The sequence below is a fragment of the Prunus mume genome, linkage group LG1, assembly GCF_029339155.1.
Source record: "Prunus mume cultivar Tortuosa linkage group LG1, ASM2933915v1, whole genome shotgun sequence".
Taxonomy (NCBI): Eukaryota; Viridiplantae; Streptophyta; class Magnoliopsida; order Rosales; family Rosaceae; genus Prunus; species Prunus mume.
Genome location: NC_142698.1, coordinates 31,064,853 through 31,194,814, shown reverse-complemented (window position 1 = coordinate 31,194,814; position 129,962 = coordinate 31,064,853). Strand labels below are relative to the sequence as shown.

General features: G+C 36.3%; 15 protein-coding genes, 1 non-coding gene and 2 pseudogenes across 23 annotated transcripts in view; 9 read left to right on the top strand and 9 right to left on the bottom strand.

Moving 5' to 3' along the window:
* The first annotated feature begins 5,254 nt into the window (after positions 1-5,254).
* LOC148921598 (uncharacterized) lies at positions 5,255-7,434 on the top strand (annotated as a pseudogene).
* A 30,466-nt stretch (positions 7,435-37,900) lies between these two features.
* On the top strand, positions 37,901-40,487 carry LOC103328521 (small ribosomal subunit protein uS11y). The gene is made up of 6 exons (XM_008230918.2): positions 37,901-38,060; positions 38,715-38,837; positions 38,934-38,979; positions 39,558-39,643; positions 39,790-39,919; positions 40,175-40,487. Exons 1-6 carry the CDS (start codon positions 38,058-38,060, stop codon positions 40,240-40,242), a joined length of 456 nt encoding a protein of 151 aa, XP_008229140.1. The 5' UTR covers positions 37,901-38,057; the 3' UTR covers positions 40,243-40,487.
* A 133-nt stretch (positions 40,488-40,620) lies between these two features.
* On the bottom strand, positions 40,621-41,322 carry LOC103328920 (putative germin-like protein 9-2). Its single transcript, XM_089044233.1, has one exon. It carries the CDS (start codon positions 41,320-41,322, stop codon positions 40,696-40,698), a length of 627 nt encoding a protein of 208 aa, XP_088900359.1. The 3' UTR covers positions 40,621-40,695.
* A 2,026-nt stretch (positions 41,323-43,348) lies between these two features.
* LOC103328532 (putative germin-like protein 9-2) lies at positions 43,349-43,975 on the bottom strand. Its single transcript, XM_008230928.2, has one exon. It carries the CDS (start codon positions 43,973-43,975, stop codon positions 43,349-43,351), a length of 627 nt encoding a protein of 208 aa, XP_008229150.2.
* A 2,111-nt stretch (positions 43,976-46,086) lies between these two features.
* On the bottom strand, positions 46,087-46,960 carry LOC103328540 (putative germin-like protein 9-2). Its single transcript, XM_008230939.2, has one exon. The coding sequence runs from the start codon at positions 46,917-46,919 to the stop codon at positions 46,290-46,292; it is 630 nt and encodes a 209-aa protein (XP_008229161.2). The 5' UTR covers positions 46,920-46,960; the 3' UTR covers positions 46,087-46,289.
* Positions 46,961-48,460: 1,500 nt separating this feature from the next.
* LOC103328550 (putative germin-like protein 9-2) lies at positions 48,461-49,281 on the bottom strand. Its single transcript, XM_008230950.2, has one exon. It carries the CDS (start codon positions 49,279-49,281, stop codon positions 48,652-48,654), a length of 630 nt encoding a protein of 209 aa, XP_008229172.2. The 3' UTR covers positions 48,461-48,651.
* Positions 49,282-50,790: 1,509 nt separating this feature from the next.
* On the bottom strand, positions 50,791-51,625 carry LOC103328559 (putative germin-like protein 9-2). Its single transcript, XM_008230957.2, has one exon. It carries the CDS (start codon positions 51,577-51,579, stop codon positions 50,950-50,952), a length of 630 nt encoding a protein of 209 aa, XP_008229179.1. The 5' UTR covers positions 51,580-51,625; the 3' UTR covers positions 50,791-50,949.
* Positions 51,626-53,178: 1,553 nt separating this feature from the next.
* On the bottom strand, positions 53,179-54,663 carry RHS18 (root hair specific 18). The gene is made up of 4 exons (XM_008231354.2): positions 54,436-54,663; positions 54,014-54,193; positions 53,709-53,868; positions 53,179-53,618 (listed from the first exon to the last, which is right to left on the bottom strand). The coding sequence occupies exons 1-4, from the start codon at positions 54,661-54,663 to the stop codon at positions 53,179-53,181; spliced, it is 1,008 nt and encodes a 335-aa protein (XP_008229576.2).
* Positions 54,664-56,438: 1,775 nt separating this feature from the next.
* LOC103328568 (uncharacterized) lies at positions 56,439-57,384 on the top strand. The gene has a single exon (XM_008230967.3). The coding sequence runs from the start codon at positions 56,637-56,639 to the stop codon at positions 57,186-57,188; it is 552 nt and encodes a 183-aa protein (XP_008229189.2). The 5' UTR covers positions 56,439-56,636; the 3' UTR covers positions 57,189-57,384.
* A 3,568-nt stretch (positions 57,385-60,952) lies between these two features.
* On the top strand, positions 60,953-61,842 carry LOC103328577 (uncharacterized; annotated as a pseudogene).
* Positions 61,843-63,626: 1,784 nt separating this feature from the next.
* On the top strand, positions 63,627-68,981 carry LOC103328587 (Rho GTPase activating protein with PAK-box/P21-Rho-binding domain-containing protein). The gene is made up of 5 exons (XM_008230990.3): positions 63,627-64,391; positions 65,008-65,128; positions 65,367-65,486; positions 67,496-67,726; positions 68,183-68,981. The coding sequence occupies exons 1-5, from the start codon at positions 63,958-63,960 to the stop codon at positions 68,717-68,719; spliced, it is 1,443 nt and encodes a 480-aa protein (XP_008229212.2). The 5' UTR covers positions 63,627-63,957; the 3' UTR covers positions 68,720-68,981.
* Positions 68,982-73,128: 4,147 nt separating this feature from the next.
* On the top strand, positions 73,129-74,668 carry LOC103328597 (FANTASTIC four-like protein (DUF3049)). Its single transcript, XM_008231002.3, has one exon. The coding sequence runs from the start codon at positions 73,301-73,303 to the stop codon at positions 74,420-74,422; it is 1,122 nt and encodes a 373-aa protein (XP_008229224.2). The 5' UTR covers positions 73,129-73,300; the 3' UTR covers positions 74,423-74,668.
* Positions 74,669-91,638: 16,970 nt separating this feature from the next.
* On the bottom strand, positions 91,639-95,401 carry NLP1 (nitrilase-like protein 1). Its single transcript, XM_016792623.2, has 9 exons — positions 95,188-95,401; positions 94,071-94,119; positions 93,684-93,775; positions 93,333-93,484; positions 93,211-93,257; positions 93,082-93,115; positions 92,684-92,850; positions 92,321-92,417; positions 91,639-92,216 (listed from the first exon to the last, which is right to left on the bottom strand). Exons 1-9 carry the CDS (start codon positions 95,274-95,276, stop codon positions 92,041-92,043), a joined length of 903 nt encoding a protein of 300 aa, XP_016648109.2. The 5' UTR covers positions 95,277-95,401; the 3' UTR covers positions 91,639-92,040.
* Positions 95,402-96,802: 1,401 nt separating this feature from the next.
* On the bottom strand, positions 96,803-100,684 carry LOC103328607 (copper ion binding protein). 2 transcript variants are annotated; one of them, XM_008231012.3, is made up of 4 exons: positions 100,545-100,684; positions 99,404-99,523; positions 97,757-97,795; positions 96,803-97,206 (listed from the first exon to the last, which is right to left on the bottom strand). In XM_008231012.3, exons 2-4 carry the CDS (start codon positions 99,503-99,505, stop codon positions 96,997-96,999), a joined length of 351 nt encoding a protein of 116 aa, XP_008229234.1. In that variant the 5' UTR covers positions 99,506-99,523; positions 100,545-100,684; the 3' UTR covers positions 96,803-96,996. The 2 variants fall into 2 exon arrangements, with proteins under 2 accessions (XP_008229234.1, XP_088898903.1); XM_089042777.1 differs by having other exon boundaries at positions 100,458-100,546.
* On the bottom strand, positions 98,389-98,475 carry LOC148921597 (small nucleolar RNA SNOR75). The gene has a single exon (XR_016123463.1). It is a non-coding gene; the product is annotated as a small nucleolar RNA SNOR75 (small nucleolar RNA).
* A 3,580-nt stretch (positions 100,685-104,264) lies between the features above and the next one.
* Positions 104,265-110,116, top strand: LOC103328623 (uncharacterized). Of its 2 annotated transcripts, none has more exons than XM_016795684.2 (6): positions 104,265-104,504; positions 107,344-107,462; positions 107,560-108,027; positions 108,189-108,338; positions 108,442-108,881; positions 109,282-110,116. In XM_016795684.2, the coding sequence occupies exons 2-6, from the start codon at positions 107,381-107,383 to the stop codon at positions 109,894-109,896; spliced, it is 1,755 nt and encodes a 584-aa protein (XP_016651170.2). In that variant the 5' UTR covers positions 104,265-104,504; positions 107,344-107,380; the 3' UTR covers positions 109,897-110,116. The 2 variants fall into 2 exon arrangements, with proteins under 2 accessions (XP_016651170.2, XP_008229250.2); XM_008231028.3 differs by having other exon boundaries at positions 104,266-104,504; positions 107,333-107,462.
* Positions 110,117-115,429: 5,313 nt separating this feature from the next.
* On the top strand, positions 115,430-120,547 carry LOC103328631 (uncharacterized). Of its 4 annotated transcripts, none has more exons than XM_008231035.3 (6): positions 115,430-115,636; positions 116,925-117,132; positions 118,073-118,549; positions 118,691-118,837; positions 119,250-119,686; positions 119,900-120,547. In XM_008231035.3, exons 2-6 carry the CDS (start codon positions 116,943-116,945, stop codon positions 120,512-120,514), a joined length of 1,866 nt encoding a protein of 621 aa, XP_008229257.2. In that variant the 5' UTR covers positions 115,430-115,636; positions 116,925-116,942; the 3' UTR covers positions 120,515-120,547. The 4 variants fall into 4 exon arrangements, with proteins under 4 accessions (XP_008229257.2, XP_088898661.1, XP_088898681.1 ...); XM_089042555.1 differs by having other exon boundaries at positions 115,432-115,636; positions 119,496-119,686; XM_089042535.1 differs by lacking the exon at positions 118,691-118,837 and having other exon boundaries at positions 115,431-115,636.
* Positions 120,548-125,984: 5,437 nt separating this feature from the next.
* The window catches only part of LOC103328663 (uncharacterized), a 7,295-nt gene continuing 3,317 nt past the window's right edge, over positions 125,985-129,962 (top strand). For 2 of the 3 annotated variants that reach the window (XM_008231078.3, XM_008231073.3), the window contains exon 1: positions 125,986-126,239. The gene's annotated coding sequence lies outside the window, so the exon portion shown is untranslated. Of the gene's footprint in view, positions 126,240-129,962 lie in introns of all 3 variants that reach the window. The other variant, XM_016795680.2, reaches the window with a different exon arrangement.

Genomic DNA, 129,962 nt, shown 5'->3' with positions numbered 1-129,962 from the left:
ATTTGAGGGATCTCTCAATGGAAACTCTCTGTATATATATATATATATATATATATATATATGCAGTCCCCTTCTATTGAGGAATTCCTCAAATAATTTTATTTGAGGGACGCCCTTTAGGATACTTTACAAATTTTTTTTTTCCAATGATCCAAACCATCTATTTTTTAGGTCTTCATTCATAGATCATCCTTACAAAAAATTAGACAAATCAGAAACCATTTCAACATCTAATTGTGTCATTCAAAATCAATGAATACGGTACTTCAAGAAAGTACTAAAATTTCAATTACTCAATTGAATGGTCAAATGATATCGGATTCAAGTGATATTTGCTCTAAAGGGAAAATTGGCGCCGACGCAACCACTATACTAGGTGGAGCAAAGACGCTATGATTTGCTCGGTTTCTACAGAATTTCCCCCCATGGAAGGGAGATCAACAGGATTACCAGTTGAGATGTTGCGTAACCATAAGCTGTTAAGATCTAAAGATGGAGTTACTGAAAGCCAAGATGTAGAGGTGCCGATGCGAGTTGAGGAAACTCCGCCCGTCGATGGCCAACATGAGTTACAGGGACAAAGTGATGAATTCAATTAATCAACAGGAGGGGAGACCTTAAAAGCCCAGAGATTTGGGGGTCGTGATAAATGGCGATGATGAAGATGACCTTGACCATATCCAGGGGTGATAAGGGTCCGAGTATCACCTACTAGTAAAAAATCACCCTTGCGCGATCACATTTTGCGTGACGAAAAATTATTTGTCACTCAAAGTCACTTTGCGCGACGAAACACAAAACTTCGTCGCTGCAAACCTTGCGCGACGAAAAATAATTCGTCTCGCAAAACAATAAACTTCGTCGCGCAAAGTCATTATAAAAATAAATAAAATAACAAAAATTCCTTTTTTAAAATCTTTTTGTTAGAAAATATATTTTTTAAATTGACTATCAAATTAGTTCATTGTATTCATATAGGGTCAAAAAGCGTAGCTGTAAAAAAATCATCAAAATCAGAGTTAAAATAACTGTTAAATCGTGATTTTTCATTTATAACCGTCGAAAAGTTTTGTCCCATTACTTGATCTCTGAATGTTTATTTTTTCCGATTTATAGCCTATATGATCTCGAAGTATAAACAAACAAGTTTGACGGTTGGATCGTTGAAACTAGTTTCGTAGAATGCGTATCCCATCAAAACAATATATTCAATAACAATTAAGAGTTTATTTATACTTTTGTTAAATATAACATAAGATTTTGTGGTATCCATTAGTGTAAATATTTTAAATTGATGATCGAATTAGTTCATTGTATTCATATAGGGTCAAGGAGTGTAGCTGTAAAAAATCATCAAAATCGGAGTCAAAATAACCGTTAAATCATGATTTTTCATTTATAACCGTCGAAAAGTTTTGTCCCGTTAATTGATCTCTGAATGTTTATTTTTTCCGATTTTTGGCGTATATGATCTCAAATTATAAACAAACAATTTTGACGGTTGGATCGTTGAAACTAGTTTCGTAGAATGCGTATGCCATCAAAACAATATATTCACTAACAATTAAGAGTTTATTTATACTTTTGTTAAATATAACGTAAGATTTTGTGGTATCCACTAGTGTGAATATTTTAAATTGATGATTGAATTAGTTCATTGTATTCATATAGGGTCAAGGAGTGTAGCTGTAAAAAATCCTCAAAATCGGAGTTAAAATAACCGTTAAATCGTGATTTTTCATTTATAACCGTCGTAAAGTTTTATCCCGTTACTTGATCTCTGAATGTGTATTTTTTTCAATTTTTGGCGTATATGATCTCAAAGTATAAACAAACAAGTTTGATGGTTGGATCGTTGAAACTAATTTCGTAGAATGCGTATGCCATCAAAACAATATATTCACTAACAATTAAGAGTTTATTTATACTTTTGTTAAATATAACATAAGATTTTGTGGTATCCACTAGTGTAAATATTTTAAATTGACGATCAAATTAGTTCATTGTATTCATATAGGGTCAAGGAGTGTACTGTAAAAAATCATCAAAATCGGAGTTAAAATAACCGCTAAATCGTGATTTTTCATTTATAACCGTTGAAATTTTTTGTCCCATTACTAGGTCTTTAAATGTTTATTTTTTGTAATTTTTGGGGTATACGATCTTGAAGTATATACAAACAAGTCTGACGGTTGGATCGTTGAATGGTGTGTGTATATATATATTTACTTATTAAGTAACTTTAAATTTATTTATTTTGTACGTATAACAATTAAGAAATTGAATAGTATATACATTTATTAAGTAGCTTTAACCTTATTTATATTTTAAATCGTAAAATAAAATAAAATAATTTTATTTTTTATTATTCATAGCAATTATTTTTATAAATATCGTGCTACGAACCAATTTTTCGTCTCTCAAAATTTGCGACCAACAATTCGCTTTAAACTCTAAAATTTGGGTGGATACCAAAAATGGGACCGGGATTTTAAAAAAAAGATTTAGACTTTGAGACCAATATTTTGTGTCGCTCAAAACTTCTTGCGAAATATATATCTTTTGTCACACAAAAATTTGGGGTATCAAAAATGGGACGCTGGAATTTTTTAGACTTTGCGCGACCAATATGTATTTTTCGTCACGAAAAATGTCAAAATTTGGGCAGGTACCAAAAATGGGATGCGAGGATTTTTTATTATTTTTACTTTGCGACCAATATTCCAATATTTTCATCACGCAAAAATTTCAAAATTTAGGCTGGTACCAAAATTGGGCGTGGGATTGTTTTTTTTTTTTTTTGCCTTTGCGCGACCAATATTCCAGTATTTGTCGCGCAAAACTTCGTCGACAAATATGTTTCATCGCGCAAAACATTGAGCGACCAACAATATTGTTCGTCGCGCAAAGTGATACGGTTTTTAAAATGAAAATAAATCCTCCACCATTTTCTCAATGTCTTTCTCTTACCTCTCATTTCTCTTTCCCTCTCCCAAAATCCCACCATTTCTCTCACACTGACTCCTCTCACTTAATCTCTCATCATCTCTCTCTTCACTATCTCTCACTCTCACTCACTCTCTCATCTCTCTTTTCACTATTTCTCACTCTCATATCTCTCTATCACTATCTTCTCTAATTCTCTCACACTCACTTCTCTCTCTCATTCTCACTCACTCTCAATCTTGCCAAAAGGTATATTCTCTCCAATTTTTAAATTTTTTCATTAATATATGTTTTTGGAGTTAGTTTTGAGTTTGTGTGGGGAGGGATTGGAGTTCGGGTTGGATTTGTGGTATAACAATTTTAGGGGAGATTATCCCTTTTTTTTTTTTTTTTTTTTTTTTTTGGGTAGGGAATCATCAAGACTTTGAAGGCTAAAGTTGAGGATTAGGAAGCTATCAAAACATATCCTCCGCCACTACCACCACAATACGCTTGTATTAGGATTTTATTATTGTACTTTGTTAATTTATGTGTACATTTTGAATATTATATATGTAATTTATTGGATAATTTGATCACTATTTTTCATATGTAATTTTATTTTGAATATGTCAATTTAAATTAAAGTAATTAAAGAAAATCAGACAATTAAATTAAATTTAAAAAGTAAAAATTTGAAATAAATTAATATAATTAAATTAATATCAATTTAAATTAAAGTAACGAAAAAAATCATACAATTAAATTAAATTTAAAAAGTAAAAATTTGAAATAATTAATGTAATTAAATTAATATTAAAAAAATAATAAAACAAAAAGTCAAAAACCAAAATATTTTGTCGCGCAAATATTTGCGCGACATTAGTATTCGTTGCGCAAAACTCTAAAAATTTGGGCGGGTACTAAAAAATGGGATGCGGAAATTTTTTTGTTTTATTTTATTTTAAATTTTTTCGTCGCGCAAAGTTTTGCACGACCAATATTTTTCGTCGCTCAAAGTCACTTTGCGCGACCAATATTTTCATCGCAACCAATGAAAAAACTTCGTCACGCAAAGTCTTTCTTCACGATCTTTGCGCGACGGATTCTGTGTGAAGTTTCATGTCGCGCTGAAATTTGTGCGACTACAATGTATTTTGCGCGAAATTCTCTTCGTCGCGCAAAGTGTAAAATGTAGTAGTGACCTTCTCTTGATCAAGCCCGTGAGATTCTATGAACCATGGAGGAATGAGCTGATTCTCAAACTTATGGCCGTGCTCACACGTATAATTTGTTATTGACTCGTCTAAAGCAAATTTGGAACTTAAAGGGTAATATGACGTTAATAGATATTGAGAATGGCTATTTCATAGTGCGTTTTGACCATGTGGATGATCTTCAATTTGCCTTGACTGGTGGTCCCTGGATAATCACGGGTCAATATATGGTAATCCAAAAATGGCGCCCTGGATTTTGTGCGGCTCTGAGAGAAAATTGAAAGGATGGCTCGTGGGTTGAGTATCGTGAATGCATGCGAGGACGGACCCACAAGTCAATGGGGTCAAATGACCCTATGGACTCAAGAAAGTAAGGTACAAGGTCCCTTTGAATTGGTATGTGACCCCATGAAAGGCTGAAGAAGGAGTTGCAGAGGTACTGAGGAAGAAGAAGATGAACAGAAATCTATTTTTTCAAAGAAGCTGGCCAAAGCGTCGTTTGGCCCGACTCTAATTTTTTAAAAGCGGTCCGGTCAAAATGGCTTCATTTTGGACCAGCGCCTTTTTAAAACCGGTTACCAAAACAGCGTCGTTTTGGTAGCGATTTTTTTATATAAAATTATACGCCAAAGGCGTCGTTTTGGGCCAGAAAGACAACACAATTTTTTAAAGACCGGCCAAAACAGCGTCGTTTTGGTCAGGTTTTTTTTTAAAAAGAGGTCAGATTGTATATGCACAGACCCTCCATCTCTCCCGAATTTTCAACTCCAAAACCCCTATTTTCTAAACCCTCAAACCTAAATCCCCAATCTCCACCTCCCACAAACCTTTAACCCTCTCCCCCACCAAGCCTTTAAGCCCTAACTCCTCCATTCTGCCGCTTCCAGAGCGCCGCCGCTTCAAAAGCTTGGCTCCGCTTCACCACCTCACAATTCAATGTAAATTCTAACTCTAAACCTAAATAACTTGAATTGAAATTGAATGTATGATTATATTATATTGTTTTGATATATTGGATGTTTTATTTATGAATTTGTTGTGGTTAATTGGTATAAATTTGATGTTCTCTTTAATTGATTTTAGTTATTATTTTGATTAATTTATGTAGAATTATGGAAAGATTTTTTAAGAGGAAGTCATCATTGGGTAGTTCGGATAGTGTGGGTAATTCAAGAACTTCAAGTTCAAGACAAAGTGAGTTAGATGGGGTTTGAGCTAATCTTCAGGCAGACCCGGGACTAAGAATTCGTATGATTGAGTATGATACTAATATTAGAGATGAGGTTCGAAGAGCATATCTACAAAAAGGACCATTGTCAACCTAGAGGTCATTCTTTCCAACAAAGTAATATCTCAGGAATTAATCGATGCTATCATTCCCCAATGGTTTGATGAATTTGATTGGTTGGAGTATAGTGTATCTAAAGATGCTGCATTTTGTCTTTATTGCTATCTCTTTAAATCCAATTTTGAGCAAGTGGGTAGTGAAGCCTTCACTGGAGCAGGGTTTAAGAATTGGAAGAAAGGGAGAGAAAGAATGAAGGTGCATGTTGGATTGGTTGGTAGTGTTCATAATAAAGCTAGAGAAGCTGCTACAAATTTGATGAATCAAAGTACACATATTGAAACGGCTGTGAGCAAACACTCCGAACAAGCTCGTGTGGCATATCGAAGATGTTTAATTGCTTCAATCAAGTGCACTAAGTTTCTATTGAGACAAGGTCTTTCTTTCCGTGGAAATGATGAAAGTGCCACTTCAAGCAATAGGGGAAATTACTTGGAGCTATTGCAATTCCTTGCAGACAATGATGAGAAGTTAAAGAAGTTGTGTTGGAAAATGCTACGGGGAATCTCAAGTTAGTAGCTCCAAAGATTCAAAAAGATATTATCAATGCATGTGCCGGGGAAACACTTGATGTTATCATGAGTGGTTTAAAAGATAGATTATTTTCTATTTTGGTGGATGAAGCACGTGATATTTCTGTGAAGGAGCAAATGGCTATAGGTGTTGCGTTATGTGGATGACAAAGGGCACATAATTGAAAGGTTTGTGGGGGTTCAACATGTTACCGATACCACTTCAAGTTCACTAAAGGATGCCATTGACATATTCTTTTCTTCCAATAGGTTTGAGCTTTTCTAAGTTACGAGGACAAGGTTATGATGGAGCTAGCAATATGAGAGGTGAGTTGAATGGCTCAAAACAAAGATTTTGAGAGAACAACCTTGTGCATACTATGTTCATTGCTTTGCTCATCAACTTCAACTAGCACTTGTTGCCGTAGCAAAGAAGAGTATTGATATTGCCTCTTTCTTCACAACCACTAATAGTGTGGTTAACCATGTTGGAGCATCTTGTAAGCGGCGTGATGCACTTAGAGCACAACTTCAAGAAGAGCTTGTGATAGCTTTTGAAAATGATTGTCTTATAACGGGGCGAGGTTTGCATCAAGAAACAAGTCTCAAACGTGCCGGTGACACACGATGGAGCTCACATTACGGTACCATTATTAGCATCATTTCTATGTTTTCATCTGTGATTTATGTGCTTCAAATGATTATTGATGATAATCCCAATGATAGTGCGGTGAAGCAAATAAGATTCAAAGGGAAATGCTTACTTTTCAGTTTGTGTTTCACCTATTCTTAATGAAAGCTATATTGGGACTCACAAATGATGTGTCACAAACATTGCAAAAGAAAGATCAAGAAATTGTGAATGCAATGGCTTTGGTGAAATCATGCAAGGAAAAGCTACATTGGATGAGGAATAATGGGTTTGATGCATTAGTTGAAGAGGTGTCTTCATTTTGTGACAAACATCATATTGATGTTCCTAACATGGATGAGGCCTTTGTACTTCCAGGGAGGTCAAGGCGTAATGCTCCAATAAAGACAAATCGTCATCATTATCGTGTGGAGCTCTTTATTTATGTCATTGATGAGCAACTTACGGAGTTAGATGATCGTTTTAATGAGGTAAATGCTGAGTTGCTTATTTGTTTGGCATGTTTGAGTCCGAATGATTCATTTGTAGCTTTTGATAAACAAAAGCTACTTCGTCTTGCTCAATTTTATCCTCAAGACTTTTCGGATGGGGATCTTTTGGCACTTGAAGATCAACTTGAACTTTATATTCATTATGTGCGTTCAAGTAGTGATTTCTTTGACTTGCAAGGGATTGGTGATCTTGCAAAAAAATGGTGGAGACAAGGATGCATCGAGCATTCAATTATGTGTATTTGCTTATTACATTGGCTCTAGTTTTACCGGTTGCTACTGCTTTAGTTGAGAGGGCATTTTCCGTCATGAATATTATCAAAGGTCCACTTCGGAACAAAATGGGAGATCAATGGTTGAGTGATAGCTTACTTGTTTATGTTGAGAAGGATGTTTTTGATTGTATTGAAAATGAAGCTATAATGCTTCGTTTTCAAAATATGAAACCTCGTCGTGGCCAATTGTAATTTTTAATGTTGTTTTTTACATGAATTATGAATGAATGTATTGTAGTTTCATTTTCAATGTTATATTAATCTTTATAAAAAAAATTGAACTTTTACACTATGACCCTACGACATAAAATTCCTGGGTCCGTCCCTGAATGCATGTGGAGTAGTTTGATAAGAGAGCTATCAAGAGAGATTTCCTCTTCTCAATCAAAACTGATTGAGTAACTGAAGATCAGTTTGATTGAGAATCAAAACTGATTGTGTGGAAGATCAGTTTTGATTCTTTGTAATTATTGCTGTTTATTATTTCTTGTAACAGTCAAACAAATCTCCTATATAGCTGTACATTGTAAACAGATTTAAATCAAGGGAAATCATTTTCTACATGGTATCAGCCTAAGTCTAGGATCCTTACTTGTCTCCGTCATCCCCTCTTTTCTTTCTTCCCTCTTCTTGCCCATGGCTACCTCCTCTTTCTCAACTACTCCCTCCCAAAATACTGCTCAATTCACCAAACTTATTGAAACCAATTACCTCACATGGCTTCGGCAAATCAAACCATACCTTCACGGTGCCAAACTTTGGGGATATGTTGATGGCACCATTCCTGAACCATCTTTCACCACTATGACTACTGCGCACACCTTGAACAGGCTAATCCATTCCTAATCCTGCACATGAAACGTGGTTTCACCGTCGACCAACAAATCGTTAGCATCCTCACCACCACTCTAATAGAAACATTGCACAGCTTACCATTGGTTTCGACACATCAAAGGCAATTTGGGAATGCCTTGAACGCCATTTTTCCTAGAAGTCTATAGCCAGTGCAACCAATCTCAAAATGCAACTTCTAGATCTCACCAAAGGCACTCAATCACATGTTGATGAATACCTCCGTCATGCCAAATCAATTGCTGATGCTTTGGTCTCCATTAACAAGCTGTTCTTGACGGGACTTGGTCATCGCCACTCTTCATGGTCTTGGCCCCGATTAGATCATGCTTCGCACTGCCCTCACTCAAAATCCTCCACTACCTGATTTCACCGAACTACGGGCTCGAATTCTCTCATTTGATGCCCAACAATCTCGTTCTGCTGCTTCCCCTAACGGCTACTGCTCTCTTCAATCACAGTCAAGCCTCCTCACCTGTCGTGACCACCGCTCATTTCCCACCGGTGGTCGTCCCAACAATGGTCGCCAGACGTGGTCGTCACTCCATGACAACCACTCCACCACAGGTTGCGTCTTTTTTCCTATGCAACAGCAACATATGCCTCCATTTGGGCCGTTTACTTCACCTGCTTGTGCTCTCGTCCCCCACCAAATGGTCTTCTTGGCCCCGCACCCCAATGGTGTCCCAATTGTCACTCAGGTCAACATGGTCTTTCTCAATGTCCACATAGATTTTCCGGCCCCAATACTGCTACTCCGTTTGCTGGAGTACATTATGCTGCTGATCCAAATTGGTACCCGGACACAGGTGCAACCCATCACATGACATCCATGCCCGTCAATAATCCTCAACCTTATGGTGGACCGCATAATGTATATATGGGTAATGGGGACTCAATGCCCGTTTCCCATACTGGTAATCTTCCCCTTTCATTAGGCTCTTCCAACTTCACTTTACAAAATGTCTTTCGTATTCCATCCATTCGTAAAAATCTCCTATCTGTGTTGCTCGTTTCACTAAAGAAAACCTTGTTTTCTTTGTTTTTGCACCTGACTTCTATCAAATCTATTGCTTACGTACTGGTAGCGTCTATTGTTTCAGGGCCCTTGTAAAGATGGTCTATATCCGCTCACTCATGTCGGTCTCCACTCCTCCACAAGCCCTTGCTTCTGTTCACTCTTCCATCTGGCATAATCGTTTGGGTCATCCGTCGTCAAATGTCCTAGCACGTCTAGGTCCTACAATCAATTCCAAATTGTCTTTCCGTTCTTTTTGTCGAGGTGCACTCAGCAAGTCTCACCAATTACCTTTTAATTCCAATAAAGAGACTGCTAGTACTCCTTTTCACATTATTTATAGTGATGTTTGGTCCTCATCTACTATTTCTATTAGTGGTTTTAAATATTATGTTCTATTCACTGATGAATTCTCACGCTACACTTGGATTTACCCCATGCGTCGCAAAAATGAAGTCCTAACTCATTTTCAAACTTTAGTTGCCATGATTCAAAATATCTTTCACCAAACCATTAAATTTCTTCAAAGTGACAATGGGACTGAATATGTCAATAATGCCTTTTCTCATTATTGTAAATCCTTGGGAATTCAACAGAGATTTTCTTGCCCCTATACACCACAACAAAATGGCCTTGCGGAACGCAAAGCATCGCCATCATTTCCACAATGACTCGGAGTCTCCTTCTCACTTTTGGTGCTCCACATAATCTTTGGGTCAAGCTGTTTTAACCTCTGTTTATCTTATTAATCTTCTTCCCACACCCATTCTTAATTGGGACAATCCACATACTCGTCTTTATGGTAGTCCGCCTTCCTATTCCTCTCTTCGCGTTTTTGGTTGTTCTTGTTTTCCTCATCTTGGGTCTTTTGTCTCTGATAAACTTTCGAGTCGCAGCATTGAGTGTGTCTTTCTCGATTCAGATTCTTCAACACAAAGGTTATCGTTGTCTAGATCCTACCACTGGTCGTGTTTATATCTCTAGGCATGTTGTCTTTAACGAAACAATTTTTCCTTACAAACACTATTGCAGGCACATTTAGTTCCTGCACTGCTCATTGAGTTCACACTTTTGTCCAGGCCCAGACTCCAATCTTCCACAGCCCACTCTCTTTGGCCCAAATACCGCTGAGAATGGCACCTCTACTTGTACTACCGTCCAATCTCCTCATGTATCTCAACTAGAGCCACGTGAAGTAGGTATTGAACTCCCAATTCCAGGCCGTCTGGCTCGTCTCATCTCAAGCTTCCACACCCCATTCTCACCTATCAGTTGCCGCCGCTCATTACACCCAGTTCTTCATGCTTGCATCCACCTCTCTCCAGCCATCTGCCCCTGCTGCAACTATTGCTCTACAACCGGTCTCTGTGGGTCTCTCATGTCACTGATTCTCCGTTGTCATCCCCAACTTCACCAGGTGATCCTCAACCCCTTCTGCATCACCACCCTCTCTACCCATGAGGACACGCTACTGACGGGTATTGTACAACCCAAAATTCGCATGTGATGGCATCTTCAAATATCCCATTGCTCGTTCTCCTCACTATCATTGAAACTGAAGAGCCTACATGCTACACTCAAGCCTCTAAACATGCGATATGGCGTGAAGCAATGGTTGATGAAATCAATGCTTTGCTGAAAAACAACACTTGGACATTGGTTCCCCCATCTTCATCTCAAAATCTTGTTGGCTGCAAATGGGTATTTCGAGTAAAGCACAATTCAGATGGCACTATTGAACGTCACAAAGCGCGACTTGTGGCTAAAGGGTTTCATCAACAACCAGGTATAGACTACACCGATACCTTTAGCCCTGTGATTAAACTGCAACTATTCGTGTTGTGCTGTCTCTTGCTGTATCTCGAGGTTGGTCACTTCGTCAATTGGACGTCAAAAACGCATTCCTCCATGGCTTTCTTAAAGAAGATGTGTATATGACTCAACCACCGGGATTCATTGACCCGTCACGGCCATCTTATGTTTGCAAGCTCAACAAGGCCATCTACGGCCTCAAGCAAGCTCCGCGTGCGTGGTTTCACCGTATGACATGCTTCTTACTATCAATTGGCTTTGTTCGGTGTTTGGCTGATTCATCTTTGTTCGTTCACCAATTCGGGGGTCATACAATTTATTTTCTTCTCTATGTTGATGATATTGTAATCACAGGTAGTGATGATAGAATTTTACAAAGTTTTATTGATGCTTTAGGACGGGGCTTTGACATCAAAGATCTTGGAAATCTACACTACTTTCTTGGTTTACAGGTTACATCTCAAAATAAAGGTGTTCATATTAGTCAACTCAAGTATGCTTATGATCTCCTTCAGAAGCATGATATGCTGCTTAGTAAACCAGTTAGTACTCCAATGTCAACAAAGGGCTATTCTCACTTCTCATGATGGTGACCTCCTTTCCAATCCCTCGGCCTTTCGAGAAATTGTTGGCTCCTTGCAGTATTTGACAATCACTCGTCCTGACATTGCCTTCGCTGTTAATTCTATCGCTCAGTTCATGAGTCAGCCACGCACACCTCATTTGATTGCTGCCAAGCGCATCCTACGCTACATCAAAGGCTCACTTGACCATGGCTTGTTCTTCGGTCCTCAACACCATCCTACTTCTCTTGCTGCCTATGCTGATGCTGATTGGGCTGGCTGTCCAGACTCTCGTCGTTCAACGTCAGGTTATCTTGTTTATCTTGGCACCAACCTGGTCTCTTGGTGCTCTAAAAAGCAACCTATCATTGCTCGTTCCAGTGCTGAATCTGAGTATCGCTCCCTTTCCCATGCTAGTGCAGAGTCTACTTGGTTAGCTTATTTGCTTTATGAACTTGGTGCTAGCATTCAGTTTCCCATTCTCTTGCATTGTGACAACCTCAGTGCTACCTACATGGCTTCTAATCCAATGTTCCAAGCTCGCACTAAACATATTGAACTTGATTATCACTTTGTTCGTGAGAAAGTCGCACTTGGGAGCCACCGTGTTTGCTTTATCCCTTCAATAGATCAGCCTGCCGATCTTCTCACCAAGCCTCTTCACAAGCATCGTCATGTTCTTCTTGCTCGCAAACTTGTTCGTGCAGGCCTGCCAAGTTTGAGGAAGGTGTTAGAGAGATTTCCTCTTCTCAATCAAAACTGATTGAGTAACTGAAGATCAGTTTGATTGAGAATCAAAACTGATTGTGTAACGGAAGATCAGTTTTGATTCTTTGTAATTATTGCTGTTTATTATTTCTTGTAACAGTCAAACAAATCTCCTATATAGCTGTACATTGTAAACAGATTTAAATCAAGGGAAATCATTTTCTACAGAGAGCTATCAAGAGAGTGCATGGGTAATTTAATTGGGACTCTGCTAAAAGTTGATTCACACACATATAAGACACGTGGAAAATTTGCCAGGATGTGTGTTGAATTAGATTTGACTAAGCCTTTGGAGGCATATGTTTAGATTGACAATACTTGGTATTTTATTCAATATGAAGGCTTACCAGAAATCTGTTATAAATCGGGAAGTATGGCCACAAAAAAGAACAATGCTCACTCAGAGATGTTTCAGAATGAGAATATGGGAGTGAAAGATAAGGTTCAACAAGAAGAGACAATTAATGGGGATGGTGTTGGCAATACTCCTATGGTCAGTGAGGATGGGTCTATCCATGGCCCATGGAATCAAGTACCTCCTAGGAGAGACTACATAAAGGAAAAGCAAAGCACTAGTAAGAGCTCTGAAATAGGAAGGCAGGGGTCCAGATTCAAATGTGGATTAAAATTTGCTTGACAAAGAAAAAGAGTCTTCTACTGACAGACACGTTGGTAAATCCATGCAGGCATCAGAGCCTTTTCGAATGGGCAACGGATCAGTTTCAGGGAAGAGTACACCAAGCAAAAATAAAAGGAGTGTTAAGCCAAAAAGTGGGCTGGGTAAGGGTAGGGAGGCCCAAAGAGACGTCACCATTACGAGCAATCTTGGGGAAAATTTTAAGGAGGTTAATAAAGAAGATTCCAGTATACCTACTGGCGGCAAACTTATGACTCAAGTAAGAATTTTGAAACGAACAGAAAAAAGGGGGAAGATCCTAGTGTTGTGGATCAAGGAGTGCATGTGCATCTACAGGACGAAGAAGTGATTTTTGGTGATGGTTATGATCATGCTCAGGAGCGTGGTCTTTTTTGTTTTAAGAACGAGCAACCTGATATAGATGAGGGGACGAAGGGTTTGAGGGCTGGTTTTTACATATGGATAATCCTCAAACCTCCTATGTTCTAGAAAGGTCTAATCTTTGGAGCTGAAGTCCAGTGAAGCTGGAGAAGACAATATGGATACTATCCTTCCTAACTCCATTGAGCAAGTGGGTATGTAGGATGATTGATGGGCTTGGCCTTGGTATTTTCCTCATTCTCCATATTTGTAATGATGTCCAAGTTTCTGATTTGGAATGTTAGGGGTGCTGGTGGTGACCAATTTTCTGGTACAATTAACAATTTGAAGAATTTACATCATTTTGATTTCCTTGCAGTTTTAGAGACCAGAATCAGTGGGGTCAGAGCAGCAAATGTAATTAAGAAACTTAATTTTGAAATGAAAGAAGTTGTGGAGGCTAATGGGTTCTCGGGAGGCATCTGACTCCTCTGGAATAAGTCTAAGAACAAGGTGCAGCCCATAGTTCTGATGAAGCAAGTTATTACTATATTGATATCTGATGTGGGTTCTCAGGATTGGTTGTCGACATTTGTGTATGGTAACACATGTCCCAGGAAAAGAGATTGTTTGTAGAGGCATTTAACGGATGTTGGTGCTGCTCATAATCTGCATGGACCATTATTGGCGATTTTAATGAGACTGTTTGCTCTGATGAAAGGAAAGGTGGGAGTGATAGATGGAAGCCAGGTGGACTTGCTAATTGGATTCAGGTTCATAAACTTGTGGACCTTGGATTTATTGGCAGCCCTTACACTTGGATTGATAAAACTATTTGGAGAAGGATTGATAGAGGAATTTGTAGTACTTCTTGGAGAATTGCTTTTCCTCAGGCTTTTATCAAGCATCTTCCCAGAATAAACTCTGACCATAACCCACTTGCTTTTGAGTCTTATAGTCTGCATAATCCTGATAGTCATCTCAAATCGTTTTGTTTTGAAGCTCTGTGGCTTAAACATGACGGGTTTGATAATTTTTTGAAGAATTCCTGGCCAATTAATAATAGGGGTATTATTAAAAAAATTCAAGATCTCATCCCTATGCTAAAAACTTGGAATCAAGAGATTTTTGGTGCTTTATTCCAGAAGAAAAAAAAGCTTTGGCTAGATTGGATGGGATTCAGAGAGCATTGTGCAGAATGTACAGTCCATATCTTTGGATTCTCAAAAAGAAGGTCACTAATGAATACAATAATATTCTTGCTTAGGAGGAACTTTTTTGGAAACAGAAATCTAGAAATCTGTGGTTACAGGAAGGAGATAAAAATACAAAAAAATTTCCATTTATCTACTATAGTCAGAAGAAGAAGAAATAAGTTGGAAGGGTTGGAGAATGAAGCTGGTCAGTGGATTTAATCCAATGAAGCTGGTCAGTGGATTTATTCCAAGGAGGACATGAAGGAAATGTTATTCGATATTTTGAAAACATATTCTCAGCCAAACGTTACAGGGCCCATTTGAATATTCAATATGGTTTCCCATATACCTAACAAAGAGTTCTTGAAAATCTTAATAGCCGTGTTTCTGTGTTGGAGATTCAAAACAGAAGGGAACTTATTGGGGTGTTGAGGTTCAACGAAGACTTGCGACATGGAAGATTGAATCCCTTTCTATGGCTAGCAGATAGTCATTGGTCCAGTCTGTTACTGCTACTATCCCGTTTTAAACTATGCAAATAGTGAAATTACCGATGACAGTTTGTCGAAAGTTGGATAGATTGAATAAAAAATTTATTTGGTGTACAACTAATAGAAGAAGGAAAGTGCATCTTGTCAACTGGAGTACTATTTGTTGTTCTAAGAATAGAGGTGGCCTAGGGTTGAAGAAGACAGAGCATGTTAATCAAGCTCTTCTTGCAAAAACTGGATGGATATTGGTGAAGAAAGATAACAGTTTATGGGCACAGGTGCTTAGTAGGAGGTACTTACAAAACCATGACCTGCTTATTGATGGCTTAGGTTGCTCCAGTACTTGGAGAGGAATAATTTTTGGTGCTCAAGCCCTAGAGCGAGGTCTTGTGTGGCGTGTGGGTAATGGGCAAAAGACCAGGTTTTGGCTTGACATTTGGTTAGGGATTGGTCCTCTATTTCTTCATGCTCAATGCTCTATTCCGAATGCCCTTTTGCAGGTAAAAGTTGACCACTTTCTGGATGTCAATGGACGGCGATTGGATTAATTAACTGGTTTATTGCCTCAAACAATTCTTAATAATATTATTGGCATTCATGTTGTGAAAGATGGGGATATTAAAGATAAATTTAGATGGGGTTTCACCGGGGATGGTAAATTCTCAATCAATTCTGCTTACCATAATATTACTGATAAATTTGGTCCAATGGATTGGAGATGGAGTTTTTTTTTTTTTTTTATTTATGGAAAATCAGTGCTCCCCCAAAAGTCCATTTTGCTTTGGAAGGTTTGCCATGGGAAACTTTTGACAAACAATCACAGAGTTCATATAGGCCTTTCTTTTGATGCATCATGTCCTAGATGCTCTTGCATTTGGGAAGATTTGAACCATTTATTCTGAAATTGCTCGGAGTCTGCGGAGTTGTGGAGGAAGCTTGACATGGGTACAAATGGTTAGTTAGTTAACTTGAATGATTTTTGGGATTGGTTGATGTTGAATCTGAAGTCTAAAACAGCAAACCTCATAGGGAATACCTATAGCCATCTTGTGGCGTTTTCCCTATGGAATATTTGGAAAAGGAGATGTAAGGGTGTCTTTGAACTTGACTCTCACCCTGATATGCCTCTAGAGATCCGTGTGCTTAGAGATTTGACAGAGTGGAAAGACACAAATAAGGTGATGGCTTCTAAGCCTAGTAAGCAACAGATCTTAGTGAGGTGGCAACCTCCTCCGGAGGGTAGATACAAATTAAACACTGATGGTTGTAGATATGAGGATGGTGCTATTGGAGTCGGCGGCATTGTCAGAGATTAATCAGGTGCTTGGCTTGGTGGCTTTTCTGCAAACATGGGTTTTGGGCAAGTTCTGCATGCTGAATTATGGGTTCTTTACCATGGAATTGTTTTGGCGTGCCACAAGGAATGGTACCCACTTGATATTGAATTAGATTCTCAAATTGATGTGCAAATGCTTTCTTCAGAGTTGGAGGAAGAGCATCCATATTACAGTTTGGTGACTAGCTGCCAGAAGATGCTTAGGTCCAAAGATTACAGTATTCCTCATAAATATAGAGAAGGAAATTACCTTGCGGATAAATTGGCAGCTCTGAGCTCAAAACTAGATTTGGGGTGTAGTTTTTAGGAGGGTGTGCCTGAAGGGTTTGGAAATTATCTATTGGAAGATTTGAGTGGGGTTGCTAGACCCAGAAGTTCGTTTATGTAGTTTTTTTTTCTTCTGAGCTTCAACTCCCTTAGAACCCAAAAAAAAAAAAAAAAACTGTTTTAAGATTCAGAAAAATCATTCATATTTGTTTATCTATGTGTAAAAAACATAAATTTAAATCACTATTTTCTCTTTATTACAGTTAAGAAGTTTTCAAATAAATTCAACATTTGCAAAGACAATCAGTGATATCCACACCAAAACTGCAATATATATACAACAAAACAGACAATTTTTTTTTCTTGAAACACTAATTGTAATTGCCCAAACGTTAGCAACAAATTATAAAAATATAAATGTACCAACAATATTTAAAGCAACTGAAATTGTATAGACAACATGAAAGCTTTAAACTGCATCTATGCAAAACAAATTGTAATTTTCAATTTGAAAATCCAAAACAAATGCAAAAACTTCAGTCAAAGAGTTAAAAGGTATTAAAGAAATGGCAGTATGGGAATAAAACAACTTTAACATACAAATGCTTTAGATTGTTATAGAAATTATAGTTTTCCTTTTCCGTAAAGCCAAATACAAAAACCTTTATATTATAAATGACATATAAACAAAGTGGAAAGCTTTTAAGGTACAATTAAATTGAAGAAAAATAAATTAGTAGGTAAGTAAAAGCAAAGTAAATTATAACTTAGAAGAGGTAAGCTTGATACGGTGAAGCACATCAAAGACATTGTCCTAGAGCCTTTGTAGCCTCCTTACGTGTCACAAGACTCCAAGACACGACCCCTACTACACAAGCTCAAAAGGTGGTATGTGATATTCTGATGGTATATCAAATGTGAAGGAGGAGTGGCCTTTTATAAGCATCAAAGAACATGTAACCTTCACCACATTAAACCAGAAAATTAAGGCATTCAATATAGAGATAATACCTGAAAATTAAATATGTATAACCCTGCAATAAATAAAATAAAACACCCAAAATAATTAAATAAATAAAAAACGGTTAAATTTTTAAAACCTTCTCTCTCTCTCTCTCCCTCCGTTCATACACCCCAACACCACCGATCAGGTTTTCCTTCGCTGTCGCCATGTCTAGCCACTAAATTTGACAGGACCGGCACCAAAACGTCAAGCTCGACTTCCTCTTCCTATGTGTGTTGCAGCTAAAGGATAGTTGGGATACTCACCTTACTTTGATAGAATTTGCTTACAACATTTAAATCAAACATTAAATTTTAATGTTTCACTAAAAGACAAAACAGTTTTGTTTTTAGTGTATTAGGGCAAAATTTGCAATTTCGAAACCAAAAATACTACATTTTAAATTTGGACCCAATATTTTTGTGTAATTACATGAAGACCCAAAATGGGTCTCCCTTTGTGGCTGAAAATTGCAAGGGGAGAGGAGGTTTTTGTGTGTGTGGTCCCACTTGTCATGACATTCCAAATTGTACCCATAAAACATCTTTATTCTCATTGGCCAATTTCAAAAGATGAAATGGCAATGGGAGACACAAGGTACAATCATATGGCTCTTGTCATAAAATATTTTTGACAGACATGTAACCATCATATCTCATACAATTCCATGAATCAAAAACAATATTATCTAGGGATTAACAAGAACTTTTCATGAAAAGCTCAAGAACATAAAGAACATTCTTATTCTTTCAAAACTTTTTTATAAAATCATATAAAATCCTAAAATCTTGGAAAAATCATATTTGTGTTTAGAATTTCAAGACCAATACAACTATGTATATTTGATAAGCAAGAAAAACACATGAGCAAAAACCCAAAGATACTGCCACCCCTTTTGTCCATTTTGAAAAATCTCTTTCATGCAACATCCAAAATTCCAAGTATCATGCATACATGTGAATCAATCATGAAATATATGACATGTTATAACATTTATAACCAAGAAACTAAGCCCATATTCTTTCTAAAACTCAAAAAGGTGCACATTTTCATAGACCTTGGCTCTGATACCACTTGAAGGGAATATTGTGGGAATGGTGTTGTGTAGAGATTTCTAAAAAACTCTACAACCAAACTTTGAGAGTATAAATCACCTAGCATTCCATATCTAATATGAAATCAAAGTAAGAGCATAAACATTAAATAAACTAGGGATTTATACAAGTCTCATTTGGTCCCAATCTTTATAAGTCTATGAAATTGTGCATCAAAGACTCTTTAAATCCTATTTGAGAGAAAGATAAGATGTTATACCCTTGGAGAGAATCATGAAACCAAGAATGGTGTTCAAGTAGAGGGAGTGGTCCCTTTATTGTTGGCTATCTCTTTGATTTTGATTCTCCACCTTGTAGCTCTCCAAATAGGTACAAAGATATGCCCTTTCCAAATAGGTACAAAGATATGCACCTCCCCAAAGCTCTTCAATAAGGATTGAATGGGATGAGAGAATGAGTAGACAACAAGTGAAGAGTGATACTAGCACCTTCACTTGATGTGATAGATTAAGGAGAGAGAGCTTGATGTTTTCTCTCTTCCAATTTCACCAAATTGAAAAACCCTAAGATGATAGGATTCCATAGCTACACACTTATAGGATCAAAAATGTCATAAGAGTGACAAAAATGCCCCCAAGCCCTAGTGCAGGCACACCCCCTTTTGTGTGTGTCATCTTTTGCTATCTTGGTCCAACACATTAATCCTATAATGTGTCACATATGTGCCTAAGTCCATATGGTCAAATTCCTTTTGAATTTCCAAGTCATATGGGATCTTTAATTAAAGTTTCATAACTTTAATTGAATAATTACATTAATCTAATCAATTTAATTATTCTAGTGACTTAACTAATTTAATCACTCACTTGTCTAACTAGTGTTGGTCCAAGTCATCCTTAGTTGACCGTGTCAAGTGTTGGGTCAATCGTTTGACCTTTGACATTTGACTTTGACCTTTGACTTTCACATTGACTTTGACCAAATTACAAAATCATTCATTCTCTTCATAATTTCCCAATCGATTCCTTTTTGGTGTGCGATCTTATAAGTTCTAATTAGTGAGGTAGTGGGTATGAATGATTCACTATGAATCAAGTGTGAATTGTATTCCTCCATAAAATTCTCCTAATTGGCGAAGACTAATTATAATTAGTCCTTAAAAGGCTTCCACAAGCCATGAGTGACACCTAGCATATGTCATGGCTACCCAAGCTAAAAAGAATTCATTTAGAGAACCCAGTTAGTTTGTGATTACAATGCAATTCGATCCTTCTCTAATTTAATACTCTATGTCATATTCTCGGGATATGGTAAACTTGTGTCAAAATTCCTAATATGACATCTCTTGATTATATGATTCAATTTGATGAAATTGCAAATATTCTTTCAATTTCCATCCAATACTTTGACCAAAGATTCACGAATCATATCTTTAGAGTATTCTCTCTTCTTAATTACTCAAATGGTCCTCAAACTTATGTCGGATTTATATTTTGGTCCCTCAATTAAATTATTCGTTCAAATTGTCCATCAACTCTATATTATTCGGTCCATTGGTCCTACCGTTACATTCTATCAATGTTGCTGTTAAATATGAGGGCAAATTGGTCATTTCGTATGTTAAAAATAAATAAATATTGAAAAATGAAATAAAAACTCTCTCTCTCTCTCTCTCTCTCTCTCTCTCTCTCCATTCCCCCATGCCTACCACCCTCAAGCTCATCCCTCAACCACCCTCCACCCAAACCCATCCCACAACCACCCTCCACCCCAAGCCCCATGAACAAGAACCCTAACTTCTCCCCACCCTCCACCCGAGCCAGCAAGCTGCAGGAAAAGAGAAGAAAAAATCTTCCACAGACCCCCTCCCAACGAACCCAGAACCCCAACTCAACAACCACCTAGACCCTCTCCCCCTCCCCCTTGATTTCCCTTCGTTGTTGAGAGACAACCACCTACCACCCTCCCTCCCTACCCAACAACCACCTTTCATCCACAATTTTGATCTTGTTGATGGTAATAGTTTACCAAATGAGTTGATGTTTTAGTTTCGATCTTGTTGATAGTAATAGTTTACCAAATGAGTTGAAAGAGGGGGAAATAATTAGATTTTTTTTTTTCTCAATTGGAAGTGGTGCATATTGTGGTTTAGGTAGTTCTGTAAGCCTTGCACCTCTATTGAGTAATGCTTGAGTCGCAGCATCAAGGTTTGACCCAAATTGGGTGGGTCTTCGTGGTTGGTATGGTTCTAGGGGTGGAAAGGGTGGTAGCTGATCGGGTATGGGGTAGGAGGGGGCTAGTTAGGTTTTTTTCAATGCTTTTTAATTGATGTTTTGGTAATTAATTGAGAGAGAGGGGATGAGAGAGAAAGAGGTGGAGAGTAGAGAGGAGAGGGGGAATGGGGAGAAGAAATCAAAGGGAGAGGGCACTGGGTTTGGCTCTCATGATTTTTTTTTCTCTTTTTCTTCAATTTTTTCTAATTTTGTATATATTTTAACCCCTATTTTTATTTGTTAATTATGAAAAGTCGTATTTACCTAAAATTTGGTTAAATCTAACAGAATATTAGACGGTATGACCAATGGACTTAATAATATAGAGTTGATGGACCATTTGAACGAATAATTTAGTTTAGGGACCAAAATATAAATCGGGTACAAATTTAAAGACCATCTGAGGAATTAACCCTAATTTATTTTTTTAACTCATTGGAGACCAGCTCGACAAAGAAACAAATCAAGCCAAGCAAAATCACTATTCTATTCTATTCAGCTTCACACATTAACACCTCTAACTAATATATTTTTGGAACTAAGGAAGTCATTGGCATAAGAAAAAGATTTTGCTATATGACTGCCATGTGCGCCATTATTACTTCTATATTTTAATTTCCTCCAACTTGCGCCACTATTACTTCTATATTTTAATTTCCTCCAATATCTCAATATATAAATATAGACATGTACACCCATTTTCATTTTGAAACTTGTAAACAATTTTATAACATGGATAAACAAACATTTTGCATAAACAGTTTCTATGTGACATTTTATAGCATCACAATTGCATGTTAAAAGGAATTCATCATGCATGATGCACTTAAACCTTAGAGTCACATATCCGGATTGGATAGCCAAGATATATCTTTGACCACTGATTTTGAAGTGTTTTCCACATACTAGGTTTTTGAGGAAATGCTAGCCAGCCGTATCCATTTCCTTATACTTCCCACTTTCACCTTTTGATTATCTCCTTCGACCCGTTAAAACAATAACTTGTATTTATGTGATGGCTTTATATATGTCCTTTAGGTGAGATGATCTCTTATCTCTTGATTGTTGGATCAGGCTAACCAATTTGATTTAACGGCTGATCAATTTGATCAACAATTAAAAGATAAGGTCTCACCTAAGAGTCATATATAAGATCCTCACTATAAAATTCTTGATTTATGTAAAGCCTAAGGCCACAAGGCCCATCCATCCAGAGCACACTTTGAACATTTAAGATAGATGCATAAAGATTTGGAGATATTTATGCGTACATGATACTCAGAAATACTTTTATTTAATAAAAGTTCAGTAGCTTTTTTTTTTGGCTGAATTTAGCCATGTGATTTTTAATTTTCAATTTACAACACGAATACACTACTACAAAAAGTGAAAAAGACGACGGTAGAAGAAAAAACCGTCGTTGTATTTAAAAAGACAATGGTAACAAAAAATCGTCGTGGATAAGTGACTTAAACAACTGAAAAACGGAGATACTATTGAATATTATTTTATAACGACGCACACAAATAAAAAAACGTCGTCTTATTAAAAATTATTTCTTCATAGTTAAAATCTAACAAAAAAACAACGACAGCAGGTATGACAAATGTCGTCTTTTAAAAATCAAGTGTCCTTTTTTTTGGTAAAGACATGGTTGTTTTGAAAGAACTGCCGTCTATCATATGTAAAGATGATGATTTTTTTTATTTTTAAAAAGTCGTCTATTATGAAGTAAAGATGACGGTTTTTTTTAAAAGGGTCGTCTACTATATGTAAAGATGATGGTTTGTTTAAAAAAAGTTCGTCTATTTTATGTAAAGATGATGATTTGTTTAAAAAATAGTCATCTATTATGAAGTAAAGATGACGGTTTTTTTTACAAATAGGTCGTCTATTATATGTAAAGATGACGATTTTTATACAAACCGTCGTCTATTATATGTAAAGATGACGCTTTTTATAAAACCGTCGTCTATTATATGTAAAGATGACGATTTTATACAACCGTCGTCTATTATATGTAAAAATTATGCTTGCTTTTTATAAAACCGTCTTCTATTATATGTAAACATGACGCTTTTTATAAAAACAGTCGTCTATTATATGTAAAGATGATGATTTTTATATAAACAGTCGTCTATTATATGTAAAGATGATGCTTTTTATAAAAACCGTTGTCTATTATATGTAAAGATGACGCTTTTTATACAAATTGTCGTTTATTATAAGTAAAGATAACGCTTTTTATAAAACCCGTCGTCTATTATATGTAAAGATGACGCTTTTATAAAAACCGTCGTCTATTATGAAGTAAAGATGACGATTTTTTTTTAAAAATGGTCGTCTATTATATATAAAGATGATACTTTTTATATAAAAAAAAGGGTCGTCTATTATATGTAAAAATGACGCTTTTTATATATAAAAAATGTCGTCTATTATATGTAAAGATGATGGTTTGTTAAAATAACCTTTAAATCATGATTTTTCATTTATAACCGTCGAAATTTTTTGTCCCGTTACTTGATCTCTGAATCTTTATTTTTTCCAATTTTTGGTGTATATGATCTCGAAGTATAAACAAACAAGTTTGACGGTTGGATCGTTGAAACTAGTTTCTTAGAATGCGTATGTCATCAAAATAATATATTTACTAACAATTAAAAGTTTATTTATACTTTCGTTAAATATAACATAAGATTTTGTGGTATTCACTAGTGTAAATATTTTAAATTGAAGATCAAATTCAGTCATTGTATTCATATAGGGTCAAGGAGTGTAGCGGTAAAAAATCATCAAAATCGGAGCCAAAATAACCGTTAAATCATGATTTTTCATTTATAACCGTCGACATTTTTTGTCCCGTTACTTGATCTCTGAATGTTTATTTTTTTCGATTTTTGGCGTATATGATTTTGAAGTATAAACAAACAAATTTGACGGTTGGATCATTGAAACTAGTTTCTTAGAATGCGTATGTCATCAAAACAATATATTCACTAACAATTAAGAGTTTATTTATCCTTTCGTTAAATATAACATAAAATTTTGTGGTATCCACTAGTGTAAATATTTTAAATTGAAAATCAAATTCAATCATTGTATTCATATAGGGTCAAGGAGTGTAGCGGTAAAAAATAATCAAAATCGGAGTTAAAATAACCGTTAAATCATGATTTTTCATTTATAACCGTCGAAATTTTTTGTCTTGTTACTTGATCTCTGAATGTTTATTTTTTCCGATTTTTGGCGTATATGATCTCAAAGTATAAACAAACAAGTTTGACGGTTGGATCATTGAAACTAGTTTCTTAGAATGCGTATGCCATCAAAACAATATATTCACTAACAATTAAGAGTTTATTTATCCTTTCGTTAAATATAACATAAAATTTTGTGGTATCCACTAGTGTAAATATTTTAAATTGAAGATCAAATTCAATCATTGTATTCATATAGGGTCAAGGAGTGTAGCGGTAAAAAATCATCAAAATCGGAGTTAAATAACCGTTAAATCATGATTTTTCATTTATAACCGTCAAATTTTTTTGTCCCATTACTTGATCTCTGAATGTTTATTTTTTCGTATTTTGGTGTATATGATCTCGAAGTATAAACAAACAAGTTTGACGGTTGGATCGTTGAAACTAGTTTCTTAAAATGCGTATGCCATCAAAAAATATATTCACTAACAATTAAGAGTTTATTTATACTTTCGTTAAATATAACATAAGATTTTGTGGTATCCACTAGTGTAAATATTTTAAATTGAAGATCAAATTCAGTCATTGTATTCATATAGGGTCAAGGAGTGTAGCGGTAAAAAATCATCAAAATCGGAGTTAAAATAACCGTTAAATCCTAATTTTTCATTTATAACCGTCGAAATTTTTTCTCTCGTTACTTGATCTCTGAATGTTTATTTTTTCCGATTTTTGGCGTATATGATCTCGAAGTATAAACAAACAAGTTTGATGGTTGGATCGTTGAAACTAGTTTCTTAAAATGCGTATGCCATCAAAATAATATATTCACTAACAATTAAGAGTTTATTTATACTTTCGTTAAATATAACATAAGATTTTGTGGTATCCACTAGTGTCGTCTATTACATGTACAGATGATGGTTTGTTTGAAAAAAGGGTCATCTATTATGAAGTAAGGATGACCTTTTTATAAAAAAAACGGTCGTCTATTATATCTAAAAATGACGCTTTTTATAAAACCGTCGTTTATTATATGTAAAGTGACCATTTTTATACAAATCGTCGTCTATTATATGTAAAGATGACGCTTTTTATAAAAACCGTCGTCTATTATATGTATAGATGATGGTTTTTTATAAAACAACCGTCGTCTATTATATATAAAGATGACGCTTTTTATAAAAACCGTCATCTATTATATGTAAATATGAGAAATTTTTTTATAAAAAGCGTCGTCTTTTAAAACACGCTAAAAAATGGCCGCTTAAGTGAATTCCGCTCGACAAATTTTCAAAATTTCACCCGTCTTTGAAAACCTTATCTCTCATTAATAAGCGTCGTCTTTGAAAACACGCTAAAAAAAGGCTACTTAAGTGAATTCGCGCTCGACAAATTTTCAGATTTTCCTCCGTCTCTGAAAACCTTATCTCTCCCTCCTTGAAACCTTCCTGCACTCTTTAAAACACCCTCATGAAACTCTCTACAAAATCATCAAAAAATCGATATCAATGAAGGAGTTGAGAGATTGAGGTCTTCGCAGATCCATAAGATGTAGAGGGATGTTCTGTATTTGGGAATCAAAGCTGGTTAAAAGGTTTGATTTGAAAGTCACCTAATCTCTTAATACCCTTCTATATCTTGCTAGTGAATTCTGGATTAGTCTCTTTGCGTTTCTGGTATGTTCTTTGTCTCCCTAATTTCAGATTTTGTCTCTCTTGATTTGTCTGGTTTGTTTACATATTTTTTTATATTTCTGGTTTCTTTTTAGATTTTCTGATTTGGTTATCAGGAGATGAGGAGGAAGCTTGCAGATTTATAACTTTTTCTTTTGCAGGTTTTCTATGTGAGTCGTATGTTTTTTTGTTGTTGAAAATTTGCAGGTTCTCGATGGTCTTTTTTATGCTCATTTTACAAGTTTTCAATGGAAATATGGACCAATGGTAAAATTTCTCTTCCACCTAATTTTTTATGTTTATAATCTTAGTTTTTTTTTCTCTCTTTTTCATTTTGATTTATTTACAGGGATGATAGAAGGAGACTTCAATTGTGCATCATTTGTATGTTTGGATGAGGAATGTTTGGATTAGGAGTACGCAGGTCTTGTTAGGAATTATGTTTGTTGTAGAATAAAGATTGGTTAACTATGTAATAACTATTGAATCTTCAAGTTTTATGAAAGAAACTATTTTTGAGTGTATATATTCATTAATAAAGCATTATGGTTGGTTTTCTAGTTAAAATCGTTGTATAGCATCATAGGAAATCAAAAAGAACTAAAATGTACCAGTTTGGAAACTTATTAGGCGATGGTTTTATAATAAATTATGGTCTTTACAGATAATTAACGACGATTTTTATAAAAAAGGGTCGTGTATTATAGGTAAAGATGACTCTTTTTATAAAAACCGTTGTTTCTTATATGTAAAAATGAGCGCTTTTTATAAAAAAATCGCCGTCTATTATATGTAAAGATGCGATTTTTATAAAAACCGTCGTCTATTATATGTAAAGATGACGCTTTTTAAAAAACCGTCGTCTATTATATGTAAAGATGACGATTTTTATACAAACCGTAAATCTATTATATATAAAGATTACGCTTTTTATAAAAACCGTAAATCTATTATGAAGTAAAGATGAGCGGTTTTTTAAAAGGGTCGTCTGTTATATGTAAAGATGACGGTTTTTTTTAAAAAGGGTCATCTATTGTTAAGTAAAGATGACCTTTTTAAAAAAGGTCGTCTATTGAATGTAAAGAAGACGGTTTTTATAAAACAACCGTCGTCTTTATAAACAATCCATGACGGTTTTCATAAAAAATCGTCATCTTTACATACAATACACGACGGTTTTATTAAAAACAATCGTCTTTTCTCTTATAATTAACGATCTTTACCTCTAAACAACGACGATTTTATTTAAAAACCGTCGTCGTTATAGATAAACAACGACGGTGAAAAGCCGTCGTAGTTGGCACCCAAATAGATGTTAGTCGATTTCACGACGGTTTGAAAACCGAATACACGACGGTGAATTCCCGTCGTCTTTTGCCTTTTTTGTAGTAGTGATATTATCGCAAAGATTATTTTTAGGGATTTGAATCTCATTATGTATGGCGCATAAAAGAAGTCTTTATATTCATCTGCATCGTGTATGGAACATAAAAGTAGTCTCTATATATGTTCTTTTTTTCTTTTCAATATTGATTAATTTCTGGTTTTATTGAACCAAAATCTTTATCCAATTCGTAGGCAAAGAAATATGTTCTATGTCTACTCAGGAAAAAGGAGGAACCCGAAAAGAAAAGAAAAGAACCGGAGGAGGAGGACAGCAGACAAGTAGTGTGCCTTGAGACACAAGAGAAAAGGCAATGCATGCTACCATGCATTGATAATGTGCCACCACCACAAAATTATGCATTCGTAGCTGAGCTGCCAGTGCCACAAAGCCTCCAGCCATGGATCGATAACAGTCCACCATTAGCAGCTCAAGTGCAAGAAGAAAATTTGGGACAAGAATTGCTCACACCTTGTGTCGATTTTGTACCGTCATTTGCAACCGAAGAACTGAGTATCTTAGAACGGGACCAAAGTTTGTGTGGAAGCTATTCCTCCTACAAAGCGTTGATGATGTACCAGAACCAGTAGCTTGTGGGTGCCACCATGCAAGGGGCTGAAAATGAGGTCATATATATATATATATATATAATATACTGCAATGTGTTGGAGGATTGGGTGGACTTCATGATGGTTTCAACCAATGTTTTGAAAGGCATGCCTAAGCGCGCTTGAGAGCGTGAGGCGAGGCGAGGCAATGGTAAACGCCTCAGCGTACCTCTTTAGCGATTGTTGTTAAAGGCATACGCAAAGTTACGGAGCGTCGCCAAATTCAAAAGCGTCTGCGCCAAATTGCAGAGGCGTCGCAGAGCGAGAAGAAGGCGATGAAACCTAACTATTTCTCTCAAAACGATCCCGTATGGTAGAGTCACGCAAAACGCCAGCGTTTCAACATCTATGTTTTTTAAGTTTAAGAACATAACATAAGCTCAGGTCCCACTTCCTCCATTCCTTCACAATAAAAAATTATTATATTAATTAGTCCCTCCTGTGCCTTTTATCTTCTGCTCTCACCCTATAGAAGGTTCACAAAAATCAGATTTCCCTCTGTTTCAATTTTGACTAGCTCTCAGCCATATCCACCCACATATTTCTAACAGAAGCCTCTCTTTCAATCTATTCAAACAAGATGTGAATCCTATTTTATAAATTTGAATTCATATCCAGTCTATAACAGTCTAAATCAATTTAGGGCTTAAAAAGAGGCTTGAGATGTTTCAATTTATAAATCAATGAACTCACAACATATATGGATGATATGTTTTACATATTATTAATATACTAATATATTTTTATTTGTGATATTGAATGTTCAAAAGACTTGCGCCTTATCACCTCAAGGCTTACGCCTTGCTTTGCAAGACATAAAACGCCTCACTTCAACGCCTCGCCTTTCAAAACATTGGTTTCAACTATATACTCCCTGGATCAATTCTGTTGAGGGAGAGCCAGCATCTGGGATCAACAAGATTCATGAAGAAGACAATTTGAGGCGATCTTGGATGATGCGAATAATCTCATCATTGCACCATTCTTGAAGAAATTGATTAAAGAATTTGACGTAGATCTAGATGAGTATGTGTTTGACTATTCTATATGCAGATTTTAATCTTCAAAGTAGCTTTAAAAATCAATTTGAAAAAACTCATTTTTGAAAGATGCAAAGTTCACTCACAGAGGAAAATAGAAACCTCTCAAAAGCCTCTCTCTCTCTAAGTGACGGCTGCCCAGACACTGTAGGGCTCTTTTACCCAAAATTCCTAGGTCAAAAATGGACACTTGGCAGCCAAAGAATTAAAGATAATTAGACAAAATTCTTTAGGACCCAACTAGAAACGCAAATGAGCTTGGCAGACAGTGGCAGATCCAGAAATTTTCATTCAGAGGTCAACGTATAAAAGGTTTAAAAAAAAATTTATACAAAATAGACCCATCAAAATGAAACGATAATATTTTAATTCATAGTTAATAGATAAAACCATACAAAATACTCATGTTCATTATAAAAAAGAATTGCATCTCTTCAACTCAAATCCTTATCTGTCTCTTCTTGATACAATAGTTTGTAAGACCACCAATTCAGCAAAGTCTCGATTTTTCTTTTTTAGTGCTTCTATATGTCGGTTTGCATGTTTGAGAAGCCTATGCAATTCGGCAACTTCATCCTTCAAGGATGCGACTTGAACAGTCAATGTGGCACACTCTTGATTCCTCGCTAGCAAACGAAATCCTACATTTGCTATTGAAGCAGCACAGTGAGCATTGAAAAAATTGATATCTTTCATTGCAGTCTTGTTAGGCCTCCTTGCCATTACCACGTTTGCATATGGTGTAAGCAAAAAGAAAAATGGAAAATAAAAAAATAAAAAATATATATATATATATACAAAAGGAAAAAAATTAACTGAAAATAAAGAGAAAAAGCAAGATTGGGAAAAGAAAAAAAATTGGAAACATAATAGTATATTTCATATGAATTATCTAATGTATTGGGGATTGTGGGGTTTATCGGGTAGTAGCTGGTTGCTGCCCCTTTTTTAAAAAATATGTTTTCAAAAGAATAAAAACTTAAACGAACGGTGTCGTTTCAAGGTGAAGCAACAGATGAAAAAAAATTAGAAGGAGCGCGCTGCATGCAGATCGCTTGCTGCGCGCTCCTTTCGTGCATTTCCTTGAACAGATGGAGGGCGTGAATTGCCCAGCCATCCAGCTCTTGCAGGGGTCAATTTTCTTTCCTCATGTGGCGGATTCAAGGGTTGTGGGGTCAATTGACCACCCTTGCTCCTCTATAGATCCGCCTCTGCTGGCAGACCTCATGATGCACAGAAGATGACTAGTCATAATCTAATGCATTCTGATGAATATAATGCAGAATATACCTTTGGCATCCCTTAATTATGTTGAGCCGTAGATGATCAAAGCCAAAGGAGAAAAACTAGATAACAATTTAAACTAATCTAATAACCTTGAGCTTGGGAAATACATTACATGCCTTATTACAAAATTGTCAATGAAAGCTAAAAGAAAACTAGCAAGAATACAACTCAACACCTTGTCTAAACTTGACTAAGAAGTTGGCTCGAAATAAAGGATATTTGTACAAAATTCCAAAGGAATTTTATATAACAATGAAGCTCAAATAAGTTATTATTTTTTAAATATTATAGTTTAGGGTTTTTAACTCAAATGGTCTGCAAACTTACACATGATTTGTATTTTGGTTTCTCAACTAAATTATTCATTCAAATGATTCACAACCTCTTTATTATTCGACGAATTTGTCCCACCGTTACACTTTATGTAAATTTTAGTCATGTGAACGGCATGTGAGGGATACAAGAAGGGTATATACTGTTTTTTCATAGTTCAAAAGGCTTTGACCCATCCCTTAGCCACATCCACGCCCATCTCATCCTCCCCCACTCAGATCCCAACCCCCTCGACTCAATAGACCCCAGACTTGAACCTAACACCCCCTTCACTTCGATTTAGTTTTTTTACTTAGATTTCCTCAAGTACATATCAGATACCAAACTACTCAATATTCATTTATTTTCCATCCTTCTCTTCAATCTCCTTATCAACAAGACATAAACATTTTGTAATCTGTATTTTTGGATTAAATAAACCTAGAGAACATCCCTCATTCTATATGTAATAATCGTGATTTTAATAAACATGATAATACTCATTTAAAAAGATTTGCATTTTATCTCTTACATACGCATGTAAGAGATAAAGATTATGTAAGAGATAAATGCTAATCTTTTTTTTTTGCCACAGATAAAGATTATCTCTTACATAGCATTTGATCCCCGCTTAATAAGTTGTATAAATCCTACTTCGCCTCCCATAAGAAAAGCAAACCCTACTTGTTCACCCTTCATTCACTCTCCAAGTTATTAGTTTCTAAAACCTGAAACTTATACTTTCACGTCCAGGCCCTTCCTTATATACTTTTTCTATCAACAAGATATCAAACCAACCCTAAGAAATAAGCAACTTCTTGATTCCAATATGGCTGAGGATGGTTATGCTTATGATCGTGTGCCTCCAGGCTACCACTTTTGCCCCTCGGAAGAAGAACTCCTTCTCTACTACCTTCGCCCTAAGGTAAACGGTGAGGAGGTACCCGGGGAAAACCACGTTGTTTTTGACTTCAATCTATACAGTGACCAACCTCGGAAGATATGGGATCACTTCCAAACAACAAGACAAAACGATTTGAAGATGAGCAACGACCTCTACTTCTTCACTGAGCTTCAGACAAAGACCACAAATGGCTCGCGTGTATCCCGAACTGTTGGGGGCGGCACGTGGAAAGGCGAAGATGGGGGCAAAAAAATATGCGCTCCGGGTACTGACCATGTTATAGGAATCAAAAAAAGATTTCGCTATGAGAATAAGGGGTCTGCAGAGCATGGCAGGTGGCTCATGCATGAATTCGAACTTGGTCAATCCCTGATTCACAACAGACAAGTAAGTATATGTTGTTTCTTTTATTCTATCTTTGTGTTCATGCCAAGAATTATGTTATATTTTCTTTGGATTTATTTCACTGCTTCGTTTTTCTTATGTTGTTCTTTGGAGAAAAACTTCATGTATTTACAATCATGAAGATTTGAACGTTCAGGGATTTAAATCTCATCGTTTATGGAATATAAAAGAAGTCATTATATTCATCTGGTTTGATATGTTTGCAGAACATCCAACATGTATCTATATTTGTTCTTTTTTTTCAGTATTGATTAATTTCTGGATTTGATATATTCTTGAACCAAAATCTTTATCCAATTCGCAGGCAAAGAAATATGTTCTATGTCTACTCAGGAAAAAGGAGGAACCCGAAAAGAAAAGAAAAGAACCGGAGGAGGACAGAAGACAAGTATTGTGCCTCCAGACACAAGAGAAAAGGCAACGCATGCTACCATGCATTGATAATGTGCCACCACCACATCCACAACCACAACCACTAGAAAATTATGCATTCGTTGCTGAACTGCCAGTGACACAAAGCCTCCCGCCATGGATCGATAAGAGTCCACCATTAGCAGCTCAAGTGCAAGACGAAATTTTGGGACAAGAATTGCTCACACCTTGTGTTGATTTTGTACCATCATTTGCAAGCGAAGAACTGAGTATCTTAGAATGGGACGAAAGTTTGTGGGAGCCATTCGTCCTACAAAGCGTTGATGATGTACCAGAACCAGTAGCTGTGGGTACCATGATGCAAGGGGCTGAAAACGAGGTCATATATACTGCTTCTACGTCATGCCTTACATACCGATTGACTGCACCGGCATACTGCGACCCAAGCTGATAATCCACAAAGCAATGTGTTTGGAGGATTGGGTGGACTTGATGATAGTTTCAACTGTACTCCCTGGATCAATTCTGTTGAGGGAGAGCCAGCATCTGGGATCAACACGACTGAAGAAGACAATTTGAGGCGATCCTGGCTGATGAATAATCTCATTGCACCAACTCCAAATAGAGACTCTTATGTTTTGATTCTGTTTTAAAGTTGTAACAAAATCTTTTGCAAGGGGCTTGGTCCCCCGTGCTGTTTCTTATATTTCTTTATGTTTCTTATTAATAAAATTATGATCAAGGGGACGGGCGGGGGGCTCCCAGAATGTGTTGGTCCCCTCTTTGAGGGTGGTGGATGTTTGTGCATCTGATGACCGATACTGAGTAGCTAATCTCGCCTAATCCCTTGTTCTATTAAAAATATATATATATTACAGGGGTTGTGTACAAATTACGGTCCTTTACTTTGCTGGTTGTTTCGCCAATTACATGCAAACTTGAAATTCTTTGTTGATGTGTTACATATACAATTGTTTCTAGACATAGTAATGAGAGCATTAAACGACCCAAATTGGTTTTGTTTTTGTTTCTTCTTTTCTTTCACCAAGAAAAAAGGAAACTTATTCATCAATAAAAAATGTTAACATGCCAATAAGGGTGTAAAACATCCCAACCACAAGAAACTTACAGGATTTATAAGCAAAATCAGCTACCACATATCCGCAGCTTAATTATACTTAAGGCACCATCTAGGCCAAATGATGAATATATAACATGCCCTCTTCTTTCTTCTGCTCCCCTTAGGCCAAAAATCCCTTTACCCCAACTGTCAAAAGTGGCAGAGGACGATTTTGCACCATCAATGTCAGATTCTGTTCTTGGCTCCGAACAAAGACTGGGAACTTCTGTTGTGTTTGCTTCCAAAAGTCTTGCTATGGTTTCATGGCCTTCAGGATTTGGATCATTTACAGTTGTTACTCGTCGCCTAGAAATTTAAGTGTGATCAATGTGTTGAAAAAATAAACACACTATAGACACCTACTAGGCGTTACATGGGATACCAGATTGGGAAAAGGAACGGAGGCATTTAAAAAGGGGAAAATGGGACACATGGGTGGCAAAGCCATTCCGAGACTTCGCAATGCATTGCGCCCTAGAAAGTGAGGCTATTGGAGCCTTGTCCTGCCATGGCATGACGTGGCTTGCCTTGCCTTGCCATATTCAAGGCAAGCAAGGCTATTTGAGGCTTGTCGAGTAAGGCTATGTGAGGCTTGGTGTACCATGGCATGGCATGCTTTGCCATATTCAAGGGAAGCGATGCTATGAGGCTTGACAAGTAAGGCTATGTGAGGCATGCCTTGCCACATTCACGGCAACCGAGGCTATTTCAACCTTATCCTGCCATGGTATGTCCTACCTTGGCTTGCCATGGCTAGGCATGCCTTGTCATATTCAAGGCAAGCCAATGAGGCTATTTGAGGCTTGCTAAGCAAGGCTATTTGAGGCTTGCTAAGCTAAGCTATTTGAGGCTTGCTAAGCAAAGCTATGTGCGACTTGTCATATTCAAGAAAAGGAACGGAGGCATAAAAAGGGGAAAATGGGACACATGGGTGGCAAAGCCATTCCGAGACTTCGCAATGCATTGCGCCCTAGAAAGTGAGGCTATTGGAGCCTTGTCTTGCCATGGCATGACATGGCTTGCCTTGCCTTGCCATATTCAAGGCAAGCAAGGCTATTTGAGGCTTGTCGAGTAAGGCTATGTGAGGCTTGGTGTACCATGGCATGGCATGCTTTGCCATATTCAAGGGAAGCGATGCTATGAGGCTTGACAAGTAAGGCTATGTGAGGCATGCCTTGCCACATTCACGGCAACCGAGGCTATTTCAACCTTATCCTGCCATGGTATGTCCTACCTTGGCTTGCCATGGCTAGGCATGCCTTGTCATATTCAAGGCAAGCCAGTGAGGCTATTTGAGGCTTGCCAAGCAAGGCTATTTGAGGCTTGCTAAGCGAAGCTATTTGAGGCTTGCTAAGCGAAGCTATGTGCTACTTGTCATATCCAAGGCAATCAAGCGAGGCCATTTGAGCTTTGTCGAGCGGGGCTATGTGCCCATGACTTGCCGAAGACATAGTTTAAATAATCGAGATGATTTGCACATTGTTTGTGTGAAACCCCCTCCCCTTGTAATTTAGATATCATAATTTAATTTTTTTTGGAAAAAAATTCACTTTTGGTTCCCGTGTTTTTAATTTGGTCATTTGTGAGAACAAATATTTCGGCAACTAATCATGAGGCACCACGTGAACAGTAAAAATATTCCTTAGGTTAATAATTATGCTCCATTTATTTGGCCAATTATTTAGACCAAAAATAGGGATATCTCCACAAATTAGAGATTTGATTCTCATCAAAATCCCTAATTGATAAAATCTCTCCATTTAAGGGAAAAAATTATTCCCTTCCATATAGGAATTATTCTTTGACAAACCCTAGAAAGCAAGAGCACTACAAATACATGTCTACACCACATACATGAGGTAATTATAAACTCACGGGAAATCCCCCTCTCTCTCTCTCTCTCTCTCTCTCTCTCTCTCTCTCTCTTTCTCCCTCACGGCTCTGGTCACCACACAAGGCTACAGCCACCTAGTTCTCTCGTACCCTAGAGAAAACTACGACCTTTCTGTTATCTCCGCATCTTTTTCAATACCATTTAACTAACTTAGGCATCGGAGGGTCTTTGACCAACACCTTCCAAGTGTGGTCTATTAACTCCAATCTTTTTCACAAGGATCAAGGAAGAAGTGAGAGAAGGAAACTCGAAGGGTGAGGAATCTCTTGCTAATATTCTTCCATGAGAAATTTTCTCAAACATTTTGGTACCTTCATTAAGAGTAATGAAATATACTCAAAGCATTGCTCTCGAATCAAAGGAATTTGTTTCCACTTATTCATCACTCATCCAAAGCCTTCCAAACAACCGTAGTTGAAAGCAACCTCACACGAAGCAAGATTGCTGCAACAACTCAATCTGTGATAAATTCTAGCTTCCACGACATTGTGGCTTTGAGGGAGCCACCACTTTCTGCTTCCGAGGCCAAGACCAAAATCCCAAAGCCAGTGCTGTTGTCAAGACCACGGCCGCTCTGCTACTCCTCATCTAGGCCCCATGGCCGAGAGCATTCTTCAGGCACACGTCACCGTGCAGCCTCACGGACTAACTGCTGGGTCTAGTAGCCATTACCCTTTCAGCTTCACGGCTGGATCCGAGGTCTACCATCGTGGCTCTACCGCGACACATGGTGGAACCTCCCATCATGGCATCGCCATCGACTAAGGCCTAATCTTGGAACAAGTACATCTATTCCTTCCTTTTCTGTTGTGCTTAACATTCTCTCATGCATACACCTCCAACGAAACTAGTCCGCGTGCAATTGGGCTTCACACAATTCTCTAATCTAGATCAAAGCAGTTAAGCAGACCTCAGCCTTAAGTTGACTAGCTGGCTCAAAGAGTAGACGACCAAAACAATTTGGTTGGATTGTTCCTCAGGCAGATCAATTTGGTTAAAGACCTTGGCCCTGGATCCTATGGTGAAGAGAGAATGATGGACGGACGCCTGGGCAGCAGGTTGAGATGTCCCAAGCAAGTCGAGTAGGAACCAGCAGGCAAGAAGGAGGACATGAGCATGTTGCCGAGCACGCTGGCATGTCATAAGCATCCGTAAGCTCCAGTCAAAGTAGTCGAGCTTTCATACTATATTAGGTCCAAGGACCAACGTACATGAAAGGTTGGGTCCATGAACCGATGTTCATGCCCGCTTGGGCCCGCAAGGTAGCATTCATGAGAGGTTAGGCCTTCAGAGAGGTCAACTTAAGATCCTTCTCCATAAGTACACAAAGAAAGACGCTCTTCTGCCCACTGCTGCGAGCTAGTACACGGTCATAAGCCACGAGGATTCCTTCGCAAGCTCAGTCCACTAGTACGCCACACAGGTAGAACAATTGAGGAGATTAACTCCCAAGAGTCAACGAGGGGTCAATCAGCAATGCCCATGTCAGAGGAGACATCGACGTGAACCACAATCATTGCGAGTGCATTGCGAGTAGAGGACGTCGAGTAGCTTGTGAATGACCGACTCCGAGATCTCAAGGTCAGAGAATACATGGAGGATACTCTGCATAATGAGATAGATCAAGTAAACTCCTCTCCATTCACCAATGAGATCAAGCACGCAGCTCCGCCAAAACGATTCTTAACATTGTCATTCACACCATTCAAACAGGATTCCGATCCCGAGAGCCATCTGAAGCATTTCAAAAGTGTCATGATTCTCTACAAGTCCGAGGATGCGTTGATGTGCAAGGTGTTTGCAATGACCTCGCTTGGAGCAGCCCAAGATTGGTTCCATACTATACCTTCCGGGTTGATCAAGAGCTTCCGAGAGCTAGTGCTTGTCTTCACTAAAGAGTACACCTCCTATAGGACAATCAAGAAAAACCCTAACCATCTATTCAACCTTCACAATAAGCACGATGAGTCTCTCTGAGACTAAAATGAGCCCGAGCTCGTGGTTGGGGGTTGCTAACGTTAGCGATGACGTTAGCAACGAAATATTTTAAAAAAATTGAAAAAAAAAACCTAAAATTTTAGAATTTTTTTTAATAAATACCTAGCCATATTCTTCACTTCCCACATCAAAACTCTATTCAAATTCCTCTCCTCAATCTCATGTGAATAATGCTTATCCTCGAGTTGTCATGGCAATAGGTGGAAACACAACAAGCCTTTTGCAAGGGCTATTATTATTCATGTGAACAGTGACCACCCTACCCTTTTTTATTTTGCTTTTCCATCCATTGCCATGACAAGTAAAGGCAAACACTATTCACATGAGATATAAGTAGAGGAATTTGTATGAAGTTTTAGTGTGAGAATTGAAGAACATGACTAAGTATTTATAAATAAAAGAATTCTGAATTTTTTCTTTTTATTTTTTATTTTTTAGGGTATTTAAATTGGTCGCTCAGTAAACTCAGGCAGTAGCCCAGGCTGATGGAGCCCACTCCTTGCCAGGGTTGGCCTTCACCGCTGGAGTTGGTTTTTGAGGGCTGGGGGCCTTCTGCCCATGCTAGCCTGCACCCAAGTGGAAGTGCTTTCAGGGGTTTACGTGCAATAAATGAAAATTGCAGGGTATTGTTGAAATTACATCGAACCAAAAGACTCCCAATGAAATTGACACCTCCCCTTCAACCCCCTTTCATCCTCATATAAAAACCGAGCTTTTAAGTTGAGCCTCCCTCCTTGCCTCCTTGCGAACCGAAATACTCAGTCTTTCACTCGCATAGTCTCTCAGTCTCTCGTCTGCTTGACGCCATGGTAAGCATATCGATTCTAATCCCACCCTTCTCTTTTTTCTTGTAAATTTTAACCGATTTTTCCCTGTATAAAAGCTTCAGACTTTAGTTTATGTGATGCTCGGTTTGATGCCGAGAAAATATACGAAACCAGTATTTGTTGCAATTTCCTCATGTGTCTATGGAAGATTATGGTTTTGTTTTCCTTGAAATGTCCATACCTATATGTATGTTCTATATTTAATTCATTAAATAAATAAAAATTGCAAAAAAAAAAAAAAAAAAAAAAAAAAAAAAAAAGGCTGCCTGTATTTCACACCTTATTTGCAGTGGAATCGTAATATTGGGATCAATCTGGAAATAAAGCACCGAATTTTTTTGGGATGAAAAATTTCCTTTTGCCTGGTTTTGTGTTATATGATAGTGGGACTTATATTCCATTGTTCATTTTGCATATATGTGTCTTTAATAGAGTGGCCATTGACCAGTTGTTTGAGACTAACATGTTTCTTTTTATTTAGTTCTATCCTATAGAAGAAAATAAATTGGTTCTCATGTCAGCCATATAGCTGAACATTCTTTGATTTATATTTTTGTGTTGACAGAAAATCTTAGTTAAATAGATCTAAGAATCCTAACCTTTCCTGTTTTATACTTTGGGTGTGGGTTCTCACAGTCGTCCAGGAGGAAGCAAAGGGAACCAAAGGAAGAAAATGTGACCCTTGGACCTGCTTTACGGGACGGAGAGCATGCATTTGGTGTGGCTCACATTTTTGCATCATTTAATGATACTTTCATTGTAAGTATCAGTATTCTTATCTGTGTTTAAAACTACAGATACATCCTCTATTGTCTTTGAGTTGGACTGAATAATTTCTCTCTTTAATGGCTGCAGCATGTGACTGATTTGTCTGGAAGAGAAACCCTCGTTCGCATTACTGGTATGTTTGATATTATCTCTGATTGCTGTAGTTAAATAAGATTCCATAGTTTCTAATCGTACTATTCTTTCTTTAGTATATCTGCTTGTCCTGTTCATAATACATTTTAGTTCTTTTGTATTTGTTGTCTTCTTTAAGTCTAGATACTCATTTGAGTATCAAACGTGGTGTGTTTGTAGAACCAGTAACATCCACTTCAAAATGCATATGGTTGTGACTGGGCCTTGTCTAATGGGGCATACTCAGCACCAGTTATACTGGTGAGACACTCTAAAGACACTTTGGTTTCCATAGTCTTGTCTGCCGAAATTAGTCATGAGAAATTCTGAAGCATAAGATTGGCTTGCAGTGTACTCTGTCTAAAAGTGGTTCTAGTTGGTATTTTATCCTAGTCCAAATGGTCTTGGACCATAGAGTATGGCTGTGGTTTTTGATCATTGTTCTTTTAAGTTTTAATTTATATAAATCTTCTCACTGTGTCTGGGGATCTACATTTTTCCTTTGATTAATTGGCGTTGGATGTGGACCTCAGTAGCTGTATCTGAAGTCCAGATTCTAATAAAAAAGCTAAAATGTAGGTGGTATGAAGGTAAAGGCTGATAGAGACGAGTCTTCACCGTATGCGGCCATGCTTGCAGCACAGGATGTGTCTCAGAGATGCAAGGTCTTCCTCATATCCCAGTAAATACGTTCATGATTAAAAACTGAAAACTATTGCCTGGCTAATTAGGTTGTGGTTGATTTGCAACCAAATGATGTATATCTCAATGTTTGTTCTGTATGATGAATTTTACTTTCAATGCTGAACAGGAACTAGGAATTACTGCTCTTCATATTAAGCTCCGTGCCACTGGCGGCAACAAAACCAAGACACCTGGTCCTGGTGCTCAGTCTGCACTACGGGCTCTTGCTCGTTCAGGAATGAGAATTGGCCGCATTGGTAAGCCATTTTCTTTTTGAAAAAAAAAAAAGTTTCAGATCACTATGCATGAAACAATATCAAAGGAATGCAATTTCTGAAATTGTCATCATTCCTATCCTCGTCACACTTCTACACTGGGTGACTAGGTGGAAATTTTTGTAGTCAAATACAGTAATTTATCAATAGAATCTACAATGAGATCATTTTTAAAGCCCTTTTTTTGTTTTTTTTTTTGCTGGTGGTCTTGAATCGTACACTCTTTCTGTTTCCCAGAGGATGTGACTCCAATCCCAACTGACAGCACCAGAAGGAAGGGTGGTAGAAGAGGTAGAAGATTGTAAGCTGGCTTGGAGATATTTCACTTCCGATCTTTCCGTCTTCAATTTTGGAAGGTTGATGTAGTTCTTATAGGTGTGTTGATGTAGTTCTTAGAGGTGTTAGCTTTGAAGAACTGGAACATTTTGTAGTATTTGGAATTGGCCTTGCTGACTATGCTTTACATTAAGATTTTTTTTTTTTTTTTTTGAGGGAATGATTTACATTAATTATGAAGGTATTCTTTCTAATTTGTTTTATAGTTTAGTTATGGTTGATGTCCAGTTTGATGTATTTATCCTAACAATTTTAAATAAATTGAGGATTTAAGTAGAAAAGAGTGTAATAATGGAGTTGACAATAAATAAAGACACATTGTAATACAGGTTGATCAAGAGCAACTATTCAAAGCAAATTAGTAAGAAAAACAAAAATGCAAGAACAAAATAAAAATGCTAGAACAAATGCATTCACCATTCTCATGACTTGGCAGAGAGACCAGCCTTGAGCTTTTGAATGGTGGCTACATCAGTCTTTAAAGAAATAGCCAAGACATTGTCGTCAATCCCGGTGGTAAACAGAGTGTTGGGGAGTGATACAGTTCCTGCATTTGCACTTCCAAATGCAGAAATTGCTAGCGCTGGGTTTTGTGCATCAGCATTGTACTGGAAGTGCACAAGTCCCTTGGGGAACACAAACAGATCACCTGATTGAAGAGTCTGTGTAAAGAGGTTGTTTTTTGTGTCAATGAAACCCACTTCAAGGGTACCCATCAACAAGGAAAAGGAGCTCAGGGAATGAGGATGAGTGTGTGGTGGGTTAGTAGTGCCAGATGGGAATTTGAGAACGGCATAGGAAACACTCTGTCCATCAAGAGCAGGGAACTCAGCCAAGGTTGCCTTCAATACCTTGAAGGCTGTGGGAGGGCCACCTCCAACAAGAACACGAAAGCCAGTGTATGTGAAGAAGTTTGCATCTACTGTTCCATTTGCAGGCAGTAGGAAATCAGAAATAATGTCCCGGTCTCCAGCCATTGCCATTTGAACAATGGCAAATGAAGCGAACAGTAGTGAGAAGAATTTGAGGCTGGAAGTTCTTGAGGCCATGGTTGGAAAAACTTGATTATCTGTGAAGTATGCTATGATATTGCACTATGGCTATAATGCTTGAGATGTTTGGGGTCCTTAAGGGCACTATTTATGGACAAGGTAAATGGATTTTTTCTATTCTTGCTGCAGGCCTATCTGAGTAAATGCAGATGAAGATTACAATGTTTCTTCTTGTAGTTGTTCTACAGTTGTTTGTTTGTCATTTCCTGGAAAATGTCATACCAAAAAAACATAAGAACATTTGCTCATATACATCGCCACAAAATACCAAAACCAAATTATAAGCTGGAATTTGATAACCACGGCTCGATCAAGTCATTTCTAAGAGATTTTACCTTAACATTAAAAACTGAAGAGCCATACAAACGTCTTGAAAGACAAACAAGTTAAGACCTTCGCCGAAACTTCTGAATTAAACATTTTATATTGCTAATTAGAAATATAGAATGAAGTAAAACAACACAACATAATCAGTCTTTGTAATATTTAAGTTCCATGACTATTATTAATTGCTGATTGGCAAGAATTCGTTAAGCTCCCTTGTGTCTCCCAACATGTTTCAAGTTCAGATCATCTCATCCTCCAGTTACGGCCTTTTGGACTGCTCTGTAGTTTCTGATGGTGTTTAAGTTAAGTACGACTGGAAAAGTATAAGTTCTAGAGATGTCCAGGCTAGATTTAGAGTTTGTACTTGCAGAAGGATGTTAGCATCCAACTCAAAATCAATTGACGCCCAAGATTTCGTGTCACGTGTGTCGCCTAACACGTGGACACTTCTTATTGGGTAATATGATATGAGAACATGTGGGGCCATTGCACCCGCCTCATGGATAGCTTGCTTTGCTACCAAAGTAGAATATGAGCATCAAACCCAAATCCAGTTGGCAAGATCATTTAAACCATTAATGCGCAAGACTTCCATCTCTGGTGTGGGATACTCTCAACAATAGAGACGTATGCAGCCTTCGGCTTGTTCATCCTGGGACCTTTATCAATTTGATTTTTCATGAGACTGAGGAGCTGTAGGCATCATTGCATTACCATGCACAGGTGTAGACCATAAAAAAAAGTAGCAGCATAATCACAAGTTGATCACCACATGAAGGTTATGAGAATGCAGCTTCCTAATGATGTCAAGCCAATTTTGAGTTTCGTCCAACCAAAAAAAGCCAATTTTGAGTCAACCAGAGCTGGGATTTGATGCATTGTCAATGTATGAACTATTTGAAAAGTCAAAAGTAAAATCAACTCAAGCCTTGCTAATTAACTTCACCATAGCGTCCTAGAAAGTTTCTTAGATTGCATTATCCAAGTTTTATGTGTCAAAATCCAAATGACTATTTATAATTCAGAGTCGACATTCCAAAAGAAAGTGAGGTTTTTCTTCTCAAAATAAACCACCATTAGTGGAAGTGTGATTACATGGTTGACAATAAATGAATTGTGACAAAACAATATAAATATAATGCACCTTCATGACATACCCTTTCAACACCGTAAGGGTAATTATTAAAACGGAGTTGAAAAACAAAATGAATGATAATAGAACAAAAGAATGAAGAACGAAGCATTAAGCTGATGAACTGGCTATCAACTCTATCCTCATGGCTTGGGAGCAAGACCAGCCTTGAGCTTTTGGATGGTGGTTACATCAGTCTTGAAGGATATGGCCAAGACATTGTCGTCAATACCGGTGGTGAACAAGGTGCTGGGAATGGATACAAGTCCAGCATTTGCACTTCCAAAGGCAGAAATTGCTAGAGCTGGCTTTTGTGAGAGTGGTGTTGTATACACATGCTTTATGTAAGAATTTGTCATAATAATCTGCTGCCTGCCCACATTTGTTCTGAAATTAACCACAACTAGAGAAAACTCTGATAATATATATAGTTGACAAGATGAATTGTGACAAACAATGTAAACAGGTTGTGGGATACCCTTTCAACACATTATGGATAATTATTAAAAACAAATAAGATAACAGAAATCTGAAGACATAAAACTACTGGTTATGATTTTTTCCTCATGGCTTGGGAGCAAGACCGGCCTTGAGCTTTTGAATGGTGGCTACATCAGTCTTGAAGGAGTTAGCCAAGACATTGTCGTCGATGCCGGTGGTAAACAGAGTGTTGGGGAGTGATACAGTGCCTGCATTTGCACTTCCAAAGGCAGAAACTGCTAGAGCTGGGTTTTGTGCATCAGCATTGTACTGGAAGTGCACAAGTCCCTTGGGAAACACAAACAAATCACCTGCTTGAAGAGTTTGTGTAAAAAGGTTGTTTTTTGTGTCAATGAAACCGACTTCAAGGGTACCATCAATGAGGAAAAGGAGCTCAGCGGAACGAGGATGAGTGTGTGGTGGGTTAGTAGTGCCGGATGGGAATTCGAGGACGGCATATGAAACACTCTGCCCATCAAGAGCAGGGAACTCAGCCAAGGTTGCCTTCAATACCTTGAAGGCAGTTGGAGGATCGCTTCCAACAAGAACACGAAAGCCGGTGTAAGTGAAGAAGTTTGCATCTACTGTTCCATTTGCAGGCAGTAGGAAGTCAGAAATAATGTCCGGGTCTCCGGCCATTGCCATTTGAACAATGGCAAAGGAAGAAATTAGTAGTGAGAAGAATTTGAGGGTGGAAGTTCTTGATGCCATGATTGGAAGAAATGTGTGATTCGATATCACTGTAGTGTTAGGTAGTTGGATGAGATTTTAGGGCTTCGCCAACTGCGCTATTTATGGGGTGCAGATTGTATGAAACTCAAGGGAAAAACATTGGTGTTGGAATATATTGTTGCTGCAGGCCTTTCTGATGTTAACTGGAGATGAAGATCGATTACAATGAAAACCTTGCTGTAGCTGCAGTTTTACAGTTGTTAATTTGTAGTTTTTCTCGGAAAAGATATATACCAAGAATATTACAACTTTTGCTTATGTTCTCCAACAGTTGGTATTAAAATGAAATATAATAAAGTATATTCTTTGACCCTTTTTGGATGTTCATCCATTCTGTCGAGCCATATAGGCTGGATTCACAACATTCATTGCTGATGATAATTAATTTTGGACACCGAAAGGATATTTTCTGTTCTTGGCGACAATAAAGGTACAATGTCAGCTCCAGCGTAACTTGAAATTTGTCTTATGGCCAGACTATAGAGCGGGAGCTTGTATAGATCAAAAATTAGCCGTTTCTTATTGTCATCTCGTTGTTCTTACAAAATGCAGAACAAAAATACATAATGGCACTCATATATTAGCAGCGGAACTACTGTTGAGTACGCCACACGGGTATCAAATTTTACAATGGGTCATGTGGATGTCACACACTGAGTAAAGATCTAGCACACTGCTAATTCATCCAACACCAATATCAAGCGTGTGATTTTATTACAAAAGACTTCGGTGATATCAGTAGTACTAACCAATCACCTTTTTTTGTGTGTCAATTTTCCCACCTGACATTTTTACATTCTTCACGACTTCATTGCTGGTGCTAGTCGTTTTATCCTTTTCTTATTGTCTCGTTGCCGAAAAAAGTTTGATACAAAAATGAATGCCAAACTCCAACTCCAACAGTAGTGTTAAATGTAAATTGCAGGGCAAGAAAAGCTGCATGACTTCCTTATTCTGCCTACTCCCAACTTAATTAACCATGGCCTGCCCCAATTCAGTAGAGAAGCCATTTCTCTCATGTTTTGTGAAGCTAACTTTGTTGCTGATGCTTGCCATTGACTGAATGGTTTGTCTTCATACTAACAGACTCTTGTTTGATGTCTGAACTGTCTCCAGATTATTTTTTGTAAAGAAACTACTAGTCAATGCTATAAAAAAAAATTATGGAGCAATTTAATTTCATTATTGACATTATACAATTAATGTTTATCTACACCTTCCCAAAATGAGGGCTGAAATTATAAAAAAACTCAACACTCAAAACACTTTATAAACACACTCAAAACCCATCATTACACACACTCAAAATCCATTGATAAACACACCCAAAAAATATACAATTGTTGATTTTGGGGTTGACTTTGAGGTGCGTTTCTATGTTTAAATAGTGTTTGAGTTTTTTTATAAATACATGTCTAAGGATTGGGTTTATTTATAAATTTGTAATTTTTTTTTTTGGGAGATTCACATACCCAATATAATTAAGCACCCAAATTATTAAAAAAATAAAAAACCCTATATGAAATGAACTTTAGAAACACACTCAAAGCCTATTTACAACATAACAAAGAGTCTTTTAACTTCTTATAAATTACAAAACTGCTATCAATTTCTTAAAACAAGCCCAACCCCAAAAACCCAAAATCCTCAACCAAAAAAAAAAAAAACCCAAAACACTCAATAGGGCATCAAAGTAATTTAATAATCAAAATTAAATTAAATAGGGTCAGCTGTCACTTTTTAGATTTTTTTTGGATTTGTTTATATAAATTAAATGGTGTAGGGTTTATCCATATCATTAATACTAAGAATGGGTATATGACTAAATATCTCTCCTTTTTTTTGTATAAGTAATAGTTTAAACTACAAGGGACACAAAAAACAACTAAGCTGCCATGGGATTCGAATTTGAGATCTCTGATCTGCAAGTCAAGACATTTTGCCACTAGGCTAGACCCATTGGCCTCCCATTTTTCCTTTTTACATCAAAATGTAGTGCCAAATTCCAGATGATTATATAAATAAAAATTGAGACGTCCCACAATAGAAAAGAAAGTGAGGCTCTTTTGTACCCCAACTAACTACCATGATACAACCAAAGGAGAGTCTTATTATATATAGCTTGACAACAAATGAATTGAGACAAACAATGAAAAATGTAATAAAGGTTGATGGCATACCTTCTTGACACATTAAGGGTAATTATTCAAACCATTTTTTTGTTTGACAAACAAAGGAAAAACCTGAAGAACAAACATATTAAATTACTTTTTAATGGATAGCAATTATATCCTCATGGCTTGGCAGCAAGACCAGCCTTGAGCTTTTGAATGGTGGCTACATCAGTCTTGAAGGAGATAGCCAAGACATTGTCGTCAATGCCAGTGGCGAACAAAGTGCTGGGGATTGATACTGTTCCTGCATTTGCACTTCCAAAGGCTGAAATTGCTAGAGCTGGGTTTTGTGAATCAGCATTGTACTGGAAGTGGGCAAGTCCCTTAGGAAACACAAACAGATCACCTGCTTGCAGAGACTGGGTAAAGAGGTTGTTTTTCGTGTCAACAAAACCAACTTCAAGTGTACCACCAACAAGGAAAAGGAGCTCAGCAGAGCGAGGATGAGTGTGCGGTGGGTTAGTAGTGCCGGATGGGAATTGAAGGACGGCATAAGAAACACTTTGCCCATTAAGAGAAGGGAACTCAGCCAAGGTTGCCTTCAATACCTTGAAAGCTGTGGGAGGAGGGCCTCCTCCAACAAGAACACGAAAGCCAGTGTATGTGAAGAAGTTTCCATCTACTGTTCCATTTGGAGGAGCAATGAAGTCAGTAATAATGTCCGGGTCTCCAGCGGTCGCCATCTGAACAATGGCAATCGAACAGATTAGTAGTGAGAAGAATTTGAGGATGGAAGTTCTTGAGGCCATGGTTGGGAAGAAATGTGATTCGGTATCGCTATGGTGTTAGGTAGTTGGATGGGATTTTAGGTCTTCACCAACTGCGCTATTTATGGGGTGCAGATTGTATGAAACCCAAGGGAAAAACATTGGTGTTGGAATAAATTGTTGCTGCAGGCCTTTCTGATGTTAACTGGAGATGAAGATTACAATGATAACCTTGCTGTAGCTGCAGTTTTACAGTTGTTCATTTGTAGTTTTTCTTGGAAAAGATATATACCAAGAATATTACAACTTTTGCTTATGGTCTCCAACAGTTGGTATTAAAATGAAATATAATAAAGTATATTCTTTGACCCTTTTTGGATGTTCATCTATTCTGTCAAGCAATATAGGCTGGATTCACAACATTCATTGCTGACTATAATTAATTTTCGACAGCATATATTCCTGCTCTTGGCAACAATAAAAGGTACAGGCCAAACTATAGAGCCGGAGCTTGTTTAGATTAAAATTAGCCTTTTCTTATTGTCTTCTCGTTGTTCTTACAAAATGCAGAACAAAAATAAATAATGGCCCTCATATATGGGCAGTGGAACCACTGCTTAGTGCGTCACACTAGTATCAAATTTTACAATGGGTCACGTGGATGTCGCATACTAAGTAAAGATCTAGCACACTGCTAATTCATCAACACCAATATCAAGTGTGTGATTTTATCATAAAAGACATCGATGATATCAGCATTACTAGTGGAACCAGTCATTTTTTCTTTTTTCTTTTTGTCTAGTTTCCCAACCGACATTTTTACATTCTTCATGACTTCATTGCTGGTGCTAGTCGTTTTATCCTTTTCTCATTGTCTCGTTGCCGAAAAATATTTGCTACAAAAATGAATGCCAAACTCCAACTCCAATAGTAGTGTTGAGTGTAAATTGCAGGGCAAGAAAAACTGCATGACTTCCTAATTTCTCCTTGTGTGCAATAAAGACTTAACTACTCTCCCAACTTTGTTAACCATGGCCTGCCCGAATTCAGTAGAGAAGCCATTTCTCTCATGTTTTGTGAAGCCAACTCTGTTGCTGATGCTTGCCATTGGCTGAATGGTTTGCCTTCATACTAATAGACTCTTGTTTGATGTCTGAAACTCTGTCTCCAGATTATTTTTTGTAATGAAACTACTAGTCAGTGCTATAAAAAAAATTATGTGAGCAATTTAATTTCATTATTTACGTTATACAATTAATGTTTATCTACACCCTCCCACCCTTACCCATATTTTTTTAGTACAAGAGTGATAGTCTAAACTACAGAGGAGAAAGGTTTCTCACACACACACACACACAACCAAGATGTCCATGGGGGTTCAAACTTGAGACATCTAGTCTACAAGTCTAGACATTTTGCCACTAGGCTAGACCCCGTTGCCCCCCTCCCCAATTTTTCCTTTTTACATCAGAATGTAGTGCCAAATTCCAGATGATTGTATAAATAAAAATTAGACGTCCCACAATAGAAAAGAAAGTGAGGCTTTTTGTACCCCAATTAACTACCATCATACAATCAAAGGAAAGTCTTATTATATATAGCTTGACAACAAATGAATTGAGACAAACAATGAAAAATGTAATAAAGGTTGATGGCATACGCTTCTTGACACATTAAGGGTAATTATTCAAACCATTTTTTTGTTTGACAAACAAAGGAAAAACCTGAAGAACAAACATATTAAATTACTGGTTAATGGATAGCAATTATATCCTCATGGCTTGGCAGCAAGACCAGCCTTGAGCTTTTGAATGGTGGCTACATCAGTCTTGAAGGAGATAGCCAAGACATTGTCGTCAATGCCGGTGGCGAACAAAGTGCTGGGGATTGACACTGTTCCTGCATTTGCACTTCCAAAGGCTGAAATTGCTAGAGCTGGGTTTTGTGAATCAGCATTGTACTGGAAGTGGGCAAGTCCCTTAGGAAACACAAACAGATCACCTGCTTGCAGAGTCTGGGTAAAGAGGTTGTTTTTCGTGTCAACAAAACCAACTTCAAGTGTACCACCAACAAGGAAAAGGAGCTCAGCAGAGCGAGGATGAGTGTGCGGTGGGTTAGTAGTGCCGGATGGGAATTGAAGGACGGCATAAGAAACACTTTGCCCATTAAGAGAAGGGAACTCAGCCAAGGTTGCCTTCAATACCTTGAAAGCTGTGGGAGGAGGGCCTCCTCCAACAAGAACACGAAAGCCAGTGTATGTGAAGAAGTTTCCATCTACTGTTCCATTTGGAGGAGCAATGAAGTCAGTAATAATGTCTGGGTCTCCAGCGGTCGCCATCTGAACAATGGCAATCGAACAGATTAGTAGCGAGAAAAATTTAAGGGATGAAGTCCTTGAGGCCATGGTTGAGGACTTGATTACTTTTTCAGAAATGTGATATGAAACTATTGCTAGATATTGGGTATAGGTTGATGAGGTACATGGGCTTCGACAAGGACAGGATTTATAGAGTGGGGTTCAAGTCAAATCTAAGCAAAAGGCAAATGGGAAATGAATATTTTCTTGCTGCAGGCCTATGATGTCAATTGGAGATGAAAACAATAATGCTTGCTTTCTTGTTGTAGTTCCAGTGTTACAGTTGTGTTTGTTATTTTTCTTTGTTACTTCTCCTGCGATATTAGATTCACTTTTATACATAAAGTACATTAAACTTAGACAATTACACAGAGTTTTTACATTGCTGAGTTACAGCCGTATATAGACTATCTGCATCCCTAAGTTCTAGTAATCAGAACATGGTACAGCTGCAAGGTGCATAAATATATAGTCCATGGAATCATAGACATATATATAGATTACCCCTCTCTCAGCAAACTCAAAATGTCTTGGAGAGGATTTGAATTACTTTTTTTTTTGGGGTAATGAGAGCATTTGGAGTTTGGATGGATAAGAAGAACAGAAATCGAGTTAAGTGATGTCTGAATTTAAAATAAATAAATAAATAAATTTGGATGATAATTTCATTGGAATCAACCCATATTTGAGAAAAATAAGCAAAACAATGAGAAATTGGACTGAAAGTTGTTTCTCACTTTTCAAACAAATTAAAGAACTGCCGCGAAAGAAACAGAATATTATATAGTTGAGCACTTAATTAAGTACTAAGATAATTATACATTTTCTTTCATGGACAGTTGAACATGAGAACTCTACTCAGACTTTACCCATTCCATGTCCTTGAATCAAGGCTCTGGAATGAGCCATTTCTTGTTCATGCAAATTATAGTTTGAGACATATGCACATATCAGGTGCTCTGAATTCCCACAAAATTTGAATAAATCTTATTCCAAAAAATAAATGCCTCTTTTTGAAAAATGGACTTATCTGTGCACGTCTCAATACTTGCATTAACGCAATATTGACTGCATACGATTATATGTCTGCTAACGAAGGTAAAAAAAGTGACACTATCCACTAGTTTTGGTTGCACAGTAGAAGTGGAGAGAAGTACAACTGACAATAGTCTTGATGAAATTTCTCTTTTATTTTTTATTATTATTTATTTTTTTATAGTCTAATATTTCTAGGGACAAAATTCTCCTTGTAAAAACTATTTAACAACATTTTTACAAGTTTCCGAAGATCTTTCACGGCAGTTTTTCACACTTCCATCGACGAAATATTTCATAGATACTTTGGTGACTAGCAGGGGATGTGGAGAATATGAGAGTGGCATTGTATACGTGCGCTTGTTGTATTTAAGAATTTCAGGTAATAATCTTTCCTCCTCCTTTTTTCTTTTATACCAGAGTGTAAAATTACAAAAAGTTACCAAATGATTTTCTATATGAAAATTGTGTTCAACAAGCGTAAAGGAAAGTGAGGCTTTCTTCTCAAATTAACAACAAATATTAGAGGGAAGTGTGCTCATATAGTTGACAAAAAATGCAATACAAAACTTTCAACACCTTATGGTTATGGATGTTTATTCAAAGCAAATAAAAATAAAAAAAAAAGCACAAAGACATTAAACTACTGCTTATTAATTCTGTGATGTTGTGACTCTATCTTTATGGTTTGGGAGCAAGGCCAGCCTTGAGCTTTTGAATAGTGGCTACATCTGTCTTGAAGGAGATAGCCAAGACATTGTCGTCAATGCCGGTGGCGAACAAGGTGCTCGGGATTGATACTGTTCCTGCATTTGCACTTCCGAAGGCTGAAATTGCTAGAGCTGGGTTTTGTGAATCAGCGTTGTACTGGAAGTGGGCAAGTCCCTTAGGAAACACAAACAGATCACCTGCTTGCAGAGTCTGGGTAAAGAGGTTGTTTTTCGTGTCAACAAAACCGACTTCAAGGGTACCATCAACAAGGAAAAGGAGCTCAGCAGAGCGAGGATGAGTGTGCGGTGGGTTAGTTGTGCCGGATGGGAATTGAAGGACGGCATAAGAAACACTCTGCCCATTAAGAGCAGGGAACTCTGCCAAGGTTGCCTTCAACACCGTGAAAGCTGTGGGAGGAGAGCCTCCTCCAACAAGAACACGAAAGCCAGTGTACGTGAAGAAGTTTCCATCTACTGTTCCATTTGGAGGAGCAATGAAGTCAGTAATAATGTCTGGGTCTCCAGCGGCCGCCATCTGAACAATGGCAATCGAACAGATTAGTAGTGAGAAGAATTTGAGGCTAGAAGTCCTTGAGGCCATGGTTGGAAAAACTTGATGAATAAGTAGAATTGTGCTAGGTATTGCGATAAAATTGGTAGGTTATGAGATGTTTATGCTTCTACAAGGACAATATTTATAGGGTGAGGGTTATGTGAAATCTAAAGAAAACTTAAGGCAAGTTCGGATATATTAATGTATTCCTGCAGGCCTCGCAGCTGATGTGAACTGGAGATGAAGATTATTACTATGTAATGTTTCCTTGTTTTAGTTGCCGTTCTATAGCTGTTTATTTGTTATATTTCTTGAAAACGAAACCAAGAAATGTTACAACTTTTGCTTATCTTCATCAACTGATCAACATTAAATATTAAGATTTAATATTAGAATAGAAGCATATGCTTGGACCTTGTTCTTTTTTGGATGTTCATCCACTTTGACTGAAAATATGGCCTTTATTCATTACATTTGATGTTGACTAGTTTCCAGCAAAAGATTATTATTAAATTTTTGTACTGATACAAGGCTAGCTAAAACTTATTGTGCATAAAAATGAAACAAAAGGGCTTTTGGCCTTTTCTTATTGGCTTATTGCCATTGTTGTGAGAATGTAAAGGTAAAAAGTCCCACATTGGAAAGTTAGAAAACCTTGCAAGGGCTTATAAGCAGTTGGGCTACTCCCCCCATTGCCAATTGGTTTTGGGGCGGAACCTCAACTTCCTTCATGGTATCACAACTAGGTTGCCCACATGTGAAAGCCCAACGGCCACACGTGCTCCACGTCACCTAAAATGTGTTGTCCACGTGGAGGCGCTATGAAGTCGGTAAGAATGTCAGGGTCCCGCCATTGCCATTTGAACAATGGCAAATGAAGAAAATAGTAGTGAGAAAAATTTGAGGCTGGAAATTCTTGAGGGCATGGTTAGAAAAACTTGATTAATTTGTTCAAATGTAATATGCTATTGCTAGCTGTGATATTGGGCGGCTGGATGAGGTTTGGGGGCTTATAAAGGACAATAATTATAGAGTTTGGACTGAGTCGTATCAAAAGAGAATGCAATCGGGTTCGAAGATACTATTGCTGCAGGGCCTGTCTGATGTCATCAATTGCAGATGAAGATTACAATGTCTTTCTTCTTGTAGTTGCATATGAAGTTCTACAGCTGTTAATTTGTTTGTTACTTCTCGTGAATAAAATACCAAGAAGGTTTTAACTTTTTCTCATCTTCATCGGCACTAGACATTAAAATGAATAGAATAGAAGTATATGATTAGACCTCCAACTTTGTTGGATCTTCGTCCATTCAGTTGAGCATATGGTCTGGTTTCACACCTCTCTCTGCTGTGTGCATTTTTTCAAGAAAGTAGGCCGGATACATCTTCGAGCGCATGTCCTAGTTCTTGACAACAATATGAAAGGTTAAGTTATGCCTGTTCCAGCTTAACATCAAATTGGTTTTAAGGAGACAATCTCTGTCTTCATACACAAGGCTAGCTAAAGCTATAAGTTGTCCACAAAATGTAACTGAAGGGATAAGTGACAATTGCAAAGCAAGTGAAAGCATAGAACCAAAACAAGAAGACAGAACAGATCAAAATAAAATACAACAAAACAACCAAACGGAAATATGATATATCTCCTCAATTAAAAGTTAAAAAACCAGGTTTATTAACTGCCCGGCATGATCTCCTAATCTCCCCTTGTGAACCAGTAAGGACTTCAACCGCTCCCAACTTAACCATGGCCTGCCCGAATTTAGTGGCGAAGCTGTTAGTACTGTTATTCGCTAAGGCGGTCACTGTGGCCTGAGTTATGGGGTCCAAAGCTAGCTCTTGGTCAATTTGAAGAATTCCTCTACGGGCTATTATCTCCTTGTAGAACGAGTTATCGACAATAAACGAACTTTGAGGGTTCTGGTCCAAATTAGTAGCATTGGTGCCAGCTGAGTTTTGAGGGCAGATACGTCTCAGGCTTTCTAGTAACACTACATTCATATCGGGGTCAGGTTTTCCAGTGTTCTGGAAATTGTAAAGACGATCTTGGAAGAGAAAACAATGTGCCACCCCAACAGTGTGACCACCTACATCATCAACCAGTAGGGCAGAAATTTAAGAACAAGAATATTAAGAGAAAAAAAACAGATGAATATATTTTTTTAGTACCAACTTACCAAGAAGATGAACCATATCAGTCATATTGAGTCCTTTTCTAGCAAATGCTGCAACTGAATCAGGCACTGATATTGAGGGAGCTGGGAGGTCAACATTTGCTGCAAGGGATATCAAGCCATCCCTTCTCCCTGTTTGAACATTGTATCGCCCTCCTCCGCTCTGAAAGTACATAATCAAATTTCACCACCATGAACTAATCAGTATAAGCTTAATTATAATAATGAAGCTGATGTAGTCATGTTAGATTCCATATAAAATCATCAAACTCAAAATTTACACACAGAAAAAGATAGGGTTTGCTTACCAAATAAACAGCTTCTCTGGTAGCAATGGCAATGATATCAGCGCAAGAGACAACTCCCCGGCATACACTTTCCACGGTAGTCTTTGCGGTGTCAATGATATCAAAACCCCGTACGCTTAGATTTGGAGGAGCAGTTTTCTCGCTGGTGCTTCCATCTAATAGAATGGATGCATCACATCCCTTTTCGAGAAATATGAAAGCATTAGCTCATGCAGTAGGAAATAAAAGAAAAAGATCATCCTGTTATTTGGACCACATTTACTAACCACATTATTTTCCAATACTAGAGAAGTGAATCCCACTCATATACGGATACCATACATATTATATACGTAATCAGTAAATGTGGTTCAAATAGAGTTTAAACCTTAGTTTTACTATAAAAAAATATAAAAAAATATAAAAAAAAAGGAAAGACTTACATTGACAAAGCAATCGTGAAACTGCATGCGGATGAGGGCAGCAGCGATTGTCCGGTCCCTGAAAAATTTTGTCTTGACTACGCCGGCTACAATACCTTCAACATCGACAAACCGGCCGCATTTTCCCTGGTAGAATCCTACCTCCAGTGCACCGGAGCACTGGCCCGCAAAGGTCAAAAATACGAGCCCAATTGCTACTGCCATTGCAGCTGTGCTAGAAATATTCATCTTGATCTTAACTTAATTTCAGAGACACTAATTGATGAACAATATATGCATGGAACAACAAAGCACATCTTTTCCATTTATAGGAAAGAAGGAAGCTCTCGATGGGAAACGTTGTTTGGTACTATTACAAGTGGTATGGTTTGCACATCTTCTTCTCCACTGACAAGCTGTTCTAAGTTGCCTCTCTAAACGTGCTGTCATGTAACAATATATATACATTGAACAATACGTATAGTGGACTCTGTAAAGTACATCTAAAAGAACAGCCAAAGAATTTTCTAATATCAGATTATGAGAATTAGAAAATGGGCAAGGTCAAGGGGTAGCGTTTTTCTAATGCTTAAAATCTTGGATCAGCTGATCCTTGATTTATTTAATTATTACAATGTGGACTTTCATGACGGGGATTTTCCTTTGTGTTTATGTATCTGTGAACTCTTTCTTCTTTGCATGAGCTGAATCATCTAAAATGTATGTGCTGATTTATTGTTTTCTTCATGATTTGCATCTTTATCTTAGTTTGGAGAGATTAATTTAGGGTAACAGAGGAGAAATTGTACTTCCATGGGTATAAATTTAAGATAATATGCATGCAATTACTTGCAAATTACACATATTAAGTAAATCATGTCAAAATTAAACTTAACAACGTTGTTGAATTAAAAGGTTAAAAATAAGCTAATGTTAGTCCTCAAAACCTCCAGATACCCAATGATTAAAACCCTCTCTCCCAAACTCTAGCTCTCTCTCTCCCAAAAAACCCTCCTAGATTCGTTTTCACTTTGAGGGGGAGGAAGCCACTGTTCTTTCTCCCCTCTCCCCTCTCCCCTCTTCTCTTCCTCCCTCTCTTCTCCCCTTATTCAGAGACAAAAGGTTTTCTCTATTTGTTTTTGTTTTGTTAAGATTTCCTCCAACCATCACAAGCAGCTGCATCTTGGCGTCGGATCTCCACATGCATTTCAGCTCGAATCTCCACCATCATCCTTTTTGCGGTTTCTTTATGTTTGGAATAAGTCACATAAACTCTTTGGGTTATCTATGTAGTTTTCACATCTCCTTTTGTGAGAGCTTTTCACCTCTCCTTTGTGAGCGCTTTTCACCTTTCCTTTGTAAAAAAATTTCATCTCTCCTTTGTGAGATCTTTTCATCTCTCTTTTGTGAGAGTTTTATTTTTATTGTTATGGCTTGGTTTTTCAAGTTTTACCTCTTTTTTATTATTTTGAGTTTGTAATTTTAGTTGGAATGTCTATGCTAAAGTTTCTTCTATCATGCGTGATCGTTAGTGGAGACGCACTAGATTGTCTTAATTTTGATGTTAGACCACTTCGTTATTATAATGGCTTTTTATGGTTAGTTTGTATTGGACCTTTGTGACTAGTGACTTTTTTGACTAAATTATGAATACAATTTTAGAATTTCTATATACTAGCCCCTTAACACATGCTCACGCATGTGCCAATTGGTTTTCTTTTTTCTCTTTAATTTTATTTTTAGATTTAAGAAAAGATAACATAGGTAGTTATGTATATCTTATTTTGTTTTTAATTTTAATTTTTTTAATATGAAAAAATTTGAATTTACCATATTATCCCCATTTAATTAATATTTTCAATTCTTAATATTTGAATTAACCAAAGATATTTTATGATATTTTGAATATTTCATTATTCTCCACTTTATATATATAGATATAAAAAATAAAAATAAAAAACACCCAATAATTATTTGTCGCAACATTATTGTGTAACATAAAATTTTGGAGTGGAATACAACCCAATGAAAAACGAAACATTACTCCATTGTCCTATATGCGATCTCCTACTGCCATCTGTCCACTTGTCTTGGCCTTTCAATTCAACAACATCCCACATTCCAAAATTAGACTCGAAAACGGCAGTCGCTTCAATTCAAACCCTCAATCTCAGCTGCCTCGGTCCGAGCTCCGAATAGAGTGGTAAATTTGCCGAAAGACCATGGGCAAAAGGGTCAAATGGAGCTGGACCTCAGCAATCATCGGAGCGGCGTCGGCTTTAGCGACGACAGCGCTGTTGTCGTCGAAGCCCAAGGACCCAACCTTCCACCTCATCTCCATCAATCTCACATCCTTCAAGCTCAACCTCCCAGTTCTCGACACCGACCTCATCTTCAACGTCCACGTCACCAACCCCAACATCACAGCCGTCCACTACTCCTCCACCTCCATGTCCATCTTCTACAACGGCTCGCTTCTCGGCTCGGCCGAAGTTCAAGCCGGCTCTCAGCCGCCCAAGTCATGCCAGCTGCTCCGCCTGCCTGCGCGGCTTGACGGGCTCCAGCTGGCCCACCACGCCGCCACCTTTGTTGCTGACGTGGCGAAGCGGGAGATGGTGCTCGACGCGGCTGTGGATATTGCTGGGGCGGCGAGGATTTTGTGGTGGGATCACAAGTTTAAGGTTCACGTGGATAGTCGCGTGACCGTTGATCCAGTTTTTCTTGACGTCATTGATCAGGAAAATAAGTTGGAGATGGAGATTTTTCTTGCTTGAGTTGAGAAATTAGCAGTGTTTTTAATTTTTTTTTTCAAGGTGTTTTGGCTTCTTGCTGGCTTTGTTGTGTGCTGTAGTTGGTTCCCAATTTGGAATCCAAACTATTATTTGTGTCACTTTAGTATTTCATTTAAATGTTAGCGTGTAATAAGTCCGGATTCGAAAGCAATACAAGTCCAAGAGCTTACTAAGGCCATCTATCCAGTCATAGTGTTAAATATAGTTTATGGCTAAAAATTTAGTCAATCTCAAAATATTAATTTTTTAAAAAATAATATCCATTAACATATTCAATATCCAAATCCTAATCAACATATTCAATATCCATCAACATATTCAATATCCAAATAAACCAAATCAATATTTATCCATCAACATATTCATCAAATCCAAATGTTAAAACTCATGCAGCTAAATTTTTGCAATCAAACACAATGCAAGGATATATTTTTGGATCATTCATATTTTATTATTTTAAAAAAAATTATGGTACATCACTCATACATTCAACAACTATATATTGTTTAATTTAATTAAACTATTATTTAGAGATAATATTTGCAGGTTCAAGAAATAATAAAAATTAAACGATGGCAAAGCTGACCACATTTATGATTTTATTTTTTTTAAAGGGAGTGTGTAGGTCAAGAAATAATAAAAAATAATCGACCAAAAAATTTGCAAGTTCATAGGAAATAATTTATGACTTAGTTGGTTGCATGCAACGATCATTGCCAAGAAGAAACATTCAAAAAGCCGTAGGTTCGTTGTGATACATGGCAGACTAGTGCTTCATTTATTATTTAAAACTCTATATATATCCAGCTTTTAAAAGGCAAATGGGAAGTAATTTAATATTTGGTGGGTGAAAAGCATATGGTGGGGTCCACAATGAATTTGGCCTAGACCAAAGCTTGGCTACATTTGGCTTGGTTAGCTAAAGGCTAAATTTGCCCTCCAAATTTAAAATTTTATTTAGCCCACGGTTGGAGATGAGTTTTGCATTAATTTAGGGCTATATTTGAGATATAGCCCATAGCTGGAGATGGCCTAAGGTCTTGAATTCAAAAGTTGAAAAAGAACATAGACCGAGAGAAGGTTGCTTGCTCATCCGCACTAATTTGGTTAAATCATAATATTGTAATTATCAACTATTTTTACTATAATTTCAAGGCCAAAAACTAATATTGAAGTATGAGAGTGAGATTAAAAAAACATAAACATAAGAAATAAAAATAAATTAACAAAAACTAAAATTCTATTTAGCACGTTCAACCCACCTCCAACCCTCCACACCCTTACCCCTACTCATTCGGTGCCTGAATCACAAAGGCCCACCCCTAACCACCAAGGAAAGAACTAGCCCAAGAGGTTTTGAAGAAAAAATAATAATAATTAAACATATATAGCATAATATTTTAAACTAAAAATAAATAAAAATATATACAATTGCATATCCTACCACACAGTGGTCGACCTATTAAGTACCTCTTTTAGCTGGAAAAACTATTGTAGGTGTCTTCAAATTGCCTTTTTGCTCAACTGGTGGTGATGCACTCCAAGTATACAAATTACATTATTTTCATTTTCAACATTTAAGTAAATGTCTTTGTCCTTTTACTTTAATTTATTTCTTGTGTTTACAACTAGTGTGATTTATATGATTTAATGTATACTTTTATTTCTATAAAAACTATAGAAACTGTTAGTACCAAAAAAAATAAATTTCATTAGATTTTAAGCTAATAACTTTAGCTAGCCCACCCATTGAAAAAATTTCTAGTTTCTCACTTGCCAACCACCACCCACATTTAGCAAACAAATCTCTCTCTTTCCCCACCCCGCCACATCTCATACCCATTGTTCCCCCATCCAGATGTTTTCAAGAAAGGCATATCTCATATTCCTTATTCAAGATCTACGATGTGCACCTTGTCTTTTCTCTCGAAGGCCTCCTAGATCGCCTAATTGGCGGTGAAATGGGAGAATTTAATGATGTTGTTGAAGACTTGGACGGCCCAATGGTGTGGCCCAATAAGGTAGAAGGACAAAATTGACCCCAATATTTGGTAATCTCTCTTGGACATTACGTCTTTCAGTTAACTCTGAAAAATGATTAGGGGTGTACAAAATTCAATCCAATTCAAACTAATCCAAATTCAATTGATTTCGATGATTTGGCGAATTTGCTTATGAGAATCCAATTTAATCCAATCTAGTTAGTTTTATGCTTATTTTGCTCTTATAGGTTTTACTTGAAAATATTATGAATATTTTGAATCATTTAATATAGCTATGTTTAATATATTATATAATCAAAATAATTTTCTCTAGTATTTCATTTATATTTTACATTTACGTCTATTAAAATGCTTAATATTTCATTATTGTTTTTTTTTTTCTCATTATCAAAACCGTGATCATCCAATTCAATCCAATATCAATTGAATTGGATTTAAACTTCTAATATAATTGGATTGAATTGAAAAAATCAAAATTCAATCTATATTGGATCGGATGCGCCCAATCGTGGTGGGAATTTCTCTCTCTAAACAGAATATATTTTTTTCTCCCAACCCTAGCCCCTTTCTTCAGCCGAAGAGGAGTGGTCATGACCCTCCTCCCTCTCTCCCCACTTCCCTCCCCATAGCCCCTCTCTCTTCTCTTTTTTGTTCTCTCCCTCCATCTTTTTCTGGTTTTTTTCTTTTATTTCCTCCTCTTCCTCTCTCTTTCTTTTCTTGGTTGCTCCTTCGTCCCCTTTCTTCTGCCTTTTCATTCATCTTCCACCTCTTGAAGAGCTGCTCTGTTTTTACAGAGCAATTTTGTTTTCTTGATTTTTTCCTTTTCTTTCTGTTTTCTTTCTCTCATTCTGCTACCTCCCATTCTCCCCTGTCTTGGTCTTTTGGTGGAGCTAGTCTTCTTTCGGTTTGAGCCTGTTTGGCTGTGTTTGTGGCTCTCTTTGAGAGTTGGGTGATTCTCCCTCTGTGGTGTCCGCTTATGCTTTATACTCTGTGCTGAGATTAAATGTCTCATGCCAATTTTGTGTCCTTCGTTCTCCACCAAACAACCCCTTCAACCAGATTTATTTCTTCCTCAACTTCTCATCCTTTTTTTTGCCTTATCCTCTTTCTAGATCTAGAATCTCCTTTGGGATACAACAACCATATCTATAAGCGCTTTGTCGCTCATTTCTCAGATTGTATTTAGAGCTTTTGCTACGGTTCTTGCTTTGATGCTTGCACTAATACTCTCCACTCTCTTGGTGTTAGTCTTTTGGTATATACCTTGGTGTTGTGATTGGTTGTTTTGTCTCAGGTGCAATGGAAGATTTAGGTATGATGGAGAAGGTGACTTTTGGAGGAAGGTTCGAGAGCTGATGTGTTTCTGATTTTTGGGGAATATATGTTTTTGGTGGAAGATCCATGGGTCTCTATGTGCAGCAATGCTGACCTATGTGGTGGTGGTGTATCCTCTCATTTGTGGCCATTGTGGTTCGGTCTTTGTACCTTTTGTGGAAAACGGTGACTTTGTATTGTATTTTGGTTGATTTTGTGATGGGGAAGACTATTATACTAGACTGTACTGGTTTTAGTTTAATCTTCTCTGTTTGTGGCCTTTCATTCCTTTAACGAGCTTTTTGGCCTTTGTATTCTCTGTTTGTTTTCTCTCTATTTATAGATTTTGAATGAACATGATTGATTCCGACAAAAAAAGAAGAAAAAAGATTGCATGCAAATTAACTAAATTGTATTTGTTTAAAATGGAGGTGCGCCCCTAGAAATGACTACCACATGGAAATTAAAGATAAAAAATCTAACATAAGTTAGAATCTGGACTTATTACTGCTACACGTCATCTTCTATCGCCACCTGTTCACTTTATGTTGCTGCTCTTCCAAAGCTGAACTCCAAAACGACATTAAGCCACACACTCAACTCAAATCCTCAGATCTTAAATTCAACTCCGCCGCCCCATTTTCTCAGAAAATTCGTCCAAACACCATGGCCATGGGCATAAAGCTCGACTGGAGCTGGAGCTCAGCTCTGATCGGCGCGGCGTCGGCTTTAGCAACAACGGCTCTAATCTCCTCCAAGCCCAAGGACCCAACCTTCGACGTCGTCTCAATCAAGCTCACCTCCTTCAAGCTCAACTTCCCGCTTCTCGACGCCGAGCTCATCCTCACCGTCCAAGTCACCAACCCCAACGTGGTGCCCATCCAGTATTCCTCCACCACCATGTCCATCTTCTACAAGGGCGCACTTCTCGGCTCGGCAGATGTCGAAGCCGGATCCCAGCCGGCCAAGTCCACCCAGCTGCTTCAGCTCCCGGCTCGGCTGGACGGGCTCCAGCTGGCCCACCACGCCGCTAGCTTTATCGCGGACGCGGCGAGGCGCGAGATGGTGCTCGACGCTGCCGGTGGATATCGCCGGTACCGCCAGGGTTTTGTGGTGGGATCATAAGTTTAAGGTCCACGTGGACAGTCACATCACCGTCGATCCAATTTTCCTAGATGTCATTGATCAGGAAAATAAGTCCAAGATGGACATTTCCCTTACTGGAGTTTAGAAGTTTTATTTTTATTTGTATGGTTTCATGCGAAGCTTAAATTGTTAAGTAAATTTTAATATTAATCTGAACATTTTCAATTTGGCTACGTCAAAAGCACGAAAGAGAAAGTACGACTGCTTACACCTGATTTTTTTCCCCTTCTGGCCCCACAAAGGACAATGACGTGGCTAAAGGTTCATTGAACCAAACTTTGGGCCTAGATACGAAAGTATCCAAGCCCAAAGCTAAAAACCGGGAGTTCAGACCTAGCAAGCCCATGAGCGTGGAACAACGGGATTGGTCGTTTGGCGTTGAAAATATAAGTTTTGTTTCATTACAGCTGAGTTTTTAGTGGTCAACGATACTGGGGTGGGACCTACGGATCCAAAAGATAAGAGAAGGGCTGGTCCAGAATACCTATACAAAGAATAATCTTGTCCGTTAAGTGAGTATAATAATCATTTTTCACTCAGACGTCACACGAAAGGAAAGAAGCACGCCAAAGCATGCTGGTCAATGGTGACACATGTAATTCTTCAATTAAACAGCCCCAAGTATAACTTGAATAATTATCTTACCTATATTTAGATCATCGGCCTGACATTATATTAATATTTTTTTATAATTGTTTTTTGAGAGAACCTCGACAGTACAAGGAAATTTTTATTGATCATCAAAATGAACTCAAGGGACTTAATGTCTTAACCTTATTACAAGCATCAAAGACTAGACAATCTTTAATAATATATGGTGATTCTTCAAACAAATCTATTCTAGAATCACAAAACAGTGTGTCTCTTGTTGGCTTTATGCCTAAAAAACACAAAACAACCCATTATGGTTTGTAACTTGAGTAAAAGGAGGAAGAAGTCTAAGTTGGAATCTATTTCAACATTGTGGAAGAAAAATACTACGAAACTATAATTAGGAAATTAATAATAACATTTCATTATCAATAAGGCTATTTTTACCTCATTTTATACTACAAGTCCATGCCACTTTATATGCAATTGAAGTGACTATCATTATTGTTTAATTGAATTATTTCATTTCATCATCATTTCAGTTTTATTAGGCAAGTTATGCTTTTCTCTTTAAACTCATCTTGGCAGTAGCCATAGTTTTTGACATAGTTTCTAAAAATATATCAAGAAAACCTTTTCTTCATACAATGTATTACGCAGTACCATTATTTTGTTGTTGATTTGAATGAAGTAATGGAAATGGACGAGTCAAATGGCATAGATTGTATGCTCCATTGCGGATTATAATAATGCGAATTCAATACGGATTTCTAACATACATGAGAAGATATATATATATATATATATATATATTCTTGGTCATTCGTTATGACTAATATATACTAACATACATAAGAAGATGTCAAACTTCTTAAACCACCCCCGTTGACTAATCTTCTGTAAATTTGGCGGATGACCCATGGTGATGGTAGAGGTAGAGACAAAAATTTAGTGAGGTTTGGTGTTCAACTTATCAAACCAGAAGAAAGAGACTGGACCATGTGAGAATTTGAAGAGCCAAAATTTGCTACCTTGAAATATCTCACTCCAACGTACTCACTAATAACTAGTTTAGTTTATTCATTTAATTTCTTTTATTGTTATTTTATCTACAAAACTTCTTATCAACACGTCCACGTCACCTCTCAAGGAGGGATTACTTAAGCCGTCCATCTCAAAACCCAAATACCTGCAGCCGGCCAATCCCACTACACCACTAGATAGAAGCAAAAAGGTGTGGTGAGAGTTAATTAAAACCTACCTGTAGAAATTAATACTCTAAAGTTAAATTAATTACATTAATTAATGCTCGGCCCAACCGTATTTATTTGTCTTCGCACCGAAATACAACTCTCTTCCTCTCTCTGTCTCTGTCTCTGTTGCTTCCTTTTCTTGTTCAACGCCACCCAAACCAGTCACAAAAAACCCAAATAAAAAAAAGGACATATTTATTTCAGTTAATGATTCTCACGTCCCACATTGCTCATTGCTCAAAGACCCTTTCTTCCCTTCCAATCCAAACTCTCTCTCTCTCTCTCTCTCTCTCTTTCTCTGTGTAAAAGCTTCAACAACACCAAAGGCTTTTTCTAGCATTTGTTTTTGATTTTCTTCTTTTCTTAAAGCAAAGAAGTAATCTTGAAAACGCTTTCTTTGCTTTTTTTAATCAATCAAGAAAAAGGTTGCTTTCATAGCCAGCCATGACTGAGGTCCTCCATTCCCCTTCCCATTTCTGCTCTTCCCCAAGAGCCGGCTCCTCTTCTTCTTCTTCTCCTCCTCCTCCTTCTTCTAATTCTTCTTCTGTTTCGTTATCGTGCGCACCCCCATCTTCTTTATCCTACGAGCCCCACCCTAGCGAAGAAGAAGATTGCGAGTCTGCGGTGACTGACTGTGAGGTGAAGGACCGTGACAAGCGGAGAAGGGAACAGCTTTCTCTCTTGGCATTGCTTGTAACCTTTTTCAGGAAATCTTTGATTCCTTGCAAGAGTGATAGGATGGAGCTTTGTGCTATGGAGATCGGCTGGCCAACCAATGTGCGCCACGTGGCGCATGTCACCTTTGATAGGTTCAATGGGTTCTTGGGTTTGCCTGTGGAGTTTGAACCTGAAGTCCCCAGGAGGGCTCCTAGTGCAAGGTAACTTTTTTTTTTGGGTCGGGGTGAATGTTCCGCTGTGATTTCGTGTGAAATGTGAACGTGGGTTTTGTATTGTTATGTTATGTTTGGTGTTTATTGGGTTTACCCAATTTATGTAATTGAAAAAGTTTTCGTTTTGATTGATGGGTTTTGGTTGCATTGAGTTGTGGAATTGCTGTGAATTTTCTGTCTACAATAACTGGTGTAATTATTTTCCCTGAATAGGTTTTTGCAATGCATTTCTTGAGTTCAATTAGTGCATGTGTTTCTGCGATTCAATATTTATGGTTGTGAGGTTACAGATGATTTCAAGTTTTTTTTCTGTCCTGATATATGTTCTATAAACTTCCTTGGTTTGGCCTATCAGTTTATGAGCCACGTCTTTGACAATTGCAAATTTCATCACATTCCTCATCATCACAGATGAATGAAATTAATTTGCACTTTTACAAACTTGTTTACAACATTAGATCAGATCCACTATTTGTTCCTCAAAAACTCAAAGCCTGGTAGTTTTTGTGATAACAGTTTTTGTTTCGTGGCAAAAAAAAATTTCGTGTGTCATTTAATTGCTATAATTTCTGCCTCTCTTGATTTTGATTTTTTTAATATGTAGTACAACAGTTTTTGGAGTATCCACGGAGTCCATGCAGTTGTCATACGACTCTAGAGGGAATAGTGTGCCAACAATTCTCTTGCTTATGCAAGGACGGTTATATGCTGAAGGAGGCCTTCAGGTATACTGCATTTCCCTTCTCTCTGTGCATTTTATGTTCACGTCATGAATACTGATTTCCAATGCTGACATAAATTATGGTACACATTCCTAATAGTTAAGAATTAACTTAAGTCTGTAATTCTGATTCATTGTATTGTCTGTGTGATATGGGGTGGTTCTGCTTCCACATTTTTGGTTATAAAGCTGTTGACTTATTGTCCCTGACATTTTCTCAAATTGTAAAACTATAAATGTAGGCAGAAGGGATTTTCAGAATTAATGCAGAAAATAGTCAAGAGGAGCATGTAAGGGACCAATTAAATAGGGGAGATGTACCAGAAGGCATCGATATACACTGTTTGGCAGGTTTGATCAAGGTAGGTCATTATAATTTATGATTGATACTTTTTGTCTTGACCTATATTTGGCATATGCTTGTCCACATGAAATATGTGAAGGTAACCTAATTTGAGTGATGAATGATGATAGTGATACAGGGGACTCTGCCTCTCTACTTCCTCACAAGTTTCTTGCTTGACTTGATTGTCGGAGGTTGTTGGCTGACACCATACTGCCCCCTTCTCTGATTTTACTTTTCCCTTGATTTCATGGCCTGTTTGTTTTATATTTTTTTTTTCCCGATATAATTTCATGGCATGCTGAAGGCACAAGTGTTGCATGAAAAGCATAAGACATTTCATCTGATTTTTGGCATCAACATCTATAAGGGTAAATGTGCACCCATTGGTTTGTGTCAGTGATCATTTTGAAATTTGCATATTTGACATTGCTTTGAATTTAGTTTCCAAAGTAATGGCCTGGTGATGATGGCCCTGAGAATGATTGTTAACTATTTTCAGACTTTTATCCTTGTTCACGAGGGAGTTAATTATGGGATTTCATTTAATGGGATTTTCAGACTGGCTCTATAAATTCCAAGTCAGGGACTTTGTGTGAGATTGTGCCAAGGAGAAGGTAAAGAGGAGGATTTGGTGAAGTCAGAATTAGGTTCATGACCTAGGAAAGGAAGAGAATTCTGTGTGTGCCGTGCAGCAAATCTGACTAAGAGGAATGTGACTTTGTTAGGGAAGTGATTGTGGATCTTTCCTTAGGAGAGAAATCCGTTTGGCATACTGTCATTTCAAAGTAGTATGGTCCTGGCACTAACAGGTGAGATTCCAATAAGGTGTTGAGAATCTCTTGTAGGAGTCCTTAGAGAAACATTTCACAGGGAATTGATTTGTTTTCTGAAATCCTTTGTCTCGTTGTGGAGAATAAATGGGCTGGGGAATTTCCTTTGTATTTCTGTATTCATTGTTTCTGTGCCTCAATTGACTGTTTTCTGCTCTCAATGTGTCAGTTGCTATCTAAGAAGAAAAAACCACATAGGCTCATGCCAAAATAACATAATGAACTCAACTATGGCATGACACAAGCACAAATGTGCCACAATCGAGGATGGAACAACACGGGGTACAAGTGAGCATGATCTTTCTTTTATTGAGGCACCCTTGGGCCTCCTTTGTTGTGCTTGTATCAACTCCAGGTGTAGTTGATGAATTGTCACCATCCTTTGTACCTTTTCATCAACAAAAAATGGGAGTGCTTGAAAATGTTCTTGAAGTTTAGATAGTTGCAGTATCACATGTCCATTGTAACTCGCAAGAGTCAAGTTCTTGTAGTAGGAGTCCAGGGAAGAATGGTGAAGATCCTACAAAGAATTATTACTACAGACTTCTATCCTATTTAGGGGTTTGATTACAGAGTAAATTAAGGATTTTATCAGTGATTTAATTTTTTAGGAATTTTGATGAAGGAATTTGATTTTGACGGGGGTTCTAAGATCAGCCTTATAAATAGGTTATGATTCAACTTGAATTACAGGATAATGAAATCATATTGGCTGGCTCCCTCTTGTTCGTCTCTTCCTTTCTTCTGTTTTCCTCATCTTTATGCTCTCTTTATCTTCTCTCCCACTTCCCTTTCTACTAAGGTCCAGAGTTTTGTTTGCAAATCCAAAACTTGTTAGATTTGCAAATACTCTTTTCCTTTCATTTGCACATACATTTTTTAATCATTACATTTCATCATGTCATTTATTTTACAAGTCAAACTTTGTTATTCAGTAACCTTTTCTCATGGTGCACATATCTGAGGATTTTCTTGTGAAGCCTATTCTGGATATTGGTGAAAATGCTAGGACTTATGGGTTTCCTTGACTTGAATGTTCATCTTTATTCCTTTTCTTGTGGTTGTGAGTCTCATGTGTATGCATCCATGATCCATGTGACTGCCCATTAGAATAGAATGCTTTCTTGTTGTTTACCTCATCTTGCATCATCTTGATTCTTGATACATTCACCTGATGTGTAATTTGGTTATTTAGGCTTGGTTTAGGGAACTCCCAGCTGGGGTTCTGGATTCTCTATCCCCTGAGCAGGTAATGCGATGTCAGACAGAAGAGGACTGTTCGCAGCTTGTGAGGCTTCTACCTCCCACCGAAGTTTCCCTACTGGATTGGGCCATCAACCTTATGGCTGATGTTGTCCAACAGGAACATCTGAACAAGATGAATGCACGCAACATAGCCATGGTTTTTGCACCAAACATGACGCAGGTTTGTTTTCATAGTTTTTCTGTTCTTGCTTTTTTCTCCTTTCCCCTGAAGAGTGCATCTTCCATACCAATATCAGTGGCAAGCATAGTTACTATTTCTTCTGAAAGATCACATGTTAATTTTCTGATAACCCAATCGCTGATTTGAATACATGCTTTCACTGCATGTATGACTGTTTTCTTTTTGTTTCTTTAGTTTGGTGTATATATAGCTTCTTAATTTCCAGTGAAGGTTTCATTTTCCTTTTGTTCAAGGGTTGAAGCTGCATGTCATATGCTGTATACTAAATTTTGTACCATATTACATACAAAGGGATACAGGCTACAGCATCAGTGGGGCACCTCCCACCCCCTCTGGTTTGGGAACCTTGAAGTTTCCAACCATAGAAAAATCATTAAATGATTTCTGACTATGTTTGCTATCATTGCCATATTTTGACTCTTTTTTTGGGTTCAGATGGCAGATCCTTTGACTGCATTGATGTACGCAGTCCAAGTGATGAACTTCCTCAAAACGCTTATTTTGAAGACACTGCGAGAAAGGAAGGATGCTGTGGTAGAGCCTCCTGTGTGCTATGAAGAACCTTCTGATGAGCATGGACACCAGAGCCCTTCACAGTCCTGCGGGGAAGATACTGGCAAAGATAATGAAGAGAAAGAGCAATCGTTGATTACTGGAGAACCTATACTGGGAAGTTCTTCTAACTCTAACCATGTCAATAACCTAACCAATAGAGAGGCTAGCAGTTCGATAAGCTTGGTTGATGGCGATGATACTGCTGCACAAGTTGACAGCATAACAGCGGAAATTCAAGGCGAATCTGCAAAGAACAAACCTGGTGAATCGAGTATCTCAAATTTCAAAATGGGGCCTAAAAGCACAAGTGATCACCAGCCTGTGGTATGGGGAACAGGGCCTGTTGAGAAGAATAGGGGTATCAGCAATCTGAGTTGCATAGATTCAAGGATGGAGCGGATTGAAGCCTGGCGGTGAAGAAAGCTAAAGCTCTATCCAGTTTGATCTGTAACTGAATCTATGGCATTGTGTGAATATAAGTTTGATTGATTTGCAAGATTGTGGGAAGAGTTTGTGAATTGTTGATGTATGTTTTCTGTCTGGCTGTGTGGTCTGCTTAACCTATTCTTATTTCATGGATGACACTCTGATAGTATCTATCACTAACACTATTATTGGAGTTCCATTGTGTTTCTGATGTATGCATGAATAAACCATCATTTTACTTTTGTTGGTGTGACTTGTGGATCCGCAATCACTTTCCTTACACGCCAAGATTTCCTATATTCAATGTAATTGATTTACTTTAATTCCTCATTTCAAAAACTATGTCAGAAGATAACAGGGCTAACGTCAGAGTTATGATAGCATAAGTTGTCCGTGCACTTGTGGACGATTGTGGGCCATTAATGTATTGTAGGACTCGTTAACATTACCCATCATTCATTCACAATCGATGAAAAACAAATGTTATTTAATTTGATTTGTCTGGAATGTGTAAATGAGAAGGGGGGACCAGAAATGTATATAGCCAGTGAACAATACACATCACGTGGAAAGAAAATCATACCAGGACGACATAAAATCTACCCCATTATGGAACTCTCGAGAACACTAGTTGCTACATTGTTTAGAAGTATAGTCTACATCAAATAAACCTCAACGGCTTGGAGATGGTTGTCTATACTTACATGAGCCATCACTATTGAGTGACGGGAGCCAAACATTGTCATAAAAAAGTAGTGGCTACCAAAAGGAACCATTGACATATGCCTCATCTCCATGCCCTTGAAAATCACCAGCTCTTGGCTGTGGCTCATCCAGCTAGCTAAACCGTCTTGATCGAAGGCTGGCCATGACATCTAAAATCTTTTATAATCGCGACAGGTGAACTGGTTCTTACCGTTTGGATTGGGTTAAAAACAGTTTAAGTTGTAGTAAAGTTCAATCTAATTAGAGTGGCTTGTTGATCTTTTTTGTTGGCGAGTCTTTATTTAGTTAGGATTTTGATTACTTACCCATTTAGGGCTCGTTTGGGAATGATTCTGGATAGACAAATTCACTTCTGGAGAGAGACACCTCCCACATGCTTCTCCATATAATCCTTTTAGGTTATTTTTGTGAGAAACACCTCTCATGTGATTCTCACATCCATAGAAGTGATTTTATGTAGAATCACATGGGAGGGGAGCGAAAAAGATCTGTTTCTCTTTTCCATGAAGATATTGCCTATTTCTTGACTCCGACAACCTCTTCTCTTCAAGGGGAGAGGGGGAGTGAAGAAGTTGTGTCTGTGTGAATTAGGTAAAGTAGATATGGAGGAATTCTCTTTCACTTTGGCTGTGTTGTCGTTGCTGTTGTCGTGGTCGCTGCTGTTGGCCTTTGACATTGACCTTGCCTTTACTTGCTTTGCTTTCCGTTGCTGTGGTCATCGCCATTGCTGTTGCTGTGTCCTTTGCCTTTTGTTTGTCTTTATTTGTCTTGTCTTTTGTCTTACCTTGCCTTTCTTTGCCTTACTTTGCATTGCCTTTCTTTACCATGCCACCGCTTCTTTGCACCGCGACAACCCAACATGATGGTATTCACTTACTCTCTATGTTTTTCAATCCCTTATTTTATATCTTTGCACTTCATCCTATCTGCACATGGCTCCTTTAGAACTTCTCTATCCTTACTTTGAACAAAAGGTAATTAGAGTGAGTTTAGGATTTAGAATGGCGTAATATACATTATTGACTTATTCTTTAATAACTTAAGTTTTTAGGCTAGTGTTGTCTAACAGTTACATCTAAATCTACGAATTAGAGGTAACATGTTGTGGCAATTTAGATTTTTCGTCTTCGAGAAAAAATATAGAGATGACATGTTGTGGTATAGATTTTTCTTCAAAGATTCGTTACAAATCCACATGATATTCACTCCTAAGAACATGGGCAGCAGCTTAGGACAGGGAGACGTGGCAACAACTAAGAACCTTTCAATCTCATCCACGTCTCTCACATCAATACCCTTATCATTTATGCGGAAATTTCTTATGTCTCATATATGAAATTACGACATTCGTATGTGAACAAATATAATTTAAGACAAATTCTGCTGATTTGATGTATGACGCATACAATTTAAAGTGTAGATTCATCTGGTTGATTTAACATATAGTTCATAATCAACGAGTGCTATTCTAGTGAAAAAGAACTATGATTTGCAAATCAGTGGTCTCAAGTTCAAAGCTTCATGACACCTTGATAATGTGTATGTGTGAAACCCCCTTACTCGCCTATAATCAAAGTTCATAATAGAAATGTGAGTTCATATTTGAAATCCATCCTTTTTAAATTTGAAAGGATTTCAGTGCAACTTGTTTAATTAAACTTTAAAAATATTAAGCTTTTATGTGAACAAAATCTACATGTGATGATACTATTAAAAAAAAAAGGGGTGGACTTTAAATACTAAATTTTTTTATTTTCAATTTCATTTCAATTTTTATATCTAATGCAATCATTTAAAATGAGTAATCCCTTTCCCTATTCATCCATGATATATATAGAACTTTCATTGGGATATCCCTCAAATAACTTATTTGAGAGACACTCTTGTAGGGCCTACTCCGCATTATATTTCAAATCCAAACTGTCTATTTTGTAGATACTCATTCAAAGATTATCTCTACAAAAAATCACTTGAATCCAATATCATTTGACCACTCAATTAAGTTATTTAAATTTTAGTACTTTTTTGAAACACCATGTTCATTGATTTTGTAGGACACAATTAAATGTCTAAACGGTTTCTGATTTGTCTAATTTTTTTGCAAGGATAATATATGAATGAAGACCTAAAAAATAGATAGTTTCAATTGTTGAAAAAAAATATACTGTAGGGTACCTTAAAGGGTGTCCCTCAAATAAAATTATTTGAGGGATCGCTAAATAGAAGGTGGAATAATATATATATATATATATATATATATAACTTCGGTTGAGAGATCCCTCAAATAAGCTTATTTGAGGGACACCTTTATAAAGCTCATCATACATTGTATTTCATTAATGTAAACCACCTATTTTGTAGATATTCATTCTAAGATCATCTCTGCAAAAAAATCACTTGAATCCGATATCATTTGACTACTTAATTAAATTATTGAAATTTTAGTACTTTCTTGAAGCACCATGTTCATTGATTTTGTAGGACCCAATTAGATGGTTTTTATTTGTCTAATTGAGGGATCTTTCAAATAAGTTTATTTGAGAGACACTTTTGTAGGGTGTACTTCGCATTGTATTTAACTAATTCAAGCCGTCTATTTTGTAGATATTTATTCAAAGATCATCTCTATAAAAAATCAATTGAATCCGATATCATTTGACCACTCAATTAAATTATTGAAATTTTAATACTTTCTTGAAGAATCGTGTCCATTGATTTGTAGAACACAATTAGATATCTAAATAGTTTCCGATTTGTCTAATTTTTTGCAAGAATGGTTTATGAATGAAGGCTTAAAAAATAAATAGTTTGGATCATTGAAAAAATATTCATAAGGTATCCTAAAGAGTGTCCCTCAAATAAAAAGTTATTTAAAAAATTCCTCAATAGAAGCGACTATATATATATATATATATATATCCAAAAACAAATCAAGCAAGAACAATTCCAAATGCCATTGTGTAGTGCTTTGTACGAAGTCCCTTTCGTTTCACACAAGCGAGTAGTGGTGGGTAGGCAAGAAATGATGTAAAGAGAAGACTCAAAGATGTGAAGGGTATGGGTTCAAATCCTCTAGCAAATCACATCAGTTTCCTTGGATATGTAGAACAATGATCTGCCACCACGTAGGTTGTAGGATGGAAAATATGTACATGGAAAAAAAATTGAAAGAGGAAAGAAAAAATCACATTATTGGGGTCACTCACTCCACGCAATTTGGTCCAATGACATGAACCGTCTATTAATATATGAGTAATGCTACACTTACCAAATTATTATCCCACATTTCTATACCATATGATGTGACATATCCATATCATATGCCACATCAATTAAATGAATGAGTGTATTTTAATAAATAAAATTAGAAAAACAAAACTAGTATTTTACATGATGTAGTATATACACATCACCGCCACATCATATGTATAAAATTGTGGTATCATATGCCACATCAATTAAATATGTGTGTGTATATATAAACGTGTTTGTGTGCGCACGCACAATCTATTAGCGTTAGGCAAGTAAGGTGTTGCACTAAATTAATACGCTTATAAACATTGTCATCACAGTTAAAACATAAAATTGTCATAACCCTAGATAATTCATGTGATGTGAGGTGCCTTTACATAGCTAAGCCTTGTTAAGTGTAACAAAACAAACAAAAAATATCGGTTGGTTATAACTTATAAGTTATATCTGCCAATTACACCAACAGTAAGCACCAAATTCAAGGCGTAGAACCAACACCACCCATCTCTATATTCCAGGCCAACTGAATCAGCACCCACCACCAATTCTCATTAATTAATAGCAACAACACACCCTTTGATTTTTTCAACCCACATGCCTGATCCCGTGCCTCTTTCTCTCCACCATCAAAATCTCATCTCCTATATTTCTTTCTGGAACTACCCTTTATTTGTTTCTTTTGTCTCAAGCATCTTAGAGAGAAGAGAGACAGAGAGACAGAGAGACAGAGGAGTAAGAACTGCAGAGAACAAGGCCATGGCTGCCTGTGGAAGCCTCCAACACATCTTTGAAAACCCTAAATTACCTGAGAACCCAACAACACTTCTTGAATCCTTCTCCTCACCATGGAACCAAATCAAGCCTCTTAATAAATCATTATCCATTCCTCCTGAGAATTCGTCATCCGTCACTGAGATCTTTGGTGAGCTTCATTTCAAAGAGAACATTTGTTCTCATTTGATGTCCTCCTCATCTTCATCCCCATCTTTGGTAGATTTTGATGCTCCACAGCCCAAGATTGAAAAAGAAGAAGAATCCAATTTTGGCAACAAGAATGAGGAGGAGAACAATTACCAGAAAAGCCCGTCAAAGGAATCCTTTCCGAGCACCCCAAGGAGTTCCAATTACAACAGATCTCATAAAAGCAGTGATAGCTTTTCATCAATGAATTCAGAGAGCTTGCAGTTGTGCACAGAGGGACTTGGATTTGAAAGCTCAGATGAGGTTGAGGACTTGATCAAGACTAGTGATCAAGATAATGGGCGGATTAATATGCAAGAGGAGAAGGTTAGCTTTGCAAAGCAATATTTTCCAATATCAGAAATGAATGGTTGTGGTGGTGAATCTAGGAGGTCAAGGACTAGTGTTGGGGGATTTCCTCCACCAATTTCTTGTATAAGCAAGAGCGGGAAGCCTTGGGTTTGCTTCAAGTCTTACAGGCAGGATGGCAGATTTGTCCTCAAAGAGATCAGAATTCCCACCCAGGAGTTCCTCCACGCTTACAGAGAAGACGGGCGTCTCAAGCTGCACTTTGTCATGCCCGACGACGAAATTCTAGACGAGGAAAATGAGGAAGATGATGATGTATTAGATGATGAGGAAGAAGAAGAGGAAATTGAAGATGATGATGACCACCAAGATCATCTACATGCAGATGATGCTAATGGAATAAATGAGGGAAATGAGCCCAAGACAACAAATGATGAGGTACTGTGAGGTTGTTTGTTTTAGGTAGGAGAAGTTTCACTTGAGGCGTCTGAAGTGATTAATTTGTTAGCATGCCAGTAAGGCTTTCAACTTCTGTCATTAATTCCTCCCAATATGCAGGTTTTTCTTTTATTATTGGTAAGGAATATGCAAATAATTTTAGATAAAAGAAAAAAAAAAGGCTTTGACTATGCCATTCTGAGATGATCTCTGTTTCTGCTTAACCCCTAGCAATGAATTAGCCAGTTGTGCTTATATCCTTTTCACAGAGCTCGAGCTTCATTTTGTTTGTTTGGTGTTTTTTTTTCTTCTCATAATACAGTAGAGCATCAGATTCAGAGCAAACACCAAGCGACCTTTATCCGAATTCTACTGTTTCCCATCGAAATTTTTTTTCCTTCCATTCCATGCAGTTAATTTAGCAAAGAGAAATTTAGAATAAAAATCATTTCTTGCTTTGAATTTATATATAAACACTAAAACATTTAAATTGAAGAAAAAATCCAAAAATAGCCAGTTGTAATATTTTTTTTTAATTTGAATGATGTGTGAAATATCATTATTATCCTTGCATTATAATTTTTTTAAAAACAAAACACTGATGACAATGTTGTAATTTCACTATAGAATTCTTGCACATTACATTAGGCTATTGGGACATTCGTTGTCTAGTTTTTGTTTTTGTTTTTATAGTAAAAGCGATTAGGGGAGGGAGGTTTACACAAATATTTATTGAGTGCTTAGGGATTTCGAACCTCTGCCCACATGAGTAGAGGTGGAAGAGCTCAACCAACTAATCCCATTAGCTTGTCTAATTTTTGTTAACGTAAGCTGTATATTATATTGTATTTAATTAGGGGGATTTTCGTCCTAATACTTATTATTGTATACAATAAGGTTTTATTATTACATTTCTCGATGTATACACGTATTTAGGTGTGTATGGCTTTTGTCCATGTTTACAAAACATCAAGGCAGTTGAATCCTTGTGATTTACTAGTGTGTGCGTGTTTTTTTGTGGCTACGGTCAACATCAAAAGAGGTGTGGTTACCATCATCACCCACCTACCTAGAAATCGTATGTCATGGGGTCTACACAACATGTCGCATCTTGACGATGTTATCTCGTTTGGGCCTCTAACAATTTGGTCAGTCAGCAATAAACGACTTCTAAGATATGGGCCGTCGGAATTACAATCATATATTATTTTCTACCAGTGAGGGGAATGTATACGCAAAGAGCTTTGATTGAAGGATTTTTTAAATAAGTTTATTTAAGGGACATTTTTGTAGGGCTTACTCCTCATTATATTTCACTAATCTAAATTTTTTATTTTGTAGATATTAATTTAAAGATCATCTTTACAAAAAAAATCACTTCAATCAAATATCATTTAACCACTCAATTAAATTATTGAAATTCAAGTATTTTCTTAAAGCACCGTATTCATTGATTTGTTGGTCCTAATTAGATGTCTTAATGATTTTCAATTTGTTTGATTTTTTTCAAGGATGATCTATGACTGAAGACTTGAAAAATAGACATTTGGATCATTGAAAAAAAAATCATAAGATATCCTAAAAGGCGTCCCTCAAATAATTTTATTTGAGGGATCCTCAGTGGAAGGGGTATATATCTCTTTCAACCTTCTCTCTCTTTTATAGCACCATCAACCCAGCTGGCTTCCAAGAAGTGTAATTGCAGGAATGGAAATGCAGCTGCAGGGGCCCGAAGCTTATGGTCCAAAGATTTTTGGTATATAGCTCGATTATTTGGGAGGCGGATGGGTAAGAAGAGAAAACTGGCAAACAATTGTCGGGAGATACTTTTGTGAATAATAAAGGACCTTATGTCGACAAGGACAAAAGCTTTTTTCCACCAGACACATGGCAAAATTTATCTCCATAGTCTTGGGAAGATAATAAGAAGTTTAAATCACGGCCTTGGAGCTCAATTGACTTATTGCAGCGATTCATGTCCACATCCAGCATCTTGATTACGATCACTGTTGATGCTCCTTTTTCGGGGAGGGTCAACTTAGAGAGATGGGGTTGTCTTTAGCAAGAGAAGGGCCTGGGCCTTCGGTAGGGGGCTAGCCTGCAAAAGACAAAAATAGGAGAAGCAATCGTAAGCTTCGGACACCGGTGTGGTCCGGCCGAAGGCTCTCCGATGCCTGAGTCAGCTAGGGTGAGTGACTATTGCAAAGTAGCAGTAATAGTAGGAGAGAGAAGTTACCATTTTCTTGGTTACTGTTCCTATTTATAGGGAAGCAAAGGTAGGAGGTTTGCACAAAGTTCCGATGTGGGACTTTGTGCAAGTTGCTGTGATGATGACACGTGCCTCCTGTGTTTTAGGTTTGGCAGTTCGGAGCTTCGGCAGGTGGTTGTCCCTTCGGAAGGGCATCTCCCTTTGGCAGGGAGGAAGGCATGTCTACCTTGGTGTTCAATTACGCTTGATTAATTATCGTGTAAACAGTCACAATTGACAACTGATCGGTGTGGTTGATTTGCTAGGTGAAATGCATCACTAAAACTATTGATAGCGGGTCTTATGACACACCCAATGCTTTCACAATATATAATATGCTGCCACTTTGTCATCTCATGCAAGAAAGGGGTCATGCTAGCTATACATAAAATTAATTAAAATGTCCTCTATTTGTTTTTTAGGAAAAAAATATTAAATCAATTTATACGTATATGACTAGTAATTACTTATTACATACAAATATCTGTGCGTGGCATTAACATTTGATTGGCGTAAATAGAAAATGGTAGATTGCATTAACATTTGAAAAGAAATCTCAGAGCTTAATTTGATTGAATATGTTTTTATCAAAACTATTACTAATCCTTCATATTTCTCCCTTAGGCTTTTGATTTTTTATGCATGCGGCTGCCTCTGGACCAAGGGAAACTACGAGGTTAACTTGAATGTGGTATTGAAAAGATTATCTATGAAAGCAAGTTATAGAAGAGCTGAAACTGCTTTCAAGGGAAAATAAGGACGGGAAATTCAATATGTTGTAAATGGGCTAATGAAATGTTGGAGTAAAATCTCCCAAACACGTTGCAAAAGGTGTATCTATGAAGGAAGTCAAGATGAAGCCCTTACCACCAAGGAGCTATAATTTGGTATGATAATTGCCTCTTAAAATACTCAAATCAATATTTCTTAGGTTTGAGTGACACAACTAACGGAGTATATTTGACAAATTACAAATTCGTTGATACTCCCTTAATGTTTGATCAGAAAGTTGGTCAATTGTTAACCAAATTGTGTATTCATGCTTATGATAGTGATTTTAAGGTTGCTCACGGGGAGTTAGAAATTGGGATATTGCAATATGGTTCAATTTATGGTGCAGCTCAATGCACTAGTAATCTTTCTAGCCATTATTGTAAAAAATGTCTTAATGTTGCAATGACTGAACTTTTGAAAAACAGTCATGGAAGGAGGAGTGGACATGCTTATTATGGTAGTTTTTGAGAAGAGAAATTCTATTAATAATTTAGGAAGAATACAAGAGAACCTGCACGCAGGAATGCAACCTCATTAAAACCTTCCCAAAGATACCCTCGAGTGGGAAAAAGAGTGCCACATGTGCATTGAACTGGAAGAGAGTAAAAAAACTAAGATCGAACGAAATAACATAGAGCATAACTACAAGCTCAGCAAATAACATCCACTACAACGTAAAACTGTCAAAGAAGAACTTCTACGCTCGCATAATTCTTTGTACAATACCGAGAACGTGTCGTGAGCATCAGAAAATAGAACTAGCAGAAGCACCATACACCATCTCCCCCAAATCCAGACAAAACCAAGCACAACTACAAGCCCAACAAAGAGCATCTCACCCCAATCAAAGAGAAAATTCCTATGCACGCATAGCTCTTTGTACAGTGCAAACCAGTGAGTGTCAACACAGAGCCCACATAAGCACCAAAAACCAACTCCTTATCTCTTAATCTAGACTCCTAATTGACAAGGCAAGGTGGGGGGATCAAGAGTGGCCTCTTAGTAAGATGAACTTCCAATAGAAGATCCTCAGAGTAAGAACGTTTATCGGATGCCAAACTTGCAAACGATCCAGCAAACGCATTAGGGAGACTTGGGAGGCCCTTCTAGGCTAGTCTTCATCACCTTATAAGCACAAACTTCGAGGGAAATACGCCATAGATCCATACAACCCAAGGAGAAACCCCAACCTCTGCTAGATCCCTTGTATATACTGCCAACATCTCGCAACACCGGCCCACGTACAACCCTCGCCCAAAACCCTCAACGCGTTATACCCCATCGATAGACCCCTAGACAAATTAGGAGCTGTAATTGGCCACAAGTCCCTGAAACAACCAAGAGCAGCCCACTCGAAAAACTTGAAGGGCTGATCGAAGAAGAGGGAAGATGAGATTTTGTTTATGCAAAGGAAGAACCCATGCCGACAAAACCTAATGGAAACCACCATGCTGAGAAGACACCACACCACGATCCCAATCGAAGTTAGAGAGAGACGAGTGGCGCAGATGAAACCTTAACCCTAATTTTGATGTAACGGCCCTTCTCGCATACGAGATGACAACCTTATCCCATATATGTGTTCTCAATCCTCCATGACTTAATTTATAATCGTGCTTATTATGGTAGTTGTTATATTATATTTGAAACTTTTCGCTTCATTTACAAGTAGGGTGGCATTTTATTTATTAAACCGATTTGGAGAATATATGTAGGTATTATTGCTCTAGTATTAAGAATATGTACCTTACACCTGATATTCGCATTTTCCTTTTAGTTTGTAGCTTTGAATGTTGACTTTTGTTTATAACTTTAAAGGATTTGGAATTGGAATGCTTGAGAAGTTTAAATTTAATTGGAATGCTTGTATCTAGGTTGTGAGCTTGAGAAGTTGAGAAGATTGTGAATTTATATATGTTTGGGAAATTGAGGTTGTGAATTTATATTTTTGTGAATGCTTGAGAACTCGCGGTTTTAAACCGCTATTATTTGTAATATGACTCTAGTATTAAGAATATGTACCTTACACCTGATATTCGAAGCTTTGAATGTTGACTTTTGTATTGCATCTAAGGTAATTATTTGTAATATGACGTTTCCTAGCGGGATTAAGGTTTATATATACCTCATTGTGAGATGAATATTACGAAATAATATTAGCCAAATAGTATTCTTCTTCTTGGCACCATAGTTGCATTGAGGAAAGAAAGGAAAACCCTTAACTGAATCCACTACACCACCACCACATGAACTCAAAGCGTCGCCGCCGCTAGAACCCAACACACCGCCATTGCAGCACAATATTAAGCATAGCTGAACTGCATATTCATGCACTGTCGTTGCAAGAATTCCACAGCCGCCGCACAGATCTATATCGCATAGCAGCACCCCCAACCTGTGCGCATAACCCAGCCACACACCTACTCCGCATCAACTCTACCGCCACTTATCCTCCTCCTTAGAACTTTCAGTTTCTTGGAAATGGCCAAGGAAGAAGAATCTGCTGCCGCTTCTAACACTATTTTCGTCGTTGTTCATTTTGACAATGCTATGTTCCAAGCCGGAATTACTCTCACCGAGAAGAACTACGATTTGTGGTCTCAACTCATAAAGATGCATATCGCAACGAGACAAAAAGTAGATTTGTAGCAAAGATAAAGTACCCACCAACACAGATCCCAAGTACGACAAGTGGTATGTTGAAAACCATAAAGTTAAGAGTTCTCGTTGAATTGGACGTAGTAGCAGTAAGAGATTGTTGACCTGCATGACACTAGAAATTATGAAGCATTACACCACCTGAAGAAGGCGAAGGAGATTTGGGATGCCCTTTGAACAACATTCTTTGATGAAACCAATGAAGTTCTTTTGTTTGCCTTGGATCAAAAGGCGTTTACTACCTAACATAATGGAAAATCCATGACAAATTATTTTTGGGAACTAATTTCAATTTTTCAGGAATTGAATCATCGCGATAAGGTGGTTATGTCTTGTGACCATGATATCAAGGCACATGCAAAGTTAATTGAATGCCTAAGAGTTCATATATTTTTTGTAACAACCCTGTCTTTAATTAATATTTAATTATTAATTTATTCCAGTAAAAGACCATTATATCCCTAGAATATTTTAATAGTTTAAAAATTGACTTTTTGACTGGAAAGGAATTTGGGGATTTCAATTATACCGTTGCATAGAGCGCGACGAAACGAGTTTGTAGACACGTAGCACACTCGATTCCGAGTTGTATTGAGGGAGATACAATCAAAATACGTTCAGGGGCAAAGTGGTAATTTGTCAGGCCAGATGTTTTAAAACTGATCTCTCTCTCTCTCTCTCTCTCTCTCTCTCTCTCTCTCTCTCTCTCTCTCTCTCTCTCTCTCTCTCTATCTCTCTGACCCAACCCCTCCCCGATTCTCTCCTCCACCGTGGCTTCTTCAAGCCACCAAGACCGCCACACACCATGGCCGGCCACGGACCGGTTAGACTAGGACCGCCATCACCCCAGCCATTGGTTCCGCTGCATCCTTGCCCCGGCAGAGCTCTGGCAGAGAATAGCCGATTTTTGATGAACTTTCGAGCTCTCGTTCTCTGTCGTCCCACCACCAAATCGAAGGAGTGAGGCATGGATTTCTAGCTATTTCTCGAACCCTAGCTGCTGGTTGGATAGGATTTCAGAAATTTCTAGCATAGATAACTCGATCTTGGATCCAAAGTTTAGCCGGATTTCAGGTTGAGATTCCGGCCACTTCCGGCCAGTTTTTGGGGTAGGTCCAAGAACAAAAGTGGATCCAAATAGGGTGTTATACATAGGGTAGAAGTCTTGAGCCATGATTTAGAGATTTTTAGGGGAGTGTTATCGCTTTAGGCACCGCGCGCTGTCGGTGCATGTGGCGGTGCATGGACAACAGGGTGGGAACCAGAGTCAGCCCTAGAGTAATGTCCTAGTCCTCACGAGCGCGTAGGATTTCGCGGATCTTATTTCGGATAACGTTTGAACCCCGAACGGATCTCGTCTAATGTATGATTTCGGGTTCGATACGTGATACGTTTGAACAGTTGGATCGCAGTCAATTTCAAGTATGTTGATCTAGGTAATTCTAAAATTTTATAGTAGTTGACGGATCGTAAAATGGAGTCCCTGTTACTCCAGGAATGTCAGTCCTAGAGCGAGTTTTATAGTAAACAAACTAGTTGCAGATCGGATCGAGGAAAAACTACGTGTGACTTGATCCCTCAGTAAGGGTACGTAGGCAGCCTATAGTTATCAGGCGCAGCCATGAGTTAGAGCCTTTGAGGTTGTGTTATTATTTTTTCAGGGCATTTTGGTCATTTATCACCCACACCCACCAAGTGTCAGTTTTAAACAGGAATCGGCCCGGATTTCAAAGTGGAATATGGGTCGGGTCGTTTCATTTTTGGCAAGGTTGGATGCCGAGTTTGATCAAGTTCGAGGATAAATTTTGAGGAAAGACTTTGTACTTGGGCTCCAAGAATCCTATGCTTATGTTCGTCGTAAAGTTGACAGGAAGGAAGCCATGAAAAGCGAGGTTGACCAATCAGAAGCAACGGTGATGGTGGCACACCATCCCTTTCAGAACTAGATCGGCCAGGATACCCAAGCTTGCCAAAACTGGGTTTCTCCGACCAATGATGGAGGGGCTGATCGGTCCAGCCACAATGTTGCTTGCTCACCTCGCCCACCGAATGATTGTAAATGCCTTACTTGTGGGCAAACCAGGCATTTTAAAAAACACTATTATGAAATTATTGGCTATCCTGAATGGTAGGACAAGAACTGTGATCCTAGGTACAACAAGTCTCATGCATTTGTTGCTTAAAGGAAGGATGATTATGAACATGTTTGTAAATAGGCATCTACTTTAGTCACTGCTACATGTAACAATGGTAAGTTTTTAAAGGTTTTTGCATATGTTTTGAATAATACATGGATAATTCATTCTGGCACTACAAAGCATATGACTTTTGATTCTAGACAGGAACAAACCTTAATGCCCTCCACACAACCTATTGTATCTACTGCTAATGGTAATGTCGTCCATGTTATTAGGGAAGGCATCATATCCCTTATTGACAACCTTTCTTTAGACACTATACTTGTTGTTCCTTCCCTGGACTATTACCTTTTGTTTGTGTGTGTGTGTTTTTTTTTGGATAAGATTACCTTTTGTGTGTTGCTCAACTAACTGTGGCCTTACATTGTATTGTGATTTTTTGGCCTCTTTTTTGTGTGTTCAAGGACATCTGGACTCGCATGTCGATTGGTTATGTTGTTAGGTGAGGGAAGCTCTTTTACTTGATATGACGTTACAAAGCTCTGGTCGATTGACTCAAGCTTTGTCTGTGGAAGGTTCTCAAAGGGGAGAAGAATAAAGAATGTTAAATATGGTTATGGCATTGTTGTCTTGGACATGCTTCTTTTTGTTATTTATATAAAATATTTCCTAAGTTATTTTTCAAGTTTGATGTTTCTAGTTTAAGTTGTGACATTTGTGAACTAGCGAAAAGCCATTGTACTTCCTTTTCACCAAGTATGAATAAAAGTTCGCTTCAGTTTATGCTTATTCATTCTGATGTTTGGGGTCCCATCTAAGATTGCTATATTGGGTGGCGCCCACTAATTTGTTATTTTTATTAATTATTGCACCTGGATGACTTGGGTATGCCTTATGATATTGAAAAGTGAAGTGAATTTGTTGTTTCAGAGATTTCATACAATGTTTGTCATTAAGTTTAAGATAGATACAAGTGCTCCACAACGACAATAGAGGTGAATATGTGACGAATTGCTTAGATACTTGGATCATTAGGGCATCATTCATAAGACTACATGTTTGTATACCCCGCAAAAAAATGGAGTCGTTGGTAATAAAAATTAGCACCTCCTTGAGGTTGTCCATCTTAAAGCTCATTTGCCATATCCTATTAGGGAGAAGCTTTTTCGTATGCAGCTTATTTGATCAATCCGTGTTTCGTCCTGAGCAGTCAACTTCAAGACACCATTCCATACATTAACCACTCTCACCGCCGACCCTCCCGTTCTGAATTTTCCACCTCATGTGTTTGGTTGTGTTGTTTTTGTCTACATTCACAAGCATCAATGTAGCAAGCTTGATCCCCATGCCTTGAAGTGTGTATCATATTATAAAGGGGATCATTGCTATCGCCCACCTACTCAAAAAATATATGTCACTATGGAAGTTATGTTTCATGAGAATGATATGTTTTTATCATCGGAGTCCTCACTTCAGGTGGAGCACCCGAAGGAAGTTCAGAGTTTCGCTTATAGCTTTACGAATACAGAAGCAATGAATGATCAATTGGATTTAAGTGGTAGTAACTTGAAAATAAGTAGTGATTTTAATTCACCTGAACATGTAGACATGAAAGACTTGAATTTAAATGGTAGTAACTTAGACATAAGTGGTAATTTTCATTCACATAAAAAAGAAGACGACATGGGCAATCTGATGCAGCCCTCCAATCTCCACTAGTTCATCTTTGTCATCGTCGACCGCCGCAAAGCTGCCATCCTTGTTACCGCCTCCTCCGTCTTATTCTGATACCATAACCATTCGTCCTCAGTCACTGATGCCCACAACAATGAACCACCCACAAGTTGCCTCTCAAACCATATTAATAAAGGTATCTCGAAATCCACCTATTAGGTTGACCCAAGGTGCAATGTAAAATACCCTATGAATAATTATGTGTTTACTCATTGGTTTTCTAAATCAAATAAGTCATTTGTATATCAATTATCTATTGTATATCCTAACCATGTGCATGAAGCATTAGTTGTCCCTCGTTGGTAGACAACGATGAGCGAAAAGATGAAGTCCTTGAAGAAGAATGTTACCAATTGGCTGATATACTTACGAAGGCTATATCGAGTCATATTTTTTTTGAAGTTCTTAGAAAAGTTGGGCATGAGTGAGATCTATGCACCAACTTGAGGGAGGGAGTGTTGACTTTTTTTTTATTGTATTTTAGGTAATTACTTGTAATATGAGGCTTTCTAGTATAGTCCAGTAATTATTCCCTGTAATAGTGAGATTAGGTTGTAACCCTATACATATATATTCCTTATTGTGAGATGAATAATTCACAACTATACTAGCCAAATAGTACTCTCTTCTCTGAATATTGCCTCCCTAGTTATGTGCAAGAATATTGTTAGTCTAAGACTCTAGTGACAAGAAGCCTTATGAAATAAACTTCAAAGTGATGCACAAAAGTTTTTTCTCATTACACCATTGCCCCATTTTTTATTATTAAAGTCCAAAAAGTTTCAATAGCAAGAAAACAAGAAAAATCATTCTGAAGGTAAGAGTAAAGGCAACTAGGCCTTTTTTCCATCCAGTAACATGTCTCATTACAAGAGAAAGAAAATTCAACTTTTTTTTTAACAAACAAAATGGGCGGAGGGGGGAATTGAACCTACGGCCTTAGGTGCAGGGATAAATGCTTTCAACCACTTGACCTACAAGTCCCTTGTAAATTTAGTTAATTGGTGAGCCACAAAATTACATGAATGAGATTATAGTTGCATGGATACCAATGCAAACCGATGGAGTAACTCTTTCACTTACTCTATCAACTCTCCTTCCATGCTCATGTCAAATTCAGTTCGATTCATAGCCTTAATCACCTATAACAAATCATTTTCAATTATCAGCCTTGTGAATCTTGCATCGATTGGCATATGAAAACCTGCAATCATAACCAAAACCTCAAAGGGTTTAGGGGAAAGACAATCAATTACAGTTTTAGTCATGGCACCCATTGCTTATCCATGGACATTTCTAACTACTGCTCCCAACCACATCTTTCTATCAACCACACAATATGCCCCATCAACATTTAATCCCAACAAATCCTTCTCAGGGAGCTTCAACAACAAGAAACTATTGAGTTAGCTTAGCAGATGTACAAAGATCAACACACTCTCCTTATAGAAGGCTAGCAATGTTTCAAGGCTTTCTCATTAAGCCTCCATGAAGACTTATGTTTGTCTATGCTCAAATCATCCAAGCTATCACCGCAAATGAATATATATACTCCTCCTAAAATGTAATACGAATATGATGAAAGATATTCATGAAAGAAAATAATGTTGCATGTCAACCATTTGACACAGAGGAGAACACTTCCAAAACTGTCGTGCAAACTTACAAGACCACAATGCATGCAACAAATCTTCATTAGCTCTCAAACAACGAGAATAAACACCCGAGGGTATCACATGTCAACCTGCTAGAGCAGCTTGACATGGAAGAACATTTTTTAGTGCATGCTAAAGGAAAACTTGTACCTTAGGCGTTAATTTTAGCTTCCAAGGATGTTTCCACACTTCTTGTTAAGTTGGAGAACTAGAATTACCCTTGCCATGTTACTTCCCTTTGTGTCCCTGAAAAATAGAACAAGCAACTCAATAACCACTTATCATTGTGTACAACCCATTCTTTTCATAGTTGTATTCCTCTCGATCTCTAGCCATACCCCCTCTAAATGGAATAGGTAATATAGTTGCAACATCAGGAGCCAAAAAACAATGATCAACCAACTCTACCTTCCATCCACCTGATGGTGTCAAGAGATCACAAATTTTAGAATTAATGGGAATAGTGAGGGGAAGAGACCATGAAACTAGGTCGTATCGGCAACCTATAAAGTAAACACCTGTTGACTCAATTAAATAGCATACACTTCGAAATATGATGGGTGTAAGGATTAGAAATTTGGATGCAATTACCCTATTGGCAGTTGATTTATAAAGTGGCGAAATAGGTAAAAGAAAAATTAGCCAATTTTGAAGCAAAAAATGCCAAAATTTAAAGAAAATCAAAGACTCCAAGCTATCAATGACTCAATCAGATCATGATAGTAACATCACCAAAACTACATGAAGCCATATCAAACATCTTTATCACATTTTTGATGCAGCCCTTTGGTCAGTAAAACTATTGGTGCTTGCTAACAGGGTCTAGCACAGTGAAAAAAGGTTTTGACTTGCTGACTATTGGTCTCAGGTGCAAACCCCCATAGCACATTAGTAGCGTGTGAGTATGTGAGTGTGTGTGTGTGTATGAATCCATTTCCCCATTGTAGTTTAGACTATCGCTTGTAATATTTAAAATAAAAAAATTTATTGTGGCTTATTTTTTTTAACGTTGACAAGTAGTGACTACTTTAAATTTAGTCAATATAAAGAGTTTAAATTGAATAATTAGCGACTAAAACCCATAAAGTGGTATGACATGGTGTCCTCACATGTCTTATTTGCAATATTTGTGACCAATTAATTTTTTTTAACTTCTTTTCAAAAGAAGCGTCCTCATATCCAACCTGCGTATTATTTTCTCTCCCTCCCTAAATCACTCGGTAGATTTCATCAGGAATATCTCCACTCAAGTGGGCTCTTGATTTTAACTTCTCTAACTCTAGTTCCATTTTCCATTTCGAATATGGTGTCGATTTAATTCAAATTGATTTTGATAATATTAGGCATAAACAACTAAAAACACTAACCTGAAGCCATTGAATTATCTCTATAGCTAAACTCTTTATGTTAGGTTTTGTTTCTCCAATCTTTTAGTTTTCCTAAATAAACTTGTAATCTTGTATGTAATTATTCAAGCTCAAGGAATTTAAGCTAGTTTAAGTCTGCATTCAACATAATTACATAAGTTGAGATAAAAATACATTGTATTCATTTAAATTATATTTGGTATGACTAGTCCCTGCCTCTCCCTCATCTCTCCCTTTCCCTCCCCGACCCAACCCTTATCACACCTCACCCCTTCCCCTCACTCATCTCTTTTATTTTTTCTCTATGGCTCTCCCTTCCACTACAATTTGCAACCTTGTTAATGCTTCCATTTTTTAGGGCTAGTTGGATAAGGACAGAGAGTTTGTCATTATGGGAAGGTACGGATAGGGCAGAGGCTGTCGAGAGAGAAGATGGGGAGCGGTTGTTGAGGAGATTTTTTTTTTGGTTTTTGAGTTTTAAGACTTTTTTAAATATATCTTATTTTCAATTACTCATCTCACACAAGGAGCTAAAGCCATGTTTGGCATCCATGACTATGCCTCACTAGACTGAACTAGGTTAAATAGTCCTTGAAACCCATGTTTGGTAAGAGATAGGATTAAGTTGAATAGGATTGTATAATCCGATAGGGAAAAAAAATCGGACTCGCTTGTCTAATATAGCGAGCCCGAAACGTGGTTTGCAAAATAGCGTGGGTGCTATTTTGAACATGCGAGTCCGGCTGGATACCACCACCATCATCAAACACACAAGCCTGAAACATCAAACATACCATCACCACCATGATGCCAAGACCATCAGACCACCACCATCAAATCCATCACCAGCCACCACAAACCCAATCGAATCATCATCATCACCATCACACAATCAGTCAATCGAACCATCATCACCACCACATACCCAGCTCAACCACCATCACCACCCAATCGAACCACCACAACCATTAATTAGTGGAACCAGAGAGAGAGAGAGAGAGAGAGAGAGAGTGGGTTGATGGTTCGATTGAATCTGCGACAACATGAAGAGAGAGTGAAAAGGAGGGAAGGAAGAAGAAAAGAGAAAGGAAAGAATAGGAAGAAAGAAAGAAAGAAAGAAAAAAGAAACGGCTTGGGAAGGAAGAAAGGGAAAAAAAAAAAGGGGAGGGGGCCAAGGAAGAAAAAACAAAGGAGAGAAGAGGAAAGAAGAAAGAAAAACGAGAACAACGAGAAAAGAAAAAGAAAAAAAAGGATAAGATAGTTTTAGTCATTAAAAAATATTAATATTTTCATTATTTTCTTTTTGTTTATTTTTAGGTCAAAATTAAATATCAAAATTATTATTTTTAGTCCAACACAACACCAAACATAAGTCTTCATTATTTTTACAATGCAGCTTCTTAGTTTGACATAGCACCAAACGTAGGTTAGTACTTAATTTAACTTAGTCAAATCCGAGCTAATTCAAGACAGTCCTATAATTTAATCTAATCCATGACAGTCCGTCGTACCAAACGACCCCTAAAATTACTAAAATGGCCATGCCACGTCAGCACACTTAATGGTATTGTGGACGGAAATGGTAAAGTGAGAAAATTTCATCAATTTTTAGAGATTTTGGGGTTAAGTGATAAAATTTCAGTTTCATAGAGTAAAGTGAGACTGAGCATCCGTTTTAGGGGTGAAACAATAATTAAGCCTTTTATTAATCATGGTAAATTTTGAGGAATGAGAGGTTGGAGAACATTTTGGGGTGTTTTTATAATATTTTACAGAAATTAAACGGAATTGGATGGAGGTGGCACATTAGCACTAGAAGAGAAGTTTATGTGGTAATTGCTAATTTTTTTTATTTGGGTGGTAAATGCACAATGCTGATAGTCCACATGGTATATGTGCAAAAAAATTCCCTAAAATTTTTAATATTTAAAAATGTTAATTTACTCTATTATCCCTATTTAATGAAAAGTTTTCATTCTTAATAAATTCATTTATCGATGGCAATTTTTAGTATTTTGAATATTTCACCATTCTATACTTATGCTTTATATATATAATTTAAATTTTTTGGTTGCATATTACATAAAGAGAAAATATTAGAATAATTTGTAAAACGTGAAATCTTGTCTCTCGTATTTCAACATTTTTGTAAAAACAACCAAGTATAAATTTAAATTTTAGGTGCTAATTTTCATTTCCAAATTTTAGCAACATAAATATGAATTTGTTTTGTATTTAATTGTAGCCGAGTTGCTAATAGGGTCTACTACTGTTGGTCCTTTTTTCCGTTAGGCACTCCCTTTGCCGGACACGGGGGTTGGCTTGCTCGGAGGAGCGGAGAGGTTGCTGGATCAACACTAATGCCCCGGTTGATGCTTCTTGTTGACTCACAATGAGAATTCTCCCAACTTATGAACAAAATTGAAAGTTGAATCAGCTTGACAGGATTGAGCAGGCTCGGGTAGGGCCTTGTCCCTCGACTCATCTCGACTCTGATTCGTGGGGTGCGTAGGTGTGCCACTATTGGATATGAGACCATTCCAATAGAACTGGTGTGGGGGAGTGTAGTGGGATGATTTGGTGATGCTCGCACTTTTTCTCTGGACCTCTGCTCAAGCCATTGTGCTCTAGGGGGGCATTGGCCTAGATTAGTTCTTTTCTATGCCTCAACTAAGAGGACTTCAACCTTCTTTCATTCGTGTGTCAGCTTGATAAGTATGAGCGATACCTGATCAAGCAAGGGGAGAAACCAAGATAGTGGTTAGTAGTACCCTGTTTGGGCTTAACAACCTAATTTGAAATTCGTGTAACCCTTGGACTAGGCCAATAGTCAATTCGGGCCCAATGGTGTAATTCGAGCCCGACTCCACTTCCTATCTCTTGGACCAACACAACCCTATTCGGGCCCGGATCCCTCCTTTGGGTTCGAATGATGAATTTAAAAGTGCAAAAGCGGGAAATTAAATTTATCTACCGAAATAATTTATAATATATGTACGTAAGCGATTAAATGACAAATGCTTGATGAAAAGTTAAATGGATTCTGCAATCCCTTCATCTAATCTTAACTTAATGACAAGAGGAAGGCGGAGGTTCTTTTTAACTAATCCAAACATAAATTACAAAACAAAGAAGGACTGGAGATTTCTCTATCAAGTTAGATGATTACATGAATTCAAATTGATCATTTTAAAAGAAAATCATACCATGAAGATGGTAGAGCAACAAAAGATGAACGCATGAGTTGTCAACTAGCTATCTGGAAATTAAGCAGGCTGGTTTGAAAAGATCTTGAGTTTTTCAAGTATTTTCAAGATGTTGCGTCTAGTTTGGAGAGAGAGTCCCCTTCTTCTGTGGTGGAAGCTCTTTATTTATAGGCAAGGAGAGAGCTTGCAATGATGGAGGCTGAGAAAGGATATTTGGTTGCTGCCCAAAGTCAGCTGTCAATTTGCTGATTTGAACTGGTTCATAGGAGGGATGATGGAACATTTCTGACAAGAACTGCTGGTCCTTTATAATAATCCTCTGACTTGAACCCTTTATAGTTGGCAACTTGGTCCTTTTATGGTTCTGGTGGCTTTCGTACAACTTATTTCCTTACTGGGCAAGAAGAGAGTCAAGTCGTCATTAATGGTGATAACCTTCTTCAGACCCTCACGTGGGTCTATGTATAACGGTTACCGATATTTTTAACTTTAGTGTGACTCAAAAGTCTGGGCTTCCTGTTCTTGGGCCTTGGACTAACTTCTTTTATACTGACAGCCCTCTAAGTAATGGGGGTCCTTTGATTTTGAGGAAAATAGACAAAGGTCGTTGGGCCATGGCCTTTTAAAATATTCTTTTGAAAAGTAAACCATTTTTGGTTCATTTACCAAAACTGGGTACAAACAACTACAGTAGAAAAGGGTTTTACTTGCATAATGATACTCAAGTTGAACTCTCATGACCTTGGTAGTGTGTATATGAGAGACCCACAAACCCTCCCCAAAAAAAAAAACCAAAATATCACTTGTATTTAAAAGAGTGGTGATTTCCCCACTCATTTTTCTCTATTTTATCCACTTACACTCCTTTTTTATAACTAAAAAATGAGTGTAAGTGGATAAAATAAGAGTGAGGAAATCATTGTCCTAAAAAAAATATTTGTATATGAGTTCGCAGAAAAAGTAGTAGAAGGTAAGGATCCCCAATCAAACTCTAATTCTATTCCTTATGATGGAATATTAATACCACGACTTGTTTTATGGACATCGAAAGGCACAAAATGGCTTCACTTTCCCCAAACAAACCCTAGTCCAATTTCGTACAATAATATAATTACTTTGAACTTCAAAAAAAAGACTTTCAGATATTTCCTTGTAATGATTTGTACCCACCAAAGAATTTTTCAACCTAGTTCTGCTAAAGCACCATTATTAACATATTCCAATTTTCTTATACCTACACCACCCATGATACTCCAGAGTTTTTCCTTTTTAATTCTAATTTTGAGATTATGAGGCTAATTCATCAAGCATAAACTGACTCAATTTTGATAGAAGCGCAGGACCCAGACCTTTCTGTGATCCAGAAATAGAACCTTTGGAACAGAGCCTGGATTCTCTGGGAGGGCAACCAACTTGCTCCAATGCAGTACAGTAACCAGGATAAATGAAGTTCAACAAGACTTGAGCCATATAATAACATACTAAATAAGAAATATGACATCGCACTCTCAGCAAATACATTGAAGAAATAGATTGGAATTAGATACCGGGATGCAATGAGTCTAGGGTTTAGGGTTTAAAAGTTTGACTTGGCAAGCTAATTAAGAATTTAACACAATCCATTGTGTAGAGACTACCAATTATAAATTATCACCCAGTAGTGCTTCACTTGAAATAATTTCTTCCTCTAAAGTACTAAATTTTCTAGTCATGCCATTGAGGTCCCTGTTAGTAATCCGGGTAGGACCACTGTACTTCTGAAATTTAGTGCATGATAGTGACGGATTTTGATGTACTTCCTTTATTAGTTCTACAACATGCATATCAGTAAGAGGTAAGCGGCATCATCACAACGGGGAATTGCTGCCATCTGATGTCAGTAGCACCTTGTATAAATCTGGGCGTCGATCACGGAATACTCCCCAACTATGTCTCTTCCATTTGATTTTGTCCAGGTCAAATTGTGCTACTAGTACGGCTTCCTCTTTATCATTAGCAGTTGCAACAATTTCTCCAGTGGGTCCTGGACATTAAATTATGCAAATCCAAGTATTTCTTAAAATTCACCTCAATCAACAAAGGATTGGTTCATTGAAGGTAGTTTTAAATAAAAGTTAGGAAAAATACCTGCAATGAAAGAGTTACCGTAAAATGTGATCTCACTCTTTCCATGCTCGGTCTCAATTACCTCTTTCCCTATGCGATTTGAAGTTACTACAGGGACCTGAAATTCATCAAACAAAGATTAATTACTTTTTCTTTGTAGCAATTCAATAGGAAAAAAAAAGTCTCAATTCGTTCCGATTTATATATTGCATCTTTGATTGGCCATTATTGGTCCAAGACAGTCACCAGTTTAGAGACTAGACAAACTAAACCCAACTCCAGACATAAGCAGCTTGAAATGACAAAGACAGACAAGCTAACTTTAAACCAACTGAAGTACTTTCTAAATCCAAAAAGTAGCCAAACTACTCTTAAGATATTTACCACATTAGCCCCAGCATGCCCTTGCATTACTCGCCTCCAGTGATCCCTAGAATCAAGTCCTCCATCTTGAGGTTCAGAACCAATAGCAGTAGGGTAAAACAATATCTCTGCACCTTGAAGAACCAAAGATCGGGCTGCCTCAGGAAACCACTGATCCCAGCAAATTGCTGACATGAAATGAAGTACTAGCAGAATAAGTTTCCAGTCTTCCCACAAAATGTCATTGGTCAACATACACGCCACTATTCTCAACATGATTTCTATTATCTAACAGATAAAGATTGCAGAGTTCAATGAACCACAGACAATATTGAAGATATGCCAGCTTTTGAATTGGGCAGCTGTTGCCCCAAGAAATTCATCTAAACTCAAGAAGCAAGTACTTCAAATTTTCTCACCAACTCCAATTGTGGCGAACTTGGTCTTGAAAACCTGCTTACCAACAAAATTACATCATCAATCACCACCAATGTAGAATCAACCAAAAACAGCATTATACAAAGATTGTAATTGTATTAAGCACCCACCTTGAATCCAGTGTCACCTGGATTGAAGTAGAACTTTTCCTGGTAGCCTGCAGCAGAAAAATAGTGGCTTTTATCATAATTACAATATGAGATCAAAGAGGAACATTATGCAACTTGAATACCTGGTCCATCTGGGATGTGGGATTTCCTATAAAGTCCAAGATCTGCCCCATCAGCATCAATAATGGCAATTGAGTTGTAATGGGCATTATTTGCCTCTTCAAAGAAGCTAACTGGTATTACCACACCCAACTCTTTTGCAATTTTTTGCATCCTACAGAGCATGCAATAAAATACATAAGCATTACTGCCCAAAAAGTGTTCCCAAGTCAATTAAGAACCTAATTTTTTTTTCCCTTCATTTTTCTTTTTAAAGGTTCTCCTGGTATGTTAGTAGCACAATGCAGAATCCAAGATGAGGACATCTAGGAAGATCAAACCGAAATTGAAAGGCTATTTCCCAATGCTTTCACCTAAGAATTGTTGGATGATCTTTGTAAGGCTTTGCTCGCTGAAAGAAGTCCTCCCTTTGCGCCTGACAGAAGTAATGTCCCTCAAAAAGTTCCTGCAACAATCCAGCACCAATCAAAAGAAAAGACCACATATAAACTATCACAATTTGCATTCAATCATAAGTGCCATGGAAAAAAAAAGAACAATTTTAGACTTTAATCACAATGCTTCTTGCTCTCCACCTTTTAGGCTCACGTTGAACTTTGCATATATAACTCTAATTTGGAATTTGGAATATCAAATCATAATAACTTTGAGGATGTATCAGTATGAGCATGGCAAAATGAAAACAAAACTATGAGTTATAGACCTAGAAAGAAACTTCTTCCAGATTTGAAGTGTCATACCTGTATAAGAATGATGTTTGCACCCTTTGCATGAGCAGCTCTAACCAACCTGAATGGAAATAGATAATGAATTCCACTTAACAAGATGACTTCTTTAAAAATAAGGGCAACGCCTAGCCTGAGAAGAACCAGTTGACGGAACAACTTCGAACCCTCAATTCTTTAGTTTAAATTAGGCCCCAACTAGATCCAACTCCATATAATTTTTAGAGGGTAAAAAAAAAAAACATTATGCTTATTTAATCTCAAATAAAGTGTCATAACCCAAGTTCAAAACGGCTCACTCTCCTGGACTAAACCCAACACTCACACACCCATCTTCTTGACTAAAAAGAGTTTCCAAATTAAAACACTAACAAAAATATTCCTTCCAAACTTCGGATAAGCACAAACAGTTTTCCATGTAATAGTTCATTGCACGTTCAGATGCATACTTTTAAGTAATCAAATGAGACACATGCCATGCTCGAATTAGATTTGATCAAAATCAAACTGTTAATAGAACAAAAGCTCAGGGCAAGTAAGTACAAGACATTTCATATTAATCATTAGATTTTCATCAACAGACACACAATCATGTTCAAATGTTTACTCTCGAGTAATTTAATGAGACTTCACTGGATCAAAGTTCAACGGTGAATTGAACAAAAATTATTATCCAGAGCAAGCAAACTATACCTTAAATCCGCCTTAATGCGACTAAAATCCGCAACAACCACTTACTTTTACTCTTATGGAATGGTGGACGGTATTGGACAAATTGAGAGGAATGGCAAAACAAACAAACCCAACGATTATACAATTAGAGTAATTTTCTGGCCCCAAAAACAAGGAGAAACACTGGAAATAATTAGGAAGATTGCAAAAAGAGGAAGAACCCAGAAATTCATCCAGTGCAAAAATCTCACTCAAGGAAAACAAGATGATAACTTTCGGGGTTTGGTTATTCAGTTCCAGAAATGCACATAACAAGTTCCAAATGCAATCTTTAACAAAAGGGTCTTTCAATTCAGCAAATTTTCATTGATCAAATAACAGGCCCTGCTTATGCTCGCTTAGCCTATGATGTTAACAAGATTAGATGAATGAAGAGAAAGAAGAAAGTACAAAAAGAGACCTTTCCGCGGTTGCAACGTTAGTGGCGACGTCATCGGTGCAAGCGAATTGCAAAGCCGAGACCATCACCTCCCTTTTATCCTTCTCCATTTTGCTCTCTGCAAACTATACTCTTGCTGAGGAACTGAGAAGAAGAAAGAAGAGAGAGAGTGCGAGCAAGTGGGGTCTGTTAAAACCCGACTTCGCCTTCTTTTTAAAATACGACCATTATGATTCTGTCAAACCAAACCGATCAACGAACCGATACATGTTTTTTTTTAGTGCTGCTATTTCCTACCTGTCTTTATTTTCCCATCTATTTTATTTTTCCAGCAACCATATAAATTTGAAAAAACACAATTCTATCATTTTACCTACTATTATTCTTAAAATATCATTTAATTATTAATTTAAAAAATTTATTTCCTAATCATTAGTAATTGAGATATGAAGAGGATCAAGTTGTGTTTGACGCAGTGGATAAATATTTTAGTCTAACATTTTGATTTTCTGGATCTTTAAAGTCTTTTTTGTCAAATAGTAGAATAAGTGGGTTACATAAGTTGAGATTTTTTCCCTAAATCCTTAGAAGTCGTTTTACAAAAAGGTAATAAGACAGAGGTGGAAATAGCAGTCCTTATAATTTAAAATTGCAACATACCTACAAACATTGGTTCACTCTTTGATAAATGCTGAAGAAAATCGAATGTCATGTATACAAGAATGTTAATATTCACTAGTGCTACTATGAATATGATTTATTTATTTATTTTTATATACACAAGTGAATGTTAATATTCCTCAAGTAATACTCGAGGAGAGGGGAACCGAACCTAAATTTTGGGGAAGTGAAATCGAACCTAAAACATAGAGTACAATGGTAAATACTCTTAACCGTTTGAGTTACAAACCCCATATATATGAACACACATATATGTTTTTTTATGTAATGAAATATAAATTCCACTGAAAAATCTATTGGCAATGATATTGTTACTAAATTATAGGTTGATATTGTTGCATGATAAATAAATTCTTTCATATAATTTGGTTTGATAAGTCCTTTTTTTTTTCTTTTTTTCACACAGTTGACGATAAATCTCATTTCTAAGGTGGTTAGTTTTTAAGGCGCTTAACTGCTCATATCAGTTTTACATTTCAAAAATTGGAACTCAGCCCAGTGAACTTAAAATTCCGACAATATCACTGTCACATGCCTGTAACATGTAACTATAGATGAATTATATGAAAGACAGCTACTAACAAAGCTGCAGAATGCGTAATCTAATCAATTTGCTCTCGGAGCTAGTCTAAGTCTAGTTCACCAATTAGATTCCTAATATTTGCACTGCAAGGCATCTGCAAACGATGAAAAAACAAACCCTAAGATATGCAGCAAATCATTCCATCAAGAACACTGCTTGGCCCCGTTACAGATAAAGAGCCATTGCTTGCTACATGCTAACAAATCACAACCTAATACATTCCTCCATGCAGAGCGTTTTTCTTCCTTTTGCACAACTAGGGCTCAAGCCTCTCCTTAAGCCCAAGTGAAAAGTCTCACCTGTTGACACAATCGTCAATCAACAAAAACCATTTGCTACCCTCTTACTCTTACAACGCAATGAACAACCGCATTGGAAAATTGAAAGCTGCAGAATACCTTCCATTATGTATATATTTCCCAAAACAGAAAAGGTAATAACAAAAACTCAACACAACACATATCCGCCAGAAACAGTGACGGTTTGAAGTTTGGTTTATTTCTATGCTAACCAGAAAGTGTTATGACAACTGATGCTTCAATTGTTCATACCAAAGCACACTAATCTCAGTCCTGCACTTCTTGTTTCTTTCCACTAGATTTGAGATACCAACCTGCAGCAGCACCAACAGTTACAACACCTGCTACAACAGCATAATTCCGGTACTTGTCAGTGGATACTTTGGCAGTTGATTCTCCAGAGGTAGAGCCACTTGGTTTGGCATCAGATATCGAGCCCCCTGAGCTTTCAGTTGGGTTCTCTTCTGGTTTAGGGCCCTGAAAATGTTCAAATAATTGAGCAGAGCATTTGTAGCAGAGACATGACAATCCCAACCAAGAACTAGTTTGATATTGAACCACATCCAGAAGGCTGGAAGAAAAAAAATTGACCAGAACATATAAACCACAATTGATTGGGTGATCGCAATGATAAATATGTGATCAGACATGTAAACTAATAATCAATACGCCAGCAAACCAGACCACAGTAAAACTTGAGCTGCTAAACATTTGACTAGGACACTTCAAGTTGCAAAATGAAGAGCTGAGTAAAATATGGTCTTCCAATTTTATCGGGTGTTCCCGAAGGAACAACACACAAAAACATTATTTGTAGAGAAAAGAATGATCCCATAGTTGTATTATCTTGTTTTTCAATTTTAACAACCTTCATTTAACACTATGCAAAGCCCTCAAAAGTAATTTAATTTTCTGAATGCCAAACTCTGGCTGCTTAAACAATGAAGAATGCTTTACATTCTAAAGTGTGGTCATCTAAAATTACTTAAATCTCAAAATACATGAAATGTAAAAACTGTGTTCATACTTTACGTGCAAGCTTCTGCAGCTTCTCTTGCTCGGTTTTCTGCATTAAAAACAAAAAACAATAACAGTGAGAAGATATATCACAATAGCATTGCATATACGATAAATAAACAGAAAGATAGAAACCCTCATCCACACTTCATATACATGTAAGTATGAGTGCACATATTTCTACATAGTTATATGTATCTGTATACAACGTCCTTCACTAGCAGAAACACCAAATTTTCAAGTGTACTGGACTGACACCACAGCAGTAGGATCGCATATAATGAGATTCTACGATTCTAAATATTTGAAACAGTAAAAAGACATTGGCCATACAGTAAACCACTACAGAAAAATGGAGAAACCCATCAAAGCTTCTATGGAGCAAAAATTTCTACCACCAAATCATCTAAACATTTATCTTCATCAAGAATTTTTTTTCCTGCAACGTATGCATCAGGATCATCAAAACTCAATCACAAAATCAAAGGAGACTCAGAAGCAAATCAAGATATTGAACTGTTGATGCAGCAGATGCCTTTCTATCCCAAAAATGAATGAAAAAATTATTTGAAAACCAGAAAAATAAAACTTGGAAATAAATAGAAACAATGGGAATTGGTCTCATAGGAAAAGTGGGTAATATTCTCTCAGAAAAATGCCAAGATTGTCGTCACAATTGAAAGAAAGGAATTAGATCGGACTCGTCATCATTTTTAATGATCACAGAGATACCTCCCCACATTGATTTCATAATTCAGATTTTAGAATAAATAAAAGTATTTCGAGAATAACAGACCAACCATTGTGGAAACCAAATCCAGAATGATTAGCCTATGAGGCTATGACGCTAAGCAAGCAGAAAAGAAAACAACCAACGGAAGAGATCTATCACATATGATCGGTTACTGCCTAGATTAGCCTACACTTCACAAGCAGATGCACAAGTTCAAGAAAAAGGAAAAACAATATTCATGAAATTAAATTTCAGATGATTTGGTGATAAAACTTTTGCACCAAATAAAGCATAGATGAACAGGGAGATCTGGACTCACTTCAGCCTTTGGTATTGCACCAAAGGTATATTGGAATCACTCCAAGTCAACTCATGCTTTACATACAAGCAAGAAATCACACGAACTTCTTTCACTTCAGAAATTCTAAAAGATAGACACCTAATACATTAATCATGTGACCGATACTCAAACACTATGAACCTTCAAATACATGTGTAAATTGCATTTATAACATTAAAAAAATAGACTCTTCATTACATGTGCTTGTACTTGGATGGACTTATCTATTATTCTTTGAACATGGCAGCTGACACTAAAAGTGTGTTCCAGCTTTATGAACAATAATACAGTATATGATATAGTTCTATAACACATTTGTTTATTACTAATTCCTACTGACCTAATACATTCCTACAAATATTTAAATAAATTCTTAATCAGTTTGTTATTTTAAGTTTCCCCAGACAAACTATTTACATAGGTTTCAGCTCCTAGATAAAGACCTTTCCTTCATCCAACAATGGTCATCAACCTCAATAGTTATCTAAATCTAAGAGGAAATACATACAAATGCACACAAAACAGCAACAATACAGTTCAAAGGAAAATCATAAGAGAATATATCCAGGGTTTTTATAAATGACCTTAATGTAAACATTCTCTGCAGCTCTTTCCTCCTCGCTAAGCACTTTTCCACTGCTTGACAGCCTCCGAGTAACAAACCTTGCAGCCATCCTTGACGCCATTGGAGTTGATTATCCTTCCTGAAAAGGATATTATAGATAAGGAAATGCTCCTCTATCTTCTATTCCTATAACTGTGGTTTTGAGTTATATAAGTTCTGGAATACAAAAAAAAACAAAAAACAAAAAACAAAGTAAACCAATGACAATAACATAAATTATCTTATCCAACCCCAATTTTATTATTCATTTAAATTGATGAATAGAACCATTAAATCTATTGATAAGTAGCTTTTAGTCAAGTCCTAATTAAACTTGCATGTGCACCGTATGATGCTCTCAATTGTACCCCAATCTGAGTAACAACAAAACCATGGAGTATCCAATAAAATTTACACATAGGACCCCTTTTGTGTCCAATAAACGTTAAGATAAGTATAACACGTACAAGAATTCAGTAAGACCCATTAAGGATCAAAACCAACGACAACCCCCAACCCTCATCCCGTCCCACAAAAGAAAAATAGCATAACAAAAGGAAATGCAAAATGCCAGGGTCTGTTTCACGCATATCTCCAAGATTTTATTCTTGAAAATGTACATTGTATAATTAATAAAAACAGAACAAGGGTATCTTGTTTAACAATAGTCTGACCATTTATGATCTATCACTAAACAGAACCTTAATGAATGAACTACGCATTCACGGGCAACCATATTTCCTTTATAGCATCATCCATTCTAAGAAAATATATTTCAAAACTATACCCAGAAAAGGTTTTTCCAAAGACTACAATATAAAACTAAAGAACCAGAAGCAACAAAGGGTACTATAAATACTCCTGGAGCTTCGCATTTCATTACAAATCCAGGAGCTGGTACTGAATTACATATTAACCCTAAATCAACTACTTCGAAAATTTAACCTGACGGCAACAATCGGGAGCATAATGTACATGGAACGAAAACTAATCCAACAAAATCTATCAGAACCACACACTTGAGGTGAACTTACTGAGATCAAAATGTTAGGGAACTCGATCACAACCCCTAAAATTGCAAGTAAAAAGGAGCCGATGAATATTAGGGAACAATTGCTTACCGAGCAAATGCTTCTTCTAGAGATTGAGACGACGAGAGAGGAGAGAGAAACAGGTGGTTGCTTGTGGTATTGGGCTACTATTGTGGGTTTGTGAGGGTTTATAAAGGATGGACCGAGTAAGATCGACAAGCGAAGCTCTTGGCCGTTGGATTCAAGGGAAATATTTCGTTGGCGCAATTGGGCCCGTTGGTTACAAGTCACGACTACGAATCTAGGATAGAATTTGGAAACTTCTAATTACACCAAAAATATTGTCCAAATAAATTCCAGGCGAATTTTGTTTGTTTTTATCCAAATGCAATGTAACAAATTTTGGGCTTTGTTAATTACGTGCCCTCATTATTAGTGCTCTTCTAATTAGAATCCGGATTTTCTGTTTGGATTTTCTTTGTTAGGATTTACTTGACTTTCTTTTCTCAATACGTTATCTCATTAAAATTTAATTCAAGAAATTTAAAGTTGACACCCCACTAAATTTTGTTAGAAAATTTAACAAATGTGACAGTATGACTGATTAACAAAAATAGAGTTGAGGAACTAAATAAGCCATTTTGTGAATTATTAGAGTAACAAAATGCAAATTGGGTCTAAATACAAGGATATGGCCACTAAAAAGCCTAAATATAAAAATAAAATAAAATAAGCTGAATTGCCTATTATACTTTGCACTTTCTCTTGAAAAAACAATTTTCCCTCACCCCTATGTACAGTTTTCTTCAAAACCACAACGGACAACGTCTCATCCCGCCCTCTCTGTTTTTGTTTTTTTTAAAATATTTATAAATATCTAAAGATGTAAAATTTATTGAAATAGTTTTCTTTCTCATATCTCCCCTTCTATTCCCCTTTTTTATTTTTCATCTCACATTCTCACATGTAAAAAAATTAAAAGCATGAAATCCTCTCAAATGCTTAGTTTAGATGTTCTACTTTTGAGCCTATGAAAATTTGGGTCAAATTTAAAATATGTCCAAAACGATGGAAAGGATTTGGATTTGGGCCTCAATCCAAATCTACCTAATCAAATCCATGAATTCAAACGGATTCTTGTATTGCCTCCATACTAAAAAAGAAGAAGATAATTTGAGATAAATACAAAAGGTATAACAATAGTTGGATGTAATCCTCGTATTTTGTCTATTTGATTTAAGTCCTTTGACTACTTTGCCACATAAAATTACATTCCCTTTTTAGGAGGCTGACTAAATTTGTTTTTCTTTGTTCCCATACTACCCTTTGGATTGAGGTGAAAACGGGAAACAATCTAATTTTAAGGTATTAATTAACAAATTAATTGCTTCTGACTATAATGATTTTGTATAATTCATTGTTTGTTTCTTTTTTAGTTTTACCATTCAATTAATTGCATTCATGATCAAGATTAATAGCATTATATTAATTTCAAATTAAGAAGTTGCATTATGCATATAAACGTTGGCTCTTTTTCTTTCTCCATTTTCCCATGTCTTTGTTTTGCTTTCATTAGGGCATTTTTTATTGTCGGTTGTATTAATGAGATTCACACATTAACTCATGCATAGGTATATAATTTTATGTGGGTGCTTAGAGCATCCACAATCATGTTCTTTATTTTTTAGTTAAATTTTAGCTAAAAATATATCAAAGTTATTTTAGGAGCTTTCTATAAAATTTAAACTCCAATCATGTCATAAATGCTATAACTCCTTTTTAATTGGTCCATCTCTATTAAAAAATAATTAGCATTAATTAAAGGTTTGAAATACTCATTAAATAAAGCAACATTAAATTATAGAGAACCACTAGGAGTCTTTTCTCTCTCCTCAGATTTAGGAGCTCCTAGAAGTCTCCCTATTTTAGGAGCTCCTAGTCTCCCTATTTTAGGATAGGGAGCATGGTTAGAGTTGTATTTTTACAAATCTTCCCTAAAATTTGTCTAAGGAGGTGGTATAGAGTAATGCTACTCTTACCACATTTGTATACCACATTTTCAAACCACCTTATGTGACAAATGAAATAGGCAGTCACATCAATTAGAAAGTATCAATAAATCATAAAAGAAAAGAAAATGTTAAATTAATTTTAATTGATATGGATGTCCACCTCATCTGTCACATAAAAGTGGTATGTGAATGTGATATACAAATGTGGAAGGGTAGCATTATTCATTGGGAATATGTGGGTCTTTACTTTCCATGATTAAATTGTACTTTATTTGTTTAAAAGGCCTATGTTACACCAACAATGCCAGCTAAGGTCTACCATGATGAACAAAAATGAATTAAGAGAAAAGAAAATTCAAAAAAAAAACTTATTACAAAGATAGAGTCAGATAGACACACAACAACTAGAGGTAACACTACAATTATTCAATTAGTTTAATTGCTATTTATGCTCTGATTGGGCTTAACATTAACACTAACTATAAGAAATAAACAAATAAATCTCACCTGGGCTATAGCCTAGGTTGTGCACTTCATAGGTCCATGCCTGATTTTATCCATATATTAGGTAAACATTATGAAGGAAATAATAAATTTAAATTATGTAATTCAATTACAACGACATAATGCATTAAATTTGGATTTCAATGTGTTTTCCGTATTTACCTCAAAGGTTAAAATCGACACCACTAAAAAATTAATGAAAGTCAAAAGACCTACATCTAAAACGAACAACGCGTAAACTATACCTAATGACAACTAATCGTTTTGGATGTAGGTCTAACAACCCAAAAAAGAAAAGACAAAAGAATAGGGTGCTGATTTTCTCATTCTCTTTTTATCCACTTACACTCTATTTTTTTAAAATTATATGCTTTCACTCCTCTTTTGTTCACTTACACTCCCTTTTATCTTATAGTAAAAAATATTTAAAAAAAAAAAAATGTAAGTAAATAAAAGAGGAGTGATAAATTCACCGCCCAAAGAATATACATGATAAAATTTCTCAATTTGATTGTTTCACATAATCACTTCTACTTTTGAATTATTCCTGGTCCACATTTCTTTTCGGTAGCTTGTCTTCTTCTACTATTGAAATATTCCTAGAAACTGAGGAAGCTTCACACAAGTTTCCAGTGTCAATTATAATAAGCTTTGGTCCACCCTCTGTCTCTTGGCTCTCGGTGAGGAAGCCACTGGCCATATAATATCGTCTTATCTTTATTCAATCTACTGGCTCAACTATTAGTCAAACCCTCCAAGGCCTCTCGTTTGGTTTGGTGGGTATTGCATATTAGCTGTGTTTTTTTAAAAAAAAAATAATATAAAAAGGAACATTACATAGTAAAAATTAGCATGTTAATGATAGTCTCGTTAAAACCTTCCCATAGAAACAAAATCCTAGAGTAGGAAAAAGTACCACCCATACTATTGACTAAACAGAAGAGTCAAACAACTTATACGAAATAGACAAACCTAAAACCCAACCACAAAACCCTTAAAACCATATTTAGTGCTATAAAAATGAATATAGATATAGGACAAAAGATAATCTCACCATAATTCAATTACATGCATTTTTGTAAGATACATAAGACCAGGAGCCCATACTCGAAATCGAAACACTAATGCCAATTAATAAATAGTACTTATCATTTCCAGTCCAATCTAATTCCAATCCTATCTCCTATTCTAATTCAATCCTAATTACCAAACACGGTCCCAGAGTACTAATTTTCCACAGCCCTCGGGTCTTATATTCACACCACTTTATATTGTGGAAATGGTAAAAAGAAGACAAAACACTTTACTTGGAGTGAAACTTTTCCCCGTTAGATACCCAGTTCATAAAGTTTCCCACTAAGCAAGTACATATAGCAACCCCCTTTTATATATATTGAAGTTTCCACCAAGCATGCCAACCGTACGTAGAGAAGATTGGCACCAAATGTCTTGTTTTTTTGTTCAATTTCTCTCTGAAATCTTCCTAGAGAGGAGTGGTGGTGCTGTTTAGATCTATTTGGGTACTTGGAACACTGTAAGTATGATCTTTATATCCATGGCTTCTTCCTTCCTTGCCTGTTCTCTCTTTCATTTTCATTTTCTTTATTTTTTCTTCTAGTTTTTGAAGAAAGAAAAAACTCCAACAAATTCTTCACAAGGCTCCAGATCCATGATTTCAGAGCAGTGATCCAAATTTTTTCACCTTCTAATTAAATGAATGATTACCTCCAATGATAAGGAAAAAGAATTGTTTGTGTTACCAAAATTCAAAATTAAAGGTCTTAAAACAGTTTTGTTTTTACTTTTAAGCTTAAGTGCTACAGTGCACCTTGAAATTTCGGTCAATTCTCATTTTACCCCTTTAAAGTTAAAGTGACCCACTTTGCCCCATTGACCAAGGTTTGGTGTTCCACAATGCCTTCTACCGTCAATTCCATCCAAAAATCCGTTAAATTTAATGACGTGGCATAGATGTTTTAGTAATTTTTTACATCTAGATTTTTTATTCACAAATTTGACTGGAGCCCACCTCCAACATGGATAAAAAATTAATAAAAAATTAAAATACAAACATAAAATTTAAAACTTTAAAAAATTGAATTCTCTCTCTCTCTCTCTCTCTCTCTCTCTCTCTCTCTGTGTAGGGTGGGTTGCGATGGGGAAAATGGACTAGAGGGGCATGGGTCGAGGAGAAGGGAAATGGGTATGGGGGCTGGGGTTCTGTGGGAGTGGGGTAGAAAAAACCATAGGAAGGGGACGATGGGTCTCGATGGGGAAAGGGGAGGTGAAGAAATCAGTGGGGTAGGTTTTGGGTTTTGCCCGGGCAGAATGGGTTGCTGGGGAGGGGGCGATGGGTTTTGGGTTTTGCATAGGGAAGGGGTGGGTTGGGGAAGGGAGGGGGGAAGAAATCTCAAATTCGGATTGGGCTTTTGAAAGTTTTGAAAGAAACGAATGGAGTATGCTTGAATTTGTTAATTCTTTCCTGTATTGTTGTTTACATTCTTATATTTCAAGTTGAGGTGATATGGACTTATTTTGATCTGGGAAATGGTTCTTTTAGGAAATGGTTTTTTTTTTTGTTTTTTGTTTTTGGTTTTCCTAAAATCTATTTTATTTTCAATTTTATGTTTGTATTTTATTTTTTTAAAGTAATTAAAAAACCTAGGTGCACAAAATTACTAAAATATCTCTGCCACGTCATCAAACTTAACGGACTTTTGGATGGAGTTAACGGTAGGGGCAATATGGAACATCAAACCTTGGTCAAGAGGACAAAGTGGGTCACTTTAACTTTCGGGGTAAAGTGAGAATTGACCAATGTTTCAAGGGACACTGTAGCACTTAAGCCTTACTTTTATGTATCACGCATGTATTTATTTACACAAATTCAACATAGATAGTTTTGTTTTTATTTGTTTGTATGCATGCGATGAGTATCGTCTTGAATATTTCCACACACCCCTTGTCTTCATGTTTTATTTTGTTATCCACCCTGTTTAAATGATAATCATGATATTAGTTATGCATCGTTAATTTCTTCATTTGACATGTTCATCTTGTACGTACATGCGTCAAATCAAAGATTAGTCTCTTGGGAAAAAAATAAAAATAAAAAAATCAAAGATTAGTCTAAAGTTAAATGCAAGTAGGAAAATATAGACCTTTAAGAGGATCGGGAATTAATATAGAAAAACTTTTGACTAGAATAGAATTAATTGACTAGAATCTTTGTCAAGGACGGCCGGGTTCACACGGCATTTCATTGTCGGGCGATAGTGCCAATTTGGCTGGTTCATGTAATAATTGTTTTGGTGGTTCGTCAGCCTTCATGTAGGTGACTGACGTCAGCAGGAAAAATCACCACTGATTTTTTTTGTTTTACTATTTTTAAAGGGTGTTGATTTTCTCTCTTTTTTCCGCTTACATTTTCTTTTATTTTTTAATATTTTTTAGTATAATATATAAGTGGGTGTAGACAAAAGAGAAGTGAGAACACAAAATTTCCGACGGAGGAAGTGTAAGTAGACAAAAAAAGAGTGTGAAAATCAGCTCTCTTTTCTAAACAGAAATACATTAAAAATTAGATCCCTTTGAGATTTTAATACCATACACGTCATGATTAGTTTGCCAGTAATTATATAAAAAGTTTTTTTTAATGATTATATAAAAAGTTTTAATATATGTGAAATGGATTGTATTTGTGGTGATTTATTTTGGAAAATAAAACTATTTCTTTTATCTCAAATTATCCCAAAATAAAACTATTTCTTTTAGCAACTGTCCAGTCCACAAGATCCCGTATTTGCTTTACCTTTTCTATCAGCAAGAAGGCATCTCTTATACTATATTCGAAACTAAAAAGTAGTTAATACCTAACACATAGTTTGTAGTAAGATAGGAGATAGAAAAATTAGGAATAAAATATACATGTGTATTATTGGAAAAAATTCAAAATAAATTTGAGAACAAGTTCGGCTACTATATAGTATTTTGGTATTATTTATTTACCCTTTTTAGTGTATAGTCTTTGTAATGAGATGCAAAATATATGTGAGTCTTACTTGTATTATTCAAAAATCTGTAATAAAACAGTATATGTATTAAGCGTTGAGAATATGTATATAGTACGTGAATATATAGTATGTTTGTCTTTTACAAAAATGTATTTAACCGTTGTATTTTAAAAAAGCACATATGAGAAGGGAAAGTACGTTCACGTGTGTTATAAGATGAAGAATCGACTGAAGAAAGAAAATACTTATATTGTCGTAGAAATAGCTGGCTTATGTTTTATTGTGCTTTCTTGCTTTTGACCTAGCTTATTGCTTTAGAAATATATAATTACTTGCTGCATGGTTCAAGTTTTTGCGCAGGTACGACGCATTTGAGCAAGTTTAAATATTTGGAACCATGTCTAGCCCAGGACCACAATCTACACCTGCTTCCACAGAGCCTAAGCATCCTTCACGTCATCTGCTAGAAAAAAGCGAAAGTACGTATGATATCTGTTTAATATGAAGAAGAGTACAATTAAACATTCAACACAAATTAATTCGTCATATGACTTGATTCCTTTAAATCCTACACAGGAGAAGCATACTTGGACTTATGTGTGCCCCTGCACAAAGCTGCAATAAAGGGTGATTGGGATACCGCCGAAACAATCTTAACTGATAATCCTACACTTTTACGTGCTAGCATAACAAAAGGATGGCAGACAGCTCTTCACATTGCAGCAGGTGCAAGGCATATTCACTTTGTGGAGGAACTGGTCAAAATGATGGATGAAGAAGACTTGGCACTTCAAGACAACAAAGAAAACACTGCATTGAGTTTTGCAGCCGGAGCTGGAGCCATAGAAATTGCCAAGATTATGATTCAGAAAAATAAGTTCTTGCCAAAAATTAAAACTGGTGAAGGACTGACACCGCTCTTTATGGCTGCTTTGCTAGGACGGTCTGAAATGGCGTGGTACTTATACCGTAAAACGTATCCAACGCTAAAGGAAACAAACCGCAATGCTCTATTTTTTTCTTGTATCGATACTGGTCTTTATGGTAAGTTGCAACAAATTCTTCTTCCTTATGAAATTTTCTCTCTCTCTTTTTTTTTCTTAGAAGTGAACAAGAAGGAATTAATTAATAATAAACTTTAACAACTGGTTTATTTCAAAATTCTTTGCATTCTTTCTTTCTTATATCCCTACGAAATTATGCAGATTTGGCCATGAAGATGCTAGAAGATGATACAACACTAGCAACGGCCCATAATTCCAATGCAGAAACTGCCTTACATGTCTTGGCTCGAAGGCCTTTAGAATTTGGTGGCCGAAGTACTTCAGGAATGTGCAGTAGGCTCATGAACTCATGTGAGTTGATTCTTCAAAAATTATATATGATATTGACATGCGTAGTAATTAGTTATGTGTTTTTGTTTATTTGGTAATCTTGATCTTGTTGTTTATTGAGTAGTCTCAGGCATTGAGGATTCGTACAAAAGCTTGAAGCAAACTAAAGCCCTAGAACTAGTCAAATGCCTTTGGAATCAAATCTTGAAACAGGACGATGATGATGTCATGCGCCTCATCACAGAACCTACGGAAGTACTATTTGACGCGACGAGATTAGGAAATTATGAGTTCCTGTCTGTGCTTATTAATGCTTATCCTGATTTACTATGGGAAACTGATGACGAAAATCGGACTATATTCCATGTTGCAGTCTTGTATCGTCATGCAAGTATCTTTAATTTAGTACATGAGACGGGTTCAATCAAAGACATCATAGTGACATATACTGATGATGAGAATAACAACATTTTACATCTTGCTGCAAAACTAGCACCTCAAAATCAACTCAATCTTGTGTCAGGAGCAGCTCTACAAATGCAGCGAGAGTTAGTATGGTTTGAGGTACCTCTCCTTGTACCCTTACAATCTTTACCATTTTATTATGTGTTAATTGTCTTCTTTTAAACATTATTGCCCTTTTTGTAAAACATTTCTTTTTTATTCAACAACTGTACGTACATGAGATTCGAACTCATGATATCTTCCAATAACACAAAGTGGAGGAGACTAAATTACAAACACTTAAAAGCTCTTATCTATCATAGTAGCAGCTGTCAAAAGGAATTGCACAATATAAAATAACATTGAATCTAATGAAATTGATTGGGATGAAAAGAAAGCTCTTGATAGATTGTATTGGTGGCCTCCTTATTATTTCTACATTTATTGTAAATAGTTTCAATCGTTTGCGCGTATAATCTTTATGTCCTTCAATTTTCATCATTGATTTTTCCTATGACAGGAAGTGACAAAGATTGTTCAACCTCTGTCCATAGATATGAAAAATAACGACGGCAAAACACCTCGAGAATTATTCACTAGTGAGCATGAGGGGTTATTGTGTAAGGGAGAATCATGGATGAAGAACACTGCAAATTCGTGCATGCTTGTTGCGACCATTATCACTACCGTCGTGTTTTCAGCTGCATTTAGCATACCAGGTGGTATAGCTGATAATACAGGAGCACCAAAATTCCTAAAAGATACAGCATTTCTCATCTTTGTCATATCAGATGGAGTAGCACTCTTTTCCTCTTCAACTTCCATGCTGATGTTCTTGTACATCCTCACCTCGCGGTATGCAGAAAACGATTTTCTCAAATCCTTACCATTGAAGTTAATGGTAGGATTCGCATCACTCTTCGTCTCCGTGACATCCATGATGATAGCCTTCAGCACAGCCTTCTATTTATCTTGTCACTACGGATTAGGTTTCGTCTCGGATTTTATATTTATATTTGCATTTGTTCCAGTTGTCTTGTTCGTTTTCTTGCAATATCCACTCTTGTGCGATATGTTCTTGTCGACATATTATTCAAGTCTTATATTTCAGCCAAGAAAACATATGATCCAATAGAAAGCCAAATCCTCAATGGTTAACCTTACCCCTAGAATGATGTGTATCTATGCTGAAAGGGGGTTTTAGTAATGGGGTGATATTGATTCAATGAGTCTTCGTACTTTGTGTGCTTGAATCAACAACATTATCTGAAAGGGGGTTTTAGATTACTATAGTTCGAAAGATGAGTTGTTATTAGAATTTCATAATCCTATATATGCATTTTTTTTTCTACTAATTTTGAACCTCGAATGTTTGAACTTCTGCAATCTACTTAATATTCTGGAAACACTAGTCTTTTTTTGGGTCGTATGGAAACACTAGTCTACAACACATAAGTTCTTTAGCGAGGAAATATTTTGAGTCTTTCTTTGAGCATGAATTACATATAAGATAATAAGTTAGATTTGTAAGTATACATTCGATAAATATATGAAGTGTACCAAGCTAATTAAGTAGTCTAATTTAGATATGGCAACTAGAAAATCTCAATTTTAGTCACAAATCAATCCGTAGCCAAAACTATTGGGTTCGTGGTTAAATGTAAGAATTGAGCGACCAAGTCCAAGTCGGGAGGTCCCAAATACCAAATTTTGATAACTAGAGTGCATTTCATGTGTCGTTAAGTAAAATTAATGAATAAAATAAGAGTGCAAAATAATAATAATAATAATAATAATACAAACAAACGAACAAAAGCCGAAAACACTTTCAAGTTGTTTTATAAAATAAGGGTGATTTTGAAAACTAGATTTCACTTTTTTGAAAACTAAAAACAAAATATGTTACAAGATAGGACTTTCTGATTTCTAATAAACTGGTTATATTAAAATTAAAATATCCAAAATAGAAAACCATGAAATATTCCAAATTCCTAAGTAATAATGACACATAATATCTACTAGCCTCTTTGCAAGCGCATCTGCGCCTGTGAAAGGCTTTTATTTATTTATTTATTTAATTTTAATTTATTTTAGAATTAAAAAAGATAATGGGTAGTTGTGTTCCATAAAAATAGGATCCATTATCTGATTTTCTTTTAATTTTAATTTTTTTAATATGAAATAGTCTGAATTTACCATATTATCCTCTTTTAATTAATAATTTCAATTCTTAATGTTTGCATTAACTAATGGTTCATCATTCTCTATCTTTTGCTTTTTATATATATACAGTCCCCTTCTATTGAGGATCCTCAAATAATTTTATTTGATTCTCTACAATTTTTTCCCAATGATCAAAACCATCTAATTTTTTGGTCTTCATTCATAGATCATCCTTACAAAAAATTAGACAAATCGGAAATCGTTTCGACATCTAATTGTGTCTTGCAAAATCAACGAACACGGTGCTTCAAGAAAGTACTAAAATTTCAATAACTCAATTGAATGGTCAAATGATATCATTCAAATGATTTTTTATAGAGATGATCTTTGAATGAGTATCTACAAAATAGACGGTTTGGATTAGTGAAATACAATCCGGAGTGGGTTCTATGTCCTCAAATAAGCTTATTTGAGGATCCTCAATGGAAGCTCACTATATATATATATATATATATATATATATATATATATGCAAACAGGGTGGAGCCATGTATGGGGTGCTCCCAAGCCCCCCCTCAATTTGTTGATTCCTTGTATTTATATATTGTATTATATTATATCTGGGATATTTACTCCAAAATAAATAATATATTAGGTTCTTTTTGTCTATAAATTGACTATTAAACTTCTTAATCACTCTTCTACTTTCAATTAGATCAACTCACTAGGTTATGATATTTACATTAAAAACCCCTAAGTTTTTTTTTCTTCTCTTTCTCTTCCTCTTTTGTTTAACTTAAGCTTAAGCTTTATGAAAATTTTCCCTCCCTTTTTACATATTTGAGTAGGGTACTTTAATATTGGGATTTATGATTTATTTTATTTTATTTTTGTATTTCTTCTCTATGTTGGAATATAAATTATTAACTTTTGAGTCTTTAATAGTGTAGATGGTGAGATTAATATTTAAACATTTTATAACATAAAATTAAGAACAATTATGATTGTAATAAATAGATAAATTATTAATCAATATGAAATGATATTATGAAGTGGGCTAAATCGAATAGTTAATATCATATTAACTTGTTAACCAATTAGTGTTTGAGGCACTCCTATTTGAATTATTTTATAAAATTTTATGAAGGATCTCATCTTATAAAAAATTCTCTCTCCACCACTGTATGCAAACAAATATTCTGTCAAATTTTTTGCAGCAACCGAAAGAAGAAGAATCACCATATGATCATCGCAGCGAGGACTTCCACTTTCTCTTTCTCTTGTATTATTTTTTTACAATATTCCTCGTTTCTTTTCGGTAGATTGTCTTCTTCTAGGGGCGGCTGTGAGTGTGGCCCTCCTCAGAGATTGGGAAAGCCATATATATACATTATACATATATCTATATTTTTGCCCTTTGCTATATATTTATTATTATGTTTTTGTACAATTGTCTAGGCGTGGGTTTTGCCTTCACGTGCGAGGGGGCCTATGTATAACTTCTTCCCAAATTCACATATCTTTTGATTAAGTTTCCTGCAAGTTTCCCTTCCTTTATAATCAACTTTGGTCGAGTGTCTTTTGACTCTTGCCTCACTACCGACAATATAATATCATTTCATCTTTGTTAAATATTAGGTGGTGGTGAGTGAGCGTCGTCTTCTTCCATCGGAGAAGAGAGTACGGATGCCACTGTATTGGCTCAACTAGTCAAGCCTTTCAATTTCAAGAGCACTACTTTTCCACGCCCCTCGGGTCTTATCTCCATTTACATCATTATCCTTTTGCTTTTTAAATACTTTTTATAGTAAATTTGGCTTACACCCTTCAAATTCAATTTGCCGTACCTAAAACCCTTTGCTTTTTGTTCCTATAAATAATACCCAATTTGTATAAATAAAAACCCATGACTAGGATCCAACTCAGCAAGTTACCTAATTAAGCATAAAATCTGATTTATTGTACTTTTCAGATTCCAAAAATACCCCCAACTAAGCCATTATTGCATTTTGTATATTAATGTATGAATCAATATGGAAACAGTTTTTAATTGGATTGTATATAATGACAGATGTTGAATTTGGAAAGATCTCCAAATGGTTGTAATGGATGTAGGAATTAATTTTGAAACATTTTAAAAAAATTTAACAATAAATTCAAATTTAGGTAATCGGTTTGTTTAATAAAATGTTTATGTTATTTTCTTTTTATGAATTATACATGACTAATAATCCACTTTATAATTGTTTATGAATAAAACTGTACATACTAATTATGTTGAAAAAATAATGTACCTATTACTTGTTTGTTTTATGAAAAACATAATTTACCTAGTATGAAAAGTGTACATAATTATCTATTCCAAATAATGTACCTATACACATTTACAGGTATATTGTAAAATAATTTACCTGTGGGTAAATAATGTGCACCTATATTTTATATAAATTATTGTGTACCTATTTTTAATTATGAAAAATATACGCAATTACAAAGTAACTGACTTTGTTTTTTTTTTTTTGGTAAATAATATACCTATATTTTATATGTATAAATTTATATTATATTTTTCACAGGTACATTATTGGATATGTAATTTACAGATTTTTGTTGTTGTTGTTGTAATTTTAAGGGGCTAGATGTGAGAGGGAATGACAACTAAAAGAAATGGGGTGATTGATATGCTATTAATAGGGAGTATATTAATTACAATTATGGCAGTTAATGAAATGCTTGAAATAAATTATAAATAAAATATGAAGTTTGGTGGCAATGATGTAAAAACATAGAAATACTACGACCTCTTATATCCTACTAGTCATTTAAATTTGAAATTGGGTTTTACTTATAGATTTATAGAGTGATGGGTATATGTCTAGGAAATAGAAAATGTAGGAATCTATATTGGACAAGCCCTACTTTTTAATCAATTTTATTCTTTCTTTTTCCTATTTTACTTTTACCTTACATTAATTTCATTTTTACTTCATTTATATATATATATATTTTTTTTTTTTATACTTCATTTTTCAATTTACACTCCATTTTCAGTATTAAAAGGGAAAAAAAGAACCTAATTTCTTACATGATTAAAGGAAATTTTTTTTTACTAAAAATGAAGTGCAAGTTGGAAAATTAAGTATAAAGAAAAAGAACTAATATAAAAGTGAAGTAAAAAGATATTAATGTAGAGTAAGGTATTAAAGGGAAAAAAAAGAACAAAATTGATTACAAAGTGTTAATGTATGGTTTTTACTATTTTCTTTTGGCTTCCCTTGACAACTTTGTAATAGGATGTGTGTTGTTATTTATCAAGCTCAAGTTTAGATTAAGGAAAACCTTTCTTGGTGCTCTTCTCTAACTTCTGCTGTATGGAGGTTTATGCAATTTGACAAAGGTATTGTGCATTGCATATCATTTCATAAAACAGTCTTCATAAAAATGATGACTAGTCATCCGTTTCTCGATGACTAGTCATCCTTGCTCTGTATTTCTGGATAACAAACTGTTTTGTCCTATTCCTCTTTCTCTCTCTCTATCTGGACTTTCTGACCTAAGGAATTTTTTGGCTGTAAAGGCTACGTTTTTGGTCATTTGGTGGTTGTCTGTTTTGGGTGGAAGTTTTGGAAAGTTTGGCTTGCCATCTTTCGCTTCTTCTTCCTCGAGAGAACCATCTTATTTCATCTATGAGTTTTTCAATTGATTTCTTTTGAAACACGAATCTGCATCTAGCTACTTAAATCATTCTCTCATTTATATCTAGGTATTCAAGATTGATTTCTTCAAAGTATGGTTTCTTGAAGAAATTGGTCATTCTCCTTTGAATCCAAATTTTGGTTTCGGTTTGTGTTGAGCTTGCAAGCTAGTGCCATGGGATGATTGCCATGAAGAACTAAGTTGGAGAAGAAGATTGCACAAAGGAGGTATAGCTCATCTTCCTAAATAGATCTAGGTTTTTCTTGAGCTTGCTTGTGTTCCTTTGTAAGAATCTTTTTCTACTTAGTGGATTGATGACCAATGGTGGGTTTATTTTAGTTTCTGGTTTGTGTTCTTGATGTAGTCATCTCTTGATTCTGTGTTTGGTCTCACACACTTTCACCATAGTTGTTGCTAGCACAAGGGATGCCTAGATTGAGAGTGCCTAGGTTGTCACTAGTAATTCTCTAGGCTTGCAGTACATCTTGGTGTGCTCTGTGTATGTTATTATTTGGTATAATTCATATATGACAGTTGACTAGTCATAAGAGTATTTGGTCAAGGTCTAGAGTGTGTGAAGTTTGCTGCGTTCTTGGTTGAATATCTTTTAAATTTACCTCCTCACCTAAGTACCAATTTCACAAAGTATTAAAAAGCAAAAGGAAGTGTAAGTGGAGAAAATGGGAGTGGGGAAATCATATCTCTTATTTAAAACTTTACATTTTCGACATTTTATTACCCTTTAAAAAAAACATAAAACAAAAACACTAATTGTATATAATATATTTTACCAAGTCTCCCTGTTGAGAGTTGAGACCAATTATTAATGTCTTCGAGTTTCCCACTAAGCAAAGCTAGAGAGAGACTGAAAGTAGTTCTGTTTGGCTTCAAGACTTTCGAAACCCTTCCTTCCTATATATACATGCTTCAAGAGTGGACAAGAGTGGTAGTCTCTCTCTCTCTCTCTCTCTCTCTCAAGGGTGGTGCTGGCGGCTGCTCAGCTTTTGATCTGTCTTGTAAGTAACCTGCTTATCCATTCCTCCTGTTAATTGGTTTTTGATCTGTCTCTCAAAACTCCCAGTGCACACTTATTCTTTGATGGTCCGTCGACAAATTTCATATCGATTCTTGTTATCTGGGGGCAAATTTTGACCTCTAGTGTGAAAGTTTGCATGCATATTCTTCAAGTTTTTTGTTTTCCTTGTGTCTGGATATTTACTTTATTAATTATTTGCACGGACATGATTCATGCTCTTTCGCTTTTTCACTTCCATTATCTGTATTTGTTTTTATTGATCCTCGAGTCCCTCCCTCTGTATATCTTGTGCGATTCATGGGTAAACAATGAGTGGAACTTAGTTCTCCATGTACGTATCATCAAAATAGGAAGCCGAATAGAAGAAGAAGAAGAAGAAGAAGAGGAACGACTAAACTGGATGGAGAAAACAAAAGCATATTTTGACTCCATTTTATTAATTACTCTTTATTTAATTCAAGTAATTCAAGAATAATTAAGCTCTTCTGTATGTCTAGCATGCAAGTTGGGCACACCAATACAAATCATGTGGGATCCACTCACTGGACCACATCTTTGTTAATTAGGGTCAGTTATGTAATAATTATCAAAGAAATTAGGGTTATTAGGTCTATTAGTCCCTAAATTTTGATCCGATTCGTATTTTGATCCCTTAATTTTCAAAATTGTTCATGTGGTTTTTCAACTTTAGTTTCGTTAGGACAAATGGTCCTAGAGGCTAAATGGTATTTTTGTATTAAATTAATTAAAATATAAATAAAATATTAAAAACTAAAAAATTAAAATTAAAAATAAATCTCTCTCTCTCTCTCTCTCTCTCTCTCTCTCAATTTGATTTTTTATTCATCTTTCTGGTTCTGATTTTGATTTTGATTTTTTTTTTTGTGTTGGTTTTTTATTTAATGTTCATTTATTGTTATTTTAAAGATATGATTTTTTATTCATTTTTTTGGTTTTAATACAAAAATACCATTTTGTCTTTGCATTTAATAGACTAATAAGTTAACAAAATTGACGGCATGACCATTTGTCTTAACGAAACGGAAGTTGAAGGACCACGGGAACGATTTTGGAAATTGAGGGACCAAAATGAGAATCGGGCCAAAATTCAAGGCCTAATAGAACTAATAACCCACGAAACTACTAGTTAAAATATAATCACTTAGATGAGAACTGACTCAATACACTGGTGATTAGATAAACTAATACAAAACAACCTAATAATTTAAATTTTATTATTTATTTATTTATTTATTTATTTTGTGCAGGTACACGCGAGCGAGCATATGGGTACACAGATTAATTTGGTAAGCATCTGTAGCCCACAAGCACAGCATGTACCAGCAGCTGAAATCCAATTTATGGCTGGCGCTCCAACAACAGGACTAGGCATTCAGTCTCCACTAAATTGTGTGATCCACATACCTTCGCCTCAACCTAAGACACCTTCACTCCATCTACTGGAGGAAAACAATGGTACGTAACATCTCTCTCTCTCTCTCTCTCTCTCTCTCTCTCTCTCTCTCTCCCATCATGTCCATACACACCATTATTGGTAGACCCTTCTTTTATGACAAATAAGATTTTTGTGTATTGCATGACATAATTGTTAAGAATTTGGCTTGGTATAGACCTTACATTTTCTAAAATTACAATAATGAAACTCTGTCATGTATTTGTGGTTAATAAAGTTAAAAGCCTTTGTCTATGCACCTGACCCAACGTCGTGTTGGATTACACATTCTCAACTATGTCATGTATAAAAAATAAAACTATTTACATCAAAAGAAGATGTTTTAAGCATCAAACTTAGTCTACTAAAAAAATTATGACATATTACACAACCCATATTAAGGAAAACATCCCACAACACATAGTAAGGAGAGAATTCTCCCACAACCATTATTAGGAATATTACAATAGTATTTTATAATTTGAACTTCCTCCATCTTCACAAAGATAATAACATACATTGTTAAATGTAAAGGCTTGAGATTTGAGAACAACATGCTATATATTTGAATCTTGTTAGAGTATGTGGCGTTTGGTATCCTATTCAAGTAGAGAACTCAAAATTTTGATTTTTCTTTGAAACAAGGAGTTCTCAAATCCATTTTTTAAGATTCAAAAATTTGTTTGGTATTCTATTCAAGTAGGGAACTCAAAAACTTAAAAAACAAGGAGTTCTAAAATCCATGTCTTTAAATTAAAAAAGTTGTTTGGTATGCAACTCAAAAACATGTTTTAGAAAAAAAAAAGGTCTAAAAAAACAGATATGTTCTGTTTTCAAGTATTTGGGTGTTTTGAGTTATTGTTTAGTTGAAGTTTTCAAAACTAGGTCCACCAAACAGATTGTTTTTGAGTTTTTGACTTTGTGATCTTCTTTGTGATCTTCATCTTTAAATTCTACACACAGGAGAAGCAAGAGAAAAGTATCTTAGGTTATGTGTGCCCCTCCATAAAGCTGCTCTAAGAGGCGATTGGAAAACTGCTAAAAGCATTCTTAGAAAGGATAAGAAACTTTTAACTGCTAGCATAACAAAGGGATGGGAAACTGCCCTTCACATTGCCGCAGGAGCAAGACATGTTCACTTTGTGAAGGAACTGGTCCAAATAATGGATGCAGAAGACTTGGCACTGCAAGACAATAAACAAAATACTGCATTGAGTTTTGCCGCTGCAGCTGGAACGGTAGAAATTGCTGAGATTATGATACGAAAAAATATATTTTTGCCAACAATCCGAGGGGGTGAAGGAATGACACCAATATATATGGCTGCTTTGTTGGGACAGTCTGAAATGGTGGAGTACCTGTACCCTAAAACTTATGAAATATTTGACGAAAGGGACCGCAATGCGCTGTTTTTTACTTGTGTCGATACAGGTCTCTATGGTAGGTATACGAAACATTTCATGCTTTTGATTTTATAATTTTCTTTGTTTCCTAGAGAAAACTAATGGCACACACAAGTAATTAATTAATAAATTACTTCACACTGGCTGAATTTTCAAAGTTACTTTGTAAATTATGCAGATTTAGCCATGAAGATGTTAGGAAATTATACAGCATTAGCTACGGTTCGTAATGGGGAAAATGAAACAGCCTTGCATGTCTTGGCTCGAAGGCCTTCAGAATTTGCTAGCCAAAGTTCAGGATTGTGGAGTAGAATCACCAATTCATGTGAGTTAATTGATAGAAAATTATAATATATGGACATATATATGTAGTAATAATTACCTAATTAAGTGGAAGTAAGCACTTATTTTGTGTGATATTATTTTGTCATGTGCAAATTACTAAGTAAAATGCAGAGAGCTCGCTCAGAGAGAGAGAGAGAGAGAGAGAGAGAGATAGACTACTTATAAGCGGCATGACAAGAGAAAGCTATTGCTTAGGGTTTTTATTACTAACCCCCATCCGGAATGGGATCCAGACCCTTGCTATTGAAGAGAAGGAGCGCCTGATCGTATATAACATAAAACTTTACACCTGAATTAATAAGTTATTGTAACTATCTGAGATTATTATGCATATATACTTGACATTGGGATTTTGTTGTTCTGACATTCTCATCGTAAGTACGTACTTTCAGTTTTGAAGTTTGCATACAAGGGAAACTCGAAGCAAACCAAAGCCCTTCAACTAGTTCAACAGCTTTGGGAAGAAATCTTAAAACTTGACGACCAAGTGGTCATGAGCTTGATAAAATATCCTTCACAACTACTATTTGACGCTACAAGATTAGGAAATTTTGAATTCCTGGCTGCACTTTTAAGCACTTATCCTGATTTATTTTGGGAACTCGACGAAAAAAAACGAAGTATAATCCATGTTGCAGTTTTGCATCGTCATGCAAGTATCTTCAATCTAGTGCATGAGATCGGCTTTTTCAAGGACTTCATAACGGCAATGAGTGATGATGATGATAACAACATATTACATCTGGCTGCAAAATTAGCACCTCAAAATCAACTCAAACTTGTGTCAGGAGCAGCTCTTCAAATGCAGCGAGAGTTAGTATGGTTTGAGGTACTTCTGCTTCTATCCTTGCAATATTTATCATTGTTGTATTTTTTCTTATAAGATTCTTATAATGTTGCCAATGTTTGAGCCTTACATTTGAGATGCGTTTTATGAGATCGTAACACTTTCATATGGTGTGACTCAAATTAGAAGGGTTCATAATTTAGTGCATCGTTTTAATAAATACGCATTTATATGCATTATTATTTCCATATGCAGGAAGTTAAAAAGATTGTGCAACCTCTCTCTACAGAGATGAAAAACAAGAATGGCAAAACACCGAGAGAATTATTCACCAGTGAACATAAGGGGTTATTGCATAAGGGAGAATCATGGATGAAGAACACTGCAAAATCGTGCATGCTTGTCGCAACCATTATTGCCACTGTCGTGTTTTCAGCTGCATTTAGCATGCCAGGCGGTATAGCTGATAAAACAGGAGCACCAAATTTCGTAAAAGAGACAGCATTTCTAATCTTTGCAATATCAGATGGAGTAGCCCTCTTTTCCTCTTCAACTTCCATGCTGATGTTCTTGTACATCCTCACCTCGCGGTATGCAGAAAACGATTTTCTCAAATCCTTACCGTTGAAGTTAATGGCAGGACTCGCATCACTCTTCATCTCCATGACATCCATGATGATAGCCTTCAGCACAGCCTTCTATTTATCTTGTCACTACGGATTAGGTTTCGTCTCAGATTTTATATTTATATTTGCATTTGTTCCAGTTGTCATGTTCCTTTTTTTGCAATATCCACTCTTGTCCGATATGTTCTTGTCGACATATTGTTCCAGTCTTATATTTCAGCCAAGAAAACATATGATCCAATAGAAAGTCACGGCCTCATTAATATGAACGCTCTAACTGAAACCTTCCCTACACAATCATGTATATGTTTGTATATTCCAGCTTAGTTTTGTAATAAAATAATAGTGATCATCAACAAATACATGGCGCTTAAGTTTTGTGTGTATGAAATGAAACCATCAATCGAAAAATCAACGATACTATAACCAACTAAGCTCTTGATTGAATTGTATTTCTTAGTCCTAATGTTAAAATTCAACCTTATAAATAGTAACGAAGAAGGAGAGTGCGTCAACACCAAATCTTCAAATTCATTATTTATCTTTATTCTCTGCAAATTTAGGTGTAGTGTAATTTATGAAATTGGTACTTAGGTGAAGGGAGTAAACTAAAATCCCACTGGACAGATCAGACATGTAGGAATCAGACAACAAAGTATTCCTAATCAATGTGTGACTAGCCAATCCCAAGTCAAAGACCTAAGAACGCATAACAAACAAACATACACATTCAATCACAAATCTCGTACCCCCTGCAGATCTAGAAAAAGACTACGTAACAATCTAGGCACTCAGAAGGTTTCGTCAATCTAGGCATCCCCTGTGCTAGCAACAACTAGAATGATAGGTGTGTAAGAATCTTTCTTCAGCATTTCAACAACAACAGGTATAGTATGACTAATCATAATAGTAAGAACAACACAGCAAAAATGTTTACCCAGAAACCCATTGCTGGGAAAAACTCGAGGTCATCACTCCGACCTGGCAATCCATTATAACAAGAAGAAATAGTTACAGAGATCAATAGATACATCTCAAGTTTCCTAGTTCTATAAAGGAGCAGCTATACCTCTCCAAGCTATCTTCTTCTTCTCAGCAACGTTCGCAACTAGTCCATCATGATAATGGAAGCTTCATCCTTTAGCTCAATCATCTCATGGCACTAGTAACACAACACTACTCAAACAAATGCAGTGATGAAATGTAGATTTAAGAAAGGATCAATTTTCTCATGAAACCATTCTTGGAGAAATATATATGATTTAGGACATCTAGATGCAGATATAGCTAGTGATCACAAGTAGATTTGTTAGGACCAATTTTTGGTATATTGGCAATTTCCTGTTACAAAAATACTAGAGTAGGTCTTTGAGTGTAACCTACAGTTTTTAAGTGACATTCTGCTATCCTGGATTAGTGTGGCTGAGAGACAATGTCAAGGTATGTTTTGCATCCATGCATTCATATTTGCATATTTGCAAGTTCATCAAAAGTGGCTGTAAGATATATAGGACTGATATATGGTTTGATTCTTGCATAATGTAATGCTAGACATCAATGAGTTTTTAACGATGGTTTTATACTCTTTAGTTTGGTGTTTATTTAATTCTTTTGTCTTTTCAGTTGGGTTTTTAGTTAAGTGACTTTATTTGTTTTCAAGAAATAATTTATTTGTTAAAAAGCCCATTTTTGCTAAAAGCCTTTTTCCGTCTTTGACCTAGTTTGAAGCATGCAAAATAAGAAAGGAACTTAGTCGATTTTTTTGCTGTAATGTTGTGAAGCAAAGAACGACAAAAATATTCTTGCAGAGGTCTTTTTGAGAGTTTTTATTGAAAACTCATGTGGCTGTTCCTTGTGAGACTCTATGAGTGATTAAATCATCATCTTTTTATATATGTGTGAGTTCATGAGCATTATGTATGTTGGTGATTAGCAATCGTGCCTTGAGGTGTGAGCAGTTGAGACCAGAGTTGAGCCATCTCTTGTTGACGAAGGAAGACAAGATCACTGATTGGGTTGAGTAGCAAAGTCAAGTAGGCAAGTTTGCCTTGTGAGCGTTAGTCTTGTGAGTTGAGACTTGTAAGACCTTTTCGTATCCTTTCTCATAGTGATTTGTTTTCCGGCATAATGCTCGCAGTTGTTTTCCTCATCTTGAGGTTTTTTACTGCGTCAACATATCCTGTGTCCTTTGTGCAAGTGTTTGTGTTTTTTGTTTGATTTTATTACTTCTACGTATTCTTTGCTTACAGAATTGTTACAGTATTTCAATCCTAATGTGATGTTTGAGTATTAAGAAACAGATCGATTGGCCATTCTAGGGAATTTCAAGATTTTATGAAAAAATAGGTTTTTAAAAAATCTCATAAATGCAACCTCACGGCCTTCACAAAGAAAATATTGAGCCTTCAAACTTCCCAAAAATGCAAGGTATATTTTGTGAAGTGACAACACCTTAAAAATTTGCCTCCTTATAGCAAGGAGAGTAAAAGGCTACCCTAGAAAGAAAGAAAAAAAATACAATTGTCAGCAATGTGTTGGCTATCAATTAAGGCAAAATAAAAATAAAAATTTGGACATAGGAGTAAAAGCTGGCATAAATGGTAAAATTGTGCCCTCAGGATGATAGGTCATCCAACTGGACCATAAACCAAAGATGCAATGCAATGTATGATTTTACCTTTATTGAAAAATGCCACTGCCGCCTTGTTGAAGAGAAACCAATGTGACAATCTTTATATGAGGTCCACAATAAGCCATCAATCTTAAACTAATCTAAATCCTTTTGAGCAAGCTTATTACAAGAAATTATACACATGTCAAGGAAAGCTAAAAATCAATTGATTAATTACAACCTTACAACTTAGGATATGAGTAGTTGTAATTTAGGGCCCGTTCGGTATCCTACTTAAAAAAATGAACTGAAGACTTATGATTTTTGTTAAAATATGAGTTTTTAAATACTAATTTTAGGATCTAAAAACTTGTTTAGTATTGAACTCCAAACTATTTTTAAGATCTATTAATAAAAAATTCAAAACCCTAATTCCCAAATTGAAATTATCAAAAGAAAAGGAAAGAAGGAGGAGAGAGAGACGAGGGAGAGGGGAGGAGAGAGAAAGACTAGGGAGGGGGAGGAGAGAGAGAGAGATTGGAGAGGGAGGAGAGAGAGAGAGACGAGAGAAATAGACAGGAAAGGAAGGAGAGAGAGACGAGAGAGAGGGAGGAGAGACAAAAAAAAACTGCAAAGAGTTTGGCTAATATTTTCATAAGATTCTTTTTAGGTATAATATTTTTTTAAATATATTGGCTATTGGTCTAGGTTTAGTCAAAGAGTTTATGTTTTTGTTTTAAAGTTATGTAGTAATCTATACAATTTTCTTTTTTAAAGAGAATAGTCTTTATCCATCACTTTTGACAAAAAAATTAAAACACTTTGAAAAAAAAGTTCGGCCCGATGACGAACCCTATTTCTAATTACAAAGAAAAATTCAATTTATATTTTCTTGGGGAAAGAAATCAATTACAAGTTTAGTCATGGCATCCATTAATTATCCATGGGCATTTTGAACTATTGCTCCCAACCCCATCTTTCTATCAACCACACAATATGCCCCATCAACATTTAATTCTATGAAATCCTCCTCAGGGGGCTTCAACAACAAGAAACTACATGAGATAGCTTAGCAGCTGTACATAGATCAACACACTCTCCTTATAGAAGGCTAGTGATGTGTCAAGGCTTTCTCATTAAGCCTCCATGAAGGCTCATGTTTCTCTATGCTCAAATCATCCAAGCTATCGCTGCAAATGAATATATATTCTCCTCCTAAAATATAATACGAATATGATAAAAGATATTCATGAAAGAAAATACCGTTGCTTGGCACAGAGGAGAACAATTCCAAAACTATCATGCAAACTTAAAAGACCACAATGCATGCAACAAATCTTCATCAGCTCACAAACAACAAGAACAAACACCAGAGGGTATCACATGTCAACTTGCTAGAGTAGCTTGACATGGAAGAACACTTTTTAGTGCATGCCAAAGGAAAACTTGTACCTTAGGCGTTAATTTCAGCTTGACATGGAAGAGACCATGAAACTAGGTAGTATCTGCAACCTATAACGTAAACACTTGTTGAGTCAATTAAATAGCATACACTTCGAAATATGATGGGTGTAAAGATTAGAAATTTGGATTTAATTACCCTATTGGAAGTTGATTTATAGTGTGGCCAAATAGGTGACAGAATAATTAGCCAATTTTGAAGCAAAAAGTACCAAAATTTAAAAGAAAACTCAATCAGATCATGATAGGAACATAAAAAAAACTACACGAACCCATATCAAACCTCCTTATCACATTTTTGATGTAGGCCTTTGGTCATTAAAATTATACAAATTTATAAATAAACCTAATCCTAGACATGTATTTATAAAAAAACTCAAGTACTATTTAAATATAGAAACACACCCAAAATCAACCCCAAAGTCAACTTTTTGGGTGTGTTTATAAATGAGTTTTGAGTGTGTAATAATGAGTTTTGGGTGTGTTTATATGTTTAAATAGTGCTTGGGGTTTTTTATAATTTCAACTCCCATTTTGGGTGTTTTAGTGAAACTCCCTTAAAATTATTGGTGCTTGCTAACGAGGTCTAGCATAGTGGAAAAAAGCTTTGACTTGCAGACTATTGGTATCAAGTGTGAACTCCCATAGCACATTAGTAGTGTGTGAGTGTTAGTGTTTGTGTATGAATCCATCTCCCCATTGTAGTTTAGATCATTTGCTATATAAGGTAGTATGAGAATGTGGTAAAAGTAGCATTATTCATTGGGAGTAATATGTGGGTCTTTACTTTCCATGGTTAAATTGTATTTTATAAATATTATCAAGGAAATAATGCAAAATTTAAATTCTAAAAATTCAATTACAAGGGAATAATGCATTAAATTTGGATTTTTAATGTGTTTTCTTTATTTACCTCAAAGGTTAAAATCGACACCACAAAAAAAAAAAAAAAACTTAAAAGACCAGCATCTAAAACCAACAACACGTAAACTATACCTAACAACCCAAAAAAGAAAAGACAAAAGAATTTACACGATAAAATTTCTCAATTTGATTGTTCCACATAATCACTTCTACTTTTGAACTATTCCTAGTCCACATTTCTTTTTGGTAGCTTGTCTTCTTCTACTATTGAACTATTCTAGAAACTGAGGAAGCTTCACACAAATTTCCAGTCAATTATAATAAGCTTTGGTCGACCCTCTTTGTCTCTTGCCTCTCAGTGGGGAAGCCACTGGCCATATAATATCGTCTTGTCTCTACAGGCTCAACTATATAGTCAAACCCTCCAAGGCCTCGTTTGGTTTGGTGGGTATTGGATATTAGCTTAGTTCAATCCCCTACCATATTTGGTGCTAAAAAAATAATATATATGACAAAAGATAAGCTCACCATAATTTAATTACGTGCACTTTTATAAGATAACTTATTCTAAGAAAAAGGTTGGACATAAGACCGGGAGCCCAGACACGAAATCGAAACACTAGTGCCAATTAGTAAAGAGTACTTATTATTTCCAGTCCAATGACATTCCAATCCTATCTCCTAATCTAATTCAATCCTAATTACCAAACACGGCCCAAGAGTACTAATTTTCCACAGCCCTCGTGTTTTATATTCACAACTTTGTGTTGTGGAAATGTTAAAAAAAAAAATGACAGAACATTATACTTCGCACATTTAAGTCCTCAAAGAATCTTTTCCCCTTTAGAGACCAAGTACATATAGCAACCCCCTTATATATATGTGTGTGTGCGCTTGAAGTTTCCACCAAGCATGCCAGCCGTACGTAGAGAAGATTGGTACCATGTCTTCTTTTTCTGTCCAGTTTCTCTCTAAAACCTACCTGGAGGGGAGTGGTGGTGCGGTTTAGATCTATTTGGGCACTTGGAACACTGTAAGTATAATCTTTATATCCATGACTTCTTCCTTCCTTGCCTGTTCTCTCTTCCTTTTTTTTTTCCTTTTAGTTTTTGAAGAAAGAAAAAACTCCAACAAATTGTTCACAAGGCTCCAGATCCGTGATTTCATAGACGTGATCCAAATTTTCCACCTTCTATTTGTATGAATGATTACCTCCAATGATAAGGAAAAAAAATTGTTTATGTTACAAAAATTCAAATTTAACCGTCTTAAAACAGTTTTATTTTTACTTCTATGTACCACGCATGTATTTATTTACACAAATTCAACGTAGATAGTTCTGTTTTTATTTGTTTGTATGCATGTGATGAGTATCGTCTTAGATATTTCCACACATCCATTATCTTCATGTTTTATTTTGTTATCCTCCCTGTATAAATTATATTAGTTATGCATAATTAATTTCTTCATTTGACTTGTTCATCTTGTACGTACATGCGTCGAATCAAAGATTAGTCCAAAGTTAAATGCAAGTAGGAAAAACTTTTGACTAGAACAAACAATAATGGAGTTGAGATTTTTTCTTTTTAGCTTTTGGTTATATACATTAAAAATAGGGTAACGTTAGCTTACCATATTTTTATACCACATTGTGAACCACCTCTCTAAGAGCACTTTCAGACTACTCCCAGCTCGAGCAGGAGGCCCTTAGACCTGCGAAGAGTGCTCTAGTGCACTGCATGCAGCCCAGTGCAGATGTGGGCTCCACAAGTCTGGGCAGGTCTAAAGGCAAAATAGCCCGAGTTTTGCCTTAGGGCAATGACATCAGTGATGATGTCATTAAAGTAAAAAAATTGAAAAAAATTCAGAAACATATTTTTTTTACACATACCTAGGAATTTTATTATTATTAATCTCATACATATAAATAAAATTAATCCTGTGTGAATAGTAGTTGCCCTTGGATTGTCATGCCAATAGGTGGAAACACAACTTGCCTTTTGCAGGGTTGTCACTATTCACATAAATAGTACATGTCCTTATTTGCCCTTTCCCTTTGTCATGACAGTTTGGACCGGTTTTTGCCTCAAATTAAAATCGAATTTGGTACTATTCATCTGATTTGGTTCGATTCGGTTTTAACAAAAAAATTTCAAAAACTATTCGGTTCGGGTTGAACCAGTTCCGATTTGGTTTTAGTCCGGTTTGGTTTTGAACTGGATTATTAAAATTATTTTTAAATACAAATTTCAACTGAAATTTTGTTTTTTTGACGTGAAAATTAATAAATTATTTAATTTCATATAACAATAAATATTAAAGCTAGAACAGAGAGATGTTTTGAAATTGAACTTGGATAAATATTAGTTATGAGATTAAAAATATAGCATTGAATATAAATAAATATTGAAATTATATAATTTTTAATTTGACTAGTTTGGTTTCGGCCCGGTCCGATTTTTGAAGACATAGAATCGGATCCAAAATCGATCCAAATCGGTCTGGTTCAATTTTTGACTTTTTGGTCAACTTGATTTTTTTTCGATTTTTTTCCGGTGCGGTTAGGCTCGGATTTTCAGTTTGCCAGTTTGAATGCCCATCCCTAATGGCACTATGGGTGAAAATGCTCTAATAAAGGTGGAGCTCACCAATACAATAGAATCTCTCCTTATTAAAGAGATAGTACATAATGTGATATAAAAATAGAATAAATCTAGCATTTTCCTTATATATATATATATAATTTCCATTGACTCCAAATTTTTACTACAAAAGTTGGAAACAATAATAAACAAAAAATAAATCTATGTCATTATGTCAAGGACGGCCGGGTCCACCAGGCATTTCATTGTCGGACGTTAGTGCCAATTTGGCTGGTTCATGTAATAATTGTTTTGGTGGTTCGTCAGCCTTCATGTAGGTGACCGACGTCAGCAGGAAAAATCACCACTGCTTTTTTTTTGTTTTACTTTTTTAAGGGAATTGATTTCCTATTATCTTTTTCTTCACTTACACTCTATTTTACTTTTTAATACTTTTTAATCAATTTTGTTCTTTCTCTTTCTTATTCTACCCTTACCTTACACTAATTTCTTCACTGCCATCTAATTGATTGTCTCTGCCTCTCATGGTCACCCATTTCTTTCTTTACAAATTTATAAATAAACCCAATTCTAGACATGTATTTATAAAAAAACTCAAGCATTATTTAAATATAGAAACACACCCAAAATCAATCTCAAAGTCAACCTTTTGGGTGTGTTTATAAATAGGTTTTGAGTGTGTGTAATGATGGGTTTTGGGTGTGTTTCTAAAGTGTTTTGGGTGTTGGATTTTTTTATAATTTCAACCTCCATTTTGGGTGTTTTAGTGAAACTCCATTCTTTCTTTAGTGCTTTTTCCTCAATTTTCTATTTCAAACAGCAAAGATTTGGTTCATTCTCTCAATCAATTGTAGATCCCTTTTTTTGAACCCATTCAAGGTGTTCAGTTCATAGGGAGCCACAAACAATAACCCAAAAAATTTCTAAAGAAAAAAACCAAGTTATGTTGCCCAAATATCAATCAAACCTGAAATTCACAAGGTTTCCTTGTGGGTTAAATTTTTTTTTTTTTGATCAATGAAATCGTTACCACCGAGGCAACCGCCGCTGCATTTGTCGATCACCGACTACCGCCACATCAACTGGCAACACCACCTACACCAACAGAGTCAGGAGGCATTGATATATGGACCTAGTTGAAACCGTCGTCATCCACCTACTTGTATATTATTAAAAATCTATAATAAAACACTGCATGAATTAAGCGTTGAGAATATGTATATATATGTATATAATACGTGAATATATAGTTTGTTTGTCTTTAACAAAAGTGTATATAATCGCCGTATTTTGAAAAATCACATATAAGAAGGGAAAGTACGTTCATGTATAATACACGTGTGTTATGAGATGAAGAATCGATTGAAGAAAGAAAATACTTTGGGGCTGTTTGGTAACGTTTTCGGAGAATGTTTTTTGAGAATATTTTTAGAGAATGAAAATGAGAAAATGAATTCACATTTTCATGATTCGAAAATGCGTCTTGTAGATTACTTGGAAAACAAATTCAGAAAATAAAAACAGTGAAAACGTGTCTGAGAGTATAATTTGATAATAATAATATGTGAGTTATTTTTAGGGGTAAATTTGCTAATTTCAATTCTAAATTTTTTTATTTATTTTAAATTATGATATTTTTAGAGGCTAAAATTATTATAAACAATGAAAAAAAAAAAGATATTTAAAGCCCAAAAACTATTTTATCTCCTTTTTTTTTTCTTCTTCTCATTTTTCTCAATTTTTTTTTCCTTCGCATGGCCGTTTCTTTTTTCTCTTTTTCTTCCTCTTTTCTTCTTCCTTTCCTTCCCAGGTTGCACCCACTCCTCCTTCCTTCAATGGCATGAATCCCATAAACCCACCCATATATATATATATATATCTCTCTCTCTCTCTCTCTCTCTCTCTCTCTCTCTTGTTCCACTAATTAATGGTTGTGGTGGTTTGATTGAGTGGTGATGGCAGTTGAGCTGGGTATGTGGGGGTTCGATTGGGTGATGATGGTGGTTGAGCTGGGTATGTGGTGGTTCTTCTTCCAGTATTTGTTTTTTTTTTTTTTTTTCTTCTTCCTTTGTATTTTTTTCTTAGTTTGCAAATTTGTTTGATTTTGGGTCGGAGAAGATGGATGTTGATCCTGTTGGTGGGTTTATAGGTTG

Excerpts from the sequence above, each read along its gene's own strand:
- LOC103328521 (XM_008230918.2), top strand. Across the intron at positions 38,838-38,933 it reads CATTTAATGATACTTTCATT|CATGTGACTGATTTGTCTGG; the intron begins GTAAGTATCAGT and ends TAATGGCTGCAG. Across the intron at positions 39,920-40,174 it reads AATGAGAATTGGCCGCATTG|AGGATGTGACTCCAATCCCA; the intron begins GTAAGCCATTTT and ends TCTGTTTCCCAG.
- LOC103328920 (XM_089044233.1), bottom strand. The coding sequence starts at position 41,322 with ATGGCCTCAAGAACTTCCAGCCTCAAATTCTTCTCACTACTGTTCGCT.
- LOC103328532 (XM_008230928.2), bottom strand. The coding sequence starts at position 43,975 with ATGGCATCAAGAACTTCCACCCTCAAATTCTTCTCACTACTAATTTCT.
- LOC103328540 (XM_008230939.2), bottom strand. The coding sequence starts at position 46,919 with ATGGCCTCAAGAACTTCCATCCTCAAATTCTTCTCACTACTAATCTGT.
- LOC103328550 (XM_008230950.2), bottom strand. The coding sequence starts at position 49,281 with ATGGCCTCAAGGACTTCATCCCTTAAATTTTTCTCGCTACTAATCTGT.
- LOC103328559 (XM_008230957.2), bottom strand. The coding sequence starts at position 51,579 with ATGGCCTCAAGGACTTCTAGCCTCAAATTCTTCTCACTACTAATCTGT.
- RHS18 (XM_008231354.2), bottom strand. The coding sequence starts at position 54,663 with ATGAATATTTCTAGCACAGCTGCAATGGCAGTAGCAATTGGGCTCGTA. Across the intron at positions 54,194-54,435 it reads TTCACGATTGCTTTGTCAAT|GGATGTGATGCATCCATTCT; the intron begins GTAAGTCTTTCC and ends TTTCTCGAAAAG. Across the intron at positions 53,619-53,708 it reads TGATATGGTTCATCTTCTTG|GTGGTCACACTGTTGGGGTG; the intron begins GTAAGTTGGTAC and ends TTGATGATGTAG.
- LOC103328568 (XM_008230967.3), top strand. The coding sequence starts at position 56,637 with ATGGGCAAAAGGGTCAAATGGAGCTGGACCTCAGCAATCATCGGAGCG.
- LOC103328587 (XM_008230990.3), top strand. The coding sequence starts at position 63,958 with ATGACTGAGGTCCTCCATTCCCCTTCCCATTTCTGCTCTTCCCCAAGA. Across the intron at positions 64,392-65,007 it reads AGGAGGGCTCCTAGTGCAAG|TACAACAGTTTTTGGAGTAT; the intron begins GTAACTTTTTTT and ends TTTAATATGTAG. Across the intron at positions 67,727-68,182 it reads TTGCACCAAACATGACGCAG|ATGGCAGATCCTTTGACTGC; the intron begins GTTTGTTTTCAT and ends TTTTGGGTTCAG.
- LOC103328597 (XM_008231002.3), top strand. The coding sequence starts at position 73,301 with ATGCCTGATCCCGTGCCTCTTTCTCTCCACCATCAAAATCTCATCTCC.
- NLP1 (XM_016792623.2), bottom strand. The coding sequence starts at position 95,276 with ATGGAGAAGGATAAAAGGGAGGTGATGGTCTCGGCTTTGCAATTCGCT. Across the intron at positions 93,776-94,070 it reads CAAACATCATTCTTATACAG|GAACTTTTTGAGGGACATTA; the intron begins GTATGACACTTC and ends GGATTGTTGCAG. Across the intron at positions 92,418-92,683 it reads GGCATGCTGGGGCTAATGTG|GTCCCTGTAGTAACTTCAAA; the intron begins GTAAATATCTTA and ends GATGAATTTCAG.
- LOC103328607 (XM_008231012.3), bottom strand. The coding sequence starts at position 99,505 with ATGGCGTCAAGGATGGCTGCAAGGTTTGTTACTCGGAGGCTGTCAAGC. Across the intron at positions 97,796-99,403 it reads CAGAGAATGTTTACATTAAG|AAAACCGAGCAAGAGAAGCT; the intron begins GTCATTTATAAA and ends TTTTTAATGCAG. Across the intron at positions 97,207-97,756 it reads TGCAGAAGCTTGCACGTAAA|GGCCCTAAACCAGAAGAGAA; the intron begins GTATGAACACAG and ends GAACATTTTCAG.
- LOC103328623 (XM_016795684.2), top strand. The coding sequence starts at position 107,381 with ATGTCTAGCCCAGGACCACAATCTACACCTGCTTCCACAGAGCCTAAG. Across the intron at positions 108,028-108,188 it reads TATCGATACTGGTCTTTATG|ATTTGGCCATGAAGATGCTA; the intron begins GTAAGTTGCAAC and ends GAAATTATGCAG. Across the intron at positions 108,882-109,281 it reads GAGAGTTAGTATGGTTTGAG|GAAGTGACAAAGATTGTTCA; the intron begins GTACCTCTCCTT and ends TTCCTATGACAG.
- LOC103328631 (XM_008231035.3), top strand. The coding sequence starts at position 116,943 with ATGGGTACACAGATTAATTTGGTAAGCATCTGTAGCCCACAAGCACAG. Across the intron at positions 117,133-118,072 it reads TCTACTGGAGGAAAACAATG|GAGAAGCAAGAGAAAAGTAT; the intron begins GTACGTAACATC and ends TTCTACACACAG. Across the intron at positions 119,687-119,899 it reads GAGAGTTAGTATGGTTTGAG|GAAGTTAAAAAGATTGTGCA; the intron begins GTACTTCTGCTT and ends TTCCATATGCAG.